General features: G+C 35.8%; 6 protein-coding genes, 2 long non-coding RNA genes and 18 other non-coding genes across 26 annotated transcripts in view; 13 read left to right on the top strand and 13 right to left on the bottom strand.

The window, feature by feature from the left end:
• LOC114539584 overlaps positions 1–115 on the top strand; it is a 5,738-nt gene extending 5,623 nt beyond the window's left edge. The window contains exon 5 of the long non-coding RNA XR_003688905.1: positions 1–115. This exon is cut by the window's left edge and continues 172 nt beyond it. This is a non-coding gene — a long non-coding RNA (uncharacterized LOC114539584).
• A 53,405-nt stretch (positions 116–53,520) lies between these two features.
• On the bottom strand, positions 53,521–53,593 carry Trnaf-gaa. The gene has a single exon. It is a non-coding gene; the product is annotated as a tRNA-Phe (tRNA).
• Positions 53,594–57,577: 3,984 nt separating this feature from the next.
• On the top strand, positions 57,578–58,422 carry LOC114539600. Its single transcript, XM_028560237.1, has 3 exons — positions 57,578–57,750; positions 57,861–58,115; positions 58,260–58,422. The coding sequence occupies exons 1-3, from the start codon at positions 57,578–57,580 to the stop codon at positions 58,420–58,422; spliced, it is 591 nt and encodes a 196-aa protein (XP_028416038.1).
• A 78-nt stretch (positions 58,423–58,500) lies between these two features.
• Positions 58,501–61,482, bottom strand: LOC114539599. Its single transcript, XM_028560236.1, has 9 exons — positions 61,313–61,482; positions 60,804–61,161; positions 60,445–60,642; positions 60,097–60,283; positions 59,713–59,919; positions 59,415–59,583; positions 59,124–59,269; positions 58,751–58,948; positions 58,501–58,643 (listed from the first exon to the last, which is right to left on the bottom strand). The coding sequence occupies exons 1-9, from the start codon at positions 61,348–61,350 to the stop codon at positions 58,501–58,503; spliced, it is 1,644 nt and encodes a 547-aa protein (XP_028416037.1). The 5' UTR covers positions 61,351–61,482.
• Positions 61,483–61,754: 272 nt separating this feature from the next.
• Positions 61,755–62,733, bottom strand: LOC114539590. The gene is made up of 3 exons (XM_028560227.1): positions 62,346–62,733; positions 62,070–62,273; positions 61,755–61,904 (listed from the first exon to the last, which is right to left on the bottom strand). The coding sequence occupies exons 1-3, from the start codon at positions 62,694–62,696 to the stop codon at positions 61,755–61,757; spliced, it is 705 nt and encodes a 234-aa protein (XP_028416028.1). The 5' UTR covers positions 62,697–62,733.
• A 17,130-nt stretch (positions 62,734–79,863) lies between these two features.
• On the top strand, positions 79,864–79,934 carry Trnas-gcu. Its single transcript has one exon. It is a non-coding gene; the product is annotated as a tRNA-Ser (tRNA).
• Positions 79,935–80,078: 144 nt separating this feature from the next.
• Positions 80,079–80,150, top strand: Trnae-uuc. The gene has a single exon. It is a non-coding gene; the product is annotated as a tRNA-Glu (tRNA).
• A 746-nt stretch (positions 80,151–80,896) lies between these two features.
• Trnay-gua lies at positions 80,897–80,983 on the bottom strand. Its single transcript is given in 2 exon segments — positions 80,897–80,932; positions 80,947–80,983. It is a non-coding gene; the product is annotated as a tRNA-Tyr (tRNA).
• Positions 80,984–88,455: 7,472 nt separating this feature from the next.
• On the bottom strand, positions 88,456–89,742 carry LOC114539598. Its single transcript, XM_028560235.1, has one exon. The coding sequence runs from the start codon at positions 89,740–89,742 to the stop codon at positions 88,456–88,458; it is 1,287 nt and encodes a 428-aa protein (XP_028416036.1).
• A 17,350-nt stretch (positions 89,743–107,092) lies between these two features.
• Positions 107,093–107,165, bottom strand: Trnaf-gaa. The gene has a single exon. It is a non-coding gene; the product is annotated as a tRNA-Phe (tRNA).
• Positions 107,166–107,957: 792 nt separating this feature from the next.
• Trnag-gcc lies at positions 107,958–108,028 on the top strand. The gene has a single exon. It is a non-coding gene; the product is annotated as a tRNA-Gly (tRNA).
• A 146-nt stretch (positions 108,029–108,174) lies between these two features.
• On the top strand, positions 108,175–108,246 carry Trnae-uuc. The gene has a single exon. It is a non-coding gene; the product is annotated as a tRNA-Glu (tRNA).
• A 457-nt stretch (positions 108,247–108,703) lies between these two features.
• Trnaf-gaa lies at positions 108,704–108,776 on the bottom strand. Its single transcript has one exon. It is a non-coding gene; the product is annotated as a tRNA-Phe (tRNA).
• Positions 108,777–108,992: 216 nt separating this feature from the next.
• Positions 108,993–109,079, bottom strand: Trnay-gua. Its single transcript is given in 2 exon segments — positions 108,993–109,028; positions 109,043–109,079. It is a non-coding gene; the product is annotated as a tRNA-Tyr (tRNA).
• A 517-nt stretch (positions 109,080–109,596) lies between these two features.
• Positions 109,597–109,667, top strand: Trnag-gcc. The gene has a single exon. It is a non-coding gene; the product is annotated as a tRNA-Gly (tRNA).
• A 142-nt stretch (positions 109,668–109,809) lies between these two features.
• On the top strand, positions 109,810–109,881 carry Trnae-uuc. Its single transcript has one exon. It is a non-coding gene; the product is annotated as a tRNA-Glu (tRNA).
• Positions 109,882–110,628: 747 nt separating this feature from the next.
• Positions 110,629–110,715, bottom strand: Trnay-gua. Its single transcript is given in 2 exon segments — positions 110,629–110,664; positions 110,679–110,715. It is a non-coding gene; the product is annotated as a tRNA-Tyr (tRNA).
• Positions 110,716–111,190: 475 nt separating this feature from the next.
• On the top strand, positions 111,191–111,261 carry Trnag-gcc. The gene has a single exon. It is a non-coding gene; the product is annotated as a tRNA-Gly (tRNA).
• A 6,226-nt stretch (positions 111,262–117,487) lies between these two features.
• Positions 117,488–117,559, top strand: Trnae-uuc. Its single transcript has one exon. It is a non-coding gene; the product is annotated as a tRNA-Glu (tRNA).
• Positions 117,560–117,910: 351 nt separating this feature from the next.
• Trnay-gua lies at positions 117,911–117,997 on the bottom strand. Its single transcript is given in 2 exon segments — positions 117,911–117,946; positions 117,961–117,997. It is a non-coding gene; the product is annotated as a tRNA-Tyr (tRNA).
• Positions 117,998–118,500: 503 nt separating this feature from the next.
• Trnag-gcc lies at positions 118,501–118,571 on the top strand. The gene has a single exon. It is a non-coding gene; the product is annotated as a tRNA-Gly (tRNA).
• Positions 118,572–118,715: 144 nt separating this feature from the next.
• Trnae-uuc lies at positions 118,716–118,787 on the top strand. The gene has a single exon. It is a non-coding gene; the product is annotated as a tRNA-Glu (tRNA).
• A 216-nt stretch (positions 118,788–119,003) lies between these two features.
• On the bottom strand, positions 119,004–119,076 carry Trnaa-ugc. The gene has a single exon. It is a non-coding gene; the product is annotated as a tRNA-Ala (tRNA).
• A 3,340-nt stretch (positions 119,077–122,416) lies between these two features.
• LOC114539603 lies at positions 122,417–124,723 on the bottom strand. Its single transcript, XR_003688910.1, has 4 exons — positions 124,652–124,723; positions 123,489–123,592; positions 122,656–123,009; positions 122,417–122,501 (listed from the first exon to the last, which is right to left on the bottom strand). It is a non-coding gene; the product is annotated as an uncharacterized LOC114539603 (long non-coding RNA).
• Positions 124,724–128,051: 3,328 nt separating this feature from the next.
• On the top strand, positions 128,052–129,802 carry LOC114539593. Its single transcript, XM_028560228.1, has 3 exons — positions 128,052–128,543; positions 128,919–129,027; positions 129,493–129,802. The coding sequence occupies exons 1-3, from the start codon at positions 128,052–128,054 to the stop codon at positions 129,498–129,500; spliced, it is 609 nt and encodes a 202-aa protein (XP_028416029.1). The 3' UTR covers positions 129,501–129,802.
• A 10,481-nt stretch (positions 129,803–140,283) lies between these two features.
• LOC114539597 lies at positions 140,284–141,333 on the bottom strand. Its single transcript, XM_028560233.1, has one exon. The coding sequence runs from the start codon at positions 141,331–141,333 to the stop codon at positions 140,284–140,286; it is 1,050 nt and encodes a 349-aa protein (XP_028416034.1).
• Between the last annotated feature and the right edge of the window lie 2,846 nt (positions 141,334–144,179).

Raw genomic sequence — 144,179 nt, 5'->3', positions numbered from 1 at the left:
ACATTAATCTACTGTCAATGATCTAGTGTGGTCTTCCGACATCGACACTCCTAGCGATGGCAACCATCATCTGCCATCACCTAGTGCCATCTTCAATTACTATTATACGCTCTATCTTCTGTCACCATTCATTGTCATGTAATGTCATCCACCGTCCTTTTGTAATCCCTTGTATGTAATTACGCGATTATGTCTGTGGTTAATAATTTTCTTTGGCTTTGCTAGGCTTTCGTCTGCCTTGTTGAGAACGTCAATTAGCGCTGACTGTTGTAATTTCTTGTATCTACCCTGTGAATACTTTATGGTATAACAAATACTTTATGGTTTCCGTGTTTGCAGGGCCGTATTAATTGCGGGGGGGGGGGTGTATACTCATATATTCGTCGTATGCCCGATTGATTTCCTTTGTACGCTATTGTTCCTACGGTATATTAACATGAATATATGAATATACCCCCAATTAAGCTTCTAGCTACGGCCCCGCGAGTTTGGAATACAGGGTGTCCCAAAAAAAAAGCAACCACTTAAATATGCAGAACATTAATACAGCTCTAAAGCGCAATAGATAAGCACCTCTGGGAATTGAAAATGGCTCTTAATCCTTCATTTACAATGCTAAAAGTCATTTTAGCTGAACTATGGTGCAAACCCGAACAATATTAATATTCTTGCATATTTAAGTGGTTGCGTTTTTTTTGGGACACCCTGTATATGGCCTGATCCAAACACACGGGAATGTTGCGAGAGTTAAGAAAGCGATTTTGCGAGCTTTTCTTGAATTCGAGCAAGATTCCCAAGCGTTGTATCAGGCCATCCAAGGGATTCTTTCAATTTTACCCAGAAATCTAACACACATGTCACAGTTTGAAATGTTTAAATGCGTCAAAATATCCTGCCATTTCAGGATATGCTCCTCCAAATGAGTTACTACGTCAAAAAGGTTTGAATAGTTTATATCTTTTAGTTATAGACCCTGAAACATTCCATCCTGAAAGGTAATTTTTTGGGCGAATACCTCGAGTGTAAGGTATATAATTAGTATATTATATACCGAACCCAAATCAAAATCAAACTTTCTGTAAACCAGTCCCCCTGGGCCGAAATTAGATGATGTAATTGGAAGAGGTATATTGATCAGTGAACTCAAATAAGACTGGAACCCTCACTCTGTCGAAAGTTTCAAGCCAAGATAGCGGACACTGAAGCCTTTCTTGTAAAAACTTGTAGATGTGATCCAGGCCTCCACGCGGAACTTTCGTAGGTGAAATGGCGCGAATTGTTATTTTACCTTTGAAGTTTCCGTGCCCGAGGCCTGAATCATATTTATACCTACAAGAGAGGCTTCATGGCTCCGCCATCTTCACTCATTAATGAGGGAAAGTCAGAAAGTGACCGTTCCAGTCTTATTTGAGTTCACTGATATTGATATATTCGTTCTTTCCGACCGATTGCTTTTGGACGTGTATGCAATTTAAAAAGAAATCCGCCGCTACAACTGATTAAACTGAAATATGAATAATCACATCCCTCCGTAATTATCGCGTTAGTTTTGTCCCGGAAGCAATCGAAGTATAGCCGGCATAGTGATTTGTGTTACATGAATCTTGATTGACTTCAAAGAATGCGATGCGAATGTTGCAGGACGTGCTTGTAAGAATACTAGATAAATATATTATTGTAATTATTTTTAATATGTATTGTATTGTACATGTGTTACAATCTACAATGTATTTTTAGCCACGGTATGTAAAATGCTTAAGAAACTCTTTAGAGAGAAAGTCAACATTCAATATTATATTAAAATTTCTTGTTTTTTAAAAAAATATATACAATCATTGACTTACACAGTACACACGTATTACATTTTTGTTCTGAAATATTTTTTAATATGCTACTTGAGTTTCTAAATAATTTAATGTTATTTTAGAGTTTCATTAAATAGACAGTATACTGGATTCATCGTGTTCTCCATGTGGAAAATTAGAATTCAACTCATCTTAAAATACTTCCTCTGGTATGTTTTCAAATGTCTTGTGAAACCATTTGTTACACCGGTTGCATTCGGCCATGGGCTGGTCTGACATATATGGACGACGACAAGTGGAGAAAAGACATAGCCAAAGCAGATCAATTTTTTCATCTTGTAAATGCATGAGATCAGCTATTTGCATCTTCATTCATTTGCCAACGGTCATCCAATTGGAATCAGCGTTATATTAATTAGACACTGACTTTCAGTTTTGATAATCATGCATATATTGAAATAGTTAAACCCTTTGCGTCATTCTTGAGCTTAGTCTTGATTGCTGTTATTACCAAACTCTAATACGTCATATTTAAATGCATATTTGAAGGGATATTTAAACTGTGTGCTGGACTCGAACCAACACTAAGTCAACCTGACACAGTGTATCAATTTTCCTTCAATACATTTAAAATACGACAAGAACATTCAAAAAATGGAGCAATTCACATAAGAGAAATAGAAAAATAGAACAGAAAAGTTCAAGTCATCTCTTGTAATTGATATCTACAGCGTTCATCACATGAATTAATTCCCAGTTAACAATAATTGCTAGCAGGTTTTGGAGAGGTCTTTATATATTAGTCAAGTGACAAAACTTACATACTTCACATATTTCAGATGGTCAGAAAGTAGAAACATGGCTTGATGTCCAACTTCTGGCACAATAGATATAGGAACAATGCACCTTTAGTATAGGCTATCATGAATCTTCTGCTGCTTCACCTAAATGTTAGTTCGCATTGATTAGTTGGTGAAGAAACTAGGTCTCAGGTTTGATTCCCGCCGTTTTAAAGTTAATTTTTTAGCTTACCCGGTTGGCAATCTCAGACCAGCATCATCCCAATAATCATTTCAAACCTGAGTCATATGCACACAATCAATAAGGTTAAATTCTTAATTTTTGTAAACTGATGTATTTCTCAGCGTTGAGAATTAATCTGTTAGCCGTAGACCATTCTTTGACTTCGCTGACTGCATCTTGAAGAAAACTGTTTGTGCCTTTGTTTACCGGATCAGAATGAATAGCCGAGGAACCTAATTTGTTGCAGGAATCTTTAGAATTACGGAGTAGACGCGGTGGCATAGCGAATGACTGCGAGGCCCCAAGACATATTGGAGCAAGGAGATGGGAGCGTTGACTGCTACCGTGTATGGGTTCACTGGAATGCTGATTGCTGAAGCCGGGAATTTTTCCGTTATAGCGGATACATTTGCTTTCAGAAAAGATAAAAAACGCCATATACATTTATAACATTTACATTCTTTCAGTCGCATATACCGCGTCCTGACTTTCTTTAGTGCATGTGGCTGCATGAAGGGCCCCCTTACTGTTGGGGCCTTTAGTTCTTCAACTAACCCTACCTAACGTGCACTACGCCACTAAGTAGACAGTTTGGAATAGTAAGTGATAGTCTTTATAATGGCTTCTTGTTTACCCGCTTCTAGAACGTCTCTACTGGATTTTTTCTTTTGCAAGTGATGTTTTTTGTACTAACGTAATTTACTTTATTTGCATTAAATCTTACACATATTTACGCGCAAAGCGAAATTTCACTTCTGTTGCACAGGAATAAATTCGAAAAATACGCCGGGCTAATGGAAAAGAGGCTTTACATAAAGATTTATCGTCTCCACAAAACGAACAAGCCAATCAATTTCCGGGTAAAATCAGTCATTTCGCGTTTGACGTTTATGAGAATCATCAATTCTTAGCTTCAATAAATTGTTAGCTTCAACCTCACAACCCCTCGATTTATATACAAACTGAAATATAGATATGACGCACTTTTCGTCTTTTGATTAGAATCATGGTTATTAATATATGCCATATAGTACAGGCTTTGCGTTGTCCCTGAGTTTAGTTACAGGTATAATATGTTTCATTGGGACTTTATGAAAAAACTAACCAATCTTGAAGCAGCCTTTACACAAGAAGCAAAACCAACATTTTTAGAAACTCATAAACACACATTGGACTGTTCACTCCCTTTTTCATTCGTGTTATATATCAAAAAAGTCTTTGGCTGATGTGGTTTTGACAGAGTTTGGTAAGTGGCGGAGTGAAGGATTGTTTAACAGCGTATCTCCGGTGGAGATGGAAAAGGATCGGGCCCTATACCTGTAGATTGTTACGACTCAAACTATATTTAGTTGACTTGTGTAATAAAGTTTTTAAGCTTGATAGCGAGGGAAATGAGTATCTTCAAAGACATGTGTATTATCTTCTACAGAGTAGAAAAAAATATAAAGTCTATTAAAGAGGTCAGCCGTAACTTTTTAAATTGAATAACTACCCTTATTTTTTTCTATCCGTCCAAAATCATATTTCGCTTTTCTGCGATCTGATTGTCTACGAGAGCGGTCTGTGCCGTAGTTGAAAAGTCTATTAAGTACATCAATCATCATATTTAAATGTATATTAATATTAATTTTGAAGGATATTTAATCTGTGTGCTGGACTCGAACCAACACTAAGTCAACCTGACACAGTGTAATAATTTTCCTTCAATACATTTAAAATACGAGAGCTACATTCAAAAAATGGAGCAATTCGCATAGGAGAAATAGAAAAATAAAACATAAAAGTTCAAGTTATCTCTCGTAATTGATATGTACAGCGTTCATCACATGAATTAATTGCCAGTTAACAATAATTGCTAGCAGGTTTTGGAAAGGTCTTTATATATTAGTCAAGTGACAAAACTTACATACTTCACATATTTCAGATGGTCAGAAAGTAGAAACATGGCTTGATGTCCAACTTCTTGCACAATAGATATAGGAACAATGCACCTTTAGTATAGGCTATCATGAATCTTCTGCTGCTTTACCTAAATGTTAGTTGGCATTGATTAGTTGGTGAAGAAACATGCATGCTGTGGTACTCACTGTTGCATGCAGTACTGACATTCAAAAGCTTTACAAAGCTGCTGCAATTAGTTAAATTAGCAGCTGCTTGTAAGAGCTACCTTCTGCATGTTTGTTATAATAAGCTATACATAGCTAAAATTGAAGTATCTTAGTTGTTGAGAGGTTGAAAAGTTTTCATCTCTATATCAATTTTTTGCAGTATGATAAAGTATGTTTAAAATGCTGACACACTACAACATTATTTTCTTAGGATAGTCTACATGCAGTATATTTGTATGCCATAGAGCTAGATTCAGATTTAGTTGCTAAGGATTGTAACCTTTTCGGCTGAAGATGAGTATAAGCATTGAAACACTAAATTTATAGACAGTGTAAAAGAACCACAAAAATGGCATTTACTTAATTTGAATTGAAAAAGTTTACTTTCAAAAACACTACATAGTCACCTCTCTTTAATTAAGGCCTTTTCCAGCTGGCTTTCCTTTGATTTTCAGTGTAATTATACAAATTTTAAAATCATCTGATCATTACTGCACCCTAATATTACACAACGTACCCTATTTTACATTAATTATAATCCAGATATATTCATATACAAAATCCTCAATATTCAAGTTAAATGGAACAAAATTATACTGCATGCTGTGGTACTCACTGTTGCATGCAGTACTGATATCATTAGCTGCAGGACATTCAAAAGCTTTACAAAGCTGCTGCAATTAGTTTTAGCAGCTGTTTGTAAGAGCTACCTTCTGCATGTTTGTTATAAGCTATACATAGCTAAAATTGAAGTATCTGAGTTGTTGAGAGGTTGAAAAGTTTTCATCTCTATATCAATTTTTTGCAGTATGATAAAGTATGTTTAAAAGCTGACACACTACAGCATTATTTTCTTAAGATAGTCTACAGTATATTTGTATGCCATAGAGCTAGGTTCAGATTTAGTTGCCAAGGTTTGTAACCTTTTTGGCTGAAGATGAGTATAAGCATTGAAACACTAAATATATAGACAGTATAATATAGTGTAAAAAAAACAAAAATTGCATTTACACTTAATTTGAATTGAAAAAGTTTACTTTCAAAAATACTAAATTCTGATAGTCACCTCTCTTTAAGGCCTTTTCCCTGGCTTTCCTTTGATTTTCAGTGTAATTCTACAAATTTTAAATCATCTGATCATTACTGCACCCTAATATTACACAACCCTATTTTACATTAATTATAATCCAGATATATTCATACAAAATCCTCAATATTCAAGCTAAATGGAAAATATATACTAAATTTAAATGCCTAAAATGCCTAAAATGCCTTCCTCCTCAAGGGATCAATGATCTGTATTTGTATTATTTAAATTTTAACCAACATACCATCAATATTAATCAATTCCATGGTCATCCTCGAAAAAAAAAGCCAATTAAAAAAATGCATTACAAAATGAAAATTGTAATAAATTTTTAAAAAATACGGTAGCATGGACGACCTCCTAAGAAGATTTTTAAATAAAGAATAAGCAAGAAACATGTATTTTGTCTCTTGTTTATTTCTATATTTTAGCTCAGCTATAAAAAATTATCCGCGCACCATATATGGTATTGTCTTCCAAATATAGTATCACATGTACGGATGCGGACAGGGATTCTTACGGATAATGGTGGAAGGTGTTAGTAGATTCTTGCGAAGATCCGAGTAAATTTTTGAACAGATCATTTCTAACCACAAAATGGTAAGAAATATTGTTACGAGCCGGTCCTGCTTAATATTTTTGGCTATGCTTTTGGCTTAATTCGCTCGCAACAAAGATTGTGAAGCCGATTACTTTTCAACTATTTATTCTTTAATGCTACTTTTTATGCCTTATTAATTTAACGTCTTTATATAACTTTTGATATATGATAACTTTTGTCTTAATATGACTTAAAGAGTTCAACTTTTCTGTCTGGGCACAACTCTCGATATCTTGGCAATTTGGTATTTTTCTACGTTGGTTCTTTCGTTTCTTTTCGTTACTTTGGTTTGTAGTTCTTTTAGAGTAGTGATGCTATTCAGGCTATTGCCTTATGAATAATACATGAACTGTAGTTGTGCTCAGACTTTTATATGGTTTACTAGGGGAAGAAACTATACAACTATGACACATTTCCCCTGCGCTATGCAGCGTGAATAAGCAAGCTACAGTGCAAAGAAGCGAGTAAACAACAACAAGTTGGTTAGCCCCAAACCAAGCTATGTCCGTTTACGTTAGATGTTTGCGGAACAAGGTTCTCCGCAACTATTCCCTTACTCGTGCATGTAAGGTTAACTAAGGTTACTAAGCTCATTGAATATATATATATACTATAATTACATGATATAACGGTATCATGTAACAATATCAACGTGTATTAACCTGATTAAGACTAGAACAAAGGCAATAGAATTGGGTATTTCAGATCATAGACTGGTACATGTGCAATTAAACACGCAGGTTCAAAGACCACCACCTAAGGTCATAAGAGGTCGTTCGTTTAAGAATTTCGACCCTATGGAATTTGCGAAAGACATAGGAAGAGCTCCCTGGTCAGTGTGCACTGTTTTTGAGGATCCATACGATTGTTATTGGGCATGGACGAAGGTGTTTGATGAGGTTTGCGATTTGCACGCGCCTTTTCGGAATGTAAAAATCAGAAAGTAAACATTACCATGGATTACGCCAGATGTAAAGCATCTAATGAATAAACGATTTAAAGTACTAAAGTTAGCTCAATCACTACAACGACCAGCTTTGTGGATCGAGTACCGTGTGCTCCGTAACAGGGTTACGATGCAAGTAAGGGAGGCTAAGAGTAAATATTATACTAGCCTATTTTAATGATGTAAAGGATTGCAAGTCATATTGGAAACTTGTGAAGAATGCGACCAGTGTGAAATATTCGCAACCAATATTGGATTAAGGAATTCGGACGAATATATCGCAACGTCAGACTCGCATAAAGCAAACATATTAAATGAACATTTTTCAACAGTTGGAGAAAAGTTAGCTAACGACTTACACACGCCATTTGCACAATTGTATCCATTCGAGCATATTACAAGGGTTACACCATGTGTCATGAACATAGATCTATCAGTAACAGCTGTTGATAAGGCACTAGCTAAACGAAAAGTGGACAAGGCATCAGGACCAGATGGGGTGGCACCTAATCTTTTAAAACATGCTGGTGATGTTGTGATCACGTCGTTGTTGTCTCTCTACGATATCAGCGCAAATGCAAACATTGTACCTGCCTTATGGAAACGGGCAAGAATCGCCGCGTTGCACAAGAAGGATGATGAAACAGATAAGCAGAACTATAGACCTATTTCCCTTCTTTGCGTTCCTGGCGAAATGATGGAGAGTGTACTTGTATCCACTATTACCACACATATTGTAGATCAAGGACTTAGCAGCCAATGTCAGTGGGCTTACAAACAGGGACATTCAACTGAGCTACTATATATTGATTAGGATGACGGAAGACTGGCGTAGAAAGCTGGACAAGAATCATGTGGTGGGAGTTATTTTTGTGGATTTCCGAAAAGCATTTGATGCTGTTTCACACCCCATTTTGATGCAGAAATTACAGGGCCTTGGAATAGCGGGAGATCTTTGGTGTTGGATCAAGGATTATTTACACGAACGCTCACAAGTAACATAATTTTATGTAAATGGTGCTCATCCGAGAATCTATAGCAGTCATTTATGGCCGCAGGGTTCGGTGCTAGGTCCGACACTATTCTCACTGTTTTGCAATGACTTATATATACCGGAGGTTATCATGGGAGAGGATGGTAACACACAAGTTCATTTATATGCAGATGACACAACGATCTATGTAGTTGGGGCACACACGATCTAGTGGCTGGGGCACTAAATGAAGTTTTAGCAAGGTTGTACTCATGGTGTTGTCAAAACAGATTAACACCACACACTGGCAAGACGGAATATATGGTTCTTAGCCGTAAACCACTTATTGGTCCCAAACAAGCAATTTTACTTGGATCGGAATGTATAAAGGAAGTCCATACAAAGAGATGCCTGGGTGTAACTATAGATAAAAATCTTATATGGGATGCACATTTGGAGGAGAAAACTATATCGTTTTCGCAAAAGTTAAATTTGCAAAGTCCTTGCATTTTCTTCCCAAGCAAGTCAAGGTGGATTTTTATCATAAAGTCATCCTGCCTTCCATTATATATGGGTTGTTGATCTGGGGTTCATGTAGTAAATCACTTTTGCAAAGCTTAGAGAGATTGCATGTAGGGGCAGCAAAGATAATTTATCATTTAGATTGGTACACTCCAACAAGTGAAGTTTTGGAGAAATGCAAATGGAGTACATTGAACGATATTCACATACAGAAACTCTTAGTCTTGGCTCATAAGGGCTGACATGCCTATTTACCGTCTAAGTATAATTTGAGAAGAAAAATGTCATTAACATTATACCTAAACCAAAAACTGACTTTATGAAGAAATCTACAGCATACCAATCCATAAAAGAATGGAACGTTCTTAATAATTCAGCGAGACTAATCGCAGACATAGGTGCCTTTAATGGGCTATTTTAGAGTGTAAAATATGATTTTATTAATTGTATATAGTTATATTTTATAATGTTATTATTACTTATTATAGGTAAAATTATCAGTTAGAAGATAAATTATGCACGACCCCATCAGCTGTAGCTGCGAGTAGACCTATCGTAGGTAAATAAATGCTTTAATAATAATAATAATAATAATAATAATAATGTATATGCGCAGGAAAAAAATGTTTACTCAGGCGCGACATGTAACCGCTAAACACTACAGACAGAGTGCATTATTATTAACGACATAAATTATTATGTAAGGCCACAGTTACACGATTCCCGAGAATCCAGATTCACTAGTTTCAGACAGTAAATCCATCTAGTAGTTTGTCTTTGGCACTACATGCCCGTCAAAATATAGTGCTTCTATACACCCTTATAACAAAATCGATTGCACTATCACACATGCAATACTTCTATAAGCTCGATTGACCTGAAATTTCAAAATAATACTGCAATTCGCAAATTAATCATGCATGCAAAGTTTCAGACAATAGATCCATCTAGAAGTTTGTCTTTGGCACTACATGCCCGTCAAAATAGTACGGGTTTTCTACACCCATTTAACAAAATTGATGGCACTATCAAACATTCCATACTTCTAATAACTCGATTGAACTGAAATTTCATAATAAAATTTCAATTCAAAAATTATTCATGCATGCAAAGTCTCAGACAGTAAATCCATCTAGAAGTTTGTCTTTGGCGCTACATGCAGGGGAGTAACTATGTAGAAGGATTATTAGGGGGGGGTGAATATTCATATATTCAGTTCTGCCCGACGGATTTCTATTGTAAGCTATTGCAATTACAAAAGAAATCCGTAGCGCAGAACTGGATGTATGAATATTCAACCCCCCAATTATCGTTCTAGTTACGCCACTGGCTACATGCCCGTCAAAATACCGTGTTTCTACTCCTCTGTAACAAAATCGATAGCAATATCACACATCCCATACTTTTATCAACTCGATTAACCTGCAATTTCTAAAAAAATACTCAAATTTTTAAAATAATCATGCATGAGAGGTTCCGACAGTAAGTTCATCTAGAAGTTTGTCTTTGGCGCTACATGCCTGTCAAAATACCGTGTTTCTACACCCCTGTAACAAAATCGATAGCACTATCACACATCTGATACTTTTATTGACTCGATTGACCCGAAATTTCAAAATAATTCTGCAATTCGTAGATTAATCATGCATCCAAAGTTTCAGACTGTAGATAAACATAGAAGTTTGTCTTTGGCACTATATGACAGACAAAATAGTGCGGTGTTCTACGCCCCTGTAACAAAATCGATGGCACTATCACACATCCCATACTTTTATTGACTCGATTGACCTGAAATCTCCGTAAAATACTCCAATTTGCAAAATAATTATGCATGCAAAGTTTCAGACAGTAAATCCATCAAGGTTTGTCTTTGGCGCTACATGCCCGTCAAAATACAGTGTTTCTACACCCTTGTAACAAAATCGATAGCACTATCATAAATTCCGCAATTCCATTAACCCGATTGACCTGAAATTTCAGAATAATTCTGCAATTCGTAGATTAATCATGCATCCAAAGTTTCAGACTGTAGATCCATCTAGAAGTTTGTCTTTGGCACTACATGCTCGTCAAAATACGGTTTTCCACACCCCGTAACAAAATCAATGGCACTATCACACATTCCATACTTCTAATAACTCGATTCACCTGAAATTTCATAATAATACTTCAACTCGAAAATTAATCATGCATGCAAAGTTTCAGACAGTAAATCCATCTAGAAGTTTGTCTTTGGCACTACGTGCCGGTCAAAATACCGTGTTTCTACACCCCTGTAACAAAATCGATAGCAATATCACACATCCCATACTTTTATCAACTCGATTGACCTGAAGTTTCTAAAAATATACTCCAACTTGCAAAATAATCATGCATGCAATGTTTCAGGCAGAAAGTCCATCTAGAAGTTTGTCTTTGGCACTAGATGACCGTCAAAATACAGTGCTTCTACACCCCTATAACAAAATCGATTGCACTATCACACGTGCAATACTTCTATTAACTCGATTGAACTGAAATTTTAAAATAATACTTGAATTCGCAAATTAATCATTTATGCAAAGTTTCAGGCAGTAAATCCATCTAGAAGTTTGTCTTTGGCACTACATGCCCGTCAAAATACAGTGCTTCTACACCCCTATAACAAAATCGATTGCAGTATCAACACGTGCAATACTTCTATTAATCGATTGACTGAAATTTCAGGATACTACTTCAATTCGTAAATTAATCATTGCATGCAAAGTTTCAGACAATAGATCCATCTAGAAGTTTGTCTTTGGCACTAGAATGCACGCTATAAAATACGGTGTTTCTACACCCCTGTTAGAAAATCGATAGCAATATCACACATCCATACTTTATTCACTCGATTGACCTAAATTTCAGGATACTACTTCAATTCGCAAATTAATCATGCATGCAAAGTGTCAGACATAAATCCATCTAGAAGTTTGTCTTCGCACCAAATGCCCGTCAAAACAGTGTTTCTACACCCCTGTAAGAAAAAGCGATAGCACATATAACTCATCCATACTTCTATTACTCGATTGACCTGAAATTTAGAGTAATACTTGAATTAGTAATATAATCACGCACGCAAAGTTTCAGACAGCAATCTATCTAGAAATTTGTCTTTGGCACTACATGCCCGTCAAATACAGTGCTTCTACACCCCTATAACAAAATCGATAGCACTATCACACATCCCATACTTTTAAACTCGATTGACTTCAAATTTCAAAAAATACTTGAATTCGCAAATCTAAATAATTTATGCAGTTTCAGGCAGTAAATCCATCTAGAAGTTTGTCTTTGGCACTTACATGCCCGTCAAAATACAGTGCTTCTACACCCCTATAACAAAATGGATTGCACTATCACACGTGCAATACTTCTATTAACTCGATTGAACTGAAATTTCAGGATACTACTTCAATTCGTAAATTAATCATGCATGCAAAGTTTCAGACAATAGATCCATCTAGAAGTTTGTCTTTGGCACTAGATGCACGCTATAATACGGTGTTTCTACACCCCTGTTAGAAAAATCGATAGCATATCACACATCCCATACTTTATTTCACTCGATTGACCTAAAATTTCAGGATACTACTTCAATTCGCAAATTAATCATGCATGCAAAGTTTCAGACAGTAAATCCATCTAGAAATTTGTCTTTGGCACTACGTGCCCGTCAAAATACCGTGTTTCTACACCCCTGTAACAAAATCGATAGCAATATCACACATCCGAGACTTTTATCAACTCGATTGACTTGAAGTTTCTAAAAAATACTCAATTTGCAAAATAATCATGCATGCAATGTTTCAGGCAGAAAGTCCATCTAGAAGTTTGTCTTTGGCACTAGATGACCGTCAAAATACAGTGCTTCTACACCTTTGTTACAAAATCGATAGCACTATCACACATCCCATACTTATTACTCGATTAAATGAAATTTTAAAATACTACTTGAATTTGCAAATTAATCATGCATGCAAAGTGTCAGGCAGTAAATCCATCTAGAAGTTTGTCTTTGGCACTACATGCCCGTCAAAATACACTGCTTCTACAACCCCTATAAAAAACGATAGCACTATTACACATCCCATACTTCTAATAACTCGATTGACTTCAAATTTCAAAATAATACTTGAATTCGCAAATTAATCATGCATGCAAAGTTTCAGGCAGTAAATCCATCTAGAAGTTTGTCTTTGGCACTACATGCCGTCAAAATACAGTGCTTCTACACCCCTATAACAAAATCGATAGCACTATTACACATCCCATTCTTCTATTAACTCGATTGACCCGAAATTTTAGAATAATACTTCAATTCGCAAATTAATCAGGCATGCAAAGTTTCAGACAGTAAATCCATCTAGAAATTTGTCTTCGCACCATGCCCGTCAAAAGACAGTGTTTCTACACCCTGTAACAAAAGCATAGCAATTATCACTCATCCTATACTTCTATTTACTCGATTGACCTGAAATTTTAGAGTAATACTTGAATTCGTAATATAATCATGCACGCAAAGTTTCAGGCAGTAAATCCATCTAGAAATTTGTCTTTGGCACTACATGCCCGTCAAAATACAGTGCTTCTACACCCCTATAAAAAATCGATAGCACTATTACACATCATACTTCTAATAACTCGATTGACTTCAAATTTCAAAATAATACTTGAATTCGCAAATTAATCATTTATGCAAAGTTTCAGGCAGTAAATCCATCTAGAAGTTCGTCTTTGGCACTACATGCCCGTCAAAATACAGTGCTTCTACACCCCTATAACAAAATCGTATTGCACTATCACACGTGCAATACTTCTATTAACTCGATTGACCTGAAATTTAAAATAATACTTCAATCGTAAATTAATCATGCATGCAAAGTTTCAGACAATAAATCCATCTAGAAGTTTGTCTTTGGCACTATGCCGTCAAAATACAGTGTTTCTACACCCCTGTTAAGAAATCGATAGCAATATCACACATCCCATACTTATTCACTTGATTGACCTAAATTTCAGGATATACTTCAATTCGCAAATTAATCATGCATGCAAAGTTTCAGGCAGTAAATCCATCTAGAAGTTTGTCTTTGGCACTACATGCCCGTCAAAATACAGTGTTTCTACACCCCTGTAACAAAAGCGATTCAATAATCTCACTTCTATAACCCGATTGACCTTCAAATTTCAAAATACTCGAATTTGCAAAATACATGATGAAAGGTTTCCAGGCAGTAAAGTCCATCTAGAAGTTTATCTTTGGCGCTACATGCCTGTCAAAATACCGTGTTTCTACACCCCTGCAAACAAAAATAGCACTATCACACATCCCATACTTTTATTGACTCGATTGACCTGAAATTTCAAAATAATTCTGCAATTCGTAGATTAATCATGCATCCAAAGTTTCAGACTGTAGATAAACATAGAGTTTGTCTTTGGCACTATATGACCCGACAAAATAGTGCGGTTTCTACACCCCTGTAACAAAATCGATGGCACTATCACACACACATCCATACTTTATTGACTCGATTGACCTGAAATTTCCGTTAAATACTCAATTTGCAAAATAATCATGCATGCAAAGTTTCAGACAGTAAATCCATCAAGTTTGTCTTTGGCGCTACATGCCCGTCAAAATACAGTGTTTCTACACGGTACCCCTGTAACCAAAATCGATAGCACTATCATAAATTCCGCAATTCCATTAACCCGATTGACCTGAAATTTCAGAATATTCTGCATTCGTAGATTAATCATGCATCCAAAGTTTCAGACTGTAGAATCCATCTAGAAGTTTGTCTTGGCACTACATGCCCGTCAAAATACGGTTTTCCTTACCCCTGTAACAAAATCGATGGCACTATCACACATTCCATACTTCTAATAACTCGATTGACCTGAAATTCATAATAATACTTTAACTCGAAATTATTCATGCATGCAAAGTTTCAGACAGTAAATCCATCTAGAATTTGTCTTTGGCACTACGTGCCCGTCAAAATACCGTGTTTCTACACCCCTGTAACAAAATCGATAGCAATATCACACATCCGAGACTTTTATCAACTCGATTGACTTGAAGTTTCTAAAAATAACTCCATGCAAAATAATCATGCATGCAATGTTTCAGGCAGAAAGTCCATCTAGAAGTTTGTCTTTGGCACTAGATGACCGTCAAATACAGTCTTCACACCTTTGTTACAAAATCGATAGCACTATCACACATCCCATACTTCTTTTAACTCGATAAACTGAAATTTTAAAATAATACTTGAATTTGCAAATTAATCATGCATGCAAAGTGTCAGGCAGTAATCCATCAGAAGTTGTCTTTGGCACTACATGCCGTCAAAATACACTGCTTCTACACCCCTATAACAAATCGATAGCACTATTACACATCCCATACTTCTAATAACTCGATTGACTTCAAATTCAAAATAACTTGAATTCGAAAATTAATCATGCATGCAAAGTTTCAGGCAGTAAATCCATCTAGAAGTTGTCTTTGGCACTACATGCCGTCAAATACAGTGCTTCTACACCCCTATAACAAAATCGATGGCACTATCACACATGCAATACTTCTATTACTCGATTGACCCAAATTTTGAATACTTCAATTCGCAAATTAATCAGGCATGCAAAGTTTCAGACAGTAAATCCATCTAGAAATTTGTCTTCGCACCAATGCCCGTCAAAAGACAGTGTTTCTACACCCCTGTAACAAAAGCGATAGCAATATCACTCATCCTATACTTCTATTTACTCGATTGACCTGAAATTTTAGAGTAATACTTGAATTCGTATTATAATCATGCACGCAAAGTTTCAGACAGCAAATCTATCTAGAAATTTGCTTTGGCACTACATGCCCGTCAAAATACAGTGCTTCTACACCCCTATAACAAAATCGATAGCACTATACACATCCCATACTTCTAATAACTCGATTGACTTCAAATTTCAAAATAATACTTGAATTCGCAATTAATCATTTATGCAAAGTTTCAGGCAGTAAATCCATTTAGAAGTTTCTCTTTGGCACTACATGCTCGTCAAAATACAGTGCTTCTACACCCCTATAACAAAATCGATTGCACTATCACACATGCAATACTTCTATTAACTCGATTGAACTGAAAATTTAAAATAATACTTCAATTCGTAAATTAATCTTACATGCAAAGTTTCAGACAATAGATCCATCTAGAAGTTTGTCTTTGGCACATGATGCCGCTAAAACAGTGTTTCTACACCCCTGTTAGAAAATCGATAGCAATATCACACATCCCATACTTTATTCACTCGATTGACTTAAAATTCCAGGATACTACTTCAATTCGCAAATTATTCGTGCATGCAAAGTTTCAGACAGTAAATCCATTTAGAAGTTTGTCTTTGGCACTACATGCCGGTGAAACAGAGCTCCCATTTTGGGCATAAGAGAGTTTTATATATAGGAGGCCAGTCGTTGGTCACGTGTTGTTATCGCCAATCGTTGCCATGGAGATACCAAAAGATGTTTCATCTTTCTGCATCTTTCTTGAAGGTTTCTTCTTGGTTTCGTGAAAGAAAATATATCGTAAAGGCATAATCTAGCGAGCAATTGCTTTAAAACAAAGATAATCTTGTGAAATACTGGTATTATATTATGTGAAAAATACAAAGTTCGCGTGAATTCAATGCATTTTGAAGTCTTGAATGGCACCTTCGATTGCTGGTGGCTACATGCATGCATGATTATATGGTGTTTAAAATCACATATATATTAAACAAAATATTTGACAAAAGGTAAGCTTTATATTTTTTTGCCAAATTTAAAATTATGCTCAAATGAAAGGCGCTGATTTGTAATTTTCAAATTAACTGTGCAATATAGATTTCATAATTGGCTATTCTATCTTGCCATATTCTTTTTATTTCTTACATCATTCATTTACCATATACAGTACTTATGATTCCATGATCGAATTATTTAAACGCCTAAAGCGGTAACTTGGTGTAGGTGATAGCGTTGTGGGAAGAAATAATTGTAGTGTAGCTACGAACTCTTAATTTGTATCATGGTAGATTATTACAAGACTATTGTTTATACTGGGTGCCCCCAAAGTGTCCTCCTGTATAAATTACTCACCCTTCGTTGAACTCGCGTTGTATACCTCTGGGAATTTCTAAAAATAGTTTCTACAATGTACAAATGCTAACCACAATTAATATACTCAGATAAGGCCCAATGATCCAGGCAAGACGAGGCTTATAGTGAATACTATGAATAATCTTTACTGTAATTTTCAATCATGGATACGTCCATGGGATATGGAACCTAAACGGTACCCTCTCCATCCCGTAATCACATTGTCACACAGAATAACAGAAGTAAAAGCCCTGGAAGGAAAAAAAAGACACACAAGATACACACATAGTAATAATTAGATACATACCATAGGAGTCTTCACTCATCTCTCATCCCACTTAACTCTCATGCAACGTTCCCTTTGATCATGAGAAATTTTCCGACTTATACACAGAATAGGTAATGAAAAATCAGTGAAGTGTTAAAACAGAATTCAACTGAGCTTCAGGAAATAATTAAATCATCACTACAGGCATGCACATGCAGATCCACATAAGAATACATGTTGCATGTTGACTCATGTCAACATATCAGAACAGTGGAGTTTTATATAAGTAAAAAATTTTCAATCTTTGCCATGCATATACTGATTATCAGCTACTGGTACGCATTGTATTATGCTATCTCATTGTTTGCTTATTTTACTGTGTTTTACTTGTGATTATCATACAACTTACCTTTAATTTTTTAATGGTGTGCTGTTCAGTATATATGGATAAGTTTTGAGTCATTCGTAGTTATAAAAACCGATAGTCTGTCTTATAATACACTCAGTCGCGGGTGGTTTAAATAATCACTTTTTTTAAATGTGCATGTGCTATATAAATTATACAGACTATCACGAATATATTACAATGACTAATTAGAACAATTAGTATTTAACATATCTTAAACGATATAGACCATATGTACTACATCTGCTTTACAAAATTATCCACACCATTAAGTTAAGTGTGTATTTTGCCCCTCCCCAGAAGTGTTTAAGAGGGTAGATAACGTGACCAGTACTCGTTACTATACATTTGGAAACTTTTCTATAGCGGTCAGTTGAAAGGTCGCTGTTTGCCAGTACATTATTAATGATTGTAGTTATGATTTTTTCCTCAAGATGAAATTGCTAATTTAACACAGGAAAAAAGTTCTATTAGCTATATCAGTGATCTGGTATAAAAAAAAGATTTTTTCACCGAGGCTATTTATCATATAGCTATTTTAGACTGCTGTTTGCAGTTTCCTAAACTTTCTATCATCGCACTAACAAGATTGCAAAGCAGTTAGTTTGAGAAAACCGCGCTCCATTCGCATTTTGGACAATCTAGGTCCGTCTGCAATCCGATTTCGTGCTCTATAGGTTCATTTTGTTTCTGTATCATTCAGGTTTTTAATGGAAATCGATACGAGCCTTTCAAAGAACAGAGTTTAGCAAGTGGGAACAGGTATGAAGCACAAAATTATGATGAAAGTTTTATACTATGTGCATGTTGTGTATAGATTTGGGAAACACGAGATAGATCCCTTAGATTGTCAAACGTGAAAGTATTTCTAGCAACACTACTCTGCCTATCAACATCTTGCGTTAGATATTGTAATACGGAACTGATAACTTATTTAGGGAATATATAGATAAGTTTTGAGTCATTCGTAGTTATAAAAACCGATAGTCTGTCTTATAATACACTCAGTCGTGGGTGGTTTAAATAATCACTTTATTTAAATGTGCATGTGCTATATAAATTATACAGACTATCACGAATATATTACAATGACTAATTAGAACAATTAGTATTTAACATAATTTTATCTTAAACGATATTGACCATATGTACTACATCTCCTTTACAAAATTATCCACACCATTAGGTTAAGTGTGTATTTTGCCACTCCCAAGAAGTGTTTAAGAGGGTAGATAACGTGACCAGTACTATTCTATAAATTTGGCAACTTTTTTATAGCGGTCAGTTGAAAGGTCGCTTTTTGCCAGTAAATTATTAATTATTGTAGTTATGATTTTTTCCTCAAGATGAAATTGCTAACTTACCACAGGAAAAAAGTTCTATTAATTATATCAGTGATCTGGTATAAAAAAAGATTTTTTCACCGAGGCTATTTATCATATAGCTATTTTGCTGTTTGCAGTTTCCTAAACTTTCTATCATCGCACTAACAAGATTGCAAAGGTAGTTTGACCGAAAACCGCGCTCCATTCGCATTTTGGACAATCTAGGTCCGTCTGCAATCCGATTTCGTGCTCTATAGGTTCATTTTGTTTCTGTATCATTCAGGTTTTTAATGGAAATCGATACGAGCCTTTCAAAGAACAGAGTTTAGCAAGTGGGAACAGGTATGAAGCACAAAATTATGATGAAAGTTTTATACTATGTGCATGTTGTGTATAGATTTGGGAAACACGAGATAGATCCCTTAGATTGTCAAACGTGGAAGTATTTCTAGCAACACTACTCTGCCTATCAACATCTTGCGTTAGATATTGTAATACGGAACTGATAACTTATTTAGGGAATATATAGATAAGTTTTGAGTCATTCGTAGTTGTTATAAAAACCGATAGTCTCTTCTTATAATACACTCAGTCGTGGGTGGTTTAAAATAATCACTTTATTTAAATGTGCATGTGCTATATAAATTATACAGACTATCACGAATATATTACAATGACTAATTAGAACAATTAGTATTTAACATATCTTAAACGATATGACCATATGTACTACATCTGCTTTACAAAATTATCCACACCATTAAGTTAAGTGTGTATTTTGCCACTCCCAAGAAGTGTTTAAGAGGGTAGATAACGTGACCAGTACTCGTTACTATAAATTTGGCAACTTTTCTATAGCGGTCAGTTGAAAGGTGCTTTTGCCAGTACATTATTAATATTGTAGTTATGATTTTTTCCTCAAGATGAAATTGCTAACTTACCACAGGAAAAAAGTTCTATTAGCTATATCAGTGATCTGGTATAAAAAAAGATTTTTTCACCGAGGCTATTTATCATATAGCTATTTTAGACTGCTTTTGCAGTTTACTAAACTTTCTATCATCGCACTAACAAGATTGCAAAGCAGGTAGTTTGACCGAAAACCGCGCTCCATTCGCATTTTGGACAATCTAGGTCCGTCTGCATCCGATTTCGTGCTCTATAGGTTCATTTTGTTTCTGTATCATTCAGGTTTTTAATGGAAATCGATACGAGCCTTTCAAAGAACAGAGTTTAGCAAGTGGGAACAGGTATGAAGCACAAAATTATGATGAAAGTTTTATACTATGTGCATGTTGTGTATAGATTTGGGAAACACGAGATAGATCCCTTAGATTGTCAAACGTGGAAGTATTTCTAGCAACACTACTCTGCCTATCAACATCTTGCGTTAGATATTGTAATACGGAACTGATAACTTATTTAGGGAATATATAGATAAGTTTTGAGTCATTCGTAGTTGTTATAAAAACCGATAGTCTGTCTTATAATACACTCAGTCGTGGGTGGTTTAAATAATCACTTTATTTAAATGTGCATGTGCTATATAAATTATACAGACTATCACGAATATATTACAATGACTAATTAGAACAATTAGTATTTAACATATCTTAAACGATATGACCATATGTACTACATCTGCTTTACAAAATTATCCACACCATTAAGTTAAGTGTGTATTTTGCCACTCCCAAGAAGTGTTTAAGAGGGTAGATAACGTGACCAGTACTCGTTACTATAAATTTGGCAACTTTTCTATAGCGGTCAGTTGAAAGGTGCTTTTGCCAGTACATTATTAATTATTGTAGTTATGATTTTTTCCTCAAGATGAAATTGCTAACTTACCACAGGAAAAAAGTTCTATTAGCTATATCAGTGATCTGGTATAAAAAAAGATTTTTTCACCGAGGCTATTTATCATATAGCTATTTTAGACTGCTGTTTGCAGTTTCCTAAACTTTCTATCATCGCACTAACAAGATTGCAAAGCAGGTAGTTTGACCGAAAACCGCGCTCCATTCGCATTTTGGACAATCTAGGTCCGTCTGCATCCGATTTCGTGCTCTATAGGTTCATTTTGTTTCTGTATCATTCAGGTTTTTAATGGAAATCGATACGAGCCTTTCAAAGAACAGAGTTTAGCAAGTGGGAACAGGTATGAAGCACAAAATTATGATGAAAGTTTTATACTATGTGCATGTTGTGTATAGATTTGGGAAACACGAGATAGATCCCTTAGATTGTCAAACGTGGAAGTATTTCTAGCAACACTACTCTGCCTATCAACATCTTGCGTTAGATATTGTAATACGGAACTGATAACTTATTTAGGGAATATATAGATAAGTTTTGAGTCATTCGTAGTTATAAAAACCGATAGTCTGTCTTATAATACACTCAGTCGTGGGTGGTTTAAATAATCACTTTATTTAAATGTGCATGTGCTATATAAATTATACAGACTATCACGAATATATTACAATGACTAATTAGAACAATTAGTATTTAACATATCTTAAACGATATAGACCATATGTACTACATCTGCTTTACAAAATTATCCACACCATTAAGTTAAGTGTGTATTTTCCCACTCCCAAGAAGTGTTTAAGAGGGTAGATAACGTGACCAGTACTCGTTACTATAAATTTGGCAACTTTTCTATAGCGGTCAGTTGAACGGTCGTGTTTGCCAGTACATTATTAATATTGTAGTTATGATTTTTCCTCAAGATGAAATTGCTAACTTACACAGGAAAAAAGTTCTATTAGCTATATCAGTGATCTGGTATAAAAAAGATTTTTTCACCGAGGCTATTTATCATATAGCTATTTTAGACTGCTGTTTGCAGTTTCCTAAACTTTCTATCATCGCACTAACAAGATTGCAAAGCAGTTAGTTTGACGAAAACCGCGCTCCATTCGCATTTTGGACAATCTAGGTCCGTCTGCATTCCGATTTCGTGCTCTATAGGTTCATTTTGTTTCTGTATCATTCAGGTTTTTAATGGAAATCGATACGAGCCTTTCAAAGAACAGAGTTTAGCAAGTGGGAACAGGTATGAAGCACAAAATTATGATGAAAGTTTTATACTATGTGCATGTTGTGTATAGATTTGGGAAACACGAGATAGATCCCTTAGATTGTCAAACGTGGAAGTATTTCTAGCAACACTACTCTGCCTATCAACATCTTGCGTTAGATATTGTAATACGGAACTGATAACTTATTTAGGGAATATATAGATAAGTTTTGAGTCATTCGTGTTGTTATAAAAACCGATAGTCTTCTTAATACACTCAGTCGTGGGTGGTTTAAATAATCACTTTATTTAAATGTGCATGTGCTATATAAATTATACAGACTATCACGAATATATTACAATGACTAATTAGAACAATTAGTATTTAACATATCTTAAACATAGACCATATGTACTACATCTGCTTTACAAAATTATCCACACCATTAAGTTAAGTGTGTATTTTGCCACTCCCAAGAAGTGTTTAAGAGGGTAGATAACGTGACCAGTACTCGTTACTATAAATTTGGCAACTTTTCTATAGCGGTCAGTTGAAAGGTGCTTTTTGCCAGTAATTATTAATTATTGTAGTTATGATTTTTCCTCAAGATGAAATTGCTAACTTACCACAGGAAAAAAGTTCTATTAGCTATATCAGTGATCTGGTATAAAAAAAGATTTTTTCACCGAGGCTATCATATAGCTATTTTAGACTGCTGTTTGCAGTTTTAAACTTTCTATCATCGCACTAACAAGATTGCAAAGCAGGTAGTTTGACGAAAACCGCGCTCCATTCGCATTTTGGACAATCTAGGTCCGTCTGCATTCCGATTTCGTGCTCTATAGGTTCATTTTGTTTCTGTATCATTCAGGTTTTTAATGGAAATCGATACGAGCCTTTCAAAGAACAGAGTTTAGCTGGGAACAGGTATGAAGCACAAAATTATGATGAAAGTTTTATACTATGTGCATGTTGTGTATAGATTTGGGAAACACGAGATAGATCCCTTAGATTGTCAAACGTGGAAGTATTTCTAGCAACACTACTCTGCCTATCAACATCTTGCGTTAGATATTGTAATACGGAACTGATAACTTATTTAGGGAATATATAGATAAGTTTTGAGTCATTCGTAGTTATAAAAACCGATAGTCTTCTTATAATACACTCAGTCGTGGGTGGTTTAAATAATCACTTTATTTAAATGTGCATGTGCTATATAAATTATACAGACTATCACGAATATATTACAATGACTAATTAGAACAATTAGTATTTAACATATCTTAAACGATATAGACCATATACTACATCTGCTTTACAAAATTATCCACACCATTAAGTTAAGTGTGTATTTTGCCACTCCCAAGAAGTGTTTAAGAGGGTAGATAACGTGACCAGTACTCGTTACTATAAATTTGGCAACTTTTCTATAGCGGTCAGTTGAAGGTCGTTTGCCAGTACATTATTAATATTGTAGTTATGATTTTTTCCTCAAGATGAAATTGCTAATAACACCACAGGAAAAAAGTTCTATTAGCTATATCAGTGATCTGGTATAAAAAAAGATTTTTTCACCGAGGCTATTTATCATATAGCTATTTTAGACTGCTGTTTGCAGTTTCCTAAACTTTCTATCATCGCACTAACAAGATTGCAAAGCAGTAGTTTGACCGAAAACCGCGCTCCATTCGCATTTTGGACAATCTAGGTCCGTCTGCATTCCGATTTCGTGCTCTATAGGTTCATTTTGTTTCTGTATCATTCAGGTTTTTAATGGAAATCGATACGAGCCTTTCAAAGAACAGAGTTTAGCAAGTGGGAACAGGTATGAAGCACAAAATTATGATGAAAGTTTTATACTATGTGCATGTTGTGTATAGATTTGGGAAACACGAGATAGATCCCTTAGATTGTCAAACGTGAAGTATTTCTAGCAACACTACTCTGCCTATCAACATCTTGCGTTAGATATTGTAATACGGAACTGATAACTTATTTAGGGAATATATAGATAAGTTTTGAGTCATTCGTAGTTGTTATAAAAACCGATAGTCTGTCTTATAATACACTCAGTCGTGGGTGGTTTAAATAATCACTTTATTTAAATGTGCATGTGCTATATAAATTATACAGACTATCACGAATATATTACAATGACTAATTAGAACAATTAGTATTTAACATATCTTAAACGATATGACCATATGTACTACATCTGCTTTACAAAATTATCCACACCATTAAGTTAAGTGTGTATTTTGCCACTCCCAAGAAGTGTTTAAGAGGGTAGAACGTGACCAGTACTCGTTACTATAAATTTGGCAACTTTTCTATAGCGGTCAGTTGAACGGTCTGTTTGCCAGTACATTATTAATTATTGTAGTTATGATTTTTCCTCAAGATGAAATTGCTAACTTACCACAGGAAAAAAGTTCTATTAGCTATATCAGTGATCTGGTATAAAAAAGATTTTTTCACCGAGGCTATTTATCATATAGCTATTTTAGACTGCTGTTTGCAGTTTCCTAAACTTTCTATCATCGCACTAACAAGATTGCAAAGCAGTTAGTTTGACGAAAACCGCGCTCCATTCGCATTTTGGACAATCTAGGTCCGTCTGCATTCCGATTTCGTGCTCTATAGGTTCATTTTGTTTCTGTATCATTCAGGTTTTTAATGGAAATCGATACGAGCCTTTCAAAGAACAGAGTTTAGCAAGTGGGAACAGGTATGAAGCACAAAATTATGATGAAAGTTTTATACTATGTGCATGTTGTGTATAGATTTGGGAAACACGAGATAGATCCCTTAGATTGTCAAACGTGGAAGTATTTCTAGCAACACTACTCTGCCTATCAACATCTTGCGTTAGATATTGTAATACGGAACTGATAACTTATTTAGGGAATATATAGATAAGTTTTGAGTCATTCGTAGTTGTTATAAAACCGATAGTCTGTCTTATAATACACTCAGTCGTGGGTGGTTTAAATAATCACTTTATTTAAATGTGCATGTGCTATATAAATTATACAGACTATCACGAATATATTACAATGACTAATTAGAACAATTAGTATTTAACATATCTTAAACGATATAGACCATATGTACTACATCTGCTTTACAAAATTATCCACACCATTAAGTTAAGTGTGTATTTTGCCACTCCCAAGAAGTGTTTAAGAGGGTAGATAACGTGACCAGTACTCGTTACTATAAATTTGGCAACTTTTCTATAGCGGTCAGTTGAACGGTGCTTTTGCCAGTACATTAATTATTGTAGTTATGATTTTTTCCTCAAGATGAAATTGCTAACTTACCACAGGAAAAAAGTTCTATTAGCTATATCAGTGATCTGGTATAAAAAAAGATTTTTTCACCGAGGCTATTTATCATATAGCTATTTTAGACTGCTGTTTGCAGTTTCCTAAACTTTCTATCATCGCACTAACAAGATTGCAAAGCAGTAGTTTGACCGAAAACCGCGCTCCATTCGCATTTTGGACAATCTAGGTCCGTCTGCATTCCGATTTCGTGCTCTATAGGTTCATTTTGTTTCTGTATCATTCAGGTTTTTAATGGAAATCGATACGAGCCTTTCAAAGAACAGAGTTTAGCAAGTGGGAACAGGTATGAAGCACAAAATTATGATGAAAGTTTTATACTATGTGCATGTTGTGTATAGATTTGGGAAACACGAGATAGATCCCTTAGATTGTCAAACGTGAAGTATTTCTAGCAACACTACTCTGCCTATCAACATCTTGCGTTAGATATTGTAATACGGAACTGATAACTTATTTAGGGAATATATAGATAAGTTTTGAGTCATTCGTAGTTATAAAAACCGATAGTCTGCTTATAATACACTCAGTCGTGGGTGGTTTAAATAATCACTTTATTTAAATGTGCATGTGCTATATAAATTATACAGACTATCACGAATATATTACAATGACTAATTAGAACAATTAGTATTTAACATATCTTAAACGATAGACCATATGTACTACATCTGCTTTACAAAATTATCCACACCATTAAGTTAAGTGTGTATTTTGCCACTCCCAAGAAGTGTTTAAGAGGGTAGATAACGTGACCAGTACTCGTTACTATAAATTTGGCAACTTTTCTATAGCGGTCAGTTGAACGGTCGTGTTTGCCAGTACATTATTAATATTGTAGTTATGATTTTTCCTCAAGATGAAATTGCTAATTTACACAGGAAAAAAGTTCTATTAGCTATATCAGTGATCTGGTATAAAAAAAGATTTTTTCACTGAGGCTATTTATCATATAGCTATTTTAGACTGCTGTTTGCAGTTTCCTAAACTTTCTATCATCGCACTAACAAGATTGCAAAGCAGTTAGTTTGACGAAAACCGCGCTCCATTCGCATTTTGGACAATCTAGGTCCGTCTGCATTCCGATTTCGTGCTCTATAGGTTCATTTTGTTTCTGTATCATTCAGGTTTTTAATGGAAATCGATACGAGCCTTTCAAAGAACAGAGTTTAGCAAGTGGGAACAGGTATGAAGCACAAATTATGATGAAAGTTTTATACTATGTGCATGTTGTGTATAGATTTGGGAAACACGAAATAGATCCCTTAGATTGTCAAACGTGGAAGTATTTCTAGCAACACTACTCTGCCTATCAACATCTTGCGTTAGATATTGTAATACGGAACTGATAACTTATTTAGGAATATATAGATAAGTTTTGAGTCATTCGTAGTTATAAAAACCGATAGTCTCTCTTACTTAGCTTATAATACACTCAGTCGTGGGTGGTTTAAATAATCACTTTATTTAAATGTGCATGTGCTATATAAATTATACAGACTATCACGAATTATTACAATGACTAATTAGAACAATTAGTATTTAACATATCTTAAACGATTGACCATATGTACTACATCTGCTTTACAAAATTATCCACACCATTAAGTTAAGTGTGTATTTTGCCACTCCCAAGAAGTGTTTAAGAGGGTAGATGACGTGACCAGTACTCGTTACTATAAATTTGGCAATTTTTCTATAGCGGTCAGTTGAAAGGTCGCTTTTGCCAGTAAATTATTAATTATTGTAGTTATGATTTTTTCCTCAAGATGAAATTGCTAACTTACCACAGGAAAAAAGTTCTATTAGCTATATCAGTGATCTGGTATAAAAAAAGATTTTTTCACCGAGGCTATTTATCATATAGCTATTTTAGACTGTTGTTTGCAGTTTCCTAAACTTTCTATCATCGCACTAACAAGATTGCAAAGCAGGTAGTTTGACCGAAAACCGCGCTCCATTCGCATTTTGGACAATCTAGGTCCGTCTGCATTCCGATTTCGTGCTCTATAGGTTCATTTTGTTTCTGTATCATTCAGGTTTTTAATGGAAATCGATACGAGCCTTTCAAAGAACAGAGTTTAGCAAGTGGGAACAGGTATGAAGCACAAAATTATGATGAAAGTTTTATACTATGTGCATGTTGTGTATAGATTTGGGAAACACGAGATAGATCCCTTAGATTGTCAAACGTGAAAGTATTTCTAGCAACACTACTCTGCCTATCAACATCTTGCGTTAGATATTGTAATACGTAACTGATAACTTATTTAGGGAATATATAGATAAGTTTTGAGTCATTCGTAGTTGTAAAAACCGATAGTCTCTCTTATATAATACACTCAGTCTGGGTGTTTAAAATAATCACTTTATTTAATGTGCATGTGCTATATAAATTATACGGACTATAACAAATATATTACAATGACTAATTAGAAGCAATTAGTACTTAACATATCTTAACGATATTGACCATATGTACTACATCTCCTTTACAAAATTATCCACACCATTAAGTAAGTGTGTATTTTGCCACTCCCCAGAAGTGTTTAAGAGGGTAGATAACGTGACCAGTATCGTTACTATACATTGGAACTTTTCTATAGCGGTCAGTTGACGGTCGCTGTTTGCCAGTACATTATTAATATTGTAGTTATGATTTTTTCCTCAAGATGAAATTGCTAACTTAACACAGGAAAAAGTTCTATTAGCTATATCAGTGATCTGGTATAAAAAAAGATTTTTTCACCGAGGCTATTTATCATATAGCTATTTTAGACTGTTGTTGCAGTTTCCTAAACTTTCTATCATCGCACTAACAAGATTGCAAAGCAGTAGTTTGACCGAAAACCGCGCTCCATTCGCATTTTGGACAATCTAGGTCCGTCTGCATTCCGATTTCGTGCTCTATAGGTTCATTTTGTTTCTGTATCATTCAGGTTTTTAATGGAAATCGATACGAGCCTTTCAAAGAACAGAGTTTAGCAAGTGGGAACAGGTATGAAGCACAAAATTATGATGAAAGTTTTATACTATGTGCATGTTGTGTATAGATTTGGGAAACACGAGATAGATCCCTTAGATTGTCAAACGTGGAAGTATTTCTAGCAACACTACTCTGCCTATCAACATCTTGCGTTAGATATTGTAATACGGAACTGATAACTTATTTAGGGAATATATAGATAAGTTTTGAGTCATTCGTAGTTATAAAACCGATAGTCTCTCTTAACTTAGCTTAATACACTCAGTCGTGGGTGGTTTAAAATAATCACTTTATTTAAATGTGCATGTGCTATATAAATTATACAGACTATCACGAATATATTACAATGACTAATTAGAACAATTAGTATTTAACATATCTTAAACGATTTGACCATATGTACTACATCTGCTTTACAAAATTATCCACACCATTAAGTTAAGTGTGTATTTTGCCACTCCCAAGAAGTGTTTAAGAGGGTAGATAACGTGACCAGTACTCGTTACTATAAATTTGGCAACTTTTCTATAGCGGTCAGTTGAAAGGTGCTTTTGCCAGTACATTATTAATTATTGTAGTTATGATTTTTTCCTCAAGATGAAATTGCTAACTTACCACAGGAAAAAAGTTCTATTAGCTATATCAGTGATCTGGTATAAAAAAGATTTTTTCACCGAGGCTATTTATCATATAGCTATTTTAGACTTGTTTGCAGTTTCCTAAACTTTCTATCATCGCACTAACAAGATTGCAAAGCAGTAGTTTGACCGAAAACCGCGCTCCATTCGCATTTTGGACAATCTAGGTCCGTCTGCATTCCGATTTCGTGCTCTATAGGTTCATTTTGTTTCTGTATCATTCAGGTTTTTAATGGAAATCGATACGAGCCTTTCAAAGAACAGAGTTTAGCAAGTGGGAACAGGTATGAAGCACAAAATTATGATGAAAGTTTTATACTATGTGCATGTTGTGTATAGATTTGGGAAACACGATAGATCCCTTAGATTGTCAAACGTGAAGTATTTCTAGCAACACTACTCTGCCTATCAACATCTTGCGTTAGATATTGTAATACGGAACTGATAACTTATTTAGGGAATATATAGATAAGTTTTGAGTCATTCGTAGTTATAAAAACCGATAGTCTGTCTTATAATACACTCAGTCGTGGGTGGTTTAAATAATCACTTTATTTAAATGTGCATGTGCTATATAAATTATACAGACTATCACGAATATATTACAATGACTAATTAGAACAATTAGTATTTAACATATCTTAAACGATATGACCATATGTACTACATCTGCTTTACAAAATTATCCACACCATTAAGTTAAGTGTGTATTTTGCCACTCCCAAGAAGTGTTTAAGAGGGTAGATAACGTGACCAGTACTCGTTACTATAAATTTGGCAACTTTTCTATAGCGGTCAGTTGAAAGGTCGCTGTTTGCCAGTACATTATTAATTATTGTAGTTATGATTTTTTCCTCAAGATGAAATTGCTAACTTACCACAGGAAAAAAGTTCTATTAGCTATATCAGTGATCTGGTATAAAAAAAGATTTTTTCACCGAGGCTATTTATCATATAGCTATTTTAGACTGCTGTTTGCAGTTTCCTAAACTTTCTATCATCGCACTAACAAGATTGCAAAGCAGTTAGTTTGACCGAAAACCGCGCTCCATTCGCATTTTGGACAATCTAGGTCCGTCTGCATTCCGATTTCGTGCTCTATAGGTTCATTTTGTTTCTGTATCATTCAGGTTTTTAATGGAAATCGATACGAGCCTTTCAAAGAACAGAGTTTAGCAAGTGGGAACAGGTATGAAGCACAAATTATGATGAAAGTTTTATACTATGTGCATGTTGTGTATAGATTTGGGAAACACGAGATAGATCCCTTAGATTGTCAAACGTGGAAGTATTTCTAGCAACACTACTCTGCCTATCAACATCTTGCGTTAGATATTGTAATACGGAACTGATAACTTATTTAGGGAATATATAGATAAGTTTTGAGTCATTCGTAGTTATAAAAACCGATAGTCTCTCTTAACTTAGCTTATAATACACTCAGTCGTGGGTGGTTTAAATAATCACTTTATTTAAATGTGCATGTGCTATATAAATTATACAGACTATCACGAATATATTACAATGACTAATTAGAACAATTAGTATTTAACATATCTTAAACGATTGACCATATGTACTACATCTGCTTTACAAAATTATCCACACCATTAAGTTAAGTGTGTATTTTGCCACTCCCAAGAAGTGTTTAAGAGGGTAGATAACGTGACCAGTACTCGTTACTATAAATTTGGCAACTTTTCTATAGCGGTCAGTTGAAAGGTCGCTTTTGCCAGTACATTATTAATTATTGTAGTTATGATTTTTTCCTCAAGATGAAATTGCTAACTTACCACAGGAAAAAAGTTCTATTAGCTATATCAGTGATCTGGTATAAAAAAAGATTTTTTCACCGAGGCTATTTATCATATAGCTATTTTAGACTGCTGTTGCAGTTTCCTAAACTTTCTATCATCGCACTAACAAGATTGCAAAGCAGGTAGTTTGACCGAAAACCGCGCTCCTTCGCATTTTGGACAATTCTAGGTCCGTCTGCAATCCGATTTCGTGCTCTATAGGTTCATTTGTTTCTGTATCATTCAGGTTTTTAATGGAAATCGATACGAGCCTTTCAAAGAACAGAGTTTAGCAAGTGGGAACAGGTATGAAGCACAAAATTATGATGAAAGTTTTATACTATGTGCATGTTGTGTATAGATTTGGGAAACACGAGATAGATCCCTTAGATTGTCAAACGTGGAAGTATTTCTAGCAACACTACTCTGCCTATCAACATCTTGCGTTAGATATTGTAATACGGAACTGATAACTTATTTAGGGAATATATAGATAAGTTTTGAGTCATTCGTAGTTATAAAAACCGATAGTCTGTCTTATAATACACTCAGTCGTGGGTGGTTTAAATAATCACTTTATTTAAATGTGCATGTGCTATATAAATTATACAGACTATCACGAATATATTACAATGACTAATTAGAACAATTAGTATTTAACATATCTTAAACGATAGACCATATGTACTACATCTGCTTTACAAAATTATCCACACCATTAAGTTAAGTGTGTATTTTGCCACTCCCAAGAAGTGTTTAAGAGGGTAGATAACGTGACCAGTACTCGTTACTATAAATTTGGCAACTTTTCTATAGCGGTCAGTTGAAGGTCGTTTTGCCAGTACATTATTAATTATTGTAGTTATGATTTTTTCCTCAAGATGAAATTGCTAACTTACCACAGGAAAAAAGTTCTATTAGCTATATCAGTGATCTGGTATAAAAAAGATTTTTTCACCGAGGCTATTTATCATATAGCTATTTTAGACTGCTGTTTGCAGTTTCCTAAACTTTCTATCATCGCACTAACAAGATTGCAAAGCAGGTAGTTTGACCGAAAACCGCGCTCCATTCGCATTTTGGACAATCTAGGTCCGTCTGCATTCCGATTTCGTGCTCTATAGGTTCATTTTGTTTCTGTATCATTCAGGTTTTTAATGGAAATCGATACGAGCCTTTCAAAGAACAGAGTTTAGCAAGTGGGAACAGGTATGAAGCACAAAATTATGATGAAAGTTTTATACTATGTGCATGTTGTGTATAGATTTGGGAAACACGAGATAGATCCCTTAGATTGTCAAACGTGGAAGTATTTCTAGCAACACTACTCTGCCTATCAACATCTTGCGTTAGATATTGTAATACGGAACTGATAACTTATTTAGGGAATATATAGATAAGTTTTGAGTCATTCGTAGTTATAAAAACCGATAGTCTCTCTAACTTAGCTTATAATACACTCAGTCGTGGTGGTTTAAAATAATCACTTTATTTAAATGTGCATGTGCTATATAAATTATACAGACTATCACGAATATATTACAATGACTAATTAGAACAATTAGTATTTAACATATCTTAAACGATATTGACCATATGTACTACATCTGCTTTACAAAATTATCCACACCATTAAGTTAAGTGTGTATTTTGCCACTCCCAAGAAGTGTTTAAGAGGGTAGATAACGTGACCAGTACTCGTTACTATAAATTTGGCAACTTTTCTATAGCGGTCAGTTGAAAGGTCGCTTTTTGCCAGTACATTATTAATTATTGTAGTTATGATTTTTTCCTCAAGATGAAATTGCTAACTTACCACAGGAAAAAAGTTCTATTAGCTATATCAGTGATCTGGTATAAAAAAAGATTTTTTCACCGAGGCTATTTATCATATAGCTATTTTAGACTGCTTTGCAGTTTCCTAAACTTTCTATCATCGCACTAACAAGATTGCAAAGCAGGTAGTTTGACCGAAAACCGCGCTCCATTCGCATTTTGGACAATCTAGGTCCGTCTGCATCCGATTTCGTGCTCTATAGGTTCATTTTGTTTCTGTATCATTCAGGTTTTTAATGGAAATCGATACGAGCCTTTCAAAGAACAGAGTTTAGCAAGTGGGAACAGGTATGAAGCACAAAATTATGATGAAAGTTTTATACTATGTGCATGTTGTGTATAGATTTGGGAAACACGAGATAGATCCCTTAGATTGTCAAACGTGGAAGTATTTCTAGCAACACTACTCTGCCTATCAACATCTTGCGTTAGATATTGTAATACGGAACTGATAACTTATTTAGGGAATATATAGATAAGTTTTGAGTCATTCGTAGTTGTTATAAAAACCGATAGTCTCTCTTACTTAGCTTATAATACACTCAGTCGTGGGTGGTTTAAATAATCACTTTATTTAAATGTGCATGTGCTATATAAATTATACAGACTATCACGAATATATTACAATGACTAATTAGAACAATTAGTATTTAACATATCTTAAACGATATAGACCATATGTACTACATCTGCTTTACAAAATTATCCACACCATTAAGTTAAGTGTGTATTTTGCCACTCCCAAGAAGTGTTTAAGAGGGTAGATAACGTGACCAGTACTCGTTACTATAAATTTGGCAACTTTTCTATAGCGGTCAGTTGAAAGGGCGTTTGCCAGTACATTATTAATTATTGTAGTTATGATTTTTTCCTCAAGATGAAATTGCTAACTTACCACAGGAAAAAAGTTCTATTAGCTATATCAGTGATCTGGTATAAAAAAAGATTTTTTCACCGAGGCTATTTATCATATAGCTATTTTAGACTGCTGTTTGCAGTTTCCTAAACTTTCTATCATCGCACTAACAAGATTGCAAAGCAGGTAGTTTGACCGAAAACCGCGCTCCATTCGCATTTTGGACAATCTAGGTCCGTCTGCATTCCGATTTCGTGCTCTATAGGTTCATTTTGTTTCTGTATCATTCAGGTTTTTAATGGAAATCGATACGAGCCTTTCAAAGAACAGAGTTTAGCAAGTGGGAACAGGTATGAAGCACAAAATTATGATGAAAGTTTTATACTATGTGCATGTTGTGTATAGATTTGGGAAACACGAGATAGATCCCTTAGATTGTCAAACGTGGAAGTATTTCTAGCAACACTACTCTGCCTATCAACATCTTGCGTTAGATATTGTAATACGGAACTGATAACTTATTTAGGGAATATATAGATAAGTTTTGAGTCATTCGTAGTTATAAAAACCGATAGTCTGTCTTATAATACACTCAGTCGTGGGTGGTTTAAATAATCACTTTATTTAAATGTGCATGTGCTATATAAATTATACAGACTATCACGAATATATTACAATGACTAATTAGAACAATTAGTATTTAACATATCTTAAACGATAGACCATATGTACTACATCTGCTTTACAAAATTATCCACACCATTAAGTTAAGTGTGTATTTTGCCACTCCCAAGAAGTGTTTAAGAGGGTAGATAACGTGACCAGTACTCGTTACTATAAATTTGGCAACTTTTCTATAGCGGTCAGTTGAACGGTCGTGTTTGCCAGTACATTATTAATTATTGTAGTTATGATTTTTCCTCAAGATGAAATTGCTAACTTACCACAGGAAAAAAGTTCTATTAGCTATATCAGTGATCTGGTATAAAAAAAGATTTTTTCACCGAGGCTATTTATCATATAGCTATTTTAGACTGCTGTTTGCAGTTTCCTAAACTTTCTATCATCGCACTAACAAGATTGCAAAGCAGTTAGTTTGACCGAAAACCGCGCTCCATTCGCATTTTGGACAATCTAGGTCCGTCTGCATTCCGATTTCGTGCTCTATAGGTTCATTTTGTTTCTGTATCATTCAGGTTTTTAATGGAAATCGATACGAGCCTTTCAAAGAACAGAGTTTAGCAAGTGGGAACAGGTATGAAGCACAAAATTATGATGAAAGTTTTATACTATGTGCATGTTGTGTATAGATTTGGGAAACACGAGATAGATCCCTTAGATTGTCAAACGTGGAAGTATTTCTAGCAACACTACTCTGCCTATCAACATCTTGCGTTAGATATTGTAATACGGAACTGATAACTTATTTAGGGATATATAGATAAGTTTTGAGTCATTCGTATGTTATAAAAACCGATAGTCTCTCTTAACTTAGCTTATAATACACTCAGTCGTGGGTGGTTTAAAATAATCACTTTATTTAAATGTGCATGTGCTATATAAATTATACAGACTATCACGAATATATTACAATGACTAATTAGAACAATTAGTATTTAACATATCTTAAACGATATTGACCATATGTACTACATCTCCTTTACAAAATTATCCACACCATTAAGTTAAGTGTGTATTTTGCCACTCCCAAGAAGTGTTTAAGAGGGTAGATAACGTGACCAGTACTCGTTACTATAAATTTGGCAACTTTTCTATAGCGGTCAGTTGAACGGTCGCTTTGCCAGTAACATTAATTATTGTAGTTATGATTTTTCCTCAAGATGAAATTGCTAACTTACCACAGGAAAAAAGTTCTATTAGCTATATCAGTGATCTGGTATAAAAAAGATTTTTTCACCGAGGCTATTTATCATATAGCTATTTTAGACTGCTGTTTGCAGTTTCCTAAACTTTCTATCATCGCACTAACAAGATTGCAAAGCAGGTAGTTTGACCGAAAACCGCGCTCCATTCGCATTTTGGACAATCTAGGTCCGTCTGCATTCCGATTTCGTGCTCTATAGGTTCATTTTGTTTCTGTATCATTCAGGTTTTTAATGGAAATCGATACGAGCCTTTCAAAGAACAGAGTTTAGCAAGTGGGAACAGGTATGAAGCACAAAATTATGATGAAAGTTTTATACTATGTGCACGTTGTGTATAGATTTGGGAAACACGAGATAGATCCCTTAGATTGTCAAACGTGGAAGTATTTCTAGCAACACTACTCTGCCTATCAACATCTTGCGTTAGATATTGTAATACGGAACTGATAACTTATTTAGGGAATATATAGATAAGTTTTGAGTCATTCGTAGTTGTTATAAAAAGCGATAGTCTCTCTTAACTTAGCTTATAATACACTCAGTCGTGGGTGGTTTAAAATAATCACTTTATTTAAATGTGCATGTGCTATATAAATTATACAGACTATCACGAATATATTACAATGACTAATTAGAACAATTAGTATTTAACATATCTTAAACGATATGACCATATGTACTACATCTGCTTTACAAAATTATCCACACCATTAAGTTAAGTGTGTATTTTGCCACTCCCAAGAAGTGTTTAAGAGGGTAGATAACGTGACCAGTACTCGTTACTATAAATTTGGCAACTTTTCTATAGCGGTCAGTTGAAGGTGCTTTTGCCAGTACATTATTAATTATTGTAGTTATGATTTTTCCTCAAGATGAAATTGCTAACTTACCACAGGAAAAAAGTTCTATTAGCTATATCAGTGATCTGGTATAAAAAAAGATTTTTTCACCGAGGCTATTTATCATATAGCTATTTTAGACTGCTGTTTGCAGTTTCCTAAACTTTCTATCATCGCACTAACAAGATTGCAAAGCAGGTAGTTTGACCGAAAACCGCGCTCCATTCGCATTTTGGACAATCTAGGTCCGTCTGCATTCCGATTTCGTGCTCTATAGGTTCATTTTGTTTCTGTATCATTCAGGTTTTTAATGGAAATCGATACGAGCCTTTCAAAGAACAGAGTTTAGCAAGTGGGAACAGGTATGAAGCACAAAATTATGATGAAAGTTTTATACTATGTGCGTTGTGTATAGATTTGGGAAACACGAGATAGATCCCTTAGATTGTCAAACGTGGAAGTATTTCTAGCAACACTACTCTGCCTATCAACATCTTGCGTTAGATATTGTAATACGGAACTGATAACTTATTTAGGGAATATATAGATAAGTTTTGAGTCATTCGTAGTTATAAAAACCGATAGTCTGTCTTATAATACACTCAGTCGTGGGTGGTTTAAATAATCACTTTATTTAAATGTGCATGTGCTATAAATTATACAGACTATCACGAATATATTACAATGACTAATTAGAACAATTAGTATTTAACATATCTTAAACGATATAGACCATATGTACTACATCTGCTTTACAAAATTATCCACACCATTAAGTTAAGTGTGTATTTTGCCACTCCCAAGAAGTGTTTAAGAGGGTAGATAACGTGACCAGTACTCGTTACTATAAATTTGGCAACTTTTCTATAGCGGTCAGTTGAACGGTCGTGTTTGCCAGTACATTATTAATTATTGTAGTTATGATTTTTTCCTCAAGATGAAATTGCTAACTTACCACAGGAAAAAAGTTCTATTAGCTATATCAGTGATCTGGTATAAAAAAAGATTTTTTCACCGAGGCTATTTATCATATAGCTATTTTAGACTGCTGTTTGCAGTTTCCTAAACTTTCTATCATCGCACTAACAAGATTGCAAAGCAGGAAGGAAGAAAACCGCGCTCCATTCGCATTTTGGACAATCTAGGTCCGTCTGCATTCCGATTTCGTGCTCTATAGGTTCATTTTGTTTCTGTATCATTCAGGTTTTTAATGGAAATCGATACGAGCCTTTCAAAGAACAGAGTTTAGCAAGTGGGAACAGGTATGAAGCAAAAATTATGATGAAAGTTTTATACTATGTGCATGTTGTGTATAGATTTGGGAAACACGAGATAGATCCCTTAGATTGTCAAACGTGGAAAGTATTTCTAGCAACACTACTCTGCCTATCAACATCTTGCGTTAGATATTGTAATACGGAACTGATAACTTATTTAGGGAATATATAGATAAGTTTTGAGTCATTCGTAGTTAAAAAACCGATAGTCTCTCTTACTTAGCTTATAATACACTCAGTCGTGGGTGGTTTAAATAATCACTTTATTTAAATGTGCATGTGCTATATAAATTATACAGACTATCACGAATATATTACAATGACTAATTAGAACAATTAGTATTTAACATATCTTAAACGATATTGACCATATGTACTACATCTGCTTTACAAAATTATCCACACCATTAAGTTAAGTGTGTATTTTGCCACTCCCAAGAAGTGTTTAAGAGGGTAGATAGACGTGACCAGTACTCGTTACTATAAATTTGGCAACTTTTTATAGCGGTCAGTTGAAAGGTCGCTTTTTGCCAGTAATTATTAATTATTGTAGTTATGATTTTTTCCTCAAGATGAAATTGCTAACTTACCACAGGAAAAAAGTTCTATTAGCTATATCAGTGATCTGGTATAAAAAAAGATTTTTTCACCGAGGCTATTTATCATATAGCTATTTTAGACTGCTTTTGCAGTTTCCTAAACTTTCTATCATCGCACTAACAAGATTGCAAAGCAGGTAGTTTGACCGAAAACCGCGCTCCATTCGCATTTTGGACAATCTAGGTCCGTCTGCATCCGATTTCGTGCTCTATAGGTTCATTTTGTTTCTGTATCATTCAGGTTTTTAATGGAAATCGATACGAGCCTTTCAAAGAACAGAGTTTAGCAAGTGGGAACAGGTATGAAGCACAAAATTATGATGAAAGTTTTATACTATGTGCATGTTGTGTATAGATTTGGGAAACACGAGATAGATCCCTTAGATTGTCAAACGTGGAAGTATTTCTAGCAACACTACTCTGCCTATCAACATCTTGCGTTAGATATTGTAATACGGAACTGATAACTTATTTAGGGAATATATAGATAAGTTTTGAGTCATTCGTAGTTATAAAAACCGATAGTCTGTCTTATAATACACTCAGTCGTGGGTGGTTTAAATAATCACTTTATTTAAATGTGCATGTGCTATATAAATTATACAGACTATCACGAATATATTACAATGACTAATTAGAACAATTAGTATTTAACATATCTTAAACGATATAGACCATATGTACTACATCTGCTTTACAAAATTATCCACACCATTAAGTTAAGTGTGTATTTTGCCACTCCCAAGAAGTGTTTAAGAGGGTAGATAACGTGACCAGTACTCGTTACTATAAATTTGGCAACTTTTCTATAGCGGTCAGTTGAACGGTCGTGTTTGCCAGTACATTATTAATTATTGTAGTTATGATTTTTTCCTCAAGATGAAATTGCTAACTTACCACAGGAAAAAAGTTCTATTAGCTATATCAGTGATCTGGTATAAAAAAAAGATTTTTTCACCGAGGCTATTTATCATATAGCTATTTTAGACTGCTTTTGCAGTTTCCTAAACTTTCTATCATCGCACTAACAAGATTGCAAAGCGGTAGTTGACAGAAAACCGCGCTCCATTCGCATTTTGGACAATCTAGGTCCGTCTGCAATCCGATTTCGTGCTCTATAGGTTCATTTTGTTTCTGTATCATTCAGGTTTTTAATGGAAATCGATACGAGCCTTTCAAAGAACAGAGTTTAGCAAGTGGGAACAGGTATGAAGCACAAAATTATGATGAAAGTTTTATACTATGTGCATGTTGTGTATAGATTTGGGAAACACGAGATAGATCCCTTAGATTGTCAAACGTGGAAGTATTTCTAGCAACACTACTCTGCCTATCAACATCTTGCGTTAGATATTGTAATACGGAACTGATAACTTATTTAGGGAATATATAGATAAGTTTTGAGTCATTCGTAGTTATAAAAACCGATAGTCTCTCTTAACTTAGCTTATAATACACTCAGTCGTGGGTGGTTTAAAATAATCACTTTATTTAAATGTGCATGTGCTATATAAATTATACAGACTATCACGAATATATTACAATGACTAATTAGAACAATTAGTATTTAACATATCTTAAACGATATTGACCATATGTACTACATCTGCTTTACAAAATTATCCACACCATTAAGTTAAGTGTGTATTTTGCCACTCCCAAGAAGTGTTTAAGAGGGTAGATAACGTGACCAGTATCGTTACTATAAATTTGGCAACTTTTTATAGCGGTCAGTTGAAAGGTCGCTTTTGCCAGTAATTATTAATTATTGTAGTTATGATTTTTTCCTCAAGATGAAATTGCTAACTTACCAGGAAAAAAGTTCTATTAGCTATATCAGTGATCTGGTATAAAAAAAATTTTTTCACCGAGGCTATTTATCATATAGCTATTTTAGACTGCTTTTGCAGTTTACTAAACTTTCTATCATCGCACTAACAAGATTGCAAAGCAGGTAGTTTGACCGAAAACCGCGCTCCATTCGCATTTTGGACAATCTAGGTCCGTCTGCATCCGATTTCGTGCTCTATAGGTTCATTTTGTTTCTGTATCATTCAGGTTTTTAATGGAAATCGATACGAGCCTTTCAAAGAACAGAGTTTAGCAAGTGGGAACAGGTATGAAGCACAAAATTATGATGAAAGTTTTATACTATGTGCACGTTGTGTATAGATTTGGGAAACACGAGATAGATCCCTTAGATTGTCAAACGTGGAAGTATTTCTAGCAACACTACTCTGCCTATCAACATCTTGCGTTAGATATTGTAATACGGAACTGATAACTTATTTAGGGAATATATAGATAAGTTTTGAGTCATTCGTAGTTGTTATAAAAACCGATAGTCTGTCTTATAATACACTCAGTCGTGGGTGGTTTAAATAATCACTTTATTTAAATGTGCATGTGCTATATAAATTATACAGACTATCACGAATATATTACAATGACTAATTAGAACAATTAGTATTTAACATATCTTAAACGATATAGACCATATGTACTACATCTGCTTTACAAAATTATCCACACCATTAAGTTAAGTGTGTATTTTCCCACTCCCAAGAAGTGTTTAAGAGGGTAGATAACGTGACCAGTACTCGTTACTATGAATTTGGCAACTTTTCTATAGCGGTCAGTTGAACGGTCGTGGTTTGCCAGTACATTATTAATGATTGTAGTTATGATTTTTTCCTCAAGATGAAATTGCTAATTTAACACAGGAAAAAAGTTCTATTAGCTATATCAGTGATCTGGTATAAAATAAAGATTTTTTCACCGAGGCTATTTATCATATAGCTGTTTTAGACTGCTGTTTGCAGTTTACTAAACTTTCTATCATCGCACTAACAAGATTGCAAAGCAGGTAGTTTGACAGAAAACCGCGCTCCATTCGCATTTTGGACAATCTAGGTCCGTCTGCAATCCGATTTCGTGCTCTATAGGTTCATTTTGTTTCTGTATCATTCAGGTTTTTAATGGAAATCGATACGAGCCTTTCAAAGAACAGAGTTTAGCAAGTGGGAACAGGTATGAAGCACAAAATTATGATGAAAGTTTTATACTATGTGCACGTTGTGTATAGATTTGGGAAACACGAGATAGATCCCTTAGATTGTCAAACGTGGAAGTATTTCTAGCAACACTACTCTGCCTATCAACATCTTGCGTTAGATATTGTAATACGGAACTGATAACTTATTTTAGGAATATATAGATAAGTTTTGAGTCATTCGTAGTTGTTATAAAAACCGATAGTCTGTCTTATAATACACTCAGTCGTGGGTGGTTTAAATAATCACTTTATTTAAATGTGCATGTGCTATATGAATTATACAGACTATCACGAATATATTACAATTAGAACAATTAGTATTTAACATATCTTAAACGATATAGACCATATGTACTACATCTGCTTTACAAAATTATCCACACCATTAAGTTAAGTGTGTATTTTGCCACTCCCAAGAAGTGTTTAAGAGGGTAGATAACGTGACCAGTACTCGTTACTATAAATTTGGCAACTTTTCTATAGCGGTCAGTTGAAAGGTTGCTTTTTGCCAGTAAATTATTAATTATTGTAGTTATGATTTTTTCCTCAAGATGAAATTGCTAACTTACCACAGGAAAAAAGTTCTATTAGCTATATCAGTGATCTGGTATAAAAAAAGATTTTTTCACCGAGGCTATTTATCATATAGCTATTTTAGACTGCTGTTTGCAGTTTACTAAACTTTCTATCATCGCACTAACAAGATTGCAAAGCAGGTAGTTTGACCGAAAACCGCGCTCCATTCGCATTTTGGACAATCTAGGTCCGTCTGCAATCCAATTTCGTGCTCTATAGGTTCATTTTGTTTCTTTATCATTCAGGTTTTTAATGGAAATCGATACGAGCCTTTCAAAGAACAGAGTTTAGCAAGTGGGAACAGGTATGAAGCACAAAATTATGATGAAAGTTTTATACTATGTGCATGTTGTGTATAGATTTGGGAAACACGAGATAGATCCCTTAGATTGAAATTTGAGTTTAAACTTGATGATATTTTATGCTAATTAAGATCACATGTCCAAACAACGATACGGTTTTTCTTATAAATTATCGATGAGTGTGTGATTTTGCAGTGGAAAGATTCGTAGTCGAATGTTTATGGCTTTAGTTAGATGATATATTTATATGGACTGACCTTTCAACCTTAGGTGATTTACAGGAGGGGTTAATGAGAGGAAATACTGTCAACCAATAATTAACAGCTGGTGATGACAACCTTTGATGGTAGCTTGTGCTTCAATCTTTAACATTATTGTTCCCGAGGATCTTCGTGGAGGATCTAACGTCCATGTATTAATGTGCTGCTAGAAAGAATATTCATCAGTTAGAAAAATGAACAAGTTGGGTGCTAATGATAAGAATGATAATATTAAGAAAAGACAACATATAACAACAATTTCTACAATTAACGTCTGTCGTAACGTTGGTGAGCGTTTGAATATTACTACTGCACATGCCACCAAGATCGGCGGCCATGCTACTCATGATTGCAACTATTAGATTCAACAGACTAAAACGTGCGGGCTTACGTTGTCTTTGAACAATGAGATTGATGAGAAATAGGAGTCGATCACTTCACAGCATTGCTCTGCAAAATTACTTTTTGCTGTCTAGTTTGCTGTTTGACTACTAATGTAGTACACTCAATGCACCATTTGGTCTATGGAGGTTTCTTCAGACTGGGTGCATTTCTGCTGGTCGTTCTTCCAGTTTCTTTCAACTGACTTCTTTTTATCGTTCTTGCTAACTTACATTCTCAATAGTGAGAAAAGAATTGGCTCGTATAAACCGCCATTGACTCTTTTCAATAATCGCCTTCCTAGCTCCGCCTTTTGTTTTTTTGAAAATAGACTGTGCTGAAGAATTGCACATTTGCTTTTCAGGAAACTCCATGATCTGGAATCCTATGAGAAAAACCATGAGCAACATGTTACTCTTCAATGATTTGGCTCAAAGCTGAAATTGACTTCAATCTTGGAATATGTGTCTAAGGGCAATTCTTGATTTTGGCTTAAGGAATGATGAATCAGCGTTGGTCTATAGTTAATACTCTCCACTATGGCACATACAGCTATTTTGCTCACATCTGAGAAGCCATAGTTCTCAAAGTGATAAAACTTCTTATTCTAAATCTTTCATCAAAGACGACACGTTTGTACAATACCCGGAGCCAGAAGGTGAAATTTAAAGGTTTCTGAACCCTTCTGAACTTCACCCTTACAATTACTATCATTTGAGGCGATTATCCAATGATATCAGACATGCTGTTGATCACTGTCATCATCTCTCGTTTCGTGAGGGGTGCCCAAACATTTAGACATGCTGATGTCTGTTGACATGATAATATGCTTATGCCTACTGTGTCTTATTCCATGATGATCCTAAAATCATTTTCTGATATCTCCTGGTCTGAGTTGAAAATTGTTGAACCTTCCTCCAGTAGAATTTCAAGTTTTGAACACCTTCCTAAAATTGACGTTGCATCCAGCCTAGCCTTTAACTGTTTCTTCTTTCCCAGTAAAGGCACAGCATGTGTGATTTCGTATCAAGAACCTCGATTTCGCAGAAGCTTTTGCACATTCTCTTTGTTTACATTACAACGAACCAAGTCTCCTAGAACTCCTTGCCTTTCCAACGGTTATTTGTTTGAATACCTCCATGTGAATTTCTTCATAACAAGCTCCATGTTTAGGTTGGACAGAAAAACGAAATTGTCCGCTGATACAGTACAAATTTTAAATATTTTGTTGCCTTGGCAACTTTGTCCTTTGCCCATACATTTGTTTCAATGACCTGTATTTTGTTTAAGTAGTTGTGTTTCCAACTTATAGTATAAGAATTTGAACCTGTTTTCCACTGACTTTTGCAAGTGATTTTAAATGGATTTATAGCATTGAAATGTGCCACTAATGCTGATTTATTAAAGCTATTGTTTATGCCGTTCATGAAAGTATTATGGTGATTCTGCCAGTACCTGTTATATCTTTGAACTTGAAAACATAGTGCATGATTCCACCGTTATCGATAAGCAACACTCCAAATCTTGTACATGAATTGCGTGCTATTCGTGTATGGATAGGCTAAGATATATTCTCGAATACCATTCTGGAGTTTTGGAGGATTTCTATAATTTTTAAACGTTTGTTATTGTTCATGCACCATTAAATACATGTATCACGTGTCATCTATATATCTGAAATACTTGTGGGGACATTCCATGTGTGCAATACTTGTGGGGACATTTCATGAGTGTAAATACTTGTGGGGACATTCCATGTGTGCAATACTTGTGGGGACATTCCATGTGTGTAAATACTTGTGGGGACATTCCATGTGTGCAATACTTGTGGGGACATTCCATGTGTGCAATACTTGTGGGGACATTCCATGTGTGCAATACTTGTGGGGACATTCCATGTGTGCAATACTTGTGGGGACATTCCATGTGTGCAATACTTGTGGGGACATTCCATGTGTGTAAATACTTGTGGGGACATTCCATGTATGCAATACTTGTGGGGACAGTTTGTGTGTACAATACTTGTGGGGACGGTGTGTAAATACTTATGGGGACACCAATATATTGAGAAGAAAAAATAGTAAGATTTGCTGCATTTATCTTTTTGGTCAATTGTTTGTCAAATTAGACATTCAGAACACAGATGTGTTGATTTAAATTACTATTGATTTTACACGCACTTGTGGGGACAGTTTTACACACGCATCCAACCAACTTGTGAGGACAGCATGAAAAAATTCACGAAAATTTCTTTAAAATGCTTTTTAATGTGAATTCCCTTATTTCAACACTACCCCTACGTTCAAAACGTTTAAAAATGAACTTATCAGATGCCTTTCATCTCTTTCTAGACTCTTAAACTTGCGGGGACACCAAAAGTGTCCCCACAAGTATAGGTGTCCCCACAAGTCGGTGTGTATTCTGATTCTTGTCCCCACAAGTCAGTGAGAACAAACACATGCATCGCAAAATGAACTGCTGTAAAACAAAATACGTTGATTCAAAATATGTTTCATACCGGAGTAAGCTTATTGCCGAAATTGACTACAATATGTGATGTTACGCTGGTGGTTCTGTTGTAGGATTCTCGCCTACCACGCGGGAGACCGGGGTTCGATTTCCCGATTTGAAATAAAACGACATTGGTACGTAAGGCATAGCAAGTTCCCATGTGGTCTAGTGGCTAGGATCTGGCGTTTTCACCGCCATGGCCTTGCTTCGATTCCCAGGTTTTACCTTGAACAAAGAGGAATTTCGAGATGCTTTGTCGCTGAGATATAACAAACATATCCCTGATCTGGCAAGCAAATGTCCGTGTGGAGTCCCATTTAATATCAACCACGCAATGGATTGTAAAACAGGTGGTTTTATACATGCACGACACGATAATCTACGAAATCTCGAAGCTGCTTTGTTGTCGGAAGTGTGCAAAGATGTTGCAATAGAACCAATCCTTCAACCAATAACTGGCGAATGTTTTGATTTAAGGTCAGCTAATACGGAGAATGGAGCACGTCTGGATGTAAAAGCAAGGGGGTTTTATAGACAAGGCCAATGTGCATTTTTTGACGTTAGAGTTGCACATGTTTATTTATTTATTATGCTTTGCCATTTGAATACAACATACAATATTACAAACACGAACAGCACAAAATCAATACAAATGCATGAATATTCACAATAATCGAGGCAGGGTATTGCTACAGCTCACGCCAATTACAGCAGCCCTTTCAAAACAAATAAAACAGACATCATACAATCTCCACACAATATATAGTTCACACTTAGGAAAATCTTCCTCGTGATAGGAGCAGTATAGAATTGTACTCCGAGAGTAAAATGACTGCTCACATCCCACAGGAAGATCCACCTTTAAGGAAATTTACGTGTAACAATGCTGGACAAAACGAACACAAGGACACACATTTGAATTAATAGCAGCATGAGTTAGAATTACACAAATTACGGGACGCGTTACAAGACAAACAAACAGACTTCCAAGTTCTAGGATTTTCGGCGTCATATATATTCAAGGCCGAATGGTAATAGTTATAAAGATCGTTTTTGAATCGACAAAGGCTTATGTTCTTCGTTGTCAGCCCTTTTGGAAGAACATTCCATACTCTTGCGCACCTAGAAAAGAATGACTTCTGGAATGTTACAGTCTTGCACTTTGGTGTGATGAACGTCAAGCACGCGGGGTTGGCTGATCGTGTTGATCTCTCCCGGTTCTGAATTGATGGTAGAACACTATCTTTAACTTTTATCATCCCATTGATGCATTTAAAGTAGAACACTAGATCCAAAAATTCGTGCCAATAGCAGAGTGGAATAAGGTCTAACATTTCGAGTCGCCTACTGTAGGTAATGTCGCAGATAAGGATGCTTTTTATGGCGAAACGTCCAATAAACAAGGCCTAAAGCAAACACCAAAAAAGAAAAAGATCAATACGTACATAGCAACGTCGGCCACGCAAACTGTAAAGTCAGCAATAACCGATGATATGGCTGCGTCAAAAACTGCCTTCAACCGAACGACGATACACCCAGCAAAAAAGAAAACCGTTGTCATCGCTGGTGACTCCATGGTTAAAAATGTTATTGGTGCAAAAATGAGTAATGTAGATAGGGATCACTTCTATGTGGTAAAGCCCTTTCCAGGAGCAACTGTTGAAGACATGAATGACTTTATTAAACCGCTAATCAGGAAAAGACCAGATAAGCTGATTCTTCACGTTGGAACCAACAATCTTAAGAGTTCGTCCGCAAAAGTTGTTGCCGATTCTATCGTAGATCTTACGAACACAATCAAGCACTCCTCTCCAGATACAGTTGTAGGTGTCTCAGCACTTGTGGTAATGATAATCAAGAACTTGCTGGTAAGGTAAAACAAGTTAATGATATGCTAAGAAGTCATTGTAAACACTCCCAAATATCGTATTTAGAAAATGCTAACATTAATAGTTCCCATTTGAACTTCAGAGGCCTTCATCTAAATAATGTAGGCAGCTCAATTCTTCAGGACAATTTAAGAGAATTTGCAAATAATATACCTAATTGACATGATATTTCCCCGGACATTTCAGCAATAACCTCCGATAATCAACTAAATGACTTGTTGAATGACCCGGCAATAGCAAATTGTAATTCTGAATCTGCTCTTAGCAAAATTGCTAATCTCAAAGGTTTTCGAATAGCTAGCCTAAATGTTAATAGCCTCTTGAAGCATATCGATGAGCTTCGAGTAATATTGGAAAAATGTCCGATTGATGTCTTAGCCATCAATGAGTCCAAAATCGATGAATTTGTCTCAGACCATGAAATTAAAATACCTGGATACGATTTATTCAGAAAGGATCGTAATAGACACGGTGGGGGTGTCGTTTTATATGTTAGAAACTGCTTTTCATGTGTTGAACGTACAGAATTGGTCCCAAATTCGCTTGAAATGGTGTGCATTGAAATTTTTCGTCAATATAGCAAGCCATTCTTAGTTTGTTCTTGGTACAGACCTCCGAATGCTAATATAAGTTTGTTTGACGACTTTGAACGCTTTATTCAAAAATGTGATATGGAAAATAAAGAATTAATAGCTTTAGGGGACTTTAATTGTGACGTTAGTAAATCCCCATATGATAATCACACGCAAACATTATTAAATATATGTACGTTATATCAGCTGAAACAACTGATAGAAGAACCAACTAGGGTGACTAAAACAACTGCAACCTTAATTGACTTGGTTCTAGCTAACAATCCTGAGAGTATTTCTAACTATGGAGTAATTAATTTAGGGATTTCCGATCATAACCTAATTTTTGCTGTCAAAAAAATGGTGTTTCCAAAGAAAAAACAAGCCTTTAAGGAATTTCGAAATTTTAAAAATTTTAATGAACGACAGTTTCTCGAAGACTTAAATACGGTTCCCTGGGATTATGTGAACCAATTTAATGACCCAAATGATAGCTGGCAAATTTGGAAATTATTCTTTCTAGAGACACTCGATAGGCATGCGCCAATTCAGAGTAGGCGGACTAAAACTAAATCAATGCCATGGGTAAATGCATCCATAAAGCAACTTATGAGGGAAAGAGACCTCCATCAGAAATTGGCTAAAAAATTTGGCTCTGAAGCGCATTGGGAAAAGTATAAAACCATCAGAAACAAAGTGAATTCTGAAATAAGGAAAGCTAAAGCTAACTACTTTAATAATAAACTTTCAGAATCCTCTCAGCAGAGAAATGTTAAAAAAGCTGGTCATTAATTAATACTCTTCTAGGTAAAGACGGTAGTAAATCTACAATAGTCAATGAACTCAATATCGGCGGCAGCGTTATTACAGACGGAGTTTCAATTGCAAATCAACTAAATAACTATTTTGTTAATATTGGCCCGTCACTAGCGGCTGAAGTGACAAATTGTAACGCTGCCTACGAAACAAAAGTTAAGGATTCTACTTGCCGTTCAACATTTTGCTTCTCAGGTCTAAGTATTGATCAAATTGCAAATAATCTAAAATCTCTAAAAGTTTCTAAAGCTACGGGACTCGATAAAATTCCAGCAAAAGTACTTAAACTATCTGCGGATATAATTGCTCCATCACTGACTGCCATTTTTAATCTATCATTATATACTGGGAAATTTGTCAATGATTGGAAAATAGCACGAGTCCAACCAATCTATAAATCCGAAGATAGGAGAAAGTGTGAAAATTACCGTCCGATCTCCATTCTGCCAATTGTTAGCAAAATATTTGAGAAAGATATTTTCGACAACTATATGACTATCTGTCAGAGAACTTACTGATTTCAAAATTTCAATCTGGCTTTAGACCAAAACACTCAACATTAACTCTACTTCTTCAAATGTGTGATAAATGGTTGGAAAATATGGACGAGGGTAAAATTACTGGTATAGTTTCCTTAGATATTCGAAAAGCTTTTGACTCAATTGATCATGAAATTCTACTGATAAAAATGAAAAACCAGTTTGGAATAAAACACTCCGAACTTGCTTGGTTTGCTTCCTATTTGACTAATCGAGAGCAGGTGTGTTATGTGAATGGCTACATATCGACTCGCAAAGAAATAATAAGTGGAGTTCCCCAAGGTTCCATTCTGGGTCCCCTGTTGTTTCTGCTGTATATCAATGACTTACCAGAGTACCTAAAATCTACTACCCCTGGAATATATGCAGACGACACTCAAATCTTTGCGTCGTCGGATAACTTTGATGAATTAGTAGATATGTTGAATTCTGATTTAAAAAATATCAGTAAATGGCTTAGTGATAATAAATTGCAACATCATACTACCAAAACTAAACTTTTGTTTGTAGGCTCTTCGTATACCATTCAAAATAAACTAGGAAATAAGCCAGGATCTTTGGAAATTACCAGTAACCCGTTATAGATTCTTTTAAATGTTTGGGCGTCGAGATTGATGAACAACTTAATTGGGAAGCCCATATAAATGCAATAAGCAGAAAGGTAGGCGCGGGAATAGGTGTAATGAGACGAGTTAAACCCTTTGTTCCTGAAGAAACCATGCACACCATTTACAAAGCTTTAATTCAACCATACTTTGACTATTGTTCCCCTCTTTGGGACAATTGCGGTCTATTATTGAAAGAAAAGTTGCAAAAATTTCAAAATAGGGCTGCTCGGGTGTTAACGGGGGCAGACTACAATACAAGCTCCTCTGAACTCCTGGAGCAGCTTAGATGGAAAAATCTCGAAACTAAATATAAAACTAACAAAGCAGTTCTCGTTTATAATATCCTAAATAACGGTACTGCTCCGTGCCTTCGCGAATCCTTTTCTGAGCGTAGTGTGATTGAAAATGGTTATAACCTGAGACATTACGATACTGATCTATCAATCCCGAGACCTAAGAAAGAGTTTCTCAAAAGAAGTTTTAAATATAGAGGAGCTGTATTATGGAATAGTCTTTCGCGTGAAGCTAAGTCTGCTCAATCGATTCATTGTTTCAAGAGGCTCATAAATTCAAGTAGTTAATTCTGCATATTATATATAGTTTATATTTGTATAGTGTAATTAAGTAGACGCTCATAATGTAATTAAGTAGACGCCCTCCGTGGAAATCAGTCGTAACTGACGGGGCTAGTGTCTGTAAATAAAATTTTTAATAATAATAATAATAAATGGTAGATCCAAGATATACTTGCTCGCGCGCCTCTGAATTCTCTCCGTCCGTTTAATCAGTTCCACAGTTTGTGGCGCCCAGACTTGAGATGCATAGCATAGCTTTGAACGTACAAGAGACAAATATAGAGTACGACGAACCAAGATAGATTTTATATCCAGTGTAGACCTCCTAACGTATCCGAGCATTCTCGTTGATTGAGCACATTGGTATTCAACATGTTTGGACCAAGTCAAATTGGAAGAAGTCCATACTCCTAAATCACGCTCTTGATCAGTGCTTTCTAGGACGGTATCATGTAGTTTGTAGGGATATTCTATTTTCTGATGTTTTCGGGTTATTCGCAAAACTTTACATTTTTCAGCGTTTAATATCAGGTTAACGTTACTAGAAAGTTCTTCAAAATTTGTTAGATCGTCTTGAAGCGAGGATGCATCACACATATTGTCGACTGTTCTAAAAATCTTTGTGTCGTCTGCAAAGGTTGCAATGCTAGATTTGTCCACGCTTTCGGACAGGTGGTTTTCGTACAAGAGAAACAGTAGTGGACCGAGAATCGAGCCTTGTGGGACTCCAGATGTCACCGGTAATGGTCTTGATATTGCTCCACCAACTGCTGTCTGTTGATAACGATTGTTGAGATAAGATGAAAACCAGTTTAGATGTAAATGCCATGTCTAATAAATCCCAACCAATTGAGCATATCTTACATCGACACGAAATGGAAAAGAAAAGGGCTTATAAGAAAAGAGCCATTGAAATTGAACAAGGAGTTTTCACACCACTAGTTTTTGGAACAAATGGGGCGATGGGCAAAGAATGTATCGCTTTTCATAAAATGTTGGCATCGAAGATCGCGGAAAAATATAATAGTCCTTATTCAACGATAATGGCTTATTTGAGAACAAAACTCTCTTTTAGTTTAATTAGGTCAGCCCTTTTATGTCTACGTGGAACAAGAATACCTTTTTATAGTGACAATTTATCTTTTAACTTTTAAATTTTACATCAACATAATTTTGTAAAACTGGTTTAATTAGGGCAGGCTTTTTATGCCTACGTGGAACAAGATTACCTTTTTTTTAAATAATATAATGTACATGTGTAAATATTGATGTAAATTAGATTTTGAGAATAAAAAGATTTTTTTTAAATTCCCGGCGTGGGAAACCCGTTTTTTTTATTATGGCCAGCAAAAAGAGATTACGGCAATACAATCAATACAAACAATTTATTTAAACACGTTGGAATATTCAGTTAAAAAATACAACTGGTTTACAAAATTGCCGTGAGAGAGTCGTTATATATATTAGTAAAATAATCATTTGTAGCTTTCTTAAATTGAGGAAAGAGGGTTAAATTACGCATTTCTTCAGGAAAGCTATTCCATAGCAAAGCCCCGTTATAGCATAAGCTACGTTTTAGATAGTTCGTTCGTGGCTTTTGGTAAACTTAATTTAAATTGATTATTTCTAAAGTCATATTTAGAATTTCGAATAGAAAACAAGGTTTGTAAATATGGAGGCATATTTCCTTTTAATATTTTAAACATCAACTGAGACTTCAATTTTTTACGTCGTATATAGAGATTATCTAATTGCAAGCGATTTAAGAGAGCACAAGCGTTGGCATCATAACTTGATCTTGTTATGACTCGAACTGCTCTGTTTTGTAATTTTTGTAATTTTTTTCCAAGTGTGTCCCCTAATTCATCCCAAACCGAGCAGCAGTAGTCAAAATGTGGTTGTATTAAAGCGAAATAAAGCTGAACTGCCGCCTTGCGCGATATAAAGGGTCTTACGCGCTTTAACGCTCCAATAGCCGAAGAAACCTCTTTGGATATTTTGTCAATATGCTCTGACCACGAGAGGTGACTATCAATATACATACCTAGACATTTGGAAACATTGACCCTGTTTATTTCACGATTGTTAATGGAAATAGATAAAATTATATCGTTATCAGTAGTATTAATTCTTTGCCGCGATCCTATTATCATGAATTCCGTTTTAACAATATTCAAACTAAGCTTATTAGCTGTAAGCCAGTTATTCAGATTTTCTAATTCACGGTTAATAACAAATTGCATTTTGTCAAATGAATCAGCGGAATAACTTATACTCGTATCGTCCGCAAAACATTCTGGGCTTAGATACATTCAAGCAATTTGGTAGGTCGTTAATATAGATAAGGAATAGCAATGGACCCAAACTACTACCCTGGGGGACTCCACAGGTTAACGAGGTAGAGCTTGAGAGTTGACCATTTACTTTGCACTTTTGTTTTCTATTCGTTAGATATGACCTAAACCAATTTAGACTACCTGGATCAACTCCATAATTTGTTAGCTTTAGCAGAAGAATTTCATGGTCAATGGTTTCAAAAGCTTTTTTTAGGTCGATAAAGACTACCGCATTTAACAAGCCGTTATCTATATTAACCGACCAATCATTTGCCGCCTCTAGTAGTGCTGTTAGTGTACTGTGAAATGATCTAAAACCAGATTGACAAGAAGTCAGCAGGTTGTTCTCATTAAGATAATAGGAGTATTATTCCATACTCTTATGAGTATTATTCCAGGACACGAACACTGACAAGGATAGGAAGAATCGCCATTCATCGAGCTTGTTAAAAAGAAAATTGATATTTTGAACGAATAAAGTTGTGTCGCATATTCGAGAATTTAATGCGTTTTTAATTGATTGAATAGGAAAAAATATGGAGGATGCGGGCATCGATCCCGCTACCTCGCGCATGCAAAGCGCGCTGTTCCATTTGAGCTAATCCCCCAGAGCCGCCGTAATGCATTGAAATCTATTGTCACAATGACACATATTTATTTTGGTTTTTTTACATTTGATTACCCAAACAAACTATTTGCGAAAACCGCAAAACGAAAGCATTATTTTCAATATATTGCAGACATACCAAGCTAACCGGCAAAGTCTTTCAAATTATCTCCTGCCGAAACCCGGGATTGAGCCAGGGACCTTCAGATCTTCAGTCTGACGCTCTCCCACCTGAGCTATTTCGGCATACAGCTTAAAACGTGTATTCATGTTCTTCAGGCGTTTTCGATCATCCACCTAGTTCTTATTCAACTTAACTTTACAATTTTTTCAGGGTTATACATTTAGCACCATTAAAAATTTGGAAATTCAATACTAAATAACATTAAATTCGTTTCTAACCGCATTTTCGACATTGAATGCTGTGTCGTTGCAATTGCCGAAGGTTTTTCGCATAACCGTTAACGGATGCCAAGGCTTGATATGCTATTACCAAAGCAAGTATTTAGGAAGTTTATGATTTTTATCAGAAAAATGTAAATATTTAAAAAAGACGAAGCGTCTTTATTAAAAACAGCAGAGATAAAATAATAAGATGAAATTTAAATACTTCGCGGACAAATGCAAATTTTTCGCGCTTATTACTAATCATGTTTCGCAAATAGTGTCAAATAATTCAAAAGAGGAAGTAAAATAACGTTTCTACACTCAATCCAGTTGTTGAATTTCTACTCTCAATCCAGTTGGTCTCAGTTGTGATCTATCTGGTTAATGAAATTGCTTAGTGCTCACTGATCCAGACGTTAGATGCATGGTTCAGTAAGTAACATATTATATAGTTCAGTATTTATTGGGTCAGTTAATTATATCATTCGGTGGCTCAATCTAGTTAAATAAGTATGGCTACGTGCTTTGTAACCAAGCCTTAAAGTGCCTATGTCACTCGTTGGATCTTTAAGATGCAAGCAACTCAACTGTCTGCGGTTCCTGAGTCCCAACCTCCTGGGTTTAAACACGGCTATCTAATTTGAAACTGCCCATTGTTTACAGGAGCCTGAGACTCAGGACCTGCAGGTAGTTTAGAGACTAGTATCTTCAAAATTGTCGCACTAAATCAAAAAACTTTTCTAATATATTGACTAACTTTTTACATTCTTTTCAAATGCATAAAGATTCCACGAGTGATATAGGCAACATAAAGCGTTCCAAAGACATGTTCTGTAATCGGCGTCGCGTTTGTAGGTCACACGAACCTCTGTTCCTTTTACTACGTTCATCTTAACAAGAAGCGAGAAGTCTGTAGAATTTTTTAAATATTTCATGCATGTTTAAAAAAAAACTGAAAGAAGGAAGAATCAGGACAGTTTAAACTTTTCATTCAAATGACAGTGACACAGCTTTGCTTTGCAGACTTAGTTCTTCACACTTCTCGAGTTAGCGTGTCTCTTCCGACTATATTGCTTTCATACTCATAGAAACCCAACAAATAACAATGATAATATCTTCTTTTTTGCTGCGCCGTTCGAACACAACAATTATGACTTAAGACAACTAACAACTTATAATAAATTAAGATATGCCATGCTTCTAAACCGCAACGCCTTTCTCCATAATGATCCTTAATGGGTCGTGAATGTAATCGTAGTGTGGTTATTACATTCATTAGTTATAGCTAATATATAAACCAGAGCGGAGATAAATGTGATTAATTATAAATACATATGTGTTGCTGTGAAATAATAAACTTCAATTTGGTATAATGGTTGAATAAAGCGTTTTAATGACACTTGATGTGCCATGCAACTCGGACGAATTGCTCATTGTGAGTGAGAATGTAATAAAAGCTTCACTTATCTACTAAATACCAGTCTTCTGTGTCAATTACTAAAATGTATATAAAGCAAAGAAATACAAAAATAACACTTCATCAATTTATTTTCGATTAAAATTACGAACAAAAATGCATGCAAAACTATAATTAAACAACAAAAAAGCTCATCCTTATCACGTTTTCTTCAATGTTTATTTACGCTTCTGAAAAAAATGAAAAAAGAAAAATTAGATTGAGATCATTTTGGGACAACAATCGTTATACTAGCTTTACTTTGTTTTGTAGAATTCTAGGAGAAATGAACAATCATTCTTGTTCTAGCGGCCCTATAGCGTTTTAGATAGTACATATGACTGATAACGTACTGTTTCATTGCTGAACCTGATGTATGACCATTCTATTCCAATTAGCACAATCATTAAGACCAGGCATAACTGCACCCCACACACTTAAACACTGATTATATTGTACTGATTTAAGGTGACCATCGTCGGTAATTTGCCACTGTAGTGGGTTATAAGAACATGGTTGGAGAACAACTTGTTTGTTATATGAGGTTATAACATTAAAGCATCTCCCACTTGCCAAATCTTGTATGGCATTTGTCGATGGAAGAAATTGAAACAAACATGGAGCGGAAGGTGTTGCCGTCGAGAAACTTAAGGAATTTCCAAAGCTGCACAGATAACCATATTGCTCGTGTCTTACCGTGAACTTTGCGAAAGCTAGAAAGGATTTTCATAATGAAAAAATATCTGTCACATGTAAAGCACTTTTGGATATTATTTATTTTTGCACTGGTTTAAATTAAATGAAATTGCTGCGAAACAGTGCATATATAAACATATATTGTTATTGGGACTTAAATCTTTCTTCAGCCATATTTTATTTTAACAAGAGTTTTTATAGAGAGCGGTAGGATTTCAGATACTCAGTCCGCCAGACTAATTTTATTTTGGAACCGGGCCGAACTGAGTATGGGAATAAACACCCTACCAGTTATCGTTCTAGCAATCGCCCTGAGCTCAAATCGAACTTTAATTTTAAGTCCCTAATTCACTTTTTTTGCAGACCACATTTTTCTGGAAATGACTAGCTGCCTTACTGTGAAAGACTTAAAATACTGAAAATAGTTGGTGGGATAATGTAATAGAGTTTGATGCATGTAATTTATGCAATAACTGACCAAATTCGGCTGCATTCAGGAGAACGAAAGCCAGAAAAAGAGCAAATTTCAAAGAAGCCATTGTCGTTTCAACTTTCCTTTTCAGCTGTTATTCTACAATAAATTTTAACACACAGATCAATAATAAACTCGTTACTTAATCACGATTCAACGTTAAGTGGGTAGAAATTTTCCAAATGTACTTTTATCTCTATATTACAAATCATTATTCAAGTTGATATGCAAGGACCTCCATTACCATTTCCACTGGCGATAATTTTCAGCAAAGAGAAACGTAATTCTGCACGCACTTCGGCTCGTGTATACACAACCGATTGGTACTACCTGTATTTTTGCCAAATAAAACAGACAGTTTCCAAACTGTCGCATCTTAAGTAAATGTATTTATGCTGCAAACCATAACAGAGAACAACACAAAATCACAAAAAACAAAGGTTAAACGTCAAATGCTACCTTTCGAATATTTATTGAGTGGTTTCAGTCGACTCTAAAACTTTTGTAATGGCATATATCTTTAGTCTTTTAAAATTCAAATCACACTTTGAAAAACATTTTTCAAGTTAAACCAATGGTTTCACCCCCTTTATCCATAGTGAATAGTTATCACGTTTCATTTTGCACCCTTCAGACAGAATGAAGATGATTGTGTGATAAAGTCGAAAATTCAGTCCTAATCTGTGTCTTGTTTGAATTATATTTTGATCCTCAAAATTTCTTGTTGATTCGGAATTTGCCTTTACTTTGAAATCTTTGGTTTCAGCAATAATAGGGACTGCAGACATGCAGCTTCAACTATTATATGACTTCATTTAAAGTGCACATGCAACCATTTCAAATTTGGTGTTTTTATGAAGTTTAGACCATGTGTAAATAGATGTTAAATTTTTTTCCTTAAAAAAAGTGAAAGAAACAGAACTTTTTTACAGTCAAAGTTGCCTGATTGGGAAAAATTTCCGCGACTCTGTAAGAGTCTGGGGCGAGGCACGTATGACGTCATTTAAGGAAGGCGTATTAAACTGACACGTAAAGTCAATATCAATGTTATGTAAATTGGGGCAACAAAATTTCCATTTTTTGCGGCAAAATTGAGTAAAATATAAAAAATATGTCAGCATCCGATTCTGATTCAAGCACAGCGTCAAGAGAGGTCGACTCTGACATGTAAAGACGAGAATTTGATTTAGAAGACGACGAACATTCATTGGCAGATAATATGAATGCGAGCGTTAGTGTAAACACGAACGATGGCGATTTTGAGGCGTACGGAAACGAACCACTGGCAGACGAAGCCTGGTTACAAAACTACGCAAGGGAAACGGAACAAGAAAGACGACAAATCGAAGAATATACACAGAGATTGCAAAGCGAAGTACCTGTTAATTCATGGTAAATATTCTATGAAATAACAATGAGTGTTTTGAAACCACCAAAGTCAATCGCTATTACTGTAAATTTAGAACTTGTAAAAAAGCTGACTGTATGTTTTTAATTGGTAGGTGCAATTGTGGAAATTGCAATGTGGATTTGTTAACAAATCCTAAGGAGTGTAAATGCTGTCACGAAATCGCGGACTGTTTGATAGAAATGCAAGACGAAGTGGTTGTTAGCCAATTAGGGAAGCAGCCAAACTGCATCACAGACCATCCGGGTTTTAATGCCGTTTGTCTCAATCGATGGTCATTACAATTATCGGCGAGCCAATACCAAACGCGAGATGGAATAAGATATCGTAAAAAAGCCTTGGAGGGAAGGTACTGTATGTTCTTAATTAAATGTGCTTTTCAATGGTTACTGTTAGAGAAAAATTGCAATCACTAGCATAGTGTGTACATCCAACTTGGCTCAACAAAGAGAGTGCATTTTATAAATCAGTGGCATTATTTTGAATCCTGTAGATTTTTCCGTGTTGTTGCCTATCGGCAATTTACAAGAATGGTCCATGGCATTCTCCATGACAAAAGGATTCCACTGCCAGCATGTGCCTACCATGCAATCCGATCAACTTTCCCTGTAGCAAAAAATGAACACTTTGAAGGTTATCAAGAGGGTGATTTGTAATATATGTACGGTACGAATTGTAATATATAAATGTAATATAATATAGCAATGGTCAATGTATATAATATAGGTTTTTCCCTATGTACTATTGCTTTGTGTTTTATTTCTTGGGCAGTTTGTTACATTTTTGTGTCCATCCATATGATTTTTGCACAGACTGCAACGAGGTTTTGCTCTCTTTTTTGGACGAGAATTTTCTGGAGTTGTCACAACCTCCTCAACTATTGGAAAATATAGAAATTAGTAGGTGAACTGGTAGCTGCATGTGTGTTGTTACCTCATAAAAATTCAAACAAAAACATTTACCAAAAGAACAGTGGATTACTACCTGGATTAGTTGGTGGAACATTCAATGTTGTCATACTTTGTCGTCTTGCCTTTTTCAAAATAGCATCAACTTTAGATTGTTTTTCCAGCATGGTATTCATTGGCAAAGGTGTCATCTGTTTGATATCATTTCTGGCTTTGTCCAGCTTGTCTTCTTGAATTGCAGAGAGCATCACTTGATATATATCTTCAATATATTCTATGAAGTATAATTAGTAGACAATTCTTTTAAAATAAATTCATAACTTCACTAATTCAGAAAAGACACAATTTCATCAAGCCATTGTACCATTTTAAAGTGGCAAAGTAACAAACAGTATGACACTACCAAATAGCAACAATGTTCATACTGCCGCCAGCAGCATTTGTCTTACCAAAATTCTGAGCAACTTTTACATTTCGAACAACAGCTTCACCGTTTTTGAATTTTGGGTAATGAACTTTAACTTGGGTAGTACCATTCTTTTCACAATTCTCTCGATCTAAATTACTATTGAAATGCACCACAGCAAGGACATGCCTAAAAGAAAGACCAATATTTCAACCCATGGAAGCAGACACAAGACTTAAAGATGACAAGGTGTAACACAGTGATATGATGTCTGTCGTTATTATACACTGAGTATGATAATTAACATCAGTTCTCATTTGGGCAAATAACATACCTACAAAACATTCCAGGGAAAGAGTAGCTGATCATTTTGGGTGAGAACTGGTTGACAACAGAGTGAAACCCTTCTAATGAACTAGTTTGAGACAATGGGGAAGCTTTCATAATTCCTGCAACAACCTGGGCTTGGTTAAGGCCATACATCTTGTTGTATGCCACAGAATCTGATAAAGAATACAAAAATAACAAATTGTTGGACTGCTGTGGTCCTATACTACCAGATAAACCCTTCTCCAACGAACTCCTAACCTTCATTTAGCCATTTTCGTGTTGGATGGTGGAGTCATGGGCACATTTATCAAAGAGAGGATCAGAGAACCCGCTGTGTTTGTTCTTTACGTGACCAAGAAAAGATTTGAACTTTGCCACAATAACTTTGCCATTGCCAGAAAGTGTTGTTGTAGCGCTCCAATATAAATGATTACAGCATGGTTTGATCCATTCGAGAATTGACTCACATCCAGCATATTTAGCAATTTTTGCCAATACTTTAGTCACTTCTACATTAAGATAAAAATAACAATAACTATTGCTGAACCTATCTATTATGCTATATTTATGAAAACAAATGCTCATAAATGCATCTTCAGTGTGAAAGCATAACCCACAAGTACTGCACTGTATACTGTGAAAGAATTAACGACAAGGACACATAAATTAATGTAGATCAATTATACTTTTTGTCAAGTGCCAAAGGTCAAAGTAGTGAGTAATGTTGGGACGTTTTTCTCTCATATGTTTGGCGATTTTTGAGTGTCTGTCTGTAATCAAGGTGGAAATAGGGATGTTTTGGGATTCAAGGAAGTCCATTGATCTCTGGAAACCCTCAAACTCCATGCCAGTACTGTTTCCAACTTCATTTCTCTAGAAAATAACATCAAACATTCTTTAATAACTAAATTCCAACTATTTGGCATGGTCAATTATAATATCACTGCAACCAAATTGCACACATCATACTATATTATCTATTCCAAAGCAATAGAACTCTCTCTATGTAATGAATTTATTATCACTGTACATACCTGTACAAGAGAAAAGTCAATAATTTTTGGTACAGTGCAGCAAAATGTTGTATATGCACAGTACTTTGCACTATGTCCCATTGAGTCATGCCTTCCATCCCCAGCAATTGTCAAAGAATTTTGGCAGGCCTTTAGTTCCTCCATTATTTTTGCTTGGTATTCTCTCCAGTAGATAAGCAATGCAGGATATAATTTTTCCTAAACACATTTTGAGCAATTGTTTTAAAATTTGCATATATTGATGGAACGTGAATGGCATCTGCCAGCATCATAATTACTGGAACATACCTGTACTAACTCAGTTTTAACACTTATCATAATTATCTTCATTTTATAACACTTTAATTTTTGTGACTTACACGTTGGTGAAGGAAGTATGTCCTCAATGAAATACATGATAAGCCCATGTGCTTCAATGCCCTGGTAACCTTGGTTGCAGAAGTTCCAGAAGTAAGTATGCCAAAGGACAACAACAAATTTCCTGCTGGAATTGAAGTCCCAGTCATAGGGGGTTGGCTATTCCATGTAGTATCCTTTTTGCCACATTTCAAGTTTGAACAAGTTACTTTTACTTGGGCCATTGTACCAACTTCCACAACATTTACTAGCACATCATCTGATTTGCAAGTTGAACAGAATTTAAATAGATGCAATAGCTGAGTAAGGAAAACTATAAATTTTGGCTCTGTTCTTAGATTGGAATCCTTGTTCAGTACCCTGAAAAAAGAGTATACTTTATGTAATTATAACTGGACTAAATTTATAAACAAATTTATAACGTACCTTGAGAGTAATGCGAATTACTCTCTACCTGATTACCACATACCAGTAACATTCACCATCTGCCATAAACAGTACAATATTTTACCTTTTATATGTTTTCTGGTACTCTGTATCTGAGTCCATGACACTGGTTAACGGTCCTTCTGCTTCGTCTGTCTCTGTTTCATAAATAAATTCATCCTCAAGATCACTTTCAGGTCCTGATTCTTCCCCAGGATCACTTGACTCAAATTTTTCATCACAATGCAGCTCATTCTCTGCCAATATGCTACTCATGGAGCCGATGGAGGCTGCATCATCCCTGTGATCGTCTAGAAATAATGTACAAATAAAAAATATTACAGATTAGTTTTGAAAAGTAACCTATAGTTACTGCTTTGTAATCACATAGTGCAACTCTTGTAAAATACTAGTTTCAGTGATACAGACATTACCTACTTTAGTTCCAAGAACAACACAAATTTCCCTCTTCCAAGCTACTTCTAAAAACAAAACAAACCTTTACTAACAATGTATACTTTTAGACTTTACCTACCTATTTCAGTTGAATTTAATTTGGAACTGTTTAATTCAGTCCTGCTAAGCTGGAGTTTATGCTTTGCTCCAAGCCACAGGTTCTTGTAATGACGAATCTCTTTCTGAAGGACAACACAATTTTTGCACTCCACAGCTACTTTCTATATCAGAAAAAAACAACTTAACAAACAATTATGTATGTTTTTTTTTCATCCTCTATGCATATACCTATACTGTTATACCAAATTTTGGCACTGTGACTGTGATATAACGCTCACAAAAGCGCATACTGTTCTTGCAACGTATTTTATATACTTATACAGTACCTTAACAGCTGGACCATTACTATCATCGGTAGTCAAATCATCATATTGATAATCCAACAAAGGCTCATCATTAGTTGGAGCTGCTTCTTTCATAAATTGCTGACTGTCTGTGTCTTGACTAGTTGACGGCAGATCAACAACACTGACAACATTAGCTGCTGGTAGCTCATCAGCCTTTTGACGAGACATCCACTTTCTTTTAATCTTAAAAAAATGCCATGCTTTTAGAAAAAAACGGTGTACATATAGTACAACAGAAATATAAATAATACTCACCATTCTCACATCTCTTGTAGTCAATTCCCTGTCAGTTTTTGCATGGATCGTTGGACACGCAACTATACCAATATCATCTCGAATCAAACGAGGTGAAAAGTGAATATCTGATTCGGAAAGCAAACTAAACTTGCGAGAAAACGATTCCGGTGTAAAGTGCTCAGAGCATACAGCAGAATTCTTTGTGGCAACCCACTTGTCACGAGTAGCACAAACGAAATTGATCCATCGCTTTCTCCTGCGCTTAGCTTCGCTTCTTTCGTCATTAAAAAAAGGAATTCGGTGTAACGAAATTCCTTTATCCAAGTTTGCAAGGTTAGAGCAACCAAAAACCACACATCTGTCTGGCATTTTAATGCTTTCTTTCGTGAAAATACTGTTTACAGTTGTTTACAGTATATTTGTGACTCGCCAAAGACAAACCTTCCTTAAATGACGTCACAACTCGGTTTCAGGCTATAAACGCAAGTCCTCGGCTTTTCATTCGCAGCATGCAAATTTTGCGGTTTTTTGACAACTTGGCAAGCGATATCTCAGAAACGAAAAGAGATATTAAGATTCTGTAAAATACTTTTTTACTTTTTTTTTTAAGATCTATTGATATACCTTAAATTTGAAATGGTTGCATGTGCACTTTAACAATGATGAGATGAAGTTATACGATAAAAATTATATGACAAATATACCGGTTATGTTTCACAAATTTAAAATGAATAGTGCTATAAGTAACGACATCTAGCAATATGTAATATGACATCACATGACGTGAACAACTGTAGAAGCTTGATTATTCTCTTATTCGTGCAGCAGAATGTCGCCATATTCAATGTTTTTTCATTCCTGTTCACATGCATATAGAAAATTTTAGCCCTCTTTATTCACACCGGGGCTTGTATTAAAATATTTAATATCTTGCGTAAGATTTATTTTCTATAATTAAGTATATGAATGTAGGCTTGATATTCAAGTAGCGCTCTCAAATCCTAAGATTACCTACGTAGAACTATGCTCCTATGACGGCGTGTAAATTAACGTTCGTGCATTAGTAAAAGATTTTTGAATAAGAAAATAACATTCTATCATACCTGAAATATCTTCAACGTTTGCGGTTACTGGTTCCAATGTCGTCGCAAGCTAATAAAATCCGTGAACAAATCACTTACTTTTATATGCTCACTCTAATTATCATAAACAGGCTCGTAGGAATTGTATTCAAATTTGCATTGATTAAGATAAGTGGGTTTTTTTAAGAAACACTAACGCCTGTATTCTAAAAGCTCACTCACACTCAAACTCATTGAGTGGGAGATCTTAATCTTCTCATAACCTTTCCAAGGCGGTATTTCCAGCTTAATAGGGGCTTGATTTACAGTGATTTACCTTATATCTTTCCATCTATTCAGAGAAAACTTTCTCATTGATCAGCATTAACAAAATTTATATGTCACACTCAATGAGTGTGAGTGTGAGTGAGCTTTTTGAATACAGGCCTAAGTGTTTTTTTTTTTTAAACACTCAGGCCCCTCTCCGAATTACATGCATGGAAACGTCCCTCCCGCGGACTTTTGTCCTTGTACCTAATCATTTACATCAGCAAAATTTTCCCCCCGTTGATTGCATGCAAACTATTCGTGATCTTTGAATGAATTCGATTATCTCGCCTTGCACGAGCAACCGTATCGTGTGGTTGCGAAATAATTAAGTACACGTATGAGATTTGAAGTAGTCGTATATGCTTCGTTGCCTCTATAAATTATATGACTTTCCATCATTATAAAAGAGGAAACAATAATTGTTCGTATACTCAATTATCAACATGAGCAAAATTTTCCTCCAGTTAATTGCGCTTTCCACGAGCAACCGTATTGTGTTGTTGTTGAGTATACTCTCATGCAGCAGGGTAATCTTTTCATCATTTCCTGATGATTATATACATGCATGTATGTATCAAAATTAATTTCTCTAATCTTCAGTATAAATATACAATTTATCAAGGTAATGTACCCATCATAAATCCCTTTAATGGCTGGAACTTATAGTCAGAAGCTGAGACTAAAACAATAAACTTCGCTCAGTTGTTGTGTGAAATATCAAACTTCCCTTTATATTAATAACATTATGCATAACAATCTGTCTTTAACAGCTAAACTATACTGACTATACATCGTATGCATTTGGCTGCAATGTCGGTGTTTGCAATTATTATGCATCTAACCAATCACAAAATGTAGTCTGCCAGATTTATATCTGGTTCCAAAGGGATTTATGTTGGGTTACATAACCTTGAGAAGTTATATATTTACAGTGAAGATTAAAGAAATTTGATACATACATACATCTCTATAATCATTTAGGATGTGAGGAAAAAATTATATATAGCTCTATTCCTCTTTTATAATGGGAGTTAATATAAGCTGCTTAATTGGCTTTCAAATTTTCTGTTGAATGCAAATGCGTATGTGTTACGTTCGAGCACTTCGAATAGCTAATTTTCACTAGATGAAATGCGCCTATAGTGTCAAAACAGAACATTAGACATTAGACATTGCTATGAAGAATTTTGCTTCCGAATGTACTACCCGCATATGCATATTAAGTAGGCATAAATCACATCAGGAGAAAATTCCGAGCAATAATGCGGCGGCGATGTCAATTTTGTATATCGATAGAGATGGTTACGGTGGCTCACAAGGGCCACCCATATAAATACGTAAATACCAATCCACAAAAATTCAAAACACAATTTAAATAGTTCGAAAGGCACTTTACATGTTTTCAAACGCACTTTAAATATGTGCCAACACACTTTAAAAATTTTTAAACGCACTTTAAGTTTTCCAACACACTTTAAATTTTCTAACACACTTTAAATTTTCTAACACACTTTAAATTTTCTAACACACTTAAAGTTTTCCAACACACTTTAAATTTTCTAACACACTTTAATTACACGCGGGCTCATCGCATAATTACGCGCATGCGCAAGTCAAGGTTACTTTATTTTCTTTTTTATCCTGTCGTGCGCGGTGCGTTTTTTCACTCAATTTAATTGAACTTAAAAGCTTACAGGAAAGCAAGGAGTCGAAGATATAAGCAGTACATGATTGATAATTATGAGTTGTGCAGGGTTAATTTAATGTGATATTTTATAGGTACTGTTATAATGCAATCAATTTATTGTGGATAATGTTTTGATAATGCAATAGTTATGTTTGCGAAACTGACCCTTGTCCTTTCCTTACACTGATCTTAGCCCTAACCATAACCCCAAACCTCAACCTCCCAAATTTCTTTTCCCACCAATACAAATGAGCCTAAAAAAATTCAAATTCAAACAGCAGCTACTGTACTGGTCCTACTGATGTCCACTAAACTACAGTCTCATGTACAGGTAATGCCAGTACATGAAAAAAGGGTATTTTTTGGCACCTCTCTTGGTTATAACAAAGTATACTGTTTAAATATATATATATATATATATATATATATATATATATATATATATATATATATATATATATAAACCTTTTATATATATAAACCTGTTAACCTTTTACTAGTGTTAAAGTGCATGTGTACGGCAAAACATTTTCAGATAAACTGTTTTCTGATTACAATGACAAGACATTGTGCGGTAGCGACTTTATACAAGGCCCGAAAAATTTTTTGTCCTATACGTGATCAATAGAACTTGTTAAGGAAAAAGTGGCAAGGAAAAAAGTTCCCCCGCACGCAGCTACCGGATTTTATTGTGTACAGACATTGGCCTTATTGTATGGCTGCTACAGTGGAATGACTAGGATTTTAGTAATAGCGAAAGCAGTACTGAGAAAATTGCTTTGATAGGGTCAGATATTTGACTCCCTTTCTATATGCGTTGATACTTATTCCGCACTGCCTTATAGCTTCACGCAGCGAGCATTTTTAAATTAATAACTTGTTAATAACAGAATTTCAACCGAGTACCTACTGCGAGTAATGAAACTAATAGTGGATTGATGACAGTTTTTGCAATTATATTTAATGAGATAATGCGCTCTGATTTCCTGACTTTTGCGGATTCAATCCGCAAAAGTTGCTTTTTCCAGGCCGTGCGGGTCGTCATGATAGAAGTATTTGGCATGCTTTGAGGCTTCGCCACCATATTAACGTTAATCGTCACGTCGTAGCGAAAATACTGATGAAAGAGATTGGGGGTTGTCCTATGCGCATTCCGTACAGACTGTGGAACTGAAAACGTTCTTATGTGCTATGCAGTGCTATCTAAGGTCAGATGGTAATGATGAATGGGCTGGGGAAAAAGCTCATGCATATAGTTCATCTCCAGACAATAGAGGCTTGGTGGTCATATTTACGACGAAACAGGTCAGGCTGGTGGATTTAGAAGAACAACAGTTGCTCCATATGGGTATCCACGGTTAAAATAATTAACAATAAGATCCGTAGTCTCTTTCTCCGATACACATTTCTCACAGTACGTTTCTGCATCAACCGCAGCATTGCCGCACCCTGCACAACTCATAATTATCAATCATGTACTGCTTGTATCTTCGACTCCTTGCTTTCCTGCGAGCTTTTAAGTTCAATTAAATTGAGTGAAAAAACGCACCGCGCACGACAGGATAAAAAAGAAAATAAAGTAACCTTGACTTGCGCGTAATTATGCGATGAGCCCGCATGTAATTAAAGTGCGTTCAAAAATTTAAAGTGTGTTGGAAAACGTAAAGTGTGTTTGAACATATTTAAAGTGCGTTTCAGAAACTTAAAGTGTGTTGGAAAACTTAAAGTGTGTTAGGAAATTTAAAGTGTGTTAGAAAATTTAAAGTGTGTTAGAAAATTTAAAGTGTGTTGGAAAATTTAAAGTGTGTTGGAAAACTTAAAGTGCGTTTAAAAATTTTTAAAGTGTGTTGGCACATATTTAAAGTGCGTTTGAAAACATGTAAAGTGCCTTTCGAACTATTTAAATTGTGTTTTGAATTTTTGTGCATTGGTATTTACGTATTTATATGGGTGGCCCTTGTGAGCCACCGTAGATGGTGGTCAAGTTGAAGATATCGGCGCAAAATCTCTTTTTAACAAGTGTAAATGTAAATAATTGCAAATAAACATGTTGTGAAACCAGTGCAAGCTGTGACATGTTTGTGATTAATTGTTTTTTTTTTGTCATACACTGCTTTAATTAGACTCATAGGTGAAAACCAGACACAGTACTAAAATGCGGTGCCCGCAATGCTTGCCTAGAAATAAAACGTCCACTCATTTCTAACGACATCACCAACTTACATTCTCCTGTCGGCCGCAGCCTGGTTGGTTGGTACATTAAGGTCAAAATTGCGCCGTTTTAAAATCTTCAAAAATAAAATATTTAGGCTAAAAATACTATCTAAAAATACTATCAAAATGAAGAGAAACGTGAGACGAATAAACTGGTGTAGAGCCGGAAACTAGAAAAGCAACGATACAGAAGTCAAGGATTAAGCGTACTGCATTTTTAATTTGTTTAATAATTTTGAGCGGTTTGTCATAAAGTTCGCTTATTGAAACTATACTTTAAAACCTTCGAAATAGAATATATTTGGCTCGAAGTACTATAAAATAAATCGTAATGTAAGACCGATCCACTTATTTAAGGACGAAAATTAAAAGAGAAAACAAACGATATGAAAGATATCAAAGACCAAACTTACTATTATAGGCCGTATTCTCTGGCACAAAAAGTCGCTTAGAAAACGATTTTCGTTGCCCTTCTTCGGGCACTACTTGAAAACACGATAGAAAATTAGGATAAATTATAGAAAGTCTAAATTCACTTGTTTTCACCTTCATAAACCTGCAGTTTTCGAGCATTTCATCTTCGAAAAATCAGTGAATTTGCATGTTTTGCAATACACCGACGCCATTTTGATTCAGGAAATGTCGAGGATACTTGGTGTAATATACGACATATATAGCAGATTCAGCAGTTTTATACCGGTATTTACATGAAGTTTCCCGCTTTTTTGCTGTGCAAGCAGGTTTCAACAAGGAAGCTTTGAGTGGAGTTTTACGAGGTTTTTCGCAAATTTTCATAGTTTTTCAAAACTAAATTAGTCAGAGAAGACTTAGACAACAATTAATCGGAAAAACATCCGCCAATTTTGCTTACACGCATCAAAATCATCCACGAGCGTTTTGTTTCTAGTCAAGTTATACTAGAAATACATGCATGCAGCAACCCCTCGCTATTTCAAACCAAGTACACAATTTCGTGAGTTAACCTGACCTAAACTTATATTATGAAATGACACAAAACTCAAATCAGTCTTTATATTTTACCGAGTATATTATAGCTAATGTTTCCATCATTCAATACAAAAATAATCATAAAGCTTGTGTAAACATTGCCCGTTCAATTTTGCTGCATTATCACCATGCCAGCAATTAAATAACGGTTTAAAATCGAAGTTTCAAACGATTAAAACAGTACAAAATCTTCACAGACAAAGAAAAAACTCCAAATGTTATTTTATTCTGTAATTGCAGTCGACGCCGGCGGCTAAAAGTTTTATACTTTATAAATATAGTGTGTATTTTTGATACCAAAATTCAAATTAAACTTTCAAAAACACCTTTTGAAGTTAAAGCAAAGGTGTAATAGCCTTTCACAGGTTTATGCGTTTGCAGAAAAAGCTGAAAATTTAACAAATAAACGGCATACAAAGCTGAAAAGTATACAAATACGGTTCATTCTTATCGCGAAACAAATACGAAATAAACAAAGTAAACACGTACCCTTTGTCTTTGAAAACATTTATAAGTTTGCAGATTATGAATTATTCCTCTTACACGGCTTTGTCTTGACCGTATCCACGTTCATCTTTGCTAACTGTCATGCTTCATATATCTTGTTTCTTCTCGTTTTACTTTCTTTGCACAAAGTTTATGAAACGCTTTTACAAAAATGTTTACGAAATGACAGTTAATATAAATTGCTGACGTTCTCATTGAAATAAAAACTTTCTGTCTTAGCCAATCAGAACGTTCGTTGATTACCAGACGTTACTCGTGCATGCGCATAACTTACAAAACCACCTAACGTCGACCGTCCATGACAAAGAATTTGGACAACTTTGGATTCGGCTATGTTCTACCGGGTTCCGGGTGTAATTCCTAATCTCCGAGCGGAATTAGTACCCTCGCAGGCGCTCCGCGCCCGCTCGGGGATAAAATAATTACTACACAATTCCTTTCCAGCCTTTGTTTTATAACCTTTGTTTTATATTAACTACTTTTATAATACATTATAATACACACGTTTTCTCAACAAAGCTATTTACAACATCTCAGTTTTTTGACAAAGTTAATTACCAACGTCTTTATCTTATTATCATCAATCCACTAAAAACGAATTTGTTGAGCGAAGACCCAGACATCTGTACGAAGTTTAAACAGAAGTTACAGAACAAATTTCAAACATTTTCCTTATGAAAACGTGACAGGACTTGTGAAAACTGCCAAGTTGGCCCAAGTCTAAACTTGCTGAAGTATTGGAAAATGAATCTGGAAATCCAGAAGTCAATATGTTTGTGCATTTAAGAACAATGCACTGATTGTAGATGCTATGGCAGTTATTCAGTCGATGAAAAGAAAATGGAAAACATTTGGCGATGATGCTCTTTTAAAAACCTCATCACGCTAGCACGAAAGTATAATTCCAAACGATTAGATTGTTGCAGACAGGCATCCTTAGTTGAGCATAAAGAATGCAGAGAGACAACGAAGAGCTGAAAAGTGAACACTGGAGGTCATGTAACTCCTCCCGGTGGTGTTCCATTTCTACTATGTATGTAACTACTAAAGAAAGATGCTATGTTTTGTATCCCGGTGATTCCCCGAACGATAGTGTTACAAGTAATGAGGTGTCTTCGCTTCATAGCAACCACGAAGAAGCAGACACTCGTTTAATTAATTCTACATGCTAACCACGCAGCAGCAACGTACGATAAAGTTATTATCAAAAGCCCTGATACAGATGTTCTTATACCTGCGATTGCCATGCAACAACAGATGCAGAATGAGATTTTCTTTTTGACTGGCACGGGAGATAGACGTCGTTGCGTATTTGTAGCAATTATCTCAAAATTCTTGGGCGCGGATGTTGCTCTTTGTTTACCAGGCTTTCATGCTTTTACCGGTAATGGCATTAGCAATCAAGCAGCATCATGGTATCAGTGTTTAAGTGCAGAAGTTGATCTTCCATCACTGGTTGGCAATGGCTAGGGAGCTTGACGATAAAGAGCTGGAGATAAATTGGATGACACGCCCAGCCACTCCGCGATCTTTAATTGAGTGGTTGAGTGCAAGTGCAAGACTGGATGCTCGACCATGCGTTGTTTCTGCAAAAAGGTTGACTTACAGTGCACCGACCTATGTTCGTGTGGTGATTGCCAGAATGCATGCAAGATGGTAACGACGATGATAGCAGTTATGGCCTGGCTCAATCTGATGACGATGATGAACTTGAAGGATCAGGATTCGATCTAATCTGGATTTCGGAGATGACGTCAATGATGAGACAGAGTCGTGGTATTAGCTGTCCGATTAAAATGGTTGAGTTCAACATTTTATTTGTGTTTTAAAATTATAAGGCGCTCATAATTCTCCCACAATGGTATTTAAACGTATGGCTGATATCTACCTTGGTATGCGTGTTCAATAATTTAACATGTACAGTAGTTGTACGTTGCAAATCACGTTTAAATAATTGTTGAGGAAACGTGTGTATTGATAAAAGTAGTTAATATAAAACAAAGGGTATGCTGGAAAAGAATTGTGTAGTAATTATTTTATATAAATTGACTAGGAACAAAACGCTCGTGGGTGATTTTGATGCGTGTAAAAAAAGTTGTTCTTATTTATTTGTAAATTCCAAGAGCAGAATGCTATAAAAAAATGGCAGATTGGCGGATGTTTTTCAGATTAATTGTTGTCTAATTCTTCTCTGACTAATTTAGTTTTGAAAAACTATGAAAATTTGCGAAAAACCTCGTAAAACTCCACTCAAAGCTTCCTTGTTGAAACCTGCTTGCACAGCAAGAAAGCTGGAAACTTCATGTAAATACCGGTATAAAACTGCTGAATCTGCTATATATGTCGTATATTACACCAAGTATCCTCGACATTTCCTGAATCAAAATGGCGTCGGTGTATTGCAAAACATGCAAATTCACTGATTTTTCGAAGATGAAATGCTCGAAAACTGCAGGTTTATGAAGGTGAAAACAAGTGAATTTAGACTTTCTATAATTTATCCTAATTTTCTATCGTGTTTTCAAGTAGTGCCCGAAGGGGGGCAACGAAACTGAACGATAATCGGCCACAGAATACGGCCTATTACTAGTAAAGTATAGCATAGTAATTTTAAGAGATTTGTCAACAATTCAATTTCAAGTTTGTCTTTCAAACGTCATAAATCGCTGCGAATACTCTTATTTGTATATATTTAAGACCCGTAAGTATAATATCTTACGCTGAATCGAATGGTGGCATTTTTGTCCTTCTTGGGTGCATAAAAGCAGAGATACACGCAATTATCAGAGTTTGAGATTGAAATTGAAACAAGACGCCTTTTCTGGCGTTAACTCCGGCGCACGTGCCAGTCTTTAATATAGAGCTTCTGAACATAAACAATACAGTTCGCGTATTGTTTTGCATACATATTCGCATTTAGATGCCTTGCGAACCTAAATGTTCGATGGCGAAATTCAGAAGCACATCGCAGTATAAAAGTTCAATTGTTCAAAAATGTAAATAAACCGCATGATACATTCGCTTCGTCTTACACTTTGCCTTTGGAATTCGCGCTTCTATAGTTGTATTAAATCTTCGATCCTGTGCAAACTACGCGACGTGTCAACGCGCCCATACACGACCACATCATTTTGTTAAACGGCGAAATAGCAGTGATATTATTAAAATAGGACCGGGTCTACATGTATTAAATATATTCTTACCCCAATTCAATCTAAACTTAATCGAACAGCATGAAAAGAGCGGTTTATTTGTTCCTCTTGAAGAATTTGCCGTATCATGCGAGCGAAATCGAATCGCGCATTGGAAAATTAGCCAAAGCTGTGCACCACAACTCTTGGCAGATAGGACTGGGACGTATATAAATACGGTTACATACACATTTTAAACACTACAATGTTTCGCGCCATTCAGACTTGCGACGACGAAAAATAAAAAAAAACAAAAAAAACAACAAAACAAAACTGGGGCGAATTTTCAACTCCGTCGCTGACGCCGGAGTAAAAAGAACGTTCCCTTAAAAAAGGAATTTGGCAAACGTACAACAAGATTAATAGTAATAATTAGGAAAAAATTCCAAGTATTCTAAGCATGTGGAAGGAATTTTTACTAGGCGATTAAGGAAACATATTGATGCGAACAAACAAACTCACAGGCAGAATATAATGCGGTGCCAAACTTGGCGCGGGCACCGCAATATGCGATTGTGACTTACAGTTTTTATCAGCCTGGTATATATGCTCATTGTTTCATCATTTTGTATTAAAAGCATGTCATGCGATAGCTAAAAGCCTGATCATTCCGAATGGGAAAAAATTTCGTTCATAGACTGGGTAGTTCACATACAATAGCGTGTTGAAGTTGGATTCCTTTTTTTTTATATACCCTGTATATCCAACAGCAGGGTATCGCGGACTCATTGACCAAAATAGTTGGTCATCGATTATAACTACCAAATTTATGACATTAATTTTGCATGCAAGCTTACATACAACCTTGATATTTATGGTGAAGATAAGAGAAATTTGAAATATACATGCACATAATATCATAGGAAAATATTTCAATATTCTTAAAACTGTAGGGAGCCACCTTAATAGGTTGTTAAGTTCGACATTGAAATTACGTCTGCCGTTTTATTCAAGAAGCGAACTAAATGCTTTTAACCTTACAACAAAGATAATCCTTACAACTTCATATATTCAGTGCATATAATATATTATTCCAGTTGACTCATCAAGAGAGATGTGGAGTGTTATTTAATCTTGACTAATCTGCCGTTCAAGCTAAACGGGCTTGATACAACGGAGCCCAGGACTCTATCTTCCAGTGTTTTCGCAATGTGAAATCCAGAATGACAAATAGCCTACAAAGCGAACGACCGCATGCATTTTATCAGCTTGGATTCCTCATCAGATTTAAATTTGCCCCTTTTGTTACGAGATAATTATAACATGCAATAATGATTGCATGCGCTGAACACGTGAGCAGTCTATTTTAAGTAGTAACGAAGAGACGATATAATGTTGGGAAAGGTACGGAGAAATGGAGAATGAGGAGATTTTGCTTTTGAGGCTACAAAGAAGAGATGTGATTGAAATGTTGACGAATAGAGTATTTTAGACGAACATTTATGATAATAAACAGATCAAAGCCAGAACGTGTGACAGTGTAATTTAATATCGTAAGACTTTTGATTACTCGATCTAGGAGCACAGTTAGGGATTAACAGCGCGTGTTATATTTAAAAATTTTGCCAAAATTGGACGAGCCGCTGAGGCAAGTAAAAACAAACATCATTCACTAAATACCTTCAGTCGCATTCGAGGCGCTATTACACTACGCAAATTTCTTTGCAACTTGCAATGCAATTATGATTTTGAGCCATGTTAATTTGTAAAGAGTGTTTGAAATGCAGATAGTAAGACTTTAGATGCACCAGGAGTTGAATCGCATTGGAGGTTGCATAGGGAAAATTGCATAGTGTAACAATGCCATTAGGAACGCTTCTACTTTGGAATTTACGTTGCAAGAGTCAGACACCGATGACCTATGAGCCATACACTGATGATAATTTCCTGAAACAAATGGACAACAGACACTTTGAGGGCATCAAATTATTTCCCAGTTTGGTTTTCTTTTTTGGAAATAGAAACCGAAATGGGCATACCAGGAAATATTGTGCGAAGTGTGTGTCAGACAGGGTGGTAGTTTTTTTTTAAAATCTTACGTAAAAACTCGTTGTTGGAAGTATATTATAGGTGCCGTAGGCGTCGGAGCTGTTGAGATGGTTTTCGATCTCCTTCTTGTAAGCCCATCGGAACGAAATTTGAATTGAGAGGGCTGCGCTCATTTCCAAAAAAGTGTGTGGTCACAGCTTGCAGCACACCCCCTTCGACTTTATATTTCATATTATTAAGCTTTAGGGACGCAAACCAGCACAGTAAAAAATCATGAAAAAACATCATTCAAAAATAATTTGGTCTGCCTGCGCCCCCACAAGCCACAAGCCACGATGTCGGACTTTCGTAGCAGTTTCATTCAAAACACTTGAAGAAGGGGAAGTCGTCATGACCGTGAAGTATACCAGTGGCGTCGCCAGCATCGATAAGTTTGGTGGATATATATGAATATATATGAATATATCCACCCCACTCTTCATGCTGGTGCCGGTTGTATCAAGCCCGTTTAGCTTAAACGGTGGATAAATTCAAAATGGAAATAAAGTTTTATTCAACGAGCAAACAAAATGTTTTTAGCCTTAATAGAAAGATACCCTTCAAACTATACATATTCAGTGCATAATATTCAAGTTGACTCATTCGACAGAGTTGTAAGAGTGTTATTTAATTTTGACTTATCCACCGTTTAAGCTAAACGGGCTTGACGCCACTAACAAGACTTTAGTAACAAACGCAACTTTCCGTGCTTCATATTGCTCTACAGCTATAATTCTAACATCAAGTGTTTCCTGGTCTCCAGGTACTTTCTTACTTTTTTTCTAGTACTTTTTGGGCTGGGGAATTTAACTCGTCTAAAATTGAAAATTCAAAAGTTGGGATTTGAAGTTTGAATAGATTAATTTTGTTTGTTTTTTGAAAGTTCGTAGTGAGGGCGATGAGCAACTTGAAACGATATGAATGTGATGTTTGTAAGAAGAGATTTTCAAATAGTGGTCATCATTTTGGATATAGACATAAAAAACACACACTGGAGAGAGCCCTTATGAATGTGATGTTTCTAAGAAGATTTTTTTCATTTTAGTCCTTTAGTAATGGCAATTTGGTATAAAAAAACACACCTGAAAAAATTTATGAAGTGATATTTGTGACATAACATTTTCGCATGGTAGTAGTTTGGTTAATGCTATCAAAGAAGACACAGTGGAGATAAACCTCATAAATATGATATTTGTAATATAAAATTTCCTATGATAGCAATTTGGTTACCGATGAAAGACCCATTGGCTAGCTTTTACTATATAACTAGGGGACACCAGCCTTTCGTAGTGACAGCTTTTGCTCTCCCCCCGTCCAAATTAACAAGCCCTTTTCAGTTTAAATATTAGCAAAGTAACCGGCTATTTCTAAAACCAGGAACGGGGAATCGGGGAACGGAACGGGGAACGCGAAAACTCGGAATACTAAAAGCCGGAATCTCTAAAACCCGGAATACTAAAAGCCGGAATCTCTAAAACCCGGAATACTAAAAGCCGGAATCTCTAAAACCGGGAATACTAAAAGCCGGAATCTCTAAAACCAGGAATACTAAAAGCCGGAATCTCTAAAACCAGGAATACTAAAAGCCGGAATCTCTAAAACCAGGAATACTAAAAGCCGGAATCTCTAAAACCCGGAATACTAAAAGCCGGAATCTCTAAAACCAGGAATACTAAAAGCCGGAATCTCTAAAACCAGGAATACTAAAAGCCGGAATCTCTAAAACCCGGAATACTAAAAGCCGGAATCTCTAAAACCCGGAATACTAAAAGCCGGAATCTCTAAAACCCGGAATACTAAAAGTCGGAATCTCTAAAACCCGGAATACTAAAAGCCGGAATCTCTAAAACCGGGAATACTAAAAGCCGGAATCTCTAAGACCAGGAATACTAAAAGCCAGAATCTCTAAAACCCGGATACTAAAAGCCGGAATCTCTAAAACCAGGAATCTCTAAAACCAAGACGCGTTAACACTCGGGGACGTCTTTGGCCAGTTATAGGGTTTTTTGTATTAGAAACTTTTGTTTAAAGATGATGTAAAGTCGGTTTTGCACATTAGTTCTGCTTATAGCGGTCTCTTTTTTTACATCACATTTGTCTACAGTATTTCCATTGGTTGAATATTGTCAAATAATTGAAGTAAAATGCCGAAACAGTCTGAAACAGTCGTTCCTGAGTTTTCAAATAGACTTTACATCACCTTTAATTAAGTCGTTAAATTTCTTTATTGTATGTCAATGCTTAAAGTTGAGTTAATACTTTCAAGAGGGAAATGGCAATATATCCTCTTGCATATTTGAATGTTGGTAATACACCGTTTCGACAGTACGTGGCCTCAGTTATGCCTCATTTTCATGATTGAAACGTTAAGCTTTGGCTGTCTGGTCAGTTATCGCATAATATTCTGTAATTGTACTCAAATATAAATATAACTAGTTTTACAGTTTATACCGCGTCGCACTCATGATTGTTATTGGTAATTTACTTAACCATTTGTTTTAGCATTCCTGGTTTTAGAGATTCCGGCTTTTAGTATTCCTGCATGGTTTTAGAGATTCCGGCTTTTAGTATTCCTGGTTTTAGAGATTCCAGCTTTTAGTATTCCTGGTTTTAGAGATTCCGGCTTTTAGTATTCCTGGTTTTAGAGATTCCGGCTTTTAGTATTCCTGGTTTTAGAGATTCCGGCTTTTAGTATTCCTGGTTTTAGAGATTCCGGCTTTTAGTATTCCTGGTTTTAGAGATTCCGGCTTTTAGTATTCCTGGTTTTAGAGATTCCGGCTTTTAGTATTCCTGGTTTTAGAGATTTCGGCTTTTAGTATTCCTGGTTTTAGAGATTCCGGCTTTTCGTATTCCGGGTTTTAGAGATTCCGGCTTTTAGTATTCCGGGTTTTCGCGTTCCCCGTTCCGTTCCCCGTTCCGTTCCCCGATTCCCCGTTCCTGGTTTTAGAAATAGCCCAAAGTAACCCTCTTTATGGAAGAAGATAATTCTCTCTTTAGATTAAAACTTCCGCTCAGATGGATTCGTCAATACGTATTCGCAAAATGCAGAAAGTTGAGTCAGAGATACCCCAACATACAATAGTGATTTTAAGAATCACCTAATCTCCGACGCAGACGTGAAATAAAACTGCTCTAATAGTTTCCCAATAGGGATGAAAATTATACACCATTAATTTTTCGATAAACGAAGTCAAAGCCGTATGTAAAACAAATTAATAATGGTTTCCTAACACTAGTAGCAGTTTTCATGTAACGTCCGCGTCGTAGATTTAGAGCATCTTAAACTCGCTAACCTTTTTTGTGGGGGCCCCCAGAAAAACGCCTCCAGGGGCCACCAGTTTTGAAAAAGCAGTTTATAGTTACGCACAATTTTTTAATGCTACGCCCCCCCCCGAACCAACTGGTAAAGAAGGCCTTGCAAATAAGACATATTGAAGTAAAATCATTTGAATTGCGATGCGTGTGAAAAGATATATTCACGTGATGTTCATTTGGTTAGACATCAAACTTGGTATAATTTGCGTGGGGTAGTGTATAAATTAGTTAAACTTACTATATTTGTTGAGCGTCTTCGCTAGGGAGGAAAAAAATATTTAAGCGCTTCCTTGTAATCGTTTGTCTCGCGTGAAGTTAACTAATTTTAGATAACGTAAAAAATTATATTCAGCTTAAATTCACAAATTTTGCAGGGCTATACATTTAGCACCATTAAAAATTTGGAAATTCAATATCAAATAACAATAAATTTGTTTCTTACCGCATTTTCGACACTGATTCCTGTTGCGTTGCAATTGCAGAAGGTTATCCGCATAACCGTTAACCGATAACAAAGCTTGAAGAACACTATTAGCAAAGCAAATATTCACAAGTTAATTTTTGGCAGAAAAATGTAAATATTTATACAAGACGAAACGTGTGTATTAAAACAGCAGAGATAAAAAACATGACGAATTTAAATGCTTCGTTGACAAAATAATGCAAATAACGCGCGTTTTTTACTAATGAATCATGTTTCACAATGGTGTCAAATAAGTCAAAAGAGGATGTAAAATAACGTTTTTACACTCAATCCAGTTGTTGCATTTCTACTCTCAATCTAGTCACACTCAGTTGTGATATATCTGGTTAATGAAATTGCTTAGTGCATACTGATCCAGACGTTAGATGCATGGTTTAGTAAGTAACATATTTAGTTCAGTATTTATTAGTTCAGTTAAGTATATGATTCGGTGGCTCAATGCAGTTAAAGCACTGAGCTATACTATAATTCCTGGAGAACTTGCACCTAATGTTTTGAAATAAAAAGTGAATCGAAAAACATGGCGGATTTTGGCCTTTGCTGGCGCCAGATTGACGCCACTGGTTCTTATTTGCCATGGTAGTTACCACTGACCAACCGCGATCCAAATCATGAAAAAATGCGAGCACCCTCCTGGTTTTCGATAAAAACAAAATTTAGTTTTTACAACTTTTTTTGTTTTTGAACAAGAACATGGATTTTTTTCCTTTTTGTTGGTTCTTTTCAACTTGAAAAAAAAAGCAGCTATTTGCTCTGCCTGTTCCTACCGCAATTTACTTATCAAAGCGGAAATTTTTGGCGATTTGCTCTCAGTTAAGAGGTAAGAGTCTTAAAAAGGCTTTCGCAATTTTAATGTCTGAACTCTGAACGTCTTGTAAAAAATATAGCTTCGTAGTTCGACAGCTATGAAAGATCTGAAAACAGAAATTATATATTTCACTAACATTTAATTTGTTTACCTACAACATATTTATATTAATATTTGTTTATCCATTATGTTTTACACCGATTTAAATCCTTTTAGTTGAGCCAAAACTCAGGTCTAACCAGATAAATGTGTCTAGCGACTCTAGCCCTTCTTTTGATAAAGATTCATACGAAATATATTAGATCAAAGTATTTAAAGGATGGAATAGGAACAAAAATGTATATCTAAAGGAGCAAGGGTAATTTTGAAATAAAACGACATTGTTACGTAAGGCATAGAAAGCTCCCATGTGGTCTTGTGGCTAAATCAATCAATCCCGCTATACCTCGCGCATGCAAAGCGTGCGCTCTTTCATTTGAGCTAATCCCCCACAGTCGCAGTAATGAATTAAAATCCATTGTTACCATCACACATATCTATTTTGGTTTTTTTACATTTGATTACCCAAACCAACTATTTAAAAAGACCGCAAAATGAAAGCATTATTTTCAATATTTTGCAGACATACCAAGCTAACCGGCAAAATATTTCAAATTATTTCCTAACATCTCTTAATTACAACGATTGTTGAAATATAGATCACTCTTTACCAAATTAAAAATTGAATTTCTAAGTTTGATTCGTGTAGCATGGCACTTAATTTATAGCTGTAATGCCAACATTTTCTTGAACATGCATCGCATAATGAACTCCTGTAAAACAAAATACGTCGATTCAAAATGTGTTTCATACAACGGATCCGGAGTAAGCATGTTGCCGAAATTGACTATAATATGTGGCGTTGCGCTGGTGGTTCAGTGGTAGAATTCTCCCCTGCTACGCGGGAGACCGGGGTTCGAGTCCCCGCTAGCGTATGCAATTCCTCTCGGATGCATTTTCCTAATCAATAACACCCATCATGTGGTTTCTTTTTCGCGCTTGCTCTGTCGTACCAAAATCATCACAAGAAACTGGTAATTTCGAAATAAAACGACATTGTTACATAAGGCATAGCAAATTCCCATGTGGTCTAATGGCTAGGATCTGGCGTTTTCACCGCCATGGCCCGGGTTCGATTCCCGGCATGGGAAACCCGTTTTTACCATTATGGCCCGCAAAAAGAAATTACGGCAATACATTTAACACATAAATGGGTATTGTTCTACGACACGAAGACTGACAAGGATAGGAAGAATCGCTTTTCATCGAGTTTGTTAAAAAAATTTGATATTTTAACCGAATAAAGTTGAGTTGCGTTTTCAAGAATCTAATGTGTTTTTAATTGATTGAATAGGAAAAAATATGAAGGATGCAGGCATCGATCCCGCTACCTCGCGCAAGCAAAGCGCGCGCTCTTCCATTTGAGCTAATCCCACATAGTCCCCGTTATGAATTAAAATCCATTGTTACCATGACACATATCTATTTTGGGTTTTTTACATTTGATTACCGAAACCAACTATTTGCGAAAAACCCAAAATGAAAGCATTATTTTCAATATTTTGCAGACATACCAAGCTAACCGGCAAAATATTTCAAATTATTTCCTGCTGAAACCCGGGATTGAACCAGAAACCTTCAGATCTTCCGTCTGACAATCTCCCACCTGAGCTATTACGGCATACAGCTCAAAACGAGTATTCATATTCTTCAGGCGTTCTCGATGATCCACCTCGTTCCTTAGCTGCACATAACAACGGAGCATACTGGGCAATTTCAAAATGTCAGGTAGTGATAAATATGCATACATATATTTAATAAATTTCTACTCCATTGCAAGTATATTAATTTGACTTAGGGAAGTAAAATATTTTTCAACATCTTTTCCACGGAACTGTCCTTCGCACCGGATTTGAACCAGTGACCTAGGGATGTTTGTTTACTTATCTACAGTCCCCCGCTCTACCAACGGAGCTATCGAAGGCTGATGACGGCCAGCTTCTTTATTGATCAATCCATATTTGTCGTACAATAGTTAATTCTATTAATTAGAATTTGATAATATTATTAAAAACTTAGGTTTAAATATCATTTTTAAAAATATTACGAAAAACTTTTAACGCAAAGCAACGGTTTTCTGAAGAATGACTTGAGATCCAAAGCGCATCAAAATTTTGGAGGATGCGGGCGTCAATCCCGCTACCTCGCGAATGCTAAGCGCGCGCTCTACCATTTGAGCTAATCTCCCAATTGCTGCCTTTCCTTACATCTCTTCGAACAATTGTTAAAATATAGATCACTCTTCACCCAATTAAAAATTGAATTTCTAAATTTGATTCGTGTAGCATGGCACTTAATTTATAGCTGTAATGCGAACATTTTCTTGAACATGCATCGCATAATTAACTCCTGTAAAACAAAATACGTAAATATGAATTACTACTGTCACATATGAATTTTGATTTATTTTTTTACATGTGAAATTTGTTTCACATATGAATAATTAAAAGCTGATACATATGAAATTTCACCTTCACATGGAAAAGTAAATTTCATACATATGAAATTTCTTTCACACGTGAGATTGTAAAACGTTCATAATTTATCAGTTTTCATTTTCATAACATTTTTGCGTATTTTAACATATTACCCATCTGGGCTTTGATATAATAAAAGGAATTTGGTTACCTAGGAAATTACTTTCGAGCGCAATGAAATTCCTTGGTCGCTACAGGAACGTTACAAGAAGCGGGCAACACAAGTTGTATCTCAAAATTCGTGATGCAGTTGCATCTCAAAATTCTTAATTGGACTGTCAAACGTGTTTACTGGTCAAATCCCACTAAAACCTGTAGTGTTCCTATATTTATTTTATTTAAAGCGCCTGGCAGCGAGGATGACCCGATTCGGCCGATTGGTACCTGAAGAGTCCTCGATAGGATTAGTTCGTAAACGATCCGTGCTTCGGAAGAACTTCTCATATTACATCACGTCTCAAACTTTCTGCTGGCTGTCGTAAATATGGTTTGGGAAACTTGTTTTCGCGTAAAAATTTAATATATATCCGTGTGGAATAGTCCAAATATAGATATAAATGAGACATGTGGTTAAGCTGTGGTTAAGCTGTGTTCATGTGGTCTATTAAAGAATGGTTTTAAAGAAGTTGTCAGGTATTTCATTGTTTGTGTTGATCAGCTTGAGTCTGCTTGAATTGATCTTGTATATACATTATACTAGGTTACCTGCAAGGTAGGGATTGCTGCGGGCATTAAAAACAAATTGAACCAAATATCATATAAGAACAGGATTGGCAAAACTGTACAATTGTTAAGAAAATATTACAAAAGCGTTGAAATTTATGAAATATGTGTCACACGATCACGTCGCAACTAATTTAATAAAGGACGTGTAAAAATGAAAATTTTCTTGCAACTTGGAATTCTGCTTGTAATCAGTAAAGTCAATGGAGATATGCCATATGGATTGGAAAAATATAAACGCAAAACACGTACTTTGGCATTTTACATTTCTCAAGAGTAGAGTTGTTTTGCAAGTTGCAAAAAAATTGCATCGTGTAACAGGGCCTGAACTAAACTCTAAAGTTAACAAAATAAGAATGTAAGTGACTCCTTCTGCAGGGCAATCCACCTTTGATGTATTCGGCGAACCTTCGGCATCGTTGTCTTGCCTTAAATAGTTCAAGGAATTGCTATACTCGTTTGCTGTATTTTAGTATATGGCAGATTGCTCGGACCCACTATGACGATGAAACACGAGGCTCAATGTCAAAGATGTAAAAATAAACTTGGATTATCAAGCTAAACTGTGGTCTAACGATAAGATAAAATAGGAAATACTATCAAGCGCAAAGGTGCAAATGAAATCGAAGATATAATCAGTTCCTTCAAAGAATTGCTACTCATTTACTGTATTTACATGCGGCAAGCGACAACGAAACACGAGCCGCAATGACAAATATGTAAAACATAATACTTGGATTTTTAATTTTAAACACTAAATTGCCGCTTTTACTGAGCTTTTTACTTCTAGTAAACGTCACACTGAATTAAGCGCAGTACCGTAGTGCAAATGAAACCGAGAATAGCTAAGTTTAATCAGTTCGAAATGAAATTCGAATACGGCAGACTGCCCAGGCACACTATGACAATGAAACACGAGGCGCAATGACAAAGATGAGGAAATAAACTTGGATTATCAACACTGAGTCAAAATAAGTCCAAACAGGCAAAACAATCAACAATATACTTAAAATACGATTTGATAGTCAATGCTGTATATCGCGCGTCGTACGATATGCTAAACGAAAAATCTAGACATCAATGCGCGAATATTTATATTGTGAATCAAACTACTACGCCAATTAGACTGCTGCTACGCTCGCTCGCTTCAGGCTCGCTCGCTTCAGGCTCGCTCGCTCCGCAGCAATAAAATCACGGTAATCACAGATGACTCACGGGCAATTTGTTCAATTTATATTGATTACTCTTAATCCTTTTTCATATAACAGTAATATGAAAATACGAGGGAATTTATATTGTTCCTTATGACTTATGTTATTTTTTACACATGAAAGTATTGATGGGTCAGATGGGAAAGCCATGTCATGTCTGAGTCTGACTCAAAATTATTGCATACAGTCATCAATCACCAGGAATGACAATCAGTGGGATAAGATTTTTAAAATTTTGAGGTTTTCAATTAGCTGAAAATTAAGATTTGTTCACAATGAACTGACAAGAGTACTGTTGTTGCAAAATAATGTTGCGAATAATGTATTGGTCATTCATTTGTTTAGCCTATTAGCTGCATGATCAGGTAATTGAACTTTACCAGAACTTTGGTCTTTCAAATATAAACTTGTGTCCATTGAACATCATGGCCTATGAATGAATGCTAATGATAACATATTGACAAAATCTGTAAGAACTAGTATACAAATACATTGTATAATAGTAACACAATTATTTTTTTTTTGCTATTAGTTGATGCCTACACACCCTGCTTGGGTTGAAGTGGACCAAGCCAAAAATGAATAAAAATGGACAAATATACTGTTGGTACCCATTGAGTTAGAAACACACCAGGGATCATCCATCTTCGGCTGGCAAGGAAAATAAAGACAAGCAACTTGATCTGGCTAAATGATAAAAGGTATGTATATACCTTTTCTATATTTATAATATGATTAATAGCAACTGGCATGATTTTTCCTTAGCCATAGAAGCTTTATATACTAAAGTTGTGATAAAGCTGGTAAAAATTTGTGTTGCTAGGAATAGTCTTGTATGATTAAATTAGTTTATAATAATTATGAAAGTGAGATAACCTAAGTGCATTTGAATAAACTGATATATTTAATTTTTATTAGAATGTGTAGGCAGAGCAGAGCAGCAAAGATAGTGAAAAGGAATGCTATGTGCAAACAGATGAAGGATGAAATCATGAAAAAATGCCATGCAAAGGAAAATTAATGATTGAACTTGATAAGTGTTCTTCTTTAAATGTTAGCCAAATTGTTTTTTTTTAATTGTATATGTAAATATGTGTATGTATTTAAAATGATTAACTTTTGTATTAGATTTTTATTGTATAAAACCTCTAAAGTTTTAATCCAATAAATGTTCAATCCATACATGCATTGAAATTCACTCATGCAGCCATCTTATTATCTTCTAACCATTTCATATGTGAAACATTTCATTTTTGAAATCATTTCATATATGAAATATTCTTGGGTAAAAATCATATATATGAAATGATTTCACATGTGAAACAATTTCACATGTGAAATTTTCATATATGAAGTGTTTCAATTCCACACAAGGTTTCATATATGAAATATTTCATATGTGAAATCGTTATGTGAAACTTTTGTAAGGGTAAGTATGGAATATTTTACGAAGTAGAAAAACATATTAAATCGAAAATTATTGCGAAAGATACAAACCTAAAGAAGTATTCTCTGTCATGCATACCAAGTTTATAAGGACTAGTTTATGTACGCACCAACCTCTTCTCGCTTCGTAAAAATTTCTCTAGCCCAAAAGCGGCGTTGTTTCCTTTTTATTTGTCGTCGCCTCGTCGCAAAGAGCATAAACAAATTTAGTTGAAGAAGGAACTTCAGAAAGAACGCCATAAAAACTGCTTTAAACCCTCAACGACTTCTCGGTTCTTCTATGTCGTTTTCGGTCTTTCAAGATTACTCCAAAGACTCTGAAAGCCAGGTTGCAACAGATAACTTCCTTATAGAAACTAGGCTTGACTGTGGTATTTCAACCACAAAGTGTACTGCGCAAGTTGCTGGTTTATGCACACTAACTGTTCTTGATGTGGATGCATTTATCGTTTAATTTCTGACACATTTCAACAATAAATTATAGTGCGCAAGTATAGCTATCGCACAACAAATCAAAGTGAGGAAGTTCTTAAAATGTTATTAACGTAAAATTATGAAGACGAGCCTAACGCCAGTATTCTAAAAGCTCACTCGCATTCAAACTCATTGAGTGAGAGATTTGAATCGCGTCACGTAGGTATTTCTGCTCCAATATGAACTTATTTTCAGTGTTCTACCTTGAAACTTTCCATTGATTTAAGATAGGACGCTATATATATTTCACATGGATCAGTGATAAAGGAAATTCTAAGTCATGCTCATTGACTAATTTTGTGAATGTTGATGCTGACAGAGCTCGAGTTTATTTATATGTCTTCGAAACGTTAGCCAGTTCGTCTACAAACCACGGTGTTGAATGTCATGTTCCCAATCGGGGGTGCTTATCAAAAACCTACTCTTAGTCTTGTGCATGTATTACATTACCAATATGGAACAAATAAAGCCTCGTCTATCTCATAAATTGTACCGAAATGCATTATTTGCAAGCACGCAAGGAGTATGTACTTCGTTTCTGCCAGAAACAACTGAACGTTAGAGATGGGTCAATATAAAGTAATATAAGTACTTGGTATTCGATAACGCTGATACTGGAAAAGTATCAATACTTCCGATGCCAAGAAAGGGTCGGCATTTGTCGATACATATATGGGCCTGTGGCATGGTACCCTTACGAAAAAAACACATGCAAACCACATGTGTTTCACATGTGCTTCACATGTGATCACATGATCTTCACATGTGATCACATGTGCTTCACATGTGATCACATGTGATTATATGTGGTTCACATGTGGTTATATGGAGGGTACATGTGAACCACATGTGCTTCACATGTGATCACATGTGCTTCACATGTGATCACATGTGATTATATGTAGTTCACATGTGGTTATATGGAGGGTACATGTGAACCACATGTGATGCACATGTGGTTATATTGGATACACATGAGGTTCACATGTGAAAACATGTGGTTCTATGGAGGGCACATGTGAACCACATGTGATGCAGATGTGGTTATATGAGATACACATGTGGTTCACATGAGAAATGTCTCTACAAACAAGTTGTTCATATGTGATCACATGTGGTTTATATGCGATCACACAAGGCTTACATGTGAAAATGTATAAACCTATGTGAACGAAATGTGATTGACATGAAAATGTATTTCAAACTTATAATGAATCAGCAAACTTCTGTAATGTGAATGGATACATATACCACATACCTATTCCCCAAATACACGTGCATAATCATCTAAATAATAGATACTGCTTTGCTCAGTTTAAGTAACACGGTATATTTAAGTTTTCTTCTTATTTACAATTAATCTCTATCTAACATATTTGGTAATCTACATATAAAGTTATTTACATAAAAACACTGCTGATTAAGACAATCCAGAAGATGTCTTGTGGATTCATTGGATTGTCTATATATGCCGGGTTATTTACAGTATATCAAAATTCTGCTGCTTATTAAATGCTATAGTTTACAATAAAACAATAAGATAACTCAGCCTCGTTGGCTATGAGCGAATAGTAAACTCAGCCTCGTTGTAATAATACATTCGTCTTAATATTTATAAATCTGAGGCCAATCTCCGACCGGTGTAATAACCCAACGACCAACAAGTGTGACGCCACATTAGGCAAAAACCCTGGGAACGAGGTTGCGCATTCGTTTCAAAATTCAAATTTTTTACAATGACATTCTTGGCTGTTCTACGAGGAGATTGCAATTTTATTTGATAAAAGACATAAAACGATAATCTTTGTCACTCTCCTAATACGATTGGAAATGAAATAGGTGCTGGTTCACTGGATTGAGTCAAATAAGACAAGCATCTTAAATAAAGAATATATTATTTAAAGACAAAAGTGTGCATGCTAAAACATCCCGAGAAGGATCGCATGGTTTTGTTTGGATACTTAAAGATGAATTCCCCAAAGACGGCATGGAAATCGTATTTTGAAAAGTTTTGGCAGAAAGTGGTAAGCATCTCAGTGACACTTAACTAATAATATAAATAATAATTTAAGCTCGGTCCGCATCGAATTGTATTATTGTAATCAGAAGATTGTTTATTCACCTTTATCAATTACAATCATCATTCATCTTCGTATAAATACTTCGCTCATACACACTAGTGATAGCCGGGAAATATCCTCAATAGCGGTGTAATAATGTTTTAGCAAAGAAAGAAGCAGAACATAGTGACATTATATGCGCTAGAAATATATTGTTTATAGTTTTTTCTAGATCAACATGTCCTTCCAAATGAGACTGGGATATATATAGTCGTGTGGAATGTTGTCTTCCAAACATGTGCACATCTCGCTCGCTCATACTTAGTTGTGTATAGCAATAAAATATTTGTGTATATATGAATTTTCTAAAGCGAGTATTTGTGTTTTTTCACAGTTAGCAAGAATGAGTTAATGAAAACTTAGCTTGAATTGAGCAGTTGGAGGATAACAGTGATAATAACAGTGATGATAATAAAGCCAAGAAGAGGCGATTAGATGTGACCAGTGCTGACAATAAGAAACCAAAGAAGAATATAAAGGTTTAAAACATATAACCATTTGATATATACCGGTACACAATATGTGTGGCGGCCGATGCTTGTTCACCGTAATGCGCCATGAATGTTTAAAAATAAATCTTGACGATACACTTGTTTGACTTCGCTTTATTAAGTTCTCGTAAGATTCTTTGGCACTTTAATTATTTGCTTAACTTACTTCGCTTTACTTAAGTTCCCTTACGAGTATGTTACAGAGTCTGTCTTAAGATTATTGGTTGTCTCTTTTATATGCTTTACAGTAGGCGTTATGAATATATTAGGCACTCAACACGATAATTTGCATTAATGCACACGCAGTTACACTCCCCCCACAGAAATCCTTTGATTTCTTCTAAGTTAGTCATTGGCTACCAAAAGCACAAGTTTATGAATTGGTCTCTTTAACATTGAAGGGACTCTAAGCCTTTTTCCTTTATCATCCAAGCTTGTATCACCAACAACAAGTTCAACACTTCTGACCAAACCAGGTTTCATCAGGATAAGTAGTGATAATCTTTCCGAGCTTCCAATTATTACGAATCTCACTTTCATCTGTCAGTAGGACTATGTCTCCAATCTTAAGATTTCTGCGAGGCTTGTTCCACTTTGTTCTTTTTTGTAATGAATGAAGAAACTCCTTTCTCCATCTTGCCCAAAATTCGTTCATAAAATGCTGAATTCTTCTCCATCTCTTCTTTGAATATAATTCTTTGTTCTGGAAAACTCCTGGCGGTGGTAAAACAACTTGCGTCTTCATAGTCAGTAGGTGGTTCGGCGTAAGGGGAGAAAGGGAATCAGGATCGTTCAAAGTGTTGACAGTTAAAGGTCTGGAGTTCACAACACATTCAACTTCACATATCAGTGTGCGAAAAGATTCATCATCTAAGCAAGTGCTGTTCCTTCGCATTAGGGCATTTAGGACATTCCTGACAGTTCTAATTTGGCGCTCCCAAACCCCACCAAAATGACTTGCCTTTGGAACATTCATTCTAAATTCGACCCAATCACAATTTGACTTCAACAGTTCAGCACCGATTTTCTTATCATCCATCACCTTTAACGCTTCTTGTAGTTCTCGTTGGGCACCAATAAAATTTGAGCCTCGGTCACTTCTTAGTTGACGAACGGGACCTCGTCTACATATGAAACGTCTTAATGCTTGAATAAATGAGTCTGTGTCCATCGTATTCGAGACTTCAAGGTGTACTGCTCGAGAAGCCATACATGTGAACAATGCGACGTATCTTTTCAGCTCTTTACGACGATCTTTAATATACCAAGGTCCACAATAGTCAACAGCGGCATATGTGAATGGTGCAGCTTGTTCAAATCTATCTGTTGGTAGGTCAGCCATCAATTGCTCTTGAGCAGCTCCTCTTAATTTTCGACATGTCACACATTTACTTATCATGTAGGCCACTGCAGATGATCCTCCAATGATCCAGATACCATTGCTTCGTATCTCATTCAACGTTAGACCACGTCCTTGATGAGCAACTCTTTCATGATAATAGCGAATTACCAATTCCGTCACGTGAGTTTTTCGAGGTAGAATGATTGGAAATTTGACGTTGTTGGGAATATCAGCATGCTTGATCCGACCTCCAACTCGCAAAACACCATGAGAATCACAAAATGGATTAAGACGATACAACTGACTTGTCTTTTTCACGGAATGTTTAGATGGCATCTCAAACCTTTCATCCCTTTCTTTCCTGATCGTCAACGTCTTGATATCTTCTTGAAAATGCATCATTTGAACTGACTTGTAGATTTCTATGTCGCCTTGCGTAGGGTTTCAACTGTAAGCTTTGGTTGACAATTATCAGATATAGTTTCTTTGCTCGTTGATTGGCCTGACTTGGCTTTCTTCAACAGCTTTTCCCTGTAGGTAAGACAAACTGCGACGGCTGATCTTGCACGTTGCCAACTCGAGAAAACTTCAATTGCCTGTGCAAGGCACCACGTTCTATTGACATTTAGGGAGAAACAAGATTGTTTAACTTCAGGATCTTCTAATGAAATGTCTTCAACCGTTGTATGTTCAAGCCACTGATCCTCAGGTTGCCACAGAAACTTGGGTCCTGTAATCCATCTTGGGTTCTTCAATAATTGCGAGGCTGTCTTCCTCTGGATCCGTCATCTGCTGGGTTAGAACTTGACTCTACATATTTCCACTGTCCTTTAGTAGTCTTACTACGGATTTGTGAAATGCGATTAGCGACAAATACGTGGAATCTTTTGGAGTCATTACCAATGTAGCCAAGAGCTATTTGACTATCCGTCCAAAACGTTTCGCTTTGTATATCATATTCAAGCTCATTCTTCATCGTTTCGTTGACCTTTACAGAAACCAATGCAGCTGTTAATTCCAAACGAGGTATGGATATGCTCTTTAGTGGGCAGACTCTTGCCTTTCCCATAACTAGCGAACAATGAATTTTCCCTTCGGCGTTCTGAAGGCGAATATACGAACATTGACCATAACCAACGTTGCTTGCATCAGAAAAGTTGTGGAGTTCGGCAGACTTAACTTCTCCAAAATCAATCGGCTTAAAACATCTAGGAATTGATAATTCTTTAAGGCAGGACAGCTCGTTTCTCCACTTTATCCATTTTATCTTTAAATCTTCTGGAATATCGTCGTCCCAATCAATTTGATCACGACAGAGATCTTGAAGTATTCTTTTTCCAAGAAGAATTATCGGTGCCACGAATCCCAGTGGGTCGTAAACTGAACAGACAGTCGCCAAGATTCCTCTTCTTGTTAACGGACGATCTTGTAAAATAATTCTGAATTCAAAGTTGTCAGTTTCTATGCACCATTGCACGCCCAGTGTTCTTTCAATTGGTAATACAGCTAAGTCAAGATTCTTCACTGCATCCGCACGGTCTGACTCGGGAATTTGCTGAAGAATTTCTCTTTTGTTACTGATGAATTTGCACAGATTGAACCCACCTCGACTGCACATCTCTTTGGCTTGCTTCACCAGGTTAACTGCTTCGGACACGGAGGCGACTGACTTCAGCCCGTCATCGACGTAGAAGTTTCTTCTCAAGAATTCCGCTGCATCCTTTCCAATTTCTTGTTCATTGTCGTCAGCAGTTCGTTTAAGGGCATAGTTCGAGCATCCTGGAGACGAGGCTGCCCCAAACAGATGCACTGTCATCCGATACGTTTGAGGTTCTTGATTTGTGTCTGGGTTGTCTCCAGGCCACCAAAGAAAACGGAGGAAATCGCGATACTCTTTCGAGACCTTTACTTGATAAAACATAGCTTCTATATCAGTTGTGAAAGCAACACTTTCTTGGCGAAATCTTGTTAATACTCCAATCAGTTTATTCGTTAAATCTGGACCTTGGAGTAGATACTGGTTGAGCGATTCTCCTTTGTATTGAGAGGAACAGTCAAATACAACTCGTATCTTCTTAGGTTTCTTGGGATGGTAAACCCCGTGGTGTGGGATGTACCAACATTTTCCTGGTTCTGTTGTTTCTTCATTCGATGGAACTTGCTCTGCATATCCTTTCTTTATCATTTCTTTCATGAATGTGACGTAATCTTCTTTGTACGTAGTATCATTCTTGAATCTTGACTTCAATTGTTGTAGGCGAAACACAGCTAAATTTCGGTTGTTTGGTAATTTGATATCATCATTCTTGAACGGCAGTGGGATCTCATAATGTCCATCTTCTCTAAGGTGGATTCCATCAGAAACCTTTCGCAGGAAATTCTGGTCATCAATTGAGGAATACGTTGGCGAAATGTTAATATTCTCGTTGAAATCGAGTTCGAACATCTTGTTGATCGTTGATGGGTCGATAATTTCTTTTACACGATTTTCTGGAGCGAAAACAATGTTTAGTTGTTTCTCTGAGGCAATCTCCCTGGTCACAATGCGATTACATGACATTTGATAACTTTCAAAGTCTAAGTCGTTTTCATTCAACTTCGAAACAGGACCGATAAACCCCCAACCAAGAAGAGTTTTAATTGCATAAGGATCGTTCTCGTTTCCTGGTATGACTTCCTGTGGCTTGATCGCCTTTGGACAATTTGATCCAATCAGTAGACCAATGTCCACGTTTTCTTGATAACGTGGTAATTGTGTTGTTAGCCTTTCTAAATGCTGCCATCTTTCAGCCATTTCAGGTCGAGGTATCTCGTCTCTTTTTGATGGAATATCATCTCTACAGTAAACGGATTTCGGTAACTCGATTTGGGTGGTTTTTCCTAGGTCTTCTATGATAAGCCCAGCTATCTTCTTTGTTGCTATCATTTCCGTTCCATGCATTGTGTTTAAGTTTAGATGAACATCTATACCATTAAGTCCGAGTTTCTTTGAAGTATCACTTTTAATGAATGTCCCATTACTAGCAGGATCTAATAAAGCGTATACCATTATTTGATGATGGGGATCTTTCTTGTGATGCAACCAAACTGGTACAATCATTGAACTGATTCTGCTTTCGTTGTTATCTTGATTGGATTTCACAGCATTTCGTACGCTTACACAGTTGTTAATTGTAGAACCAGTGGATTTGGGGTCCTTATTGGGCAATTCTGAGGAAGTTTGCGTTGAGCACTCTTTCTTGTTGCCACTCTTCGTTGCATCATGTAACAATGTAGGATGTTTTAGTTGGCAAACATCACACTTCTTTCTAGTGAGACATCTTCTAGACACATGACCAACACGAAGGCATCCGAAACACAATTCTTTCTTCCGAATGAAATCCATTCTTTCACTTAACTTCATTTCTTGAAACTTCTGACAATTCTCCAAAACATGATTCTTTGCACACAAAGTACACTTGTGCACATCAGGTGGACTTCTTTCTTTGTCAGTAAGCGATAGGGGATTGACGATGGTTGAAAAATTACTGGACTGTTCATTCCTTTTCCATTTACGAATGTCTTGCTCTTTACCTTCGTTCTTCCTATCACCTCTCTTTTCTTCTTTAATGGCATAAGGAGAAAACACAGGATTTGTAGCAAAAGTTGCTTCGTCTTTCACAAATTCTACGAAATCGTGGAATTTGACTGCGTCTTTTTCAGTTAAGATTTCATTCGCTCGACGGCACCATCTTGCAATTGCGAAATTTGGTAATTTTGAGCAAATCTTCTTTATGACATCTTCGCTATTTAACACTTCCATGTGTTTAAGTGTCTTCATAGCTTCTTCCGCTTGTACAAGAAAATCTGAAAATTTCAATAGACCAACACCATCTCCTGAGTCCTTTATGGTAGCCCAATTCAATAACCTTTCTTTGTAGGCATAAGCAACGCGATATGGATGACCAAATCTTTCTTTCAGAACAGTTCGTGCTTTCGTGTAGGCTTCTGGAGAGTTCAATGTGACTAAGCCTTTGATAACTTCTCTTGCTTCCCCACTTGTGAACTGATTCAAATAATAAAGTCTTTGCTTCGGATCCTCGACTTTGCTTTCAATGAGGGATTCGAAGGAATTAATGAAATAAGGATAATCAAAATAATTACCAGAAAACATTGGTGGTTGTTGTTTAGGTAAGGAATTCAATACTTGTTGCTTAGCCAATTCAACTAATAAAGGTCCAACACTATCAGGTTGATCTGGTTTCACATCATTAGATTGTGATTCATAAACATTTGTTTCTTTCTCAGGAATGACTTGACGTTCTTCGCCCTTTAAGACTGGAGGAACAGTATATGTAGAAACGAATTCTTGAGCGTTTGCATTCAATTCGAACGTCGCTGGAACATGCCGAGGAATTGCTTCATCAGGCATGGCTGACTGAAGAATATTTTCATTAGGCATAGCTAGCCACGAGTAGTCAGAAACATCAGGAATATCTTCGTCGTCCGATGTAGCTTCATCACCAATCAAATCTTGCTTATGAGTATGCACTCTTGTTCCCAGTACCTCGAATCTACGCTGTTCTTGTGGGGGATGGGTTTTTTGGGTTGTTATGCTTTTTCCTTGCCCACGATATTGATCGAAAGCTTGCATTTCATTAGTGCGAGATATGTCCCGTTTTTCACATTCTTCTTCAAATTTCTTAAGAGCTTCTTCTTCTGCTTTGGCTTTAGCGATTTCCTTTAATGTTTTTTGTTTTTTATATTCTGCTTCTTTATCAATAAAGTCCATTTCAACTAGCAATGAAGCTGCTTTCGCGGCGGCTTTTGCTCTTCTTGATCGAACTGATGATGTTGATTTTCCCGACAAACGCGATAACGTGCTTGACTGTGAATTTCTCTGTGTACTTCTCTCTTCTACGGCCTTTATTCTTTCGTTAACTCGTGTTCGAGATAGAAAATGTTCGCGATCACGTATATCTAGCCATCGGTACGCTTCGGTGATTTCTTGCAACGATTCTAGATTTGAATAGTAATTATCGTGTGCTTCGTTTAACCTTTCTCGCAATTTATCTAGTTCGTCTCGTTGTCTTTCTAGAATCGAAACATCGACTGTATCGAAAGGCTGATCGAGCAAACGATTTACGTAAGTGATTTTTCTTCGAAGGTTTGCTCCAGCCAACGTTCTTAGTTGCAGTAAATCCTTTAAATCAGTCACACGTCTAGGGTCCAAAGTTCTACTAGTTGACCTGCATCTAAGGACGAAAGCGGACTAATATTCATTTATGCAACGTTCTTTCGTCAAAATCCCGAGATCTTATTCGCTATGTCAGTGCATATGCTAATGCGACCTATAAAACAACTTTTGTATGCAGATTGTTTCCTATGAACTTATGATATGATGCTAATTAGCAGCCATTCCTTTGCCTTTGGTTGTCATCTGCATGACTGCAAATTTCCCCCATTATTTCTCGAAAGACGTTTTTAGTCAAATTGTATTATTGCCAGCTAGTCAACAAATATTCCATCGTTATTATGCCTTTGGGACTTTTAATATGAACAGTATTATGCAATGACATTTGTCATTTGGATAGCTATACAGTCTTTCACCATACCGAACACAATATTCATAACACAATATACGAACATTAAAAAGCGGTAAAGTAGCGGTAGGTATGTAGATGGTAAACAAAACTTGAAATATATTGTTTAAGTTCACATATAGGACATTTAAATCAACAATTTCGTTCTCCATGGTCACTTTCACACTTGTTGTTTGTTGTATAGGCAGTGAAGCAATTCTTAAATGCAAATGATTTTAATTCGTGGCGTAGTCAGCCTGACAATTTAGTCCCATTATGCTGATATTTTGGTGTTGACAGTGAAAACAATGAATTTCTAAAGAAATGAATAATGTTAATAAAATTTCCATAGCAGGACTAAATCGCCAGTCTGGCTACGCCACTGATTTTCATAGATGAAATTCAGTAAATTATTGATCTAAAGAATACTCCTGATTTGCGGTATGCGCTTTTTCCCTTAATTGTGGCTGTGACCAGATTATTGATCGAGGTCTGTAAAACACCGACTAATAAACTCTATATATTATACATTTACGAGGTCATTCATTCACACTACATTCTATATCTATCTGAAAAGAGCGTAAGGGGAACGCATCTTCTATTCCAATCTTGCCAAGATAAATATTTGCGTATTTCTTCCCTACCATATAAATGCATTTATCTAGCTATCAGTTTGAAAGACCCGTTTTGACTTGATCCGTACAAAAGACATGCATATATCGACATTGAATTATTTAGGATTTCGTCCCCTTTCGTCACAACCAATAACACACATGCATTTTCCCTAAACATGCAAATTTAAAAGCAGCAACCAGTAGGAAGCAGCGGTTTTGCTTAGGCTTACGTCTTGGTAATGATATTAATGAGCCTATAAGTCCCCTTTCGTTCTTAGATGCAGGTCAACTACTTCGTCTTTGACGTCTTTCATCAACGATTTCACTCTGCGCTCTATCTTCATCTTGATCCTTTACTTCAGCGCTGAAAGTCTTCAATCTTGTTATTGCTGGCATCGAATTTGATCTTTCCATAGTTGATCTCAATCAGCTCTGGTTTCGTCTTTGTATGTAGAGAATCTTACTGTGGCGGCCGATGCTTGTTCACCGTAATGCGCCATGAATGTTTAAAAATAAATCTTGACGATACACTTGTTTGACTTCGCTTTATTAAGTTCTCGTAAGATTCTTTGGCACTTTAATTATTTGCTTAACTTACTTCGCTTTACTTAAGTTCCCTTACGAGTATGTTACAGAGTCTGTCTTAAGATTATTGGTTGTCTCTTTTATATGCTTTACAGTAGGCGTTATGAATATATTAGGCACTCAACACGATAATTTGCATTAATGCACACGCAGTTACAATATGGTCTAAATTAGGGAATACCCCTTGCACCTTAACTTAATTCAATAACCTTTGGATTCTTATAAACAGTAGCAATATTCTGTATACAGTATAGCAGTATTTTGTTTTTCTAAACACCTAATTTAGAAGAAATTAATGTATTTTTACATATGATATTTCAAATATTTTGTATGTTCTGGCTGGGTCTAAAAGCCTCACAGTATCAGATTGGTACTACCAACTGAGCAACATGGCCAGATGGATTTACGATTTTAAAGAGGCAGTTTTAGCATCACTTGCTGAAACCAAGAAAATATGTACACCATCAAAGTTCCACCATCTTTTCCTAAGATTCAAGCCCCTTCCTTGCCTCAGCCATTCCTTCCCTTAGCCATTCCCTAGGTCTGCACAACCTTATTCACTGTTGACCATGAACAACAGCAGTTTATCAGAAGAATGGATTGTTATTTTGTTAATGTTTTTGTATACAGTAGATAACATTCTCACTTTCCATTTAATGTTTTATTTTGTAGGCATTGAAATTATATTTGACTTTAAATTATTTATTGTTTGCAATGAACTGCAATTGCTATTAATTAACAATCCTGTTTATATTTTTTCCAGCTTTTGTCATCATGAAATTTCCTCAAGCAAATGATACAATTTTAAAAGCTGTTATGACACAAGAGTGCAAAGAGTTTAGGCTGTCAATGGGAAACCGAAGAAAGAATCAGGAAGATCTTAGCAACAATTAAGGACAGTAGGATGACTAAATAAATTATAGTATTATAATTCATCTTATTTTATATTTACAGATGTATCTTTTACTCTTTAACATAGTCAAATGTTTCACTTCATTTTGTAATATGGTTTTTAATATATGTGCATTAATTTACTTCACCTTGTAATACTGTGTCTGAGTGATTTAATGATAATTAAAGGTGTCATGCAGTAGTTTGTGTGGATCACATGTGAACCACATGTGAACGTCAAAACAGACTAACATGTGAACCACATGTGGTTGTTCCAGATCCACATGTACTGAACCACATGTGACTCACATGTGAAACACATGTGATACTACCACATGTGATACTACCACATGTGAACCACATGTGATACCACCACATGTGAACCACATGTGATATAATGGTTCCAATTTCACATGTGAGTCACATGTGATTCCACATGTGGTTTTCGCATGTGTTTTTTTCGCAAGGGTAACGGTTATGATGAAACTGTTAATTACGATAAAAAGCGAAAGAAAACGAAATTTCTAACTTACTCCTGGTATTTGCACGGCATATTTTGGTTTTGTTTAGTGATTTAAATGAACAAGAATACATAATATATGAACACAGTTTTTGTTGTCTTACAATTAGTAATTAATTTTGACAAAAAAATTTTTAAAAACTTTCTGTAAAAAATAACAGTTAAAGTATTTAAATTTAGCATTACAAGCATTCACAAGTCCAAATTTTGACTGACGTACTATTTTTAACATCTAGAATTTGAGAGATATAAATCCACCACGTTGAAAGATGTCTTTGCTTAACTACTTTGGTTTAGTCGTGTTTCTGCATTTTTCAACCGCGATTTATGGTCATGAAACTTCGACAAATAATATAAATATGAGTTCTACCAATTGCACTGTTGATTTCCAAGAATCGACGTTCGTGGAAGATCTGATTCAGCTAATGCTTCTACCCACCATAAACACCATTGAAATAACAGCGACCGTTGCCTCTGCAAACAAGACTCGAGTTTTTCCAGAAATGAAATGGCCTTGGGCGAACGAAATTGGTCGCACCTCAATTTCCTTGGTCACTCGTGCTAAAAGTAGTGTATTTGCTTCGCCTCTTTTCACCTTTCCATTAGAAGTCGGAATAAGAAGAATTTCTATTGTAGCCACGGAGGACCCTATTGCTTGCTTACCATCCGGGAAAAATGGAAGTGATATATTTTTTAACCATCTTTTAAAAAAGCTTGTCTCTTACATTCATGATGAAAATAAAGACGAGTATTATAAATTGCGCCGACCACTTTATGCACAATCTTACAGATTCAAGTGTTGTGGAATAACTGGTGGTGGAAAGTTGACATTCTGTGCTGATTATTCCTCTATTGTACTTGAATGGGCTCGTCCGGGTTCAATAGCCGCGGTGGTTGTATTCTGTATAATGACGTTACCCTTCGTGCTTGAACATGTTATAACCTACCCAGAAATGACGTTTTACAAATCTTCGTTCAGTCATATGTCTCTTATTTCTTTTTTTTTCTATGATATTTTGTGAATTCGAAGGTCGTGGATGGGGTAAAACTCTCTTCAGACGATTAGCTTTTGTAGGATTTTCGTCCACAGTGTTCTATTTCGCCAAATATTTCAAGCACGCGTATTTCCTGTGGCTTTTTATTGTGTGGGCTTTATGTTTTTGTTTTTGTCACTTTCTTCCGATTCTCTTCGACAAAAGTCCCCCTGTATTAGAATCAAAGAAAAATTCGAGTTGAAGTTTACAGAAAACCTAATCTCCTGCTTCACAATTCCGATTTCCCTTCCCTTTGATAATGAAGATTCCAAAAGGGGCTCGTCGTGGAAGGATATTTTGACAGATATTGGGATTTACTTTGTAAAAATTCTGCTTTTAGTGTTTTCTCTAGTCCTTGTACTATTATGTCTGGTAAAATTCGTATTATTTGACTTCATATTACGTTTTGCTTTTCCATTTACTTGTGTATGTTGTGAATGTGGAGAAGGTTATGGCAAATTTTTGGTTAATTTCTTTGCGGTCCACTTTAGGCTTTTAACTTTCGCGGTGATCATCATTCTTTCTGGGTCGATTCTTTTTTTTGGTCTTACTATAACGGTTGGCTTGATTCTAAACAGAGAATTCTTCAATCCTTTCTTTGCCCCGGTTGTGACTTTGATAGCCTTTGTGTGGAAAAATTGGCAGTTCTCGGTCGAAGCGCAGTGTCTGCAACTCAAAACGCTAATTATTAGTGTTTGCAAGGAGAAAGCTAAGAAGACCCCCAGTCCCCCCAATCAATCCGAAACTACCGCTAACACCCAAACATCACCGAGAGAATTTCCCTCCGATGAACCCGAAACTACTGCTAACATGCACTCAAACATCACCGAGAGAATTTTCCTCCGATGAACCCGAAACTACCGCTAACACCCAAACATCACCGAGAGAAAGTCTCCCTGATGAACCCGAAACTACCGCTAACACCCAAACACCAGATGGATCATCACCAGATGGATCATCACCAGATGGATCATCACCAGATGGATCATCACCAGATAGATCATCACCAGATGGATCATCACCAGATTGATCATCACCAAATGGATCATCACCAGATGGATCATCCCCAGATAGGCCATCACCAGATGGATCATCACCACGTGGATGGCCTGGTGAAAATAGTTGTTTAAAAGCATTCAAAAGTATTTCAAAATTATTCTGCTCGTGTAGTTATTAATGCACTGAAAATGAATGCAGTAATCTTTCAGGTAAAATGATAATCTATTTTACCCTGGCATTGGTATAATAACGTTTTTACATGCTCACACAATTGTGTATAATTTATATAAATATAATTTACATATTTATAAATATAACCCGAAGAGCCCCGTGCAGACATGATGCTCTAAATTGATTCTAGCATTTCGTAATTAAGAATTTCCAACCTTTCCTGAGTGATGAAAACCCACCTTCCCCAATTTGATAATTTTTTGGCAATCTTCATTCTTAAGAATATTTCATTTTACTTTTCTTACTCCTGTTGCAGGCGATGAGACTGATGCTGCTGAAGAACAAAATCTTGCCATCAAATTTGACGAAAGAACTGGCGAGGCAATGGTATCGAGGAAACTTTACGAAGAAGTCAGCAAAATAGTTCTTCCCTTGGGAGATCTATTATTTCATTTCTTCAGAAGAGTGCTTTTTGTTTGCGTATACGCTTGGGTTATGTTGATTGTCCTGATTCTAGGAAAGCAATCGGGAATTTCAGGAAGTATTCGAGCAATTAGCGCTATTGTGGCTATCTTACTGCCGTGTATTACCAAGCAGCACAGAAGTCCTCCACAAATATGGCAACGACGGAAAAGCTTCAACACATACTGAAGATTAAGAAACGCGAAAATAACATGATTATTGTTAAATTGGTTAATTGTTTAACCCAGAAAAAGAACGGAGATTTTGCAAACAGAGATGTAGTCTGATTTTTTTTGTATACAAGAATCCAATTATTTAGGGTATAGATAAGAAATGGAACTGGTTGAATTGCCAAGTTTATTGCATGTTTTATCCGTTTCATATATAACAATTAAGTATGTATATCTATAACCTTTTTCTGCATGTTTAAATGAAAATCACGATTTTAGAATGCATCGTTAATACATCTTCGAAACAGAAGACGATATGAAAGGAAAAGTAAAGTGTGCGAAAACAGGGCCGTTTAAAAATGACCAATGAATTCAGCTCTGCTTCATAGGTATGATAATACACAAATGTATTAATCAAGAGAATATGCACTTAACTTTCAATATGCAATTAATTTTCGCATATCATATTTTTTTCATATTTATTTTCGCGTATCAGCGCACCATAAGTTCCATTCCTGCTAAAGGATCGATAGTTTCTCGATTATTCTCCACAGCTGTTAGGTGTTCTAAAAAGGATTAAAACTCACAATAATCCGTACTCCTATTTTAACGTATAATTATGTCATAATTAAATATGTCATCATAATTGAATACTGAATGGCCAAACATGAATGAAGTTTTGTTCATTATGGATAGAAGCAAAAGTTAATAGTATAACCATGTATGAAAACTGGCATTAGTCTAATAAAATAATCATGTTCAATCATAGCTCACAGCTATAACTCGTGCCCGTTTTTTGTTCGCTTTCAGCAGATCAGATGCCTACTTCCAAATAACAAACAATATTAACGTCCCTAAAATTCATGATGTACAGTGGCAATGAGGGAAAGCCAACCCCCCCCCGTGACAATAATCTCCAGAATCACGGGATCATCACGGGACGACCAACCGCTGTTCACTACAGCCAGTGAGCTAGTAAGTAAGTAAGTATGCCAGTAAGTATGCAAGTTTCACATTTCCTACAATATTAGCAAAATATCAACTTGGATATTAAAATTAGCCTTTGTTGGTAAAAGTTCGTTCAACCGCAGTCAGTAGCTCCATTGTATGCATATGTATACATGATTAATTCTTGGTACACACTGACGTTTGCATGGGGGTTCCCCGAAAACGCAGTCCTGCACTGGTTTCAGTGAATGCATTTATCGTTTAAATTCTGACACATTTCAACAACAAAGTGTAGTGCCCAAGTGGCTATATCGCACAATAAATCAAGGTGAGGAAGTTCTTAAAATGTTATTAACGGAAAATTATATAAAGACGAGTCTAACGCCTGCATGTATTTTAAAATCTCACTCACACTCAAACTGATTGAGTGGGATATTTAAATCACGTCAAGTAGCGATTCAATGACGGTATTTCTACTCGAATATGAACTTATTTTCAGTGTTTTACCTTGAAACTTTCCATTGACTAAAGATAGAACTCTATATATTCTCACATGGATCAGTGATAAATCAGTCATCAGGGATGCTTACCGAAAACCTAGTCTGAATAGAAAAGGAATAAGGCCACGTCTATCTCATAAATTGTAGCTAAATGCGAATATTTGCAAGTATGCAAGGAATATGTACTTCGTTTTCGCTAGAAACAAACATTATCCGTATAAACTAATACTAAGTACTTCCTACTCGATATCGCTGATACTGAGAAACGTATCAATACTGCTGATACTAAGAAAAGGAGAAATTTTCTATTCCCATTTCCATTTCCTGAAATGCAGTTAGTCGCTCCATTGTATTCATATGTATATACATGATTAATTCTTGGTACACACTGACCCTTTCATGGGGATTCCCAGAAAACGCAGTCCCGCACTGATTTCAGTGAATGCATTTATCGTTTAAATTCAACAACAAAGTGTAGTACGCAAGTGGCTGGTTTATGCACAGCAACTGTGGCTGATGTTAATGCATTTATGATTTACATTTTGACACATTTCGACAACAAACTATAGTGCGGAAGTGGCTATATCGCACAATAAATCAAGGTGAGGAAGTTGTTAAAATTTTATACAAACGGAAATTTTAAAGATAAGATACATGCATGCACTCATTCATGAGTGCATTGACCCATGTTTGTGAGTAAACTTTTGAATACAGGTGCAAACAGTGGCGAACTGAGAATAAGTCGCAATCTATCTGATAGTTTTTGGTTTAAAAATATATTCTTTTGAAATCCATTGGAAATAACAGTGTTATTAAAGTGTTTTGAATTGAAATTAAACCGCGTAAATTATTCTGACTAACCTTAGATCCGCTGCTGGCTGTAAGCATTGATTGATGCCGAGAGGAGCTCGACTTTTTGTATGTCTTCAAAATGTTTGTACGTTGCATTAATGCGCCTTACCGGAGATGCTCACCGGAAAGCTAATATCCTTGTGCATTAACGTTACATTTCTTAAAGGAACGGATAAAGCCACGTCTATCTCATAAATTGTAGGGAAATGCGAATATTTGCAAATATTCAAGGATTTATGTACTTCGTTTCTGCCAGAAATAAACATGTCACGAGACGACCGCATGATGATGTGATGCAGATTACTGATATTATATAAATCGGATGAACAGTATTTTAAGTATTTTCCCTTTTATTAATTATTAAAAATAGATCATTACGCATTGTTTCCGATAGATTTAACGTTACCAGGTCTTCTTTGCAGTGTGCAGCCTTTCGGTGGGTTCAAAAAGGAACGTTGAATATTGAATCAAGATTAAGATTGAATCCGAAAAATTCAAACGTGGATTCATCAAATTCGATTCTATTTTAAGATATTTAGTAGAAATGAAAATCGATAATCTCATTTGAGGGTTCAACTCCGGTTGCACAAAAGGAATGTACCCCTTGAACGTTAAGAGAAGGCTTGGGTTTTGTGACGAGGAGACTCTCATTTATTATTAACTGATTTGGTTTATCGGCACATTTTCGAGTCCCCTAGTTTCATCTTTCAACAAATAAGGGGTAACAATTGCCGAAAATGAACGAAAAAACTCGAAGTTTTTACCCAAGGGCCTTCGTCGGGAGAAGTTTGATAAAAGGTAGTTAAAGTAAACCCACTCAATGATGTTCCTGTCTAAATCTTTTTATGTATAACCTCTCTTCTCCAGATCTCCACCGTCAAGATGTCTACAATTGTTGTGAAAGTATCAATGTTTATTTTAATCCTAACTGTGTGCCTGAGAGAAATCGTTGCCATCTCGGTTGACTCTGTTATGACATCAAACACGACAAGCGGTTCCAACGCCTGCAATTTTAATTTCTCTGAGTCATCTCTAAAGAGAACCGTAAGTTTGATGCGTGATAGCAAAACGCATGTGATTACACTGCATGTTTGGTCTGAACTGGCAGACAACGATACCACGAATGATAATCAGACTTTACTGATAGATTTTCAGTGGGCAAACGAAGCTGGTCGTACTTTGTATTGGTTAATACATACCTACATTCATCATATTCCATCATTGATTTCATCAATATCTACAATCACGATGAACTCTGGCGTTGTGAATGTAGACATTTATGTGAACATAGAAAGCCAGAGATGTATGAGCTCAGCCAGGAACAGAACATCGGAAAATCCAATTTTTGATCGAATTCTAGAACACCTTTATCACATCAGTGATGACAACATGGTCGGCTATCAATTATGTCGCTATGACAACATAACATTTGTTTGTTGTTCGATGCAAACAATAAAATCGGGGAAATTTGGAACTAAAGTGGTCCCATTATGCTTACACTATTCGTCAATCATGATCCACTCTTTTAAAATAATTTTTGTTGTCATGGTGCTCTGTTTTTTCTATTTTGTTCTCCCTTTGATGATAGATTATACAAATCGGTTTCGTGTAGAAGGTAAATATTATATGATAACAGATAGTCCCATGGATATATCATTCATAGCGGTCATGCTTTTTCTCGAAGGGGAAGGTCGAATAAAGTCGTGCGTACGGAAACTATTGATTGCGTCTTTTGTGATTGTTACCATTTTACCAGTGCAAACTATTACCTCTGCGTCTACTATTGCCCTTAGCATCCTTGGTATATCCATGGGCATTGTTTTTTTTGCTTTCTGACGGGCACAACTTTTCCACAAGACGTACAAGAGGCACTTATATACAGTCAGTCTACAATAAATTTAATTGTCAGAGCATGATTGAACTTTTTTCTCTTCCATTTAACCTGAAATGGTGGTCGCAAAAGTTCTCTGAAATTTTTATGCTGTATTTTTCTTGCATTAATCACGAAGGACGTGAAACTGAGCGTACTCCGATGCTAACCAAACAATCGGAATCCAGTTGCGATAGAGCAAAGGGATTGGTGTCTCGTATTTTTTTTGTTATTTTGGTCGCTCTTTCTTTGGGAATTTTCCCGGCATTGTGTGTGTTAGTTTTGCTTCTAATAACTTTGATAACCGGTCTTTGCTATTCAATTGATAGGTTGCCAAAATGTAATCGTAGTTGTTGTTGCAATTGCTTGCTTCAGCTGCCTTCTTTGTTTTATAAATCAAACATTGTGGGGATAGCTTTAATCGGTCTTTGCTCCTATAGTCTCTTTCGTTTCATTCTTTATTTTGTAGTAGGTCTCTTTCTTAACGGGGAAACGTACGGTCCGTTTTTAGCTCCACTTTTCACCATCTTTTCCTACTCTTATACCAATTGGAAGGTTTCTGTCGAAGCGAAATACTTGTTACTAAATACAGCAATCTACGAAGTTTGCAATGAAAGTCCACCGTCGGCTCCTACTGATATGCAAAGTTTCTCGATCAACGACAGGCACGCCACGTTTGTTATCAAGTTTGACGATGATGGTGAGCCAATGATTCCACGGCAGTTGTACCATGAGGTTAGAGAGAAATTTCTGCCTTACGATAGAGTTTTGTTCCGCTATTTCACTGGAGTATTCATTGTTATAGCATTCGCATACTATTTATTTGTTTTGATGTCATTGTCGGAAAAGTCAGGAGTTCAGGATAGTGTACAAGTAACTGGATCCATCGCAGCCACTACCTTACCCGTAATTTTCAACCTTGTTTGGACAATGAACAATGACGAACAAAACGCTGCCTTTAAAATTAGCTTGAAGTCGAAACTTAAACGCGTTTTGAAGGTGCACCGTCGCTCAGATGACCCTGAAGAAATTGAAGTCGAGTTAAAAATCAGCAGAGAGAGATTGTTACTGTCCCATTCTTACTCTAATTTTGAAGGCTTTCGTTTAAAAGACATCCCAGCTAGGTAATTTTTTAGCATGCATGCGAACTGCTTGTCAACACTTTCCTAATTATTGAATCCGGTTTTAAAATATTGCATGCAGTGAAGGTAATTAGTTCAGAATTGTGCAAACAGCGAACAAGGAATGAAACTATTTGATTTGAAGTTGCATAAATATCTTTGTGAATTAAGTAAGCGTAATAGCATTGTAACGTCTCATTTTTTAATTATATAGTCTCTTAACTTTTATTCTTTTGAAGGCTTTTGCCTTTTTGCGTGTGTTTGTTTGAATCTGTGCTTGTTTAAATTTTTGTTTAAATCGGTTTTCAGGTTTGTCGAAATTCAAGAAAGGGTTAACTATTTAAAAGATTTACTAATGTTACAGAGTAAGAATTGTGATTTGTTCCGTACCTTCCCAGGACAGGCGTTTATTTTTGCGAGATTTTGCGTTGATTTTTTAGGAGACGATAGAGATGGGTCAATATAAACTAATACTAGAAGCAATCAAAGATTAGCAAGTGCGTTCGGTGATCGGATTTCTCATCGTAAAAACACTTTCCTGATGCTTTGATAAGAATTCTCACTGACCCCTGCACGGGGATTCCCAGAAAACGCAACCCGCACTGGTTTTAGTGAATGCATTTATCGTTACTCACTATTGTCCGAGGATAATTAATCGAGACAATTAACACTGTTGGGAAGAAGGAAAACTAAATATCTCGGCAAGTACTTGGGCTAAAAACCCCGGAATACCGCTAAACGATAGAGCTTGAAAAGACGATCTAAATGGTATATTCAAACCAGCATATAGTGATATTAAGCTGCATTTGTATTATAAGTCAAAACATGAGTCAAAATAATAGGTTGCTTTGTTATCTCAAATTAGTCAACCATAGCCCAACCATATACTTTAGAAATTCCGTATTTTCTCGCTTTTTTGCTCTCTGTTGTCTTTAGAATGTCTGAATTTTACATATTATCATTCTGTTATAATTCTGAGTAATTTTGGGGGTAGGATGTGCAAAAGAATCGGAGAAATAGCATTTTATAAGTTCTCAGCGATAACATGGCATGTTACGAGACGATAGAGCTTAGTCAATATAAAGTAATATATAAGTACTTGCTATTCGATACCGCTGATACTGGAAAAACATCAATACTTCCGATGCTAAAAAAGGCTCGACATTCGCCGGTACATACATGAGCCTGTGGCATGGTAACGAAAATGATGAAACTTTAATTACGATAAAAAGCGAAAAAAAACGAAATTTCTAACTTACTCCTGATATTTGCATGGCATAATTTGGTTTTGTTCAGTGATTCAAATGAACAAGAATACATATTATCTAATTTGGGTTTTTTACATTTGATTACCCAAACAAACTATTTGCGAAAACCGCAAAATGAAAGCATTATTTTCAATATTTTGCAGACATACCAAGCTAACCGGCAAAATATTTCAAATTATTTCCTGCCGAAACCCGGGATTGAGCCAGGGACCTTCAGATCTTCAACCTGACGCTCTCCCAACTGAGCTATTTCGGCATACAGCTCAAAACGAGTATTCATATTCTTCAAGCGTTTTCGATCATCCACCTAGTTCCCTAGCTGCACACAACAACGGAGCATACTGGGCAATTTCAAAATGTCCGGTTATGATAAATATGCATACATATATTTAATAAATTTCTACTCCATTGCCAGTATATCAATTTGACATAGAGAAGTAAAATATTTTTCAAAATCTTTTCCATGCAACTGTCCTTCGAACCGGATGTTTGTTTACTTATCTACAGTCCCCCGCTCTACCGACCGAGCTAACGAAGGCTGATAACGGTCAGCCTCTTTATTGATCAATCAATATTTGTCGTATAATAGTTAATTCTATTAATTAGAATTTTAATAATATTATTAAAAGTATAAATGTCATTTTTAAAAATATTACGAAAAACTTTTAACGCAAAGCAACGGTTTGCTGAAGAATGATTTGAGATCCAAAGCGTAAAATTTTGGGGGATACGGGTGTCGCTCCCGCTATCTCGCGCATGCTAAGCACGCGCTCTACCATTTGAGCTAATCTCCCAATTGCTGCCTTTCTTTACATCTCTTGCAACAATTGTTAAAAGATAGATCACTCTTTACCAAATTAAAAATTGAATTTTTTTAAGTTTGATTCGTGTAGCATGGCATTTAATTTATAGCTGTAATGTCAACATTTTCTTGAACATGCATCGCATAATAAACTCCTGTAAAACAAAATACGTCGATTCAAAATGCGTTTCATACAGCGGATCCGGAGTAAGCTTGTTGTTGAAATTGACTACAATATATCGCGTTGCGCTGGTGGTTCAGTGGTAGAATTCTCGTCTGCCACGCGGGAGACCGGGGTTCGATTCCCCGCTAGCGCATGCAATTCCTCTCGGATGCATTGTCCTAATCAATAACACCCATCATGTTGTTTGTTTTTTTCGCGCTTGCTGTGTCGTACCAAAATCATCAGAAGAAACGGGTAATTTCGAAATAAAACGACATTGTTACGTAAGGCATAGCAAGTTCCCATGTGGTCTAGTGGCTAGGATCTGGCGTTTTCACCGCCATGGCCTGGGTTCAATTCCCGGCGTGGGAAACCCGTTTTTAGAATTATGGCCCGCAAAAAGAGATTACGGCAATACATTTAACACCTGAATGAGAGTTATTCCAGGACAGGAAGACTGACAAAGATAGGAAGAATCGCGTTTCATCGAGTTTGTTAAAAAAAAAATTATATTTTGAACGAATAAAGTTGAGTTGCGTTTTCGAGAATTTAATGTGTTTTTAATTGATTGAATAGGAAAAAATATGGAGGATGCGGGCATCGATCCCCGTACCTCACGCATGAAAGCGCGCGCTCTTCCATTTGAGCTAATCCCCCACAGCCGCCGTAACGAATTGAAATCCATTGTTTACCATGACACATATCTTTTTTGGGTTTTTTACATTTGATTATCCAAACAAACTATTTGCGAAAACCGCAAATGAAAGCATTATTTTCAATATTTTGCAGACATACCAAGCTAACCGGCAAAATTTTTCAAATTATTTCCTGCCGAAACCCGGCATTGAACCACGGACCTTCAAATCTTCAGTCTGACGCTCTCCCACCTGAGCTATTTCGGCATACAGCTCAAAACGAGTATTCATATTCTTCACGCGTTTTCGATCATCCACCTCGTTCCCTAGCTGCACACAACAACGGAGCATACTGGGCAATTTCAAAATGTAAGGTTATGATAAATATGCATACATATATTTAGTAAATTTCTAGTCCATTGCCAGTATATCAATTTGACATAGGGAAGCAAAATATTTTTCAAAACCTTTTCCATGCAACTGTCCTTCGAACCGGATTTGAACCAGTGACCTAGGGATGTTTGTTTACTTATCTACAGTCCCCCGCTCTACCAACTGAGCTATCGAAGGCTGATAACGGCTAGCTTCTTTATTGATCAATCAATATTAATTTTGTCGTACAATAGTTAATTCTATTAATTAAAATTTTGATAATTATTAAAAACTTAAGTATAAATATTATTTTTAAAAATATTACGAAAAACTTTTAACACAAAGCAACGGTTTTCTGAAGAATGATTTGAGATCCAAAGCGTAAAATTTTGGAGGATGCGGCCGTCGATCTCGCTACCTCGCGCATGCTAAACGCGCGCTCTACCATTTGAGCTAATCCCCCAATTGCTGCCTTTTTTTACAGCTCTTACAACAATTTTTAAAATATAGATCACTCTTTACCAAATTAAAAATTGAATTTCTAAGTTTGATTCGTGTAGCATGGCACTTAATTTATAGCTGTAATGCCAACATTTTTTTGAACATGCATCGCATAATGAACTCCTGTAAAACAAAATACGTCGATTCAAAATGTGTTTGATACAGCGGATCCGGAGTAATCTTGTTGCCGAAATTGACTACAATATGTGGGGTTGCGCTGGTGGTTCAGTGGTAGAATTCTCGCCTGCCACGCGGGAGACCGAGGTTCGATTCTCCGCTAGCGCATGCAATTCCTCTCGGATGCATTGTCCTAATCAATAACACCCATCATGTTTTTCTTTTCGCGCTTGCTGTGTCGTACCAAAATCATCAGAAGAAACGGGTAATTTCGAAATAAAACGACATTGTTACGTAAGGCTTAGGAAGTTTCCATGTGGTCTAGTGGCTAGGATCTGGCGTTTTCACCGCCATGGCCTGGGTTCGATTCCCGGCGTGGGAAACCCGTTTTTAGAATTATGGCCCGCAAAAAGAGATTACGGCAATACATTTAACACCTGAATGAGAGTTATTCCAGGACACGAAGACTGACAAAGATAGGAAGAATCGCGTTTCATCGAGTTTGTTAAAAAAAAAATTATATTTTGAACGAATAAAGTTGAGTTGCGTTTTCGAGACTTTAATGTGTTTTTAATTGATTGAATAGGAAAAAATATGGAGGATGCAGGCATCGATCCCGCTACCTCGCGCATGCAAAGCGCGCGCTCTTCCATTTGAGCAAATCCCCCACAGCCGCCGTAACGAATTGAAATCCATTGTTACCATGACACATATCTTTTTTGGGTTTTTTACATTTGATTATCCAAACAAACTATTTGCGAAAACCGCAAAATGAAAGCATTATTTTCAACATTTTGCAGACATACCAAGCTAACCGGCAAATTTTTTCAAATTATTTCCAGCCGAAACCCGGGATTTAACGAGGGACCTTCAAATCTTCAGTCTGACGCTCTCCCACCTGAGCTATTTTGGCATACAGCTCAAAACGAGTATTCATATTCTTCACGCGTTTTCGATCATCCACCTCGTTCCCTAGCTGCACACAACAACGGAGCATACTGGGCAATTTCAAAATGTAAGGTTATGATAAATATGCATACATATATTTAGTAAATTTCTAGTCCATTGCCAGTATATCAATTTGACATAGGGAAGTAAAATATTTTTCAAAATCTTTTCCATGCAACTGTCCTTCGAACCGGATTTGAACAAGTGACCAAGGGATGTTTGTTTACTTATCTACAGTCCCCCGCTCTACCAACCGAGCTATCGAAGGCTGATAACGGCCAGCTGGTCTATTAATTAGAATTTTAATAATATTATTAAAAACTTAAGTATAAATATTATTTTTAAAAATATTACGAAAAACTTTTAACGCAAAGTAACGGTTTGCTGAAGAATGATTTGAGATCCAAAGCGTAAAATTTTGGAGGATGCGGGCGTCGATCCAGCTACCTCGCGCATGCTAAGCGCGCGCTCTACCATTTGAGCTAATCCCCCAATTGCTGCCTTTCCTTAAATCTTTTCCAGCAATTGTTAAAAGATAAATCCCTCTTTACGAAATCAAAAATTGAATTTCTAAGTTTGATTCGTGTAGCATGCCACCTAATTTATAGGTGTAATGCCAACATTTTCTTGGACATGCATCGCAAAATGAACTCCTTTAAAACAACTACGTTGATTCAAAATATGTTTCATGCAGCGGATCCGGAGTAAGGTTATTGCCGAAATTGACTATAATATGTGGCGTTTCGCTGGTGGTTCAGTGGTAGAATTCTCGCCTGCCACGCGGGAGACCGGGGTTCGATTCCCCGCTAGCGCATGAAATTCCCCTCGGATGCATTGTCCTAATCATTAACACCCATCCTGTGGTTTCTTTTTCGCGCTTGCTGTGTCGTACCAAAATCATCAGAAGAAACGGGTAATTTCGAAATAAAACGACATTGTTACGTAAGGCTTAGGAAGTTTCCATGTGGTCTAGTGGCTAGGATGTGGCGTTGCGCTGGTGGTTCAGTGGTAGAATTCTCGCCTGCCACGCGGGAGACCGTGGCTCGATTCCCCGATGGTTACACGGAACTCACTTTCCCTCCACGAGTGTTTGCTCGTAAAATGACAAGCGATATTGTCGTCATCGTAGTCGTGAATTCGCCAAGTAATTGCTGCTGTTAAAAAATTTCTAACTACAATTGGCTTAGTACATATTACGGTTTTAATTTGCCTACACCATGGCGTGTATAAATCAAAGCGAATCTTCGACTCAACCTACTATCAACAATCAACTCGTAGTCGAGGGATCATAAATCAAATGGAATGGCTCCTTCGAAGATCTGAAAGCTTTTACCGAGCTACGCTTGGGTTTAGGAGGCAACTGGACATCACCTGGTGGATCAACTAAGCTCTTTAGCAGCGATGAAATAACAATAAAATACTCGAAGAAATCGTCAGTATTGTCGTTCGAAGGCGAAGCCTCTCTGAAAATCAAAGACCTAGTTAAAGACATATATCTAACTAATAAGGCAGCATCTGAACACATAGCGGACGGTGAACCCTTGACCGAAACGAGAGAGACTGTGGAAAGCGATTGCGAATTACTCGAATCACAAACAGGCGGCGAAGCCATTACAAAACATCAAAGCTCAAAGATCGAGAATTTGCATTTCATCTCGGAGTCAACAGACAGTAATTTGCATACAAACTCACGAGACTGTAACCTGAACACTGATAAGATACAGCTAAATGATCAAAACTACACAAGTAATTTAAATAGTACAAACTTCAACAAAAACCCAAAAGAAGTTTACGAAATTGAATCTAAGCTAGAGAAATATACCCAGAGTGTTACTCAAAAACTAGAGGCTTCTTGCTGAGAAACTTCTTGCTGATGAAATTTCAACAATTAAAGAAACTAAAGAGAACAAAGCATATGCTATCCTGGTCTTAGAGGACGTTGTTAACGAGTTAAGGAAGGAAAAACCGCAACTTAACCGGGAAAATAACGAGCTAAAAGAGAAAAATAGGAACTTGTTCCAATCTCTGTCCCAAGCTAGAGCTAAAGTTCTGGACCTCCAGGAAGAGAAATCGAGTCTGATGACCTCACTGAAGCTGGTCCAACGTGAAAAAGTTCTACCGGCGGAGAGGGAGAGAATTAAAGAACTGGAAACTGAGAACGATAGTTTAAGAGCAGCTGCAAGATCCCTACAAGAAGACCTCAATGATGGAAGCAAAACACAGAAACGGGATTATACCAAAGTAAAGAGCTGTAGTAAAGATACATCTGAAAGCGTTTTTGAGTCAAAGAATCGGTACGAAGTCCTCAGCATCAGTGATCAAGAAGACGATGCCAATGATTCTGTGAGCAAAGTATCTTTAGACAAAACCTTGGAAACTGGTCATCGGAATGAGAACACTAACACAACTCATAAAGGCACAAAATCCAAGCGAAACATCCTACTAATTGGAGATTCAATGATCAAGGATATTAATCCTCACAAGATATCAAAAAGCCAGTTCGAAAGTTAATATACCCTGGGAAAAGAGCTGAGGAAATAGCAAATGAATTCCAAAAAGTCATGTGCATTCCTCTCCCACAGATGTTATCATACACGCTGGAACGAATAACTTAATACAGAACTCGAGTAAAGAATGCTGCGACAATATTAAGCATCTAAGCTCCACAGTACAAAACAAGTTTAAAGATGCCAGAATCGCAATATCTGGCCTAATATCGAGAGGAGATATTGACGTAGCAACAAAGATTCATGAAACCAATAAATTACTATACAATCTATGCAAGAAAAAAGGATATACATTCATCGCAAATAAGAACATAGACGAATCCTGCCTCAATGGCTCTAAGTTACACCTTAATACAAAGGGATCAGCGCTCCTGGCTGTCCATTTTATCAAATTTCTTCGGCGACTTTCACATCCAACTGTTGAGGATTTTCCGAAGGAACTTCATCATCTGGGGGAGCTTCTGAGGATGATCATACCACAGACGCCAAGGAAAAGAATTCATCGTTAGACAAATCGTTATATAACGCGGAAAAGAGTACTTATGCCACAAATAACAATGATCTGGCGAACACGTCAATAATAGGTAGTGTGGACGACCAATCTGCTGTGCGGGAGTCTGAATCTGTGCTACCGAGTGTAAATCGTAAGTGTACTAATATTAATTATAAACCATTTGGCAAAGGTCTAGTTATGGCCTCACTAAATATTAATAGCCTTTTTGCGCATATTGATGAATTTCGAATATTTATGAAAGAATCTGATATTGATGTTATCTCAATTAACGAAACAAAGCTTGATTCTTTAATTGGAGATAACGAAGTCCATATACCCGGCTATGAAATAGTAAGGAAAGATAGGAGAACAAATGGGAGACATGGGGGTGGTGTTTGTTTCTATGTAAGATGCAACCTTAATTACAAAATTTGCGATGATTTAAGCTCTGACGATTTAGAATATTTAACAGTTGAAATAACTAAGCCTCGGTCTAAATCTCTTTTAATTAGCACTTGGTATCGACCTCCAGATCTGCCAGTATTACTTTGATTATTTTGAGAAAATAATACAGAAGGTAGATTTGACGAATCATGACTACTTTCTATTAGGTGACATAAATGTGGACCTTATGCCGGGAGCAACATCAGCCAATGCTAATAAATTAAATGATATATTTGAAATTTTTGGCCTCACACAACTAATTAAAGAACCCACTAGAACTACACCATATTCCTCAACGCTAATTGATCTTTGCGTTACAAATGCCCCAACAAAGATCATAAACTCAGGTATAATTGATCTTTCCATAAGTGATCATGTTTTAGTTTATATGACACATAAGGTTCATTATAAGAAAGCGGAAGCGCGATTAGTTGAAATAAGGAGTATGAAAATTTTCATAGAGGAAACTTTATAGGAGATTTAAAACAACAGCAATGGTTAGAATTAAATTTGTGCAATGAACCTAATGAAATGTGGGTAAGATGGAAAGGGATGTTACTTAATTGCATTGATAAACATGCTCCACTCAGATTAAAAAGAATTGGAAAAAGAAATCCCCTTGGATAACTAATCAATTAAAACAAAAAATGCGCCAGAGAGATTTTTTGAAAAAGAAAGCAAAAATGACTGGAGACACATTGATTTGGCAACAATATAAATCATTAAGGAACTCTACGAATAATGAAATTAAAAAAGTGAAAAGTCAATATTTTACTGATAACCTTGAGACCAACCAGAACAATCCAAAGTCAACTTGGAAACTTAATATTAATGAATTAAGCTCTCGTAATAATTCTAGTCATAAGACCATATCTAATATTACAATTGGCGAAGAAACAATAAATGCGCCTAAGGACATAGCCGAAATGTTTAATTCTCACTTTGCAAAAGTATATATATATAGGTGAGAATTTAGCATCTGATATACCACCATCTGCTGTGGAACCGGAGGTTTATATTGAGCCAACTGAAACCACATTCTCATTGACACCCCCCACAATAAATACAGTTTGTAGTAAATTAAGAACGATTAACGAAAAGAAAGCATCAGGTCTAAATAAAATACCCTGCAAACTTTTAAAACTTGCAGCTGAAAACGTTGCCCCATCATTAACTCTAATATTTTATAAGATTATAACTACTGGCATATTCCCAACGGAATGGAAGTTAGCAAGAGTTACGCCGATTTTTAAGAAAGGTAGAAGAGATGATATGGACAACTATCGACCAATATCCGTAATTTCATGTGTTGCTAAGATTTTTGAAAAACTGATTTTTGATCAGCTATATGAGTATTTAAATGCTAATAATTTGATATCCAAAATTCAATCCGGTTTTCGATCATTGCACAGTACATTAACTGCCTTATTAGAAGCAACGGACAAATGGTCAATCAACATAGATAATGGCTTACTCAATGGAGTGGTCTTTATCGACCTCAAAAAAGCATTTGATACCATTGATCACACCATTCTCTTACGGAAGCTAAGAATATATGGTGTTGACCAAAGCGGCATCAAACTCTTTGAATCATATCTAAGCAACCGTGGCCAAAGATGTTGCGTGAATGGTGAATTATCTGAGGCTGTTAAAATTATTTGTGGTGTGCCTCAAGGTAGCAACTTGGGGCCACTATTGTTTTTAATTTACATTAACGATTTGCCTAATTGTCTGGAAAGAGCCTCTCCGAGAATGTTTGCTGATGATACTAATATAAGTATGCGGCAAAATCTGTAACAGAGCTTGAATCAATAATTAACTCTGAATTGAAAAATCTTAATCAATGGCTCATAGCTAACAAACTGAGTCTAAATGTCGCTAAAACGGAATTTATGATAATTGGATCTCGTCAACGGTTAATGATACACAATAATGAACAAATAAACATTGAAATTGACGGGAAGATAATCAAGAGAGTTAAAGATACGAAATCATTAGGATTACAAATTGATGAGCACCTAGTATGGGCGCGACACGTTGAAGGCATTTCCAAAAAGGTTGCGTCGGCAATTGGTGCTCTTAAAAGGATACGCCAGTTCATAGATACAAGCACTGCCCTCAAAATTTACGGAGCTTTGATTCAACCGTATTTTGATTACTGTAGTTCAGTTTGGGATGGTTTAAATATCACGTTAAATGATAAATTGCAAAAACTGCAAAATAGAGCAGCGAGGGTAATTACCAAATCTGGATACGATGCAAGTTCCAGCAACCTTTTCACTAAACTAGGTTGGGACAATCTTTCGACACGCCGGAAAAAACACAAGGCTGTAATAATGTTCAAAATTCTTAACGATTTAACACCGAATTATCTCCGTAATTTATTTGAATTCCACAGCACAGGATACAATTTGAGAAACTCTGAAAATGCTTTATTTGTACCAAAACCGCGAACAAATTATGCTAAACGAAGTTTTAGTTATAGTGGCGCGGTGTTGTGGAATGAGTTACCTCAAAATGTACGAGCATTATGCTCTCTTAACCAATTTAAAAGGGAGATTGACAACATTTTTCCCTATAAAACAGACTCTCGCACGGCAATCTTGTAAATCAGTTTATATATCTGTATTTTAAATTGACTGTATTATATTGTGTTGTATTTAGTAATTTTGTCCATAAATATCTAATGAATGTATATAATTATAGCCCACTTTTTATACTGTAGATTTTACCGTGCTTAAATAAAGTTTTGATTGATTGACTGATTGATTGATTGATTTTGGAGGATGCGGGCGTCTATCCCGCTACCTCGCGCATGCTAAGCGCGGTCTACCATTTGAGCTAATCCCCCAATTGCTGCCGTTCCTTAAATCTTTTCCAGCAATTGTTAAAAGATAAATTCCTCTTTACGAAATTAAAAATTGAATTTCTAAGTTTGATTCGTGTAGCATGGCACCTAATTTATAGGTGTAATGCCAACATTTTCTTGAACATGCATCGCAAAATGAACTCCTGTAAAACAAAATACGTTGATTCAAAATATGTTTCATTACATACAGTGGATCCGGAGTAAGCTCATTGCCGAAATTGACAAAAATATGTGGTGTTCCGCTGGTGGTTCAGTGGTAGAATTCTCGCCTGCCACGCAGGAGACTGGGGTTCGATTCCTCGCTAGCGCATGCAATTCCCCTCGGATGCATTGTCCTAATCAATAACACCCATTCTGTGGTTTCTCTTTTGCGCTTTCTGTGTCGTACGAAAATCATCAGAAAAAACGGGTAATTTTAAAATAAAACGACATTGTTACGGTAAGGCATAGCAACAATCATGGAAATTAATTCGTAGACTTCTCTACTACATAATAAAATACCCCCCTTCCCCCTTGAACAATGTTGGTCTATAGGTGCGTGATATCACATTGGGAGGTCTTATCAATCAACATTGTGTGTTAGGGGGAAGGGGGGAACAGCTATTGACGTGTGTTAGGGGGAAGGGGGGAACAGCTATTGACTGTTAAATCAACATCTTTAACAATTACTGTGGTCATGTAGCGTGTCCAACGCAAAGTCTACCTACATTATTTCCATGATTGAAGTTCCCATGTGGTCTAGTGGCTAGGATCTGGCGTTTTCACCGCCACGGCCCGGGTTCGATTCCCGGCGTGGGAAACCCGTTTTTTTTATTAAGCGTAATTTACATACGCATGTAAATTCCAGTTAATGAGGCAATGCTTTGAGGAATTGTTCTGTACATAAAACGGCAATAAAATAATAGGGTACACAGCATGTGGGTTCAAAGTTCACTCACACTGCACATGGGAGATCAAAGGTCGTAAGAGCATCATTAGGGGTTAGAATAATAGACCTTTTCCACAAGCAAATCTATCACTCTATGCCAACCTCGAGGCCAAGCACTACGAACTCAGAAAGAAGCAAGATAAAGAAAGGGAAAATGAAATGTACATATTTCGCGATGCTTAGGGAAGCAGATTTTTTTTAAAAGTCGTTTCCATGGCACTGTCCTTCGAACCGGATTTGAACCAGTGACCTAGGGATGTTTGTTTACTTATCTACAGTCCCCCGCTCTACCAACTGAGCTATCGAAGGCTGATAACGGCCAGCTTCTTTATTGATCAATCAATATTTGTCATACAATAGTTATAGAATTTTGATAATATTATTAAAAACTTAGGTATGAATATTATTTTTAAAATTTTTACGAAAAACATTCAACGGAAAGCCACGGTTTTTTGAAGCATGATTTGAGATCCAAAGCACAATACTTTGGAGGATGCGGGCGTCGATCCCGCTACCTCGCGCATGCTAAGCGCGCGCTCTACCATTTGAGCTAATCCCGCAATCGCCGCCTTTCCTGAAATATTTTCCAGCAATTGTTAAAAGATAAATCCCTCTTTACGAAATTTAAAATTGAATTTCTAAGTTTGATTCGTGTAGCATGGCGCTTAATTTATAGGTGTAATGCCAACATTTTCTTGAACATGCATCGCATAATGAACTCCTGTAAAACAAAATACGTCGATTCAAAATGCGTTTCATACAGCGGATCCGAAGTAAGCTTGTTGTTGAAATTGACTACAATATGTGGCGTTGCGCTGGTGGTTCAGTGGTAGAATTCTCACCTGCCACGCGGGAGACCGGGGTTCGATTCCCCGCTAGCGCATGCAATTACTCTCGGATGCATTGTCGTAATCAATAATACCCATGCATCATGTGGTTTCTTTTTCGCGCTTGCTGTGTCCAAAATCATCAGAAAAAACGGGTAATTTTAAAATAAAACGACATTGTTACAAAAGGCATAGCAAGTTCCCATGTGGTCTAGTGGCTAGGATCTGGCGTTTTCACCGCCATGGCTCGGGTTCGATTCCCGGCGTGGGAAACCCGTTTTTCTTCATTATGGCCGGCAAAAGATATTACGGCAATACAATCAACACTTGAATGAGTGTTATTATAGGACACGAACACTGACAAGGTTTGGAAGAATCGCCATTCATCGAGCTTGTTAAAAAGAAAATTGATATTTTGAACGAATAAAGTTGTGTCGCATTTTCAAGAATTTAATGTGTTTTTAATTGATTTAATGAGCAAAAAAATATGGAAGATGCGGGCATCGATCCCGCTACCTCGCGCATGCAAAGCGCGCGCTCTTCCATTTGAGCTAATCCCCCAGATCCGCAGTAACGCATTGAAATCTATTGTTACAATGACACATATCTATTTTGGTTTTTTTACATTTGATTACCCAAACAAACTATTTGCGAAAACCGCAAAATGAAAGCATTATTTTCAATATATTGCAGACATACCAAGCTAACCGGCAAAGTCTGTCAAATTATTTCCTGCCGAAATCCGGGATTGGGCTAGGGACCTTCAGATCTTCAGTCTGACGCTCTCCTACCTGAGCTATTTCGGCATACAGCTCAAAACGTGTATTCATATTCTTCAGGCGTTTTCGATCATCCACCTAGTTCTTATTCTACTTAAATTTACAAATTTTTCAGGGCTATACATTTAGCACCGTTAAAAATTAGGAAATTCAATACCAAATAACATTAAATTTGTTTCTTACCGCATTTTCGACATTGAATGATGTGTCGTTGCAATTGCAGAAGGTTATTCGCATAACCGTTAACGGATGCCAAGGCTTGATCCCCGACCCGGCGCGAAGCGCCGTGCGAGGGTACTAATTCCGCTGGGAGATTTATTACACCCGGGTATTGTGACAGAACATAGCGGAATCCAAAGTTGCTCAAATTCTATGTCGTGGACCGTGGACGTTCAATGGTCATGGTACTTGTGCGCATGCGTTAAATGCGAACGAGTGCAGACTGGTAATCAACGAACGTTCTGATTGGCTAAGACAGAAAGTTTGTAATTCAATGAGAACGTCAGCAATTTAACTGTCATTTCGTAAACATTTTTGTAAAAGCGTTTCATAAACTTTGTGCAAAGAAAGTAAAACGAGAAAAAACAAGATATATGAAGCATGACAGATAGCAAAGATGAACGTGGATACAGTCAAAACAAATCCGTGTAAAAGGAATAATTCATAATCTGCAAGCTTATAAATGTTTTCAAAGACAAAGGGTACGTGTTTACTTTGTTTATCTCGTACTTGTTTCGCGGTAAGAATAAGCCGTAATTGTATACTTTTCAGCTTTGTATGCCGTTCATTTGTTAAATTTTCAGCTTTTTCTGCAAACGCATAAACCTGTGAAGGGCTATTACACCTTTGCTTTAACTTCAAAAAATGTTTTTGAAAGTGTAATTTGAATTTTGGTATCAAAAATACACACTATATTTATAAAGTACACTGAAACTTTTAGCCGCGGGCGTTGACTTCAATTACAGAATAAAATAACATTTGAAGTTTTTTCTTTGTCTGTGAAGATTTTGTACTGTTTTAATCGTTTGAAACTTCGATTTTACACCGTTACTTAATTGCTGGCATGGTATAATGCAGCAAAATTGAACGGGCAATGTTTACACCAGCTTTGTGATTATTTTTGTATTGAATGATGGAAACTTTAAGACTATTTGAGTTTTGTGTCATTTCATAATATAAGTTTAGGTCAGGTTAACTCAGGAAATTGTGTACTTGGTTTGAAATAGCGAGGGGTTGCTGCATGCATGTATTTCTAGTATACTATTAGCAAAGCAAGTATTTAGGAAGTTAATGATTTTTATCAGAAAAATGTAAATATTTAAAAAAGACGAAACGTCTTTTTAAAAAACAGCGGAGATAAAATAATATGATGAAATTTAAATACTTCGCGGACAAATGTAAATACTGTATTTAAAAAAGACGAAACGTCTGTATTAAAAACAGGAGAGATAAAATAATAAGATGAAATTTAAATACTACGCGGACAAATGCAAATTTTTCGCGCTTATTACTAATCATGTTTCGCAATAGTGTGAAATAATTCAAAAGAGGAAGTAAAATAACGTTTCTACATTCTCCAGTTGTTGCGTTTCTACTCTCAATCCAGTTAGTCTCAGTTGTGATATATCTGGTTAATGAAATTGCTTAGTGCATACTGATCCAAACGTTAGATGCATGGTTCAGTAAGTAACATGCATATATAGTTCAGTATTTATTGGGTCAGTTAATTATATTATTCGGTGGCTCAATCCAGTTAAATAAGCATTGCTACGTGCTTTGTAACCAAGCCTTAAAGTGCCTATGTCACTCGTTGGATCTTTACGATACAAGCCTCTAAGCTATCTGCGTTTCCTGAGTCCCAAAATCCTGGGTTTAAACACGGCTATTTAATTTGAAACTGCCCATTGTTTACAGGAGCCCGGGACTCAGGGACGGCAGGTAGTTTAAAGACTGGTATCTTCAAAATTGTCGCACTAAATCAAAAAACTTTTTAATACATTAACTAACTTTTTACATTCTTTTCAAATGCATAAAGATTCCACGAGTGATATAGGCAACTTAAAGTGTTCCAAAAACATGTTCTGCAATTGGCGTCGCGTTTGTAGGTCACACGAACCTCTGTTCCTTCTACTACGTTCATCTTAACAAGAAGCGAGAAGTCTGTAGAATTTTTTAAATATTTCATGATTAAAAGAAAAACTGAAAGAACATAGAATCAGGAGAGTTTAAACTTTTCATTCAAATGACAATGACACAGCTTTGCTTTGCAGACTTCGTTCTTCACGCTTCTCGAGTTAGTATGTCTCTTCCGACTATATTGCTTTCATACTCATAGAAACCCAACAAATAACAATGATAATATCTTCTTTTTTGCAGCGCCGTTCGAACACAACAATTACGACTTAAAACAACTAACAACTTATAAAAAATTAAGATACTCTAATCTCTAAATTTTTAAAAAGTTAAATATAGTACATCATGCAGCGACTCAACATACGTTAAATTTAATTACAGTATATGACGTAATGTCTTTGGTCGTGACTGATCTCACGTCACACTTCTCGGTTTTAAAATTTAAATGTCACTCACAACACCAAACATGCAAGAGCAAAGTGTCTTCATGCAGGTTGATCTGATGATTAGACTGGAACCTTTGGCGTCGATGGCGTCACTTGACAACATAATGTAAATATTCTTTAGGTAAATAACTTCTTTCATCCCTATCTATATAGATCAAAAGAACCTACATTGATATGCCATACTTCTAAACTGCGACGCCTTTGTTCATAACAATCGTATCCTTAGTGGGTTGTGAATGTAATCGTAGTGTGGTTATTACATTTATTTATAGTTAAACAAGAGCAGTGATAAATGTGATGAATTATATAGCTGTTGCTGTGAAATAATAAACTTCAATTAATTTTGTTATAATGGTTGAATAAAGCGTTCCAATGACACTGCATGTACCAGGCAACTCAGAAGAAAATGCACATTGTGGTGAAAATGTAATATAAGCTTAACTAAACTACTGAATACCATGCAGTCTTTTGTGTCAATTACTAAAATTTATATAAAGAAAAGAGATACAAAAAACACTTTAACAATTTATTTTTGATTAAAATCACCAACAAAACTGCATGCAAAACTATAGTCAAACAACAAAAAAGTTCATCTTCATCTCGTTTCCTTTAATGCTTGTTTACGCTTCTGAAAAAAAATTGAAAAAAGAAAACTTAGAAGTGAGATCATTTTGGGACAATAATCGTTATACTAACTTTACTTTGATTTGAAGAATTTTAGGAGGATTGAACAATCATTCTTGCTATAACGTTTTAAATAGTACATAGGACTTATTACGTACTTTTTCATGGCCGATTATAATCTATGACCATTTCATTCCAACCAGCACAATCATTAAGACCAGCCAAATTTGGATTCCACACACTTAAACACTGATCATATTGTAATGATTTAATGTGACCATCGCCAGAAATTTGCCACTGTAGTGAGTTTTTAGAACATGGTTTGAGAACAACTTGTTTGTTGGTTGGGGTTTTAACATCAAAGCAGTTCCCACTTCTTAAATCTTTTATGAATTTTCTTTTAAGAATTCTAAAATAACTTGGAGGAAGTTTTACCCACGAGAACCTCAAGGAATTTCCGAAGCTGTGCAGATAACCATATTGCTTGTCTGTTACCGTGAACTTTACTCTTCCTAAAAGAGAATTTCATAATGAAAAAAATTCTGTCACATGCAAAGCATAAGCACAGATATTTTTTAAATTTTTGCGGCTTGTACAAAATGTAGTTAGCTACGAAACAGTACATATATAAACATATATTGTTGCTCTGACTTGAACCTTTCATCAGCCATATTTTATTTTCCAACAGTTCTTATAGAGAGCGGTAGGATTTGAGATCAGTTCCGCCCCACTCATTTCTTTTGAAACTGCAATAGCGGGCCGAACTGAGTATGTGAATAAACACCCTCCCAGTTATCGCTCTAGCAATGGCCCTGAATTTAAATAGAATTTAAAAACCCCGTGGATTAAGTCCTTAATTCACTTTTTTGGGAGACCACATTTTTGTGGCAATCACCTGTCTTTACTGTGAAAAAATTTAAAGTCCAAAACTTACAATACTGAAATAGATGTTGAGATAACGTAATAGAGTTTGATGTAATTTAATCCTTACGGGAATGACTAAATTCGGCCGCACTCAGGAGAACGAAAACCAGGAAGAGAGCAAAGTTTAAAGAAGCCATTGGCGATATTCAACTTTCCTTTTTAGCTGTGACTCTGAAAGAAATTTTAACACACAAATCAATAACAAACTCACGTTACCTAATCCCCATTCAACGTTAAGTGTGTAAAAATTTTCCAAATGATTTGTAATATATAGAGCTGAAAGTACATTTTTAAAGTTGACAAGGACCTCGTATAATACCATTTCTACTAGCGATAATTTTCAGCAAAGACAAACGTAATTCTGCACACATTAAACAATCACTTCGGCTTCTATACACAATTTTTGCATTACCTGTACTTCTGCGGCATAACGCAGACAGTTTATAAACTCTCGCATCTCAAGTAAACGTGTTTTTGCTGCAAACCGTAACTGAGAACGTCACAAAATCATCACAAACAAAGATAAAACGTCAAATGCTATCTTTCGAATATTGTATATTGAGTGATTTCAGTCGACTCTAAAAGTTTTGTAATTACATACTCTATCTTTAGTGTATTAAAATTCAAATTACGCTTTCAAAAACATTTTTAAACCGATAAACCGATGTTCATCGGCTTAAAACTATATCCATGTTGAATTGTTATCACGTTTCATTTTGCACGACGTGCATTACGGCTAGCTACGCTGCCCTTGGCTGCGATTAGGCGAGTTTCATGCATACTTTATTAGGCTACCTATATTAAATAATTATACTCATTTGAAACCTGTTGTTTTAGCAATAATAGGGACAGACAGCTTTATCCATTATATGACTTCATTTATCAATAAAGAGATGATGTTATAGGATATAAATTATATATGACAAATATTCCCCTTTATGTTTCACAAATTTAAGACGGATATTCGCTTGATTATTCTCTTATTCATGCAGTAGAATGTCGCCATATACAAGGTGCTTGTTTTATAATATTACCTTTTGCATTATTATAATTATTACCTTTCGTATTTATTTTCTATAGTTAGGTATACGAATGTAGGCTTGCATATGCAAGTAGCGCTCTCAAATCCTAAGATTACCTACGTAGAATTATGCTCCTATGACGGCGTGTAAATTAACGTTCGTGCATTAGTAAAAGATTTTTGAATAAGAAAATAACGTTCCATCATACCTGAAATATCTTCAACTTTGTTTGGCTTTTGCGGTTACTGGTTCCAATGTAGTCGCAAGGTAATGAAATCCGTGAACAAATCACTTAGTTTTATATGTCCACTTTAATTATCATAAACAGGCCCGTAGGAATTGTATTCAAATTTCTATTGATTAAGCTAAGTGTTGTTTTGAGAAACACTCTGGCCCCTCTCCAAATTACATGCATAAAACGTACCTCAGTTGTTCTGTGCAATATCAAACTTCTCTTACCATTATGCATGCATGATATGGGTCTGTTTTAACAACAAAGGAAAATAATTATAACTTAATTGATATTGGTTATATGGTGTTATGAAAATTACTTCGCTGCCTCTACAGGGTGTCTCAAAAAAACCCGAAAACTATTGAAATCACTCATTGTTAAAATTTGAAAGCCGTGTTCACGAATTTTAGCCCGTGGGGATTTATCATAATTAATGCAACATATAAAATGCTAAATACGAAAAATTTGAAATTGTGAATTTAAATTAGCGTTGTTATTGCTTCGAAAGAAAATGGTACAGCTAAGTAACCGCGGAACAACAGTGTTTATTGTGATAAACTATACGCTTACCCAAAGAACAACGGAAGTGCGAAATGCTTTTCAACAAAGCTCGACAAATGGGTACAAACAAATTTTACTGCATCATGTATAAAAATGCTTATGGCAAACATTTATAGTGGGTCCCAACAGAGTGCTTAGGCATTCAAACTCTAACAATTACATTATTATGGGTGATTTCAATAGTTTTCGAAAACTATTGAAATCACCCATAACAATGCAATTGTAAGAGTTTGAATGCCTAATAATTATAAGCACTCTGTTGGGGCCCACAGGTGTATATACAGGGTGAGTAAAAAAAACCTGACACCTTTGAAATTCAAATTAGTCGCATAGCGGCTGTAATGTGGCAGAAGTTGCTTAAAATATTTCATAGGTATACGAAGCATATCATATTAATTAACCTAGAGCATAAAGTTTGTTCCCATTGGGAGTTAAAATGCATTCTAAGCTCTGTAAAAGCAAAATAACTGTTTTTGTTGATTGTACATGGGAATTGTCATATTCCAGGCATAAATTCGCAGCTAATTTGAATTTCAAAGGTGTCAATTTTTTTTTACTCATACGCATGTTTATGCACACACACAAACATATGATACGTGCAGTCCAACAGCTTTAGTGCTAATCACGCTTCCTTAATATACATCATAAATACTTATGCGATCTATCAATGTCATACCTTGTCGCCGATGTTAAGTATGACACACACCAGTAAGGGTTGGAATAAAATGCGGATACGGATTGCGGTTGGCGGATGCGGATGGGAAAATACGGATGAGGGGGTAAAATGGGAATAGGAAAATGCGGATGAGGAATAAAATGCGGAGGGGAAAATGCGGATGAGGGGATAAAATGCGGATAGGAAAATGAGGATGAAGGGATAAAATGCAGATAGGAAAATGCGGATGAGGGGATAAATATGGCTGTGTCCAACTGACGAATTTTTCTTATAATCGAGCAAGTATTCAGGTTTTTTTGCACTATTGAAGGTTATTGCTCGGTTAATGATTTAATATTAAAAGCAATATTCGCTGACGCATCCAAAGCCGTTCGCTGGGGAAAATAATAAATAATAATAATAATAATATAATAATAATATTAATAATAATAATAACAAGACGCCTGTTCTGGCGTTAACTCCGGCGCACGTGCCAGTCTTCAATATAGAGCTTCTGAACATAAACAATACAGTTCATATTCGCATTTAGATGCCTTGCGAACCCAAATGTTCGATCGCGAAATTCAAAAGGACATCGTACTTTAAAAAGTATAGAAGTTCAAGTGTTCAAAAATGTAAATAAACCGCATGAGATATTCGCTTTGTCTTACACTTTGCCTTTGGAATTCGCACTTATATAGTTATATTAAATCTTCAATCCAGTGCAAACTACGACGTGTCAACGCGCCCATACACGACCACATCATCATGTTAAACGGCAAAATAGCAGCGATATTATTAAAATAGCACCAAAATCAACATGTATTAAATATATTCTTACCCCAATTCAATCTAAACTTAGTCAAACAGCATGAAAAGAACGGTTTGTTTGTTTGTTGCTCTTGGAGGAATTGCCGTATCATGCGAGCGAAATCGAATCGCGAATCGGAAAATTAGCCAAAGCTGTGCACCACAACTCTTGGCACATAAGACTGGGACGTAGATAAATACGGTTACATACACATTTCAAATACTAGAATGTTTCGCGCCATTCAGACTTACGACGACGAAAAATAAAAAAAAAAACCGGGGCGAATTTCAACTCCGTCGCTGACACCGGAGTAATAAACTTTAATTAATAAGAGGGTTACAATTGTACATTTTTACCCAAGCGGTATTCTTCCAAATGGCCCTCATTATGATACATAAAGATAGGTTATGCGGTAGCTAATTATGTACAAGAATTACATTAAAGGATTATAATTATACAACTCACAGTTAATGGACGAAACGATATGCACAAAGGAGAAATATATGTATACGTGCAAATAAAGCACAATGACTATTTAATATACAACAATGTATATATACAACACAGTAGACGAAACAATATAAACAAAAGAAAGATATAAGAATAAAATGAATATTGAATAGATTGCACCCGTTCCTCGTGTTCTAAAACACATATGCTGACTATTCTATGATTTAGAACGCCAGTTATATCTGTACCAGGTGATCACCTCGCTAACCTGGCCGAGGAATTTTCATAGGTCTGGTGCAGCGTTTCCACTTGCATGGATTTTTCCATGCAAAAGGAATTTTAGCCCTCTGTAAGGAAAAATGCAAGGAATTGAAAAACACAAGGAATTTGCAAGGAAAAATTATCTTCTCTAGGGATATTGCAAGGATACTCATAATATCTTGTAAAATAGTAAAAAAGTAAAGTAACATAAACCGGCTTTTGTAAATATGAGAGGCTTTCGGAACAAAAACACGAATCACAATCCTAATACGCACAATACACGTAACTCTAACTTGGTCTTACTGATTATTCCCGTGTTTTCCCGTGTGCAAATTGTGCATATAGTTCAATATAGTTCAGTGTGTTGGGGGGTCGGTCAAAGTCCACTCACTTTCGCTGCCCACTTCACTGACACTGTAAGTACAAACGATTTTAAATTTTAATCATGTCATAAATATGGATGATTCCGATTCGTAAAAAGTGTAGTAAAAAAGCGAAAAATGCGCAATAATTTTTATCTGTGCCTGCAAGGAATTTCTGCAGAAAAAAAGGAATTTTAGGGATCAAAAGAAGGATTTTTTAAATTTGGATGTGGAAACACTGGTCTGGTGATCACTTCTGCTAAGTTAGAGAAAAACATGGCCGACAGGCAGGGGCGGCGTGTTGTAAAACGATTACATTCTTGTAAAATTCGTGTGAAAACGAAGTCGACTACTGGAAAGAAGTTCTCTAGAGCTATACCTCCATTAGCTAATAGATATTCTCGTCTGTCTGATAACACTCCTGGCACAAATGTGAACACAGAACCAGATGTATTTTCCTCGGAAGACTTCAATGACAATGTAGACACTTTTGACAAAACTCACAAAGCCACATATCCATTTCTGTCTAAGCATCATCAACGCCGCATTAAAGAAAACAATAGTTGGAACGCCATAAGGCAAAGTCTCTTAGAAGCTCGGCTTGAAGAAGAAGCATTTGATTCTGATACTGAAAGATGTGTAGCGTGTCAGAAGAATCATGCATGTTGTCGGTGTTTGGAATGTGGTCCAAGGCAGTATTTTTGTCTTGATTGTGCAAAATCAACCCACGAATATCGAAATTATTTCCATCAACTGGAAATATTTAAGGTTTGCAAATATTTAAATAATATTTAATGAGTGGTTTACAGGCTTAATACTCTTTCACAGTTTCACAATTAATATGTACATACACTGTAACTGTTGTAAACCTTCAAATTAATGAAATTATTAGTCCACAAACAGCAAGTGTTGCCGAATATTTTGTTATATTTTAAATACCATACAAGGGGAAAGTGTTGTGAGTTGTAACAGGCATATACTAATTGTAATAGATTATATGTGTATGATTATTAACTGCAGTAAACTTGTGTACCTACAAGCTAACATACTGGAATATTATATATATATATATAATATATATATAATATATATATATATATATATAATATATATATATATATATATATGTTTTTTTATGCCTAGGATAGCTGTTTTGTGTCATTAATGATGAATCACTCTGTGTTGTCTTTGCCTCATCAAAAAAACTGTCCTTGTGCAGAAGGAAGACTTGTTATGTGTATAGATCAGAATGGTGAGTTTTCGTAGTATGTTGCAGTATTTAACAGTCTGTATAAAGGTGTAATTGAAATGTTATTGTAGATTTGTAACAAATAGTAATTTACTCTGCATGTTATGTAATTAAGTCCCTGATAGACAATGTATTAACAGTCTTTAAAAACTGGATACAGTACTTTCATCAGTACAGTACTGACAGCTAACTTTTTACCAACTATAGTCTAGGGCCGAGGAACCATTTGGAATGTGGGAGGTGGGGCAAGACTGTGTCCAGAGTAGAAGTGCATAATAAACAATAAATGTATTACTACCATTTGAGAGTTACCATGCAGTATCCATATTCATTACATCAATAAACTTTCAGTTTATTGATCAAAATTTTAAATTTTGGGATATGTATATATGGAGGTTATGATTTTTGGAGGCACCTTGTATGTGCCGTTATAATGTACAAATATATCATAATTTAATTATACTACAGGTTACTAGCACAAAAAAATGGTTTTGTTCTGTCCGTGTGAAGATGATGCTGTAACCCTTGTGAAACTACAATTATGGCCTGGTTCAGCAACACGACCATTAGTTGCTTTCCACTTCAAACTTTTGATGATGGCTGAAGCACTTCTATTGGAGTGTCATGTATCTCTTAAGAAGTTTTGTGATATGTTGAAGTTAAATAAATCAAACATGCTACCGAAATGGGTGAGAACCATATCCAAATGGTGGATAAGTTCTAAATGGAAAACAAAATGATCTATTATTAGAACTTATCCACCGTTTAAGCTAAACGCCTTTCGAACAACCGTGTGTGACAATGTGGTGTGTAACAACATATGTATATACTGTATGAATATTTAATATTTCTATAGATTAAAAATGTTTATAAAGTATTAAACAGCGATTCGTTTGATGAATTTCGGTAAATATTTTAGTTATATTTCATTAAATGAAATAGTAGTGTTATAATACAAGCTGTGTATGCTTTGTGTCTAATTGATGCAGTACATTCATACCAATCAACTATTAGTGGCATTAATGTTTGCTATCCACATGTGTAGACATTTGTGAAATATAGTTTAGTGTTTAATTGATACTTAACCTTTACATTTATTCTTTTACATATTGTAGGTATTACCAATACTTATTTAGGACTATGAGACCATATCTTCCAGAGCCTACCCTTGGTAGGGAGTGTCCTCTTTGTCCTGATGTGAGTGTGCAGTAAATATTTTTTAATGTAATTTGATTAAGCACAATAGACATAAATTATATGTGCTTAAGAGCTATTTGTAACAACATTTGCATGAAAACAGTGAAAACAAAATGGTAGAATTGCCTATTATACATTTATAATAACGTCCAAATATTGTAAATTTTAATTTCCATCACAGTATGTGTTTGCATTGAATATTTATTTCAAAGCTTTTCAACTCATAAGAACGGATCACGACATGATATAAGGATTATACTTATACTACTACCATAAAAAATAACTCCATCAATCTCATTGAACAAACATTGTTTCATTTCATCAAGGGGAAAACAGATGGTACTCCACTTGAAAATGTCATGATCGAATCTATGGATGGATGCTTTGGGCTGACCAGAAAAAAATCAGCTGGTGCAAATGTTATTCCTCCTAGGCACTGTGATACCTTTTTTGCCAGTTGCAGTGAAGTGGACAGCTATGTTGACGACTATTCTAGAGATGCTAAAGAAGCCCCCACGGTTAAAAAATTAACTAATCTTTTCAAATTTTAAATTGCATATATAATAGTAAAATGTCATTAGATTTATATAAGCATGGGGTAACATTAAACCTCCCTATTTGAAAACACTTGACTTACGCTGAAGATATGTGTATATATATGATGCTCATTGCCTTAAGTGCTACCTGCTCTGATGATAACAGTAGTTTGTAGCTAAGTTCTTTTCTCGTCTTGTCAAGCCAGTACCCGTAAATGGTTGAGTCCTGCACAAGATGTCCAAGGTCATTTAGGGAGGATGGGTAATAAAACAACCAGTATGCATCTGCAGAGTCGGTGTAAATGGGAAAGACATACCCTTCATGTTGAATACAAACTTCATAGTTAGCCACAAGTGATTTCAGGGCGTCTTCTGAGAAATACTGTTTTCCTACTGATTTCAAAAGATTAAACTCAGTTTCGGTTATTTTGAGGTCTACTACCTCCAGATCTTCTTCTTCGATGATACACGTTTCAGCTATGGCAGCCTCCACCTTGTCCATGTCTATTACTTTTGACAACGCCTCGCGTATGTTTTGGGTATTCGTAATGGGTAAGGTCCTAGTTTCCACGTTTGCTGCTTCCTCAGTTTCACTGTCGTCATTTTTTGTCAATTCAAAAATAATGCTATCTTTGTGTTCCATAATCTTCTTGATCTGGTCAGCACCATAGCCGTTTGGCTTTCTAAGTGGAATATCATTTGGAAGGCCAATGATCTTAAACCCTCCTTTCGAATACGGAACTTTTGATCCTGGTTTCCCACATGCCTCACCTAGAAATATAAAAAATTGTAAAATATGCAATTTAACACACTAAACCATTTTTGGATAATATGGCAAGATAGACACATTGACTGAGATGCGTATAAATGCTGTCCATGCCTGAAGAACCGGCTTGACGGTTGCCGTCCGGTCACTGGGCTAAATTAGGAAAAAAACAGTTGTTTCTTCTGTGTGTACACAATTAAGTGTGCAAATGCTTATGTACATTTAATTGTATACTGACGGACCCTAACCCACAGACAGGCAGTACGCCCATTAAAAACACATTTACGCACTCTATTTATTGTTGAACAATTCTTGGATATCTTTACGCGTGAATTGTGCACTGCCACTGGGACTATCCGCATCTGCAATACAAGCATATTCATGTTATGGCAAGTTTACAAGGGATTCGTTTTCATATTTCCACGAAACCATGCAATATTTTGTACACACTACCATTAAAATGTGCCATAAACTTCAATATGCTCTGATTTTGTAACAAAAATTGAACACCGTTTTCGGAACCATATTGGCTTATTGATCCACTCTCAGGCTCCAATATAATAAAGCTGTTTCGCATCCAAGTGTCAAGATATGAAATCTAAAAATATAAATAAAAAAGGCGTACCGGTACATTGACATTGTGCACAACACTACTACCTACTCGGTACCGTACGTATACATACATATATGGTCATGGATCCATGGAGTATGGCTATATTATAAGATCAAATGATGAAAATATAGTCAAGTCGTTTTAATTTACTCACTTGCTTGATAAGATTTTTTGTTTCCCTTTTAATTGCTTTTTTTTCTCTTCAACAGACATGGTCTTCGGATCAGCCTTTCCAAGTTTTTGAGCTTCATGGTTCCATTTTTTCTTTCTTCTTCACTGATGTCTTTCCATTTGGACGCAGCCAATTTCATCTTCTCTTGATTAGAAGACGTTCCTTTCAAAGCATCTACATAAAAGAGGAAAAAGTTTATACTTTTATTTATTCACAAATTTAGAAACTTAACAAAGGAAACCGTAGTACCTACAAAAACAGTAGTTTAATATACAGAGCAATAATCAATATAACAACATGATAAAAACCACACAAAAAGTAGAATACTCTTCTCACCTGAACTTAATAAGTTTGAAGTAAACATGTTGTATCCTGAGGCCATGCGTTTTATTGGAGGACACTTAGTGTATTTTGACATGTCTTGCTCTAGTGCTGCAGGTTCAAAGTTTCTTTTTCTCTCTTCTTTCTTTCATTGCCAATCCACTTCTACACATTAATAGAACAAGACAATTTATCATTAGTCAAGATTTGTCTTGTTGTACGTGTGTCAGTTTAAATTACTTCATTACTAACCAGTGAATTATACAATGAAATTTATTGCAGATTATTAGTGCATGATGTTTAAATTATAGAAATTTAAAAAATAATGTTAATTAACCAAAAGGTAAATAATAAAATCACTTCAAAATACCAGTTACATGTACCACAGAATACCAGTTTTTTCGATAATTGTAAAAAAATTGCTTGATGGTTAAATTGATTATACTTGTAGGCAAGGGCATAACTGGAACAATAATGGGAGGTGTTTATAATTAATTCACATATTCAGTTCTGACTTCTTCCCTAGAGATTTCTTTGGTAAGTGCAATAGCTTACAAAAGAAATCTGTAGGGCACTGAACTGAATATATGAATAAATACCCTTCCCCCTAATTGTTCTATTTACCCCGCTTGCAGATGATTCCCCTAGGCTAATAATGCCATTAATGCAGAAAAAACAACAAAATTTATCAGTTCTTTTTGTTTGCTCAGTTGCTTCATATTCTGGCCAAAAGACTGTATAAATCAATATCAATCATTGTCAATATTATCTAAACTTAAATACAAACTTACACTAAAGTTAACTCATAAAAGACTTTGAGTAAAATTTTTTACCATTTCAGATAGAGTAAAGGAACTACAGTACATAAAAAGTACAATACAGTGCTTTCACAATTTAAATTGTATACTTTTTACTGTGGGGGAGCCTGTCTTGACTTTTGAATAACCAGACATCCTCCCTCCCTCCTCCAATCCTCCCTTCCTTTGATAGAGTCAAACTTTTCTAAGGAAATTTCTTTAGAGAAGCGAGAATGCTGGTACAATAGTTCATTTATTTTTTTATCCCATCAAGGCATGGATTGTTGAGCATTTTTCGTTTTCAGGAAAACTAATAATCATTATTATCAATAATTTGGCTTTGGGGTAAAACAACAAAGGGTGTATTAATTGTTAAATAGTATGGGTATAAATATAACTAATTTTAGATACATAGGTCACCTGCTTCCTTGCGGATTAAGTTTATTGATTGTATTGCATTGTTTCATTTTGCAAATGTCTCTGGAATGGCAACATGAAGGCTTGAAGCATAAATCATATTATGATATTTAAAATGCTAATAGCAGCATTTTCATGGAACATATTTTCCTGAATGTTTAAGTTCATATACAGTGTATCACTATCATTTCGAATAAGCGTATAGGTTGTTACAATATTTAAACTAACTAGGTTTCTAATATTAGTCCTTTTCAATATAAGTGTATATAACAAAATCAAAACAATATGCAAATTTCACCAGCCACGGTGCATAATATGCAAATATAAAAAAAATGAGATGCTTGCGAGCATAATTCTATATTGAGGACTGTTAAGAAATTAAAGTACGATGTTTCAAACAGCGATAAATCAAACAAGATAAATCAAACAGCGTATTCTGCAAAATTGATGAAATAAAGCCTCCTGACAACCAGCTACACCTGTCTATATATAAAAATCAACTACAATCATGATTATTTTTTTTACCTTAACTTTTTCAACCGTCGTTTCTTTCTTTCCGCAGCTTTTGTTATCGTATCCTCCATTTCTTTTGAGGCAGAAATCATTCCGTTGTTATAAAACGAGCTTAGTATACGCTTCTGCTCATCACTTAACATTTCATAATTTCGCGTGGCAGCCATTTTGCTGAACAATAAACGCTATATTCGAGCCACCTTAAATGAGCGACCTCGGGTTAGCGAGGTGATCACCTGGTACAGATATAACTGGCGTTCTAAATCATAGAATAGTCAGCATATGTGTTTTAGAACACGAGGAACGGGTGTAGATTGAGAGAAAAATAGAACAGGTGAAAAGTCAATGGGTGTAACATATATACTGTAAGTGACACCGCGGAAATTGGTAGAATTGAAAAATACTTAGCCGCAATTCTCAATACTTAGGCGAGAAACTTGGTGAGAAAAAAGATTTATAGATACTACGCAAAATATGTCTTGCACAAAAGATTTGAAGCTTGCACATGGCAAAAACGAATCGTCTGAATTAATAACCTTGTGTATACTTTAAGCCTCAAAATGGCCATTTCCAGCTGACAGCTGTGTATGATGAGCTGTCAAAAGATTGCAGAATGCCTATTCGGAAGAAAAACCGAACTTTTTAAAGTTATTCAATAGTTTTCTTTTTGATAGCGATACAGCAATGCACAATGTGAACCAGTGATCAGATTTTCGGGTTGAAACTTCATAAACACCAATTTCTGCGGTGTTACTGTAAGTAGGCTATTTATAGATAAAACTGTCAAGTAGGCTATTTATAGATAAATTGTACGTAAACAAAACAATTTTATGCTTATTCGTATTTTTGGTTTAAATTTTTCTGTATGGCTATTTGTGTCCATTGTTCCACTGACCCACAAAAAATTATAAAAAACCATATTCAATTTTATTAAACTTCTTAAACAAGGTGAAAAAACGATAGTTCATCGGCAGGGGCGGATCTAAGGGTAGTCACACCAATCACGCGACTAACGTAAAAATTCCGCACTAATTTGATCAATGAAAGTGAAATGATATTTATTTTTTCGAACGCAGTCCAGTTGTAAATTTGCAGCGGCATAATTAATTTTCTGGCCGAATGAATTAAATTAACACTGATCTCTCTTGATTTCCCCGCTCTGAATTCAAATTTCAAACTGCACAATCGTGATCGTTCTGGAGGTTGGTTAGGGGCGTTTCTGGTCAATCTGTTTGGCCTATTCGGTGGTTTCCAAGGAGACAAAAATGGTGATCGTTTTGGGGGTTTGGTCTGATCGTTTTAGAGGTTGGTTATGGGCGTTTTTCATCAATCTGATTGGTCAGATCGATAGTTTCCATTGCGACACAAATTGTGATCGTTTTGGAGGTTGGTCTGATCTTCATTTCTTATTGGCTGTTTAATTCCTGACCGATCACGACCGATCAAGCGATCAGAGTCAGACTAGCCTCCTCCGCAGGCATCTCTTTAATATGTATTTATATTATGCATTTATATTTGACCGTGAGTAATATCACCGATCAGAGCTTATGTTTTGCAGTCAAATGTATAGTTCTTTGCAAGGGAATTCAAAAGAAAAACCGGTGTAGAGCAGTTTTAATGCGGGCGCTATATTCATGACACTATTAAATAACATGTTGTTAAATAACATGTTAACATGTTAAATAACATATACTCGCATGTGTTCGACGAATTGAGAAGTGTACTGTTATAAGGTAATTATAAATTATCCAATGTTGATGTTTATGTAAACTATACCCTGATAATTACGGTGGCCCGTATGTGCAATGCATAAAACAAATGTTCAATGCAAAATTAATGTTTACAATGCATGATAATATATAGAAATGTACCGAAAACAACATAGATTTGTTCTCAATCCAAGCTAAAGAAATACAATGCAAAATAAAATCGATCCTGATAGAAAATAGAATTGACCACAATGCAAACAAAACTAATCCCGATCGATGCAAAATAAAGTTTGATCAATGCAAAATAATTACCGCTATCCCAAGACAGCGTGGGCGCACACTGTGTTTCCATTTTTTTGTTCTTACATCTCTTGCCAGGAAATTTGCGCGGGAAAGTGTACAATGAAAAAGCATGCATTTTATTAGCCCGGCTGACAATAGTAAAGTTTGAATGATTATATTAGTAAAATAACAAGAGAATTATAATGTTTTGTTCCCATTGTGGAAGCCAACTGGAGTTAAGGTTTATTTTTTGTCCCAGTTGTGGGAAAAAAAAAGTTGTAACAGATGGAGATAAGCACAAAAGTTCAGCCACAAGCTCGGTAGACACGACTAGTGGTGTTTCTACCGAAAACAGGGAAGGATCTGCTGTTGCAAGACTTAGAAATCCAGAGGTTAAAGTAGCGCCAGTTACACCACGCAGTTTTGCTTCATTCAAGAAGGAGAAAGAATCTGAGCGACGTTCTTACTTCGAGCCAAAATCGAAAAAAAAGAAGTCGGTGGCTGAAAAAAACCAGGAAGTGCTAATTAATGTCGGCCTGATGGAGTTTGAATGCGGTTCCCTGAAAAAGTTATTTGGGAAGAACTTTTCCGTTAAGCTTCGTAAAGACATGAAATATGACGAAGTTTTAGAGAAATCATTAGAGAAATGGGAGAATTATGAACGAACATTCTCAAGAGAGCGAGGTTATGTTTTGGTATATCCTGATGGACAGTCAGCTCGCACTATTCCTGGCACAAATACTGAATTCACCTTAAAGGAGTACAAAGAAGGGATAGGAAAAGCATATTCAAGATTGATGCTCTATTTGGCTCCAGTACTGGAAAAAGACAAATTAGAAGAGGAAAATAGTGAAGTGACAGAAATTGAGGTGATTGGCAGTGATGAACCAGAATATTTTGGCGAATCTGATTTCAGTACTAGTGATATGTCAGCTGATCAGTTGGTAGCTGGTGCTTTGGAGGATCCCAACATAGTCCCTCCATATGAAGCACAGATTTTCTGTAAGTATTAATTACTAAGACCACCTGATGATTCCTATATAGACATATAATATAATAAGTTTTACAATTCCAAATTTAGGCCTATTGGTATAGATGAGAGTGATGCTGTTCAAACAGCTATAAACAACAGTTTGACTACAATTGAACAATTTGAAGATGATAATCTAAATCATGATGAAAGTGATAATGCACCTGCTCTATCTAGCAATGATCTTCAGTACAAAATCAAACAGTTTGCAGATACCAAAGTCCATGGGCCAAACCGTACCATTGTTGTCAGCCGCCTAAGCATTTGGCAGACAGCACATTCATACTTTAAGAGAATGGGATTCCTGAAAGGATCAGGTTTATTGCAAGTGACTTTTGCCACTTTCGAAAGTGAGGAGGATGCTGTAGACCTGGGTGGACCCAGAAGAGAATTTTTTCATCTTTTATTAGCAGCAATTGCAAGAGAAAGTGGAACAATAACAAGTATGACATGTTTATATGTTTGCAGTATGTTACAGCACTGAATTACTTCTGATAATCTGATTTCCAGACTGATCAGTTCTTATATATTCCTGTAGCACTTGGTAGTAGGGCTTTGGTACATAGTGTGTATTGAAAGAATTGAAGTTCATTAATTGCTACTGAATGTTAATCACTTATACATTTCAAAGTAATTTATTACATATCACTTAATTTACATCCTAGCAACTGGCCAACTCCACCCACTGCACAAAACTGCCTTGCATCCCCTGCAGCACCAAAACAAAACTGACCTTGATCAATCTATTGATAGTAACTATAGATGTCTAAAAAATCTAAAATAGTTTTATCTTTTACCCTACCTAGCTGCCAATTAGTATGAATTTCCTGATTCTTAAATTTGTTGAATATATATTAAAATAAAATTTTTTAAATATTTTCTATAGATACAGCTTGTGGGCATGTCATGAGATGCAATGTTGGTGCATTACGAAATAATGCTTTTATTGTCGTTGGCAGAATGTTAGCGACTATGGTTGTGCAGGGGGGAGAAGTTCCCCGTCTCTTTAGCAATTCCATCTGTCAGTACATCCAAGGTGGATTTGATATGTCCATTCCTGCAATAGATGAAGTGCCAGAGAAACATATTCGGGATTCACTGAATAAGGTATTTAATAGGATGGATATATAGTTGTATGCTCTTTATTGATATAATTATGCTAAATGCATAATCAAATGAATCCGCACGAACTTAATTAGATAGATTAATTGTTGCCTTGATTTGGTAATTAAACTACTTGCTAGCTTAATTTGCAAAGAGAAGTATCTAGTATTTCCAGGACTTTAAATATTACCCACTCCAAAGCCAGACACTAAGTTTTTGCTAGGAATTATGAATGAAAATATCTATAGAACTGAAACTGAAGAACTGATAGAAATATCTATATATATTGGCAACTAAATTAAGTCAAGTCCATTAAGAGTATATGCATTTAAAAATTGCAGGTCATTATTGAGATTCTGAAATTGCCCTAATAACTGAATAATAATTTTGTTTTTCAGCTGAAGGAGAGTAAAACTCAGGAGGAAGTCAATACATTCTTGGCAGAAAGTGAATGGAGATACGAAATTGATGGATTACCTGTCACAGTCCCATTTGAAAAGAAGGATGTGTTCATTTGTGAAGTAGTGAAATATTTTGTGATTATAAAGTGCCAAGCCATGTTAGATCACCTTTTGGAGGGACTCAAATATTATGGTGTAAGGGGCATTAGTTTACTATTATTATGCATTTCTCTTATGATAATTAGGTTATCACTTCTCTTAGTATATGGCATTTACAGGAGGAAGAGATACTTTTCCCTTTAACAAATTGGCCCTTATTTTTAATATGTTTCAGGTCCTTGAATTTGTCAGAGAACATAAAGGAATGGCAGAGCACTTATTCAAGCACAAGGATGAGAAAATTGATACCAAGAAGGTGGTCAACATTTTAAGACCTGATTTTGCAGAACTTGGGAATCATCGAAGGCAGTCACAGAAAATTGTAATGTCAAAATTTGTTGCTTTCCTCAAATCCACTGAAGGTAAATACTGTTTAATAATTCTTAGGGAGCATTATTAAATTATTCAATATATGATAAAGTTATCATGGATTTTAACTAGTTTTTGAAGAACGTTGCCTTTATAAGCATATAATTTTATGTTGCAACCACAGAAAGTCAATAAAAGCTTGCCTGAGTTTTGCAGGCAAACTGCTACCTTTTCTCTTTCTACCTGCAATCATTAATACAATAGATGCTATTTATTTTTCTTTCCTCTAGATGGCACATTACTCCAAGACCTTCAAGATGAAGGAGTTGAATTAACGCCAACAGAGTTAAATTTCATTCCAATAGTGACCCCAAGCCACTTTTTGCTCTTTGCCACTGGGGCAACAAATATACCTACTGTTGGTTTTCATCCTCCACCAAGCATAATTTTTGTTCATGATGATACCAAGAAGATTCCAAGTGCACAAACATGTGCAAACACGCTATATTTGTATGTTAACCACGATACAATTGAAAATAGTATTGCTCACAATTTATTAACTGCTTTGATAAATGGTGGTGTGTTCAGTAAACTATGAGTTTGCTAAGCTGCTAGCTAAAGTTAAACGTTAACAAGAAAATGGGTGTTACTGTTATTATCATAGCAAGAACTTTCTTGCAAAACTTGTTAAAATTGTTTGAATTTACATTGATAAAATATTAAGTTGGAAACAATTGTTAGTAATATTTCCATAGGTATGTACATGGCATATAAATATTAAAATTATGTTTAACTTTTATTTATGATATTCTCTTTTGTATGTTTAGAGGATCATAATTAATTGTAGAAGCATTCAAACACTTGTTGCAGGGTGTATTTGAGTAAATTAAATAACATCAGTTTTTTGCATACACCCTGTATATACCATATAAATTATCTTTGTGCAATTTCACATAAATTGTTGAACATATCCAAGGCAGCTCTCCAATTAGTTGGTAAGACCAGGCCAAGTTCCTCCTTCACACTCTGAAAATATTCTTGGAAAAGGTTGTCTTCCTCATAATAATGACAGTATTGGGACATGTCCTGATAATCATCATTATCTACAGGTTTTATGTGGTTTTCTGCACCAGAACACTCTGGAAGGAAGTAAAGTTCATCAGGCCTGCCTGACACAGTATCAAAGCGAGACTTCCGTATATAATGACTATTCCAGTGCTTTGTTACTGAGTTCAAATCATCTTGCAAAAGCTTTGCAAAACAAAACCATAAACACTCTTTTTGTAAATCATTCGATGTACTCAGGTCCCCTCTTTCAATGAGATCTCTGAAAAAATTGATCCACCAATTTGACCGATTCTTCCGCAGGAATGACCACCAACATTCTATGCGTTGATTGGCAGGGGAAGACCCATACCTATGGGCATTAGACCCTGCCAATTCATCTTCTCCCCCACAACGCAAAAAAGCTTGGATTGCAGCCATATTTACGTTTTCAGTCCCATTGTCAGTTCTCAACAATGTGGGGCAGCCACCATATTTTGATATGGCATCTAAAAAATGTTGTCCAGTGACTGCAGGGTCATTGTTTGTTCTGGATACTTTCAGCCATAGGATTTTCCTGCTGTACCCATCAATACAACCGTGTATCGGAAATCCGTATGGCTTCAACTTATCGTATCCGTCCACATGCCAAACAAAATTGGGCCCTGGTGATCTGTATGTTCTTCTTCTAAGAGCTTTTGCTCGTCTTTCTCTCACACCTTCGGGATCTAATTCACTTACGAGGACCCGGACAGTTTCTCTTGGCACTTGTATACCCTGCAACTTTAAAGTGTGCCAGACAGAACGATATCCAGCAGAGTTTAAAGGCCCATCTAACTCCTCTCGGATTCGATCGCGAAGAAAATTAATGTCGAGGTCGTTGTATTTCCTCCGTAAACCAAGGGAACGGAGCTTAGTGTTGAGAGATCGCAAGGACATTTGAATGCCATGATAATTAGCGAGGAAAAGAAGAATTTTTTCGTACGCAAATCCTTGCCTGAAATAACGTTTAACTAATTCATCACAGGTTGTCTCATCATGTAGAAAAACAGTCTCCACTTCTTCTGTTGGATTATTTTCTACTTGCGGCAACTCACGTCCACAATTACAGCAAAATTTAAATGCACTTTCTACCGCTTCACCACAGAAAGGGCAAAACATATTTATACAGTTTTTAAGCGCAATAGTTATCCACATTAATTAAATACTATAGTGATTTTAAAATTTTAAAAAGTGATATAAACATTCTTAATTTAAAGTGCGCCCACGCTGTCTTGGGATAGCGGTAATTATTTTGCATTGATCAAACTTTATTTTGCATCGATCGGGATTAGTTTTGTTTGCATTGTGGTCAATTCTATTTTCTATCAGGATCGATTTTATTTTGCATTGTATTTCTTTAGCTTGGATTGAGAACAAATCTATGTTGTTTTCGGTACATTTCTATATATTATCATGCATTGTAAACATTAATTTTGCATTGAACATTTGTTTTATGCATTGCACATACGGGCCACCGTAGATAATACTATAAGTTCATATAAACAATGGTCCGATAATTTAACTATGTTATTGTTAGCTTATATATTTTACCTAGGCTTTGAGGCTGTTGTTATTAGCATATATTTGCATTCGCCCGTCGCCCGTCAAATCGATTTAGAATTTCGAGCCTATTCATATTCTCATTTGTTGTATTGATTATTCGCATTACCCAGATTTTTCTTGCTGGCATTGTATAGATTGTGAGCTAGTGTAATAATCTGTAATTAGCAGTTTGAAAGATTTAGAAAGCTATGGATATTTGCGAAATCATTATAATATATAATTATAAAGCAATTTCGCTTTGACCAAATTCAATGATAACGTAATAAACCTGTGTTCTTACATTTCACTAGACAATAACATTTTAAGCTGAAAATTTCTTGAGAGGTCTGTTCGAAGGGGTAAATTTCTACCATTATTAAGATTTGACTATTGCTATAAAAACATGCATTTTATACCCACAAAACGTCCCTTTTTAAACCTTCCATTTCAGTGCCTACACAATGTTTTGTGTGGCATTCAATAGCTGTGCCCTAGGAATTTAGCAGACTATAACCTGGCATTAAGCTTGGAAAGCCTCACAAATTTCATAAATCTGGCGGGGGGAGGACGATTGGTGACGAAAATTGGCCTACGAAAATTTTGACTAACGTAAAAAAATCCTATATCCGCCCCTGTTCATCGGCTCTAATTCCCGTGATAATTTTTACCCAAGAATTATTTTCGGAAATTTTCGTCGTCCAATGTACAGTATCTCAAACCGGGTTCAATTCCAACGAAAGATATAGTACCGGATTGCCTTGTTTCTCTACTCGATTGGGCCCGATGCTATAAAGATTTACAACAGTTTTGATCCACCACCTGAAGATAAACGCAAGATATCGAAAATAATGGAAAAGTTCGATAGGTATGCTGTTGGCGAGACCAACGAAACATACGAAAGATTCATATTTAACAGCAGAAAGCAGAAGGAAGAAGAAACTATTGATGAAAACGTGGCAGAATTACGAACGCTTGCTCAGACATGTAATTTTTGTACATGTTTGTGTGATTACCTGCTTAGAGATCGTGTTTTTTTGGGAATAAACGATGCAAACACTCGCAAGCGGTTACTAAGACAAGCAGATTTAACGCTGGCGAAGTGTATCGATATTTGTCGAAGCGATGAAGCGTCAACAACGCAGATAAAGCTTTTGGGTGAAGGTACAAAGCAGGAAGGTATACATAAAGACTGGGAGAAACAAATGAATTCGACTTTGCCAGAAAGATTGAGTGTGAATTTGAGTGTCATTGATCGAATGTGGCTTAACTTTAAATTTGCATTTATTTCTGTTGTTGATCGTCATGCACCAGTGATAAATAAACGGGTGAGAGGAATTGATTGTCCATGGTTGAATGGGGAGATTAAGAAAGTCATGCATGAAAGGGATAATCAAAGCAAAACAGCTCGTAAGACTAATTTGGCTGCAGATTGGAACAAATATAAGTTACGTAGAAATCGGGTCACTGCATTGGTGAAATCAGCTAAAAGAAGTTATAATAGGAAGTTAATAGAAGAGAATTCTGAAGACCCCAAGTCTTTTTGGAGGACATTAACTAGATTAATACCAGGGAAAAAATAACTTCCTAGGAGTATTAAAGTAGATAACACGTCATTGTATTGTTATTCGAAGATTGCAAATGGTTTCAACAGATTTTTTGTTGGCACAATAACCCGATTGACCGAAGCTATGGGATCTGTTTTTACACTAGGAGAGAGTTTTGGCACGTATTGGAAAAGCAATTCTCCAAAAGAACTGTTTCATTTTCAGGAGGTATCCGAGAATTTTACACTTGGTCAACTTAATAAGTTGAAAAGTAAGAAAGCAGTCGGATTAGATGCAATCCCTACACGACTTTTAAAAGACTCGGCGGAAATCATTACAAATCCACTTACGAAAATAATAAATTTTTCGCTGACTAATGGATGTGTTCCAAGTGAGTGGAAAGAGGCAAGAGTTATCCCACTTTTTAAATCAGGGAACTCCGATAATATGGATAATTATCGTCCAGTATCAATTCTACCTACTGTTTCTAAGATATTAGAGCGAGCTGTCCATACCCAGTTGTACAAGTTTATTACTGATAACAACTTGTTGAGTCCGTATCAGAGCGGCTTGGCAAGCGTCACTCGACTGAAACAGCCTGTATAAGTTTTACCGATAGTATTCGACGTGGTATGGATCAGGGTTTGCTTACGGGGT

Source organism: Dendronephthya gigantea, unplaced genomic scaffold (assembly GCF_004324835.1).
Source record: "Dendronephthya gigantea isolate DGI-Jeju-01 unplaced genomic scaffold, DenGig_1.0 000208F, whole genome shotgun sequence".
Taxonomy (NCBI): Eukaryota; Metazoa; Cnidaria; class Anthozoa; order Malacalcyonacea; family Nephtheidae; genus Dendronephthya; species Dendronephthya gigantea.
The sequence above is the reverse complement of the archived record's forward strand: the minus strand, read 5'-3'. Positions and strand labels throughout refer to the sequence as shown.

Excerpts from the sequence above, each read along its gene's own strand:
- LOC114539599 (XM_028560236.1), bottom strand. The coding sequence starts at position 61,350 with ATGGACTCAGATACAGAGTACCAGAAAACATATAAAAG. Across the intron at positions 61,162-61,312 it reads TACCAGAAAACATATAAAAG|GGTACTGAACAAGGATTCCA; the intron begins GTAAAATATTGT and ends CTCTTTTTTCAG. Across the intron at positions 60,284-60,444 it reads TTGACTTTTCTCTTGTACAG|AGAAATGAAGTTGGAAACAG; the intron begins GTATGTACAGTG and ends GTTATTTTCTAG.
- LOC114539590 (XM_028560227.1), bottom strand. The coding sequence starts at position 62,696 with ATGCCAGACAGATGTGTGGTTTTTGGTTGCTCTAACCTTGCAAACTTG. Across the intron at positions 62,274-62,345 it reads CTACAAGAGATGTGAGAATG|ATTAAAAGAAAGTGGATGTC; the intron begins GTGAGTATTATT and ends CATTTTTTTAAG. Across the intron at positions 61,905-62,069 it reads GTAATGGTCCAGCTGTTAAG|AAAGTAGCTGTGGAGTGCAA; the intron begins GTACTGTATAAG and ends TTTCTGATATAG.
- LOC114539593 (XM_028560228.1), top strand. The coding sequence starts at position 128,052 with ATGGCCGACAGGCAGGGGCGGCGTGTTGTAAAACGATTACATTCTTGT. Across the intron at positions 128,544-128,918 it reads ATCAACTGGAAATATTTAAG|GATAGCTGTTTTGTGTCATT; the intron begins GTTTGCAAATAT and ends TTTTATGCCTAG.
- LOC114539600 (XM_028560237.1), top strand. The coding sequence starts at position 57,578 with ATGAATGCGAGCGTTAGTGTAAACACGAACGATGGCGATTTTGAGGCG. Across the intron at positions 57,751-57,860 it reads GAAGTACCTGTTAATTCATG|GTGCAATTGTGGAAATTGCA; the intron begins GTAAATATTCTA and ends TTTAATTGGTAG. Across the intron at positions 58,116-58,259 it reads AAAAAAGCCTTGGAGGGAAG|ATTTTTCCGTGTTGTTGCCT; the intron begins GTACTGTATGTT and ends TGAATCCTGTAG.
- LOC114539597 (XM_028560233.1), bottom strand. The coding sequence starts at position 141,333 with ATGTCCTTGCGATCTCTCAACACTAAGCTCCGTTCCCTTGGTTTACGG.
- LOC114539598 (XM_028560235.1), bottom strand. The coding sequence starts at position 89,742 with ATGCATTTTCAAGAAGATATCAAGACGTTGACGATCAGGAAAGAAAGG.